At 46.7% G+C, this 144,179-nt stretch overlaps 1 pseudogene; it reads right to left on the reverse strand.

Moving 5' to 3' along the window:
• Positions 1–60,731: 60,731 nt before the first annotated feature.
• LOC141073056 (uncharacterized) lies at positions 60,732–114,079 on the reverse strand (annotated as a pseudogene).
• Positions 114,080–144,179: the final 30,100 nt, after the last annotated feature.

Genomic DNA, 144,179 nt, shown 5'->3' on the forward strand with positions numbered 1-144,179 from the left:
CAGCAGTTCTCTCTCTACTCTCAACCGACGGCCAAGGTCAGGATTAATGGCACCCTGTCAAACAGTTTTGAGATTCACAATGGGACTAGGCAGGGATGCCCTCTGTCTCCATCCTTGTTCATTTTAGTCATAGAAACTTTGATACAAAGCATCAGACAAGAACAACGCATAGAGGGGTTGTCGGTGGGTCCGGGGATACTCAAAATGTTAGCTTTCGCAGACGATCTGCTTTTCCTCATATCCAACCCGTCTCAGGCATTCCCGATCATCCTCCAAATTTTTCAACAGTTTGGCTTCCTTTCTAATTTTAAAATTAATCTAACTAAATCTGAAGCGTTAAATATTACTCTCCCTCATTCTCAACTTTCCACTATTCGTACACAGACTCCCTTCTCTTGGGCTAATAGCTCTATTAAATATTTAGGAATATTTATAACTAGAGACCCCACTAACTTATTTCAAAGTAATTTCATTCCTTTAATTAAAAAAGTTACAAACCTGATGCATAAATATAACCTACCCACTTTATCCTGGATGGGTCGCATCAACGTGTTTAAGGCATATATCATGCCTATCATATTGTATGCCATGAATATGGTTCCGATTCAGATACCCTGACCTTTTTCAGGTCGTTAAAGTCACTAATAGGAAATTTTATCTGGAAATCTAAACCGGCTAGGTTGCCTTATAGGCTTCTTTCTTATCCAGGCTCCTCTGGTGGATTGGGAGTCCCAGACCCCCTTTTATATTATAAAGCAATCCATCTTAGCAGATGGTTAAAGGTGGTGTCTTGCGCTGAAGGTGGGGAGGGAATTAGTGTTGACCTGGCTCTATTGGGCCCGAGGGGTTTACCTTATCTCTGGACTAAAGCTAAACCACCAGTCGCTCTTAGGCTAGACGAGATAACTTCTACTACATTACGTATCAAAAGATTGATGTTGGGGGAACTACGGGAGGACACTCTTCCCTCGACGCTAACGCCGATTGGCTCAATACCCTATCTAATAGATCTTGATTTTCAAGATCCATATAATTTATGGTCTACCCTCCCTAGAGAAACATTGAGTAGCTTTTATGGTAATAAAATATTACAGAGAGGAGTTTGGCCACCAAGTGCAATGACTCAACCAACTAATTTTCTTCAGAGCCAGCACGTTCGAAGTACGCTTCTACAATTTAGGAAGAAATTCCCGACCAAATCCAATTGGTCCTGGTTAGATATTATAATCAAACTTCCGCCTCCACGGCTAAAAATTATATCTCGTATTTACTCACACCTTATCTCTCCGAGAGCACATTTTAAACCCTCATTTATTTACTCCTGGGAAATGGAACTCAACACTACATTCACAGAGAAACAAATATCTAGAATGCTATCTAGTGCACGGGGATTTTCTAGGTGTGTACTTTTGCAGGAAAATTCTGATAAAATATTGACCAGGTGGCATTTGACTCCCACGAAGCTCTTTCAGATGGGTCTTGCTGATAATAATGCTTGTTGGAGATGCCTCAACTCTGGAGGACATCACTCACATATTCTGGGACTGTCCCAAACTGAGACATTTTTGGGATGGCGTTGAGCTAGTTCTCAAAAAATTACAACTAATAAAGACTAATCTTAGGGCTACGGAAGTTCTTCTTTCGTGCCCGTCAAAAGATTTCTTACCAAAAAAACATGGTTTACTCCCACTGATGCTAAGTGCTGCAAAACAGCTGATAGCTGTACACTGGAAAGATGTTGCCCCCCCACATTGGAGTGGCATGTTAAGATAAATCAGGTTTCTCGTCTGGAGGAGCTGTGTAGCTGGGAGATTTTTAATCATAAATCTTATGAGTCGACCTGGGCCCCGTGGACTAGATATCTAGAGGATAATCCTCTTGGTGAGAAATCTAATATCACATGAAGTCTTACTTGACCTGATGGCCTTTATACTGGGGTAGCTGATCCCACGGTTGTTTACAGAACAGTCCACCTACTCTATATTCTTAAATACACCCACCAAATGCTAGTGTTCATGCCGACGGCTACTTTTTGTTGTTGTTATTGATATTGTTCGTTACTATGTATCCCTCTTTACCCTTTCCTTCCTTCTCTCTTTCTCCCACCCACATTTCCCTCCCCTCTTTTCTTTCCTTTCACCTTGGACCGACTCCTAAGCAATACTCCGCCAACTGTATTTGTGAAATGGTGTTGTGTCTTATGGTGTGGTTTAAATTTGAAAATAAAGAATTTAAATATGAAAAAAACATATACAGAATGGAAGGAATAGGGCTAAGCAACAGCACATGTGAAAAAGACTTGGGTATACTAATAGATCACCGACTGAATATGAGTCAACAGTGTGATGCAGCAGCAAAAAAGGCAAATGCAATTCTAGGATGTATTAACAGAAGCATACAGTCTAGATCACGTGAAGTCATTATTGCTCTCTACTCCTCTTTGGTCAGACCTCATCTGGCATACTGTGTCCAGTTTTTGGCACCACATTTTCAAAAAAAAGACATCAACAAACTGGAGCAAGTTCAGAAAAGAGCAACCAGAATGATGACCGGTCTGAAAGCCCTGTCTTATGAGGAAAGGTTGAAGGATTTGGGAATGTTTAGCTTGCAGAAGAGAAGACTGAGAGGAGACTTAATAGCGGTCTATAAATATCTCAAGGGCTGTCACATTCTAGAAGGATCATTTTTATTCTCATTTGCACAATGAAAGACTAGACGCAATGGGATGAAACTGAATGGGAGGAGACACAGATTAGATATTAGAAAAAACTTTTTGACAGAGTGATCAATGAGTGGAACAGGCTGCCACGAGAGGTGGTGAGCTCTCCTTCAATAGAAGTCTTCAAACAGAGGCTAGACAGACATCTGTCTGGGATGATTTAGCGAATCCTGCTTTGAGCAGGGGGTTGGACCAGATGGCCCAGGAGGTCCCTTCCAACTCTACGATTCTATGATTCTATGGATGTGGCTCTCAAAGTCAAAAAGGTTGGGGACCGCTGCTCTAGGGGATGGTCTCCTTAACATTCTCTGTGAAAAGGGCCCATAGGGTTCTTACAAGGCATCTTCCTCCAGGTACCTCACCGAGACCTTTCCTGGCACGCCTCTTAAATTGTAGAGACAGAGATACTATACTCCGCATGGCAAGGCAAAAAGAAAGCCCCATCAAATTCAATAATGCAACTATTTCAATATTTCTGGATTTATCTATGGAGCTTCAGAAGCAGCATGCTAAATTCATGGAGATAAAGAAACTCAGAGAAAGGAATATTCTATACTCAATTGTCTATCCTGCCTGACTTCGAATTGTTTATGAGGGCTCTTCATTTTTTTTACGGCCCCCCGTGGAAGCCGAGGATTGGATGCAGTCCCACATGGGAGCGACTGGGAAAAAATCGTGATCTGTTTGCTGAGGTATATAAATATGGACAGTGCCGTAACTGCAAAGTTATGGGCCCCAGTGTGAACTTTCAAATGGGGCCCCCCATGCCAAAATACATGCACATCTCCGCTCCATACACCTGCGGCTCCTCTCTGCACACCTTGTACACGCGTAGCTCTGCTCCGTCCACCTCATACACATGCGGCTCTGTTATGAATGAGTCACCGGAGGAGGAAAAAACAAAAATACAAGGGGGCCCAACTAACTAGATAGGAAAAGGACAGAAAAGATGCTGGCTGCAATCCGCAAAAACCCTACCAAAAATGTCCCAACACGTCTGATAGTAAAAACGGCCCTGAAGTCACTAGACTTCAAAATCCCTATATCAGCACTGATATATTCTGAAGACAGAGCAAAAGAGAATCAACCGATCAGGGACAAAAATGGAAACTCAGCAAAGCCCCAGCCGGGGCTGGCTGAACACAAAACCAAGCAAATCAGACAAAATCTCATGGAACAATAACAGAGCAAAAACTTAGCTTTAGAAGACAGGAACTAAACTGGAGGCCAGAGCTCAGAGCAGAGAAATCACCAGCAACCCTACAGGGCGTCGGCTGCCTTATATCCACTCAGAGATTCCAGATGTCCAATCGCAATCCGCCTGTTCAGGTGACAGGTTTCTCCCATCCAAATCAGTTTCACTACCTCCTTTCACCAGCAGAGGGAGTTCATCGGACATCAAAGGTGAACGAGAAAATGAGCTCATAACAGTACCTCCCCCTTGAGGAGGGGTCACCGAACCCTCATCCACGCCACCAGGTCAATCAGGATGGGCTTGATGAAAAGCACGCACCAATCTTTTGGCATGAATATCGGATGCAGAGACCCAAGAATTATCCTCCTGGCCATAACCCTTCCACTTAACCAAATACTGGAGTCTCCGTCTAGCCAGACGAGAATCCAGTATCTTCTCAAACTCATATTCCACATTATCTTCAACCAATACAGGGTCAGGAGGTGCCACCACAGGAACTACTGGCTCAACAAACCTCTTCAACAGAGACTTATGAAACACGTTATGGATCTTAAATGTAACAGGAAGAGCCAATCGAAAAGAGACTGGATTAAGAATCTCCAAAATCTTGTAAGGTCCAATAAATCTAGGTTTAAACTTTGGAGAAGCCACCTTCATAGCGATATTCTTTGATGACAACCAAACCATATCACCCACCTTAAACTGGGGACCAATGGTCCTATGCCGGTTGGAAAACCGCTGGGCCTTTTCCTGGGAGAGAGACAACTTATCCACCACTTGGTCCCAGATCTGGTGCATTCTCTCCACCACAGTGTCAACACCTGGGCAGGCAGAAGGCTCCACCTGCCCTGAAGAGAATCGAGGATGAAACCCAAAGTTACAAAAAAAAGGTGACATCAAAGTGGCAGAACTAGCTCTATTATTTAAAGCAAATTCGGCCAAGGGCAAAAATAAGACCCAATCATCCTGATCAGCAGAGATGAAACATCTCAAATAAGACTCCAAAGTCTGGTTTGTTCTCTCCGTCTGCCCATTGGTCTGAGGGTGAAACGCAGAGGAGAAGGACAACTGAATTCCCAGCTTGGAACAAAAAGTCCTCCAAAATCTAGAAACAAACTGAACTCCTCTGTCAGATACAATGTTCTCAGGAATCCCGTGCAAGCGAACCACCTGTTGCAAAAACAAGGGCACCAACTCTGAGGAAGATGGCAACTTAGGGAGTGCTACAAGATGGACCATCTTCGAGAATCTATCACAAATCACCCAGATAACAGTCATTCTCTGAGAAACCGGCATATCAGAAATAAAATCCATTGAAATATGGGTCCATGGCCTCCTGGGCACCGGCAAAGGCATCAACAACCCACTAGAGCGAGAACAAGGTTTAGACCGGGAGCAAGTCCCACAGGACTGCACAAAATTCCTGACATCACGAGATAAGGCGGGCCACCAAAAAGACCGACTCACCAAATCTCTAGTACCTAAAATACCTGGATGACCAGCCAATGTGGTGCAATGAACTTCAGACATTACTCTCTTCCTCCACTGGTCAGGAACATACAATTTTCCAATGGGACAACGCTCAGGTCTGTCCTCCTGAAACTCCTCCAGAGCACGTCTCAAATCGGGCGAGATGGCAGAAAGAACTACCCCCTCACCTTAGATGGTAGCAGACTGTCAAAGAAATGGTTAATCCTAGTTCTCTAAACACTAGAAAAATAACTGAAAAACAACTTGTAACCCATGACACCATTTTAATTGTTATCATCTGTCTACGTGATAGGATAATTCTGCCAGTGGTCAGTTCCAAATCTCTCTCATAATAAATGTCTAAATATGTTGAGGCCAAATCCAGTTTCTGGCCAAAAAGTACTAACGGATACGGTTCCACGAATTATTAAATTGACATAAGGGAAATGCCATAAATCCCATGTACTCCCCACACCCTCAATTAAATATATCTTATAACACATAATATACTCTGACATTTCTGTTATATAACTATCTTTCTTGCCAAGATCTCCTCCATTTTGTTAATTATTACACAATATTACGGAATTGTCCATATTTGTTCATTTCTTCTTTCTGGTTTACTATAAAAGATCTACCCTGACCCTCCCAATAAAGGAGATTAACTTGAAAGACAAGCAACCTATGTCTCTCTTTTTATTTCTCCACTCCTAGGATCCTAGGTAAGAGAAGCTCTAAGTGAGCTTTACCCGAAGTTGGTGACTAGAAAAGAAATCCCGACACTGACAACGTGGAGGCCCACAGCAGGATTGCATTCCCCTTTAACTATCGATTTGGACTGAAAAAGATTGCCTTGCTTTTGTCGGAGTGAGAGCAGAAAGAGAACCCGGGTAAGTGAGCATTTTTGCTCGCATCCTTTCTTGTCTCCCTCAGACAAGGTAGGTAGGTCAGTCTGTCTGGATCTTTGAATGGGAATCCCCTCAGGTAACAAAATTTAAAAGAGTTAGGTTTATTTTATTTTTGTCTCTTTGCTTTAATCTATTTTGTTTTTGTGTCTTTGTCTGTTGTTGCATATTTGCACTTGTTCATCTGTCTAAAATTACTAACCATCTTAACATTCTAATATTGTGTGCTTAATTGTTGTTGCAAAGCAAAGACCGGGCAATAGACCAAAAGGGCTGTTAACAATTGTTTTGTTTCAGGATGAAGTGCGATGATTTTCCATTTGTTTTGTCTGTATCTGTAATAAAGGTTCCTGTCTTTCTGTTTGTAATGATGTCAGTGTTTGTTAATATTGAAAATATTGCAATCAAATTGTCTTGATCCTGCTTTGCTATACTTGGTTTATGTTTGTTCTAACTTTTATTCTTCTTTTGTTTGTTGATGCCTTGTCAAATGTTAATTGATAAGTAGTATGATAATGCTGTGCTGAACTGTTCTGATTATAATGCAGTCCTGATATGTTGCTATATCTGTGTTGTGGAGCACTAAGCTGCGCTGTTGAGATTGAGAGATGGAAGCGATTTAGCAGAGAACATGATAAATGGATTAAGAAACATGGTTATGAGGAGCAAGTGGCTGCATGAATGATAACAGCTGAGCAGCATGATCCATATTTTAATACTGATGACGAGAGGGAGTTCGCCCAGAATAGGAGAGGGAAAAATCAAATAGCGCAGGGACGAGCAGCAGCCCCTCCTTTACAGCGACAGTCTGTGTCCGCAGCTCCCTCCGCCCCTTTGAGTGAGAGTAGGGAAATCTCTCTTAGTGACTCAAATGTTACCAGTAGTTGCAGTCCTACAAGGGACAGAATCCAGTTGGTAAGTAGTAAAAGGATAAGAATTAGTTGATTGGTGTGAATCTGAAAACCCCACGTTATTGGAAGTCTGAGGAAAAGATTACTGGAGGAGTTGGCTGGTGGGCAGGCATAACGTGGCTCGGACCTGTGAGAGTGTATATATTGACTATAAATATTCATTTTAGAGTGCCTCGAGATACTCCGGTCAATTATGAGATAGCGGAGATATTGCAAAGATTTGGAAGTGCAGGAGCCAGTTATTGCCTGGTGGCTTTGAGACACTTTGAGATGAATACTAGTCTGTGAAGTGTAGGTGTTACATGTCGTGTGAAAATTGTTTGTGTTTGGTTACTATAGTTGGAAAAGAGTGAGAAGATTAAGGTCTGATTGGTTTCTGGAAAGAATACATTTGACGCCAGTTGTTCCCCATCAGTACAGGAGAGGAAATAAGTTGTATAGAGTATGTATCAGCATTAGGACAGAACAGAGAGCTGCGGTTTATGTTATTGCTTTGATAGTGGGATTGCTGGCTATTGTAGGTAGACCAGTGGGATCCCACTAATACATAACAGGGCTGAAGATAGGGGTCGCTACCCTTGACAGCTGTTATGGTGCCAGGCACACCAGGTCAGGACAGACTACGGATCCGAGATATAGGATAAAGGACCTGCAGGATTATGAAGCAGTTAACGATACCACTGACAATTCTTGAAAAGGCAGAAGTGCCAAGGAATGGACGTTTGGATGCTGAGAGATACGAGTGTTTAAGTAAGGAGTATGCTGTATGGATTGGAAAATGTGATTATGGTGTGCAAGTTTCAGCGTGGATCAGAACTGATATGGTTTGTTTTATTACTAAGAAGTTATGATGAATGATGAAGTTAATACTAAGTGTGATGAAGTTAGAATGAGAGAATGTATGTCAGGCAATCTGCAGCGTCTCCACACACAGGCTGCTCCCCCTTCACAAGATAAGTCTGTGTTTCCACAGCTCCCTCCACCCCTGTAGTAGCGGAGGGGATGAGACCGGCCCCCCTTAAGCAGCCCAAAGAGCGAAGTTATGTGCTGACAGGAGATTTCTGCAGCCTTAACATCTGTATAATTCTATACACCCCATCTCTGGTAGACCCTGGTGATATACCATCAGCCAGGGGTCCCATAGGTGCCAAACATGGGGGGAGGACTGATCCCTATGTCTCCGCAGATGCAAACTAGCTGACTTGTATATGATGCTTCTCCTCTATACTTATCACCCTTGGGTTGCCACAGGGGTTCACAGACAGTTTCTCCACTCCGGTAAGGAACAGCCCCAAGCAATTCCTACGGAGGGAAGAAATGAGGAAACATTTTATATTTCACTTGCAGACAACCCTTACACCTCATAACTATGATTTGAAAAACCCCAGAGAAGCTAGATTTGTAAAAATATGTTACTGATAGGATTGAAGGAAGATCTGAGAACAGAAGTGATGAGAATACGGCCAGAATGTATATACAATCCCTTCCCACGTTTAGGGGATAGAGGACCAGATTAACAATAGGAAAGTAAAGAAGCAGCAGAAGGCGACTCCTGTTATGGTGAATATACCTCCGGATGCATTTAATAATGCTGTGAAAACTGTGGTCCAGGTGGCAGGTATACATCACAGGGGGAGAGAAGAAAAGGAAAGATGGGATATCAGACCCAGAGAAGTGTAAACAAGAATAGCGGTTCCCCCACAGGTTGGTCCAATCACTATGACTTAATTAAATCTTCCTGGGAAAAAATTAAAATGCCTGATTGATAGGGGGTGAGCCGTACTATAATATATAAGAAAAAGGATATGCCACAACAATTCATGACAGGAAAAATGGTACAGGGATTAGGAGCAGGAGGAATAGTTCATCCTTTGTATGAAACAGAACCTATGAATGTGCTTATAGCTCAGACTACTGACTTATGTGCCCAATTGTTAGTTTCAGAGAAAAGTCTGCTGAATTTGATAGGTGCCGATATTTTGAATGCTGTCAATGCAATCATTAAGTTTGGGAAAAAGGGAATTACTGTTTCAGGCCCTTTATCGGAAGAAGCCCTATCCACGGTGATGTTCATGATGCCGTTAGAAGAACAGGAAAAACAACAGGTTGAGCAAGATGCGGACATACTGCAGATGCTCGAGCAGATACCAGCTGCAGTATGGGTAAAGGATAAGACAGGTGTTGGTTTAGGATAGTACCAGTATTCATTAGATTGAAGTCAGAAACTAAACCGGTGAGTATTAGATGATATCACCTGAGCAGAGAGAAAACAGGTGTGTCTAATGGAAACAGCTTCCTTGTTAATATTTTTGTACCATGAAGTATGTAAGGTCTAAAGAGGTAACTGCTAATAGCAAAGGAAAAGGTTGTTTTCTTAGGTCATTGCATTTCACTTCAGCTGAAACACATAACACCAGAAGAAAAAGCCATAAGCCAAGCAATGGAGCTCACTTCCATCTGCCACTGAGTATATTCCTGGGGCTGACCAGCTACTGTAGAGAAGTCATACCAACTGACCCCGGAAGCAAAAGAGGGGTTCAAGGACATGAAGGAAACCATTCTCTCAGCCTCGGCTCTAGGAATCCCAAATTATGACCTCCACTTCCATTTGCACTGTCATGAATGGGGGACATGCTAAGGGTATACTGTATTTTTAACATGGCTACTTGCCAATGTGCAAGAGACACCATTCCCTAATGTAGATCAAGAGTTTTATGTAGATATGTCACAGGTTTATCAAAATGAAGTACCTTATACAGGTTATTTATTCAATAGTTGATCAACAGAAGGTGGTACAAAGTAAAGCTTTGCCTTCTAGAATGTCTACTTGAGAAGCTGAATTGAAAGCACTCGCTGAGGTGTGTGTAATCGCTGAACATTTGACAGAAAATACTTTTACAGATAGCCGCTATGCATTTGGCATCTGCCTTGATTATGGTCCCATATGGAAGATCAGAAACTTTGTTGGTTCCACTGGTAAGCCCATTAAAAAAGCAGAATTGGTAGCCCAGCTTCCCAGAGCATTGGAGCTGCCTAAAGAAAGTTGCTATAGTGAAAGTGCAAGCTCACACTAAAGAGTGCACTAAGGAAGCCGAAGGTAATAGCCGAGCTGATATTGCAGCCAAGGCTGCTGCTTTGTTCCCTCCTCCCGCAGAAACATACACTGTATAGGTGTCGGGGAGGTGGATCTTCAATTACTCCAGAGCCTGCAAGACCAGGCCTCTGCACCAGAAAAGGAAGAATGGCAAAGGCACACAGGTGCGAAGGAAGAAGATGGATTGTGGAGAGCGGACGGTAGGTATTGCTTGCCTAGGGCGCTGTTCCCTATGGTATGCTCCCTCTCCCATGGATTAACACGCCAATCCAAGGATGGAATGGTAAGCCAGGTAAAAGCAAGTTGGGTCACACCAGGGTTCCATTATGCTGCTGCAAAATTCGTACAGAGATGTGTAATCTGCGCATGCCATAATGTGGGAAAAAACGATGAAGGTGCCACCAAAGTGCACCCCCAGGCCATTGTACCCTTTTCAGCGACTGCAGATTGATTTCATTCAGCTTCCAAGGGTAGGCAACTATGAATACATGCTGGTATGTGTAGATCTTTTCTCCAATTGACCAGAAGCATGGCCCTGTGCTCATGCAAATGCACGAACTGTGGTTAAAAAGCTAATGTCAGAAGTTGTTTGCAGGTTTGGCGTGCCAGAGGTAACTGAAAGTGACCGAGGTAGTCATTTCACGTCACAAGTGTGCCAAGGAATCACCCGAGCCTTAGGAATGGAGCAATCATTTCACACTCCCTATCATCCACAGAGCAGTTGCAGGGTGGAAAGGTTAAATGGTACACTGAAATTGAAAATTCAGAAAGCAATGGCAGAAACAGGTAAACCATGGACTGAGTGTCTTCCCATTGCATTGTACACTGTTAGGGTAACTCCCAACCAAAAGACAAGTTTAAGTCCATATGAGGTATTGTTTGGGAGCCCTCCCAAGACAGGATTGTACTTTACCCAGCACATGCAGGCCTCTCATTCAAATATGACGGCCTATGTGGGCACATCACAACAGGTGTTGCAGCAAATTCATAAGCGTGTTTTCAGTTCCCTTCCAGATCCGTCCTCCTTATCAGGCTCGCATTACCTTAAGCCTGGAGATTGGGTGGTAACGCGAAAGCACCTGAGGAAAAGTCTAGATCCTCACTTTGAAGGACCCTACCAAGTCCAGCTGATCACGCCCACATCTGTTAAGCTGGAAGGAAAGTCTGCCTGGATTCACACGTCTCACTGCAAGAAATTCTACAAGAATTAAAAGAATGGAATTTGGGAAGTGCTATCCATTCTTGCTTCGCACTGTGACCATCTATTCAATAAAAAATAATAATAATGATGTCTTCGAACCATGGGATAGTGATGTGTCAAAACGGTGGGCTAATAAATTTATCCAGTACCATAACTATATTGCCCAGATCAGAAATCTAACCAATTGCTGGATTTTGTTCACATGCCCCAATTGCTGCAAAAACTATGCAATATTTTGTAACTTCATTGACAGAGAGAGACATTATGAATGAGTCACCGTAGGAGGCAAAAACAGAAATACTAGCTAAGTCCAGAAAACCAGAGAAGTTGGCAGCTATCGGATTGCAGACCCCTGAACCTATCAACAACAACTAGCAGTAGCTGTGGGGGTTTCCTACGATGCCCTAGACCCCTCAATCACAGCCGGAGAACTAAATAGCCTAAAGACAGAAAGGGAAATCTAAACTGCCCCAGAGCAGACCCCAAAGCAATAGGCAGCCCCCAACATATAATGACGGTGAAGCAAGAAGAAAAAACACTCACACAGATAGAAAGATAGGCTGAGCAAATGATGGGGCCCAAGCTAACTAAATAGGTCAGGATAGAAAAGCTGCTGTCTGCAATCCACCAAAACCCTATCAAAACAAGCGCCAACAGACTGATAGGGAAAAAAGCCCTGAAGACGCTAGGCTTCAAAAAGGCTATATCAGTACTCTGGTATTTTCTGAAGACAGAGCAAAAAGGAATTCAGCTCACCCCAGCAGGGAATGGCAGAAATCCAGAAAAACAAGGCAAAACAAAACCAAAACACAAATGCAAAAAGCAGAGCAAAAAACTTAGCTTTTGAGGAGCAGGAATCAGACTGGTCTCCTAGAATCCCTCTGAGAAATCACCAGCAAGGCAGAAGGGCGTCGGCTGCCTTATATCCAGTCAGCAATTCCAGTCACCCAGTCCATCCTGCTCAGGTGCTTGGTAATCAGCCTCACTACCTTCCCTCACCAGAAGAGGGAGTTCATCAGACCTCAATGGTGAAGGGGAAAATGAACTCACAACAGAGAGAGGCAGTTCATGTAAATGAAGAAACCAGAGAAGGTCAGTATGGAGATGGAGCTGCTAAGATGTCCATAAGTATAAATACTGACCCAGAATGCCAGCCATTATGATAATATAGGGCAGTCACTACAGATTTAGACGACTCTTGGTGTCTTTACACTGACACTACCCGGTTGGTTTCAATAGCAATAGCTTTCCTTAATGAATTTCAGTTTGTAAACATAGTATGTGGGAGCAATGCATATATGTGGATTCCTAAAGGAGCTGAAGGTGCATGTACACTGGCTAGGTTAGAGCCAGCCACCTGGGTATGGAATGAGAATGATTTGGGCAGCACGGTTGCTCAGTGGTTAGCACTGCAGCCTTGCAGCGCTGGAGTCCTGGGTTCGAATCCCACCAAGGACAACATCTGCAAGGAGTTTGTATGTTCTCCCCATGTTTGCATGGGTTTCCTCCCACATACCAAAGACATACTGATAGGGAATTTAGATTGTGAGCCTCATTGGGGACAGTGATGATAATGTATGCAAAATGTAAAGCGCTGCGGAATATGTTAGCGCTATATAAAAATAATGATTATTATTATTATTATTTCCCTTATAAAAATGTCCCTGGTCACATGATAGCAAAGCGTAGTGCACCCTCTGCCCAGCCACCCAAGCATTTAATGCATACCCCGTGGTATCTTAAGACTGGGATGGTTCTCACTGGTCCTTTGGGAATTATGTTCGGAACTCTAAGAAATGCTCAGATGATAGAAGAATTGAATGATATCTTTGATAATGTAACTGAGTATTTATTTGACGCCATCAATGTAGGATCTGCTTATATGAGACAGTTCATTGTTATAACTAACCAACACTCTATGGTGCTTGACTATCTCACAGCATCTCAAGGGGGATTCTGTCAGGTAGTGGGACCCGCATGCTGTCACTATATCAATCCATCCGGACTCACTCACTCATGACATTGAACAAGCTAAGCTGATAAAGGAGGGAATACGGAAGGTTAATTCCCTGGAGGACCTGCCCCTCCTTGAATGGCTCGCATGGTTAAATCCTTTGAATTTGTTTAAAGGGATAGGCGGATGGCTATCAGGAATAATTCATTTTCTAATTCAAGCAGTTTTTGTGATATTGGTTATTGCAGTGATGATAAGAATATTTGTTTTACTCATAAAGAAAATTCTTGGCTCTAATTGTAAATATTTTCCAGGTAAACATAAAGCTAAAATCAATACTGACTCTGATATAAAGCAAACCCAAGTGATGGCGACCTTCATAACCACTGGTCAGCGTGAATGTATATTCTGCAACAAGCAAACTTCAGTAGACCTGGCTGATTGTATGCATTGTGGAAAACCCCGCTGGTTTGAGCAAAGACAAAGGCTCTACAAAGAACTACAACGATGAAGATTTACAAGCATTATGGACTTTAAATGATTAACACTTACTAATGAATAAAGATATAAAAATATATATATACTAATATATCAAAATATATGTTATTATTATTATTATTATTATTATTATTATTTATTGTTATAGCGCCATTTATTCCATGGCGCTTTACATGTAAGGAGGGGTATACATAAAAACAAGTACAATAATCTTAAACAATACAAGTCATAACTGGTACAGGAGGAGAGAGGACCCTGCCCGCGAGGGCTCACAATCTATGTTATAATGTATTACAGTAATTATGAATTTACTATATCTTATTAACATGTTACACACAAAACAGACAAACTCCCCTCAAAAAAATCTGTATTTCTCTGAGATAGGGCAATAAGTAAAAGAGAAATAGGGAAAGGAGGTCTGATTCACAGGTATAATCTGAATGGATACACAGGACTGGTATCCCATGATATACATAGGACAAGCCGTGTATTTTGTGAAGTAGGGTTATCTTGCAGGCCTCAGATAAAGGCAGGGTAAGATAGAGGTAGACAGATAATAAAAAGAGGGGAGTTGTCAAAGAAATGGTTAATCCTAGTTCTCTAAACTCTAGAAAAATAACTGAAAAACAACTTGTAACCCATGACACCATTTTAATTGTTATCATCTGTCTACGTGATAGGATAATTCTGCCAGTGGTCAGTTCCAAATCCCTCTCATAATAAATGTCTAAATATTTTGAGGCCAAATCCAGTTTCTGGCCAAAAAGTACTAATGGATACGGTTCCACGAATTGTTAAATTGACATAAGGGAAACGCCATAAATACCACATACTCCCCATACCCTCAATTAAATATATCTTATAACACATGATATACTCTGACATTTCTGTTATATAACTATCTTTCTTGCCAAGATCTCCTCCATTTTGTTAATTATTACACAATATTACGGAATTGTCCATATTTGTTAATTCCCTCTTTCTGATTTACTATAAAAGATCTACCCTGACCCTCCCAAAAAAGGAGATTAACTTGAAAGACAAGCAACCTGTGTCTCTCTTTTTATTTCTCCACTCCTAGGATCCTAGGTAAGAGAAGCTCTAAGTGAGCTTTACCCGAGGTTGGTGACTAGAAAAGAAATCCCAACGCTGACAGGCTTGGTCACAATAGGAGAATCAGCAAAGAAACTCTTAGAGAGGGCATCTGCCTTGACATTCTTAGTGCCCGGAAGAAAAGAGACCACAAAATCAAAACGTGTGAAAAACAAGGCCCACCTAGCCTGTCTAGGATTCAAGCGTTTGGCCGACTCAAGGTAAATCAAATTCTTGTGGTCAGTAAGGACCACGACTTGATGTTTAGCTCCCTCCAACCAATGTCTCCACTCCTCAAATGCCCATTTCATGGCTAACAGTTCCCGATTCCCCACATCATAATTGCGTTCGGATGGGGAGAACTTTCGGGAAAAGAAAGCACAGGGATTCATTTTAGATGTCACCGGATCTCTTTGGGACAAAACAGCTCCTGCACCAATCTCAGAAGCGTCCACCTCTACCTGAAACGGGAGTGAGACATCAGGTTGCCGCAAAACTGGAGCAGAAGTGAACCTCCGCTTCAGCTCCTGAAAGGAAGAAACAGCCTCTGGAGACCAATTCAGCACATCAGCACCCTTCTTAGTCAAATCAGTCAATGGTTTGGCAATACCAGAAAAATTAGCTATAAATTAACGATAAAAATTAGCAAAACCAAAAAACTTCTGGAGGGCCTTCAAAGAAGTGGGCTGAACCCAATCATAAATGGCCTGTACCTTGGCGGGGTCCATTTCAATAGTTGACGGAGACAAAATAAATCCCAAAAATGAAATCCTCTGTACACCAAAAAGGCATTTCGATCCCTTAACATACAGGGAATTCTCCCTCAAAATCCGGAACACAGTCCGAACATGTTCCACATGAGAGTCCCAATCCCTGGAAAAGATCAAAATATCATCCAGATAGATGATCAAAAATTTATCCACAAAGTCCCGGAAAATATCATTCATGAAGCACTGGAAGACAGAAGGAGCATTAGTGAACCCAAAAGGCATCACCAGGTACTCAAAATGTCCCTCCGGAGTATTAAACGCCGTCTTCCATTCATCCCCATGCTTAATGCGAATAAGATTATACGCCCCCTGAGGTCAAGCTTGGTAAACCAGCAAGCACCTTTAACTCTGGAGAATAGATCAGAAATCAGGGGTAACGGATACTGATATTTAACAGTAATTTTGTTGAGGGAATGATAGTCAATACAAGGCCTTAATGAACCATCTTTCTTGGCCACGAAAAAAACCCCAGCACCCAAGGGTGAAGAGGATGGTCTAATGACCCTTCTCCAATGACTCCGTAATATAAGATCGCATAGCCTCGTGCTCGGGTACAGATAAATTGAAAAGTCGACCCTTGTGAAATTTACACCCAGGGCTCAACTCAATTGCACAGTCATAACTCCTATGAGGAGGCAAAGACGCAGACTTATTCTCACTTAATACATCATAAAAATCAGCCAAATAGTCAGGAACATCATGCGACTGGGGAGAGGTGAAGAAAACAGGAGCATCACTAAGAGCACACCGACAACCCCAACTCACCACAGACACAGATTTCCAATCCAAAACTGGATTATGGATTTGCAACCAGGGAAATCCCAGAGCAATGGTATCATGCAAATTATGCAACACCAAAAATCTGCAATTTTCTTGATGGTCTGGGGCGACCCACATTACCACCTGGGTCCAAAACTGAGGTTTATTCTTCGCCAAAGGAGTAGCATCAATACCCCTCAAAGGGATAGGCGTCCGCAGAGGCGTCATAGGAAACCCACAACGTTTAGCAAAATCCAAGTCCATCAGGTTCAGAGCCGCTCCTGAATCCACAAAAGCCTTAGTGGAAAATGTGGACAGGGAGCAGATCAGAGTAATTGCCAGAAGAAACTTAGGTTGAACACCACCCACAGCAAATGTGTGTGCAAAACGTTTCTCTCATTTAGGGCAGACAGAAATAATATGAGAGGCATCTCCACAGAAAAAACACAGCTTATTACGCCTTCTGAACTCCTGACGTTGCGCTCTAGACAAAACTCTATCACATTGCATAGGTTCAGACATTTGTTCAACAGGTGGCAACATTTCTCGTGTAATTTTACGTTCACGTAAACGCCGATCAACCTGAATGGCTAATGACATAGAATCGTCAAGACCAGAGGGAACAGGAAATCCCACCATAGTATCTTTTACGGTTTCTGACAAACCCTTCCAAAAGAGAGCTGCCAAGGCACCATCATTCCAGGTAGTAAGAACCGCCCACTTTTGGAATTTTTGACAGTATGACTCTGCAGGATCCTGACCCTGGCCCAATGCCAACAGGGCCTTCTCAGCTTGAACAATAGCATTAGGTTCATCATACAACAACCCCAAGGCTTGAAAAAATGCATCCACATTAGATAGAATAGGATCACCAGGTGTCAAAGAAAACGCCCAATCCTGGGGATCGCCGCGCAGCAAAGAGATGACAATTTTAACCTGCTGCGCAGAGCTCCCCGATGAGTTAGGCTTCAAGGCAAGAAATAATTTACAATTATTCTTAAAATTCTAAAGTTTAGACCGAGCCCCAAAAAACACATCAGGAGTAGGAATCTTTGGTTCAGCAGCATGTGAATGAGCAAGATAGGCGGAAATTCCCCGCACTTCAGCAGCGAGCTGCTCCACATGATCAGACAATTGCTTAATCTCCATTAAGAAAAAAAAATTCCTCCTACGGTCCCAGAGAAAAAGAGGAAAAAATATACATAAAAAAAATTCTGACGCTTTTTTTTCTTTACAATTCTTTCCTGCTATTGAGTACCCTAGAATCTGCGGTATGGCTGGTGATTCTGTTATGAATGAGTCACCGGAGGAAAAAACAAAAATACAAGCTAAGTCCAGAAAACCGGAGAGGTTGGTAGCTAGCGGATTGCAGAACCCTGATCCTATTCACAACAACGAACAGTAGCCGTGGAGTGTTCCTACGGTGGTCCTAGACACCTTGTCACAGCCGGAGAACTAAATAAGCCTAAAGAAAGAAAGGGGAAATCTAAACTGCCCCAGAGCAGACCCCAAAGCAATAGACAGCCCCCAACATGTATTGACGGTGAAAACAGATGAAAACACAAACACAGACAGAAAGACAGGCAGAGCAAACGATGGGGCCCAACTAACTGGATAGGAAAGGACAGAAAAGATGCTGGCTGCAATCCGCAAAAACCCTACCAAAAATGTCCCAACATGTCTGATAGGAAAAACAGCCCTGAAGTCACAAGACTTCAAAATCCCTATATCAGCACTCCGATATATTCTGAAGACAGAGCAAAAGAGAATCAACCGATCAGGGACAAAAATGGAAACTCAGCAAAGCCCCAGCCGGGGCTGGCTGAGCACAAAACCAAGCAAATCAGACAAAATCTCATGGAACAATAACAGAGCAAAAACTTAGCTTTAGAAGACAGGAACTGAACTGGAGGCCAGAGCTGAGAGCAGAGAAATCACCAGCAACCCTACAGGGCGTTGGCTGCCTTATATCCACTCAGAGATTCCAGATGTCCAATCGCAATCCACCTGTTCAGGTGACAGGTTTCTCCCATCCAAATCAGTTTCACCACCTCCTTTTACCAGCAGAGGGAGTTCATCGGACATCAAAGGTGAACGAGAAAATGAGCTCATAACACGGCTCCTCTCCGTCCACCTCATACATATGCGGCTCCGAACCATACACCTCATACACACGCGGCTCCGCTCATCTTGTACACCTACGGCTGTGCTCCATACACTTCGTACACACATGGCTCTGCTCTGTACACCTTGTACACACAGCTCTGCTACAACCACCCTGTAAACCCCTCCTGACCCCACACAGAAACTTACCCTCATCCAGCACCATGACAAGCAGCACAGCAAAATCCTGAATACACGGAGGCTCCTGATCATGTGACCCCTGACTTTTTCCCTCCTGTGACCATCACAGGTCCTGTGCGCACAGAGCAGCCATCGTGTCAGGCCGATTGCAGCCTGGCAGCCAATCAAAGCACGGAGCGGCACAGCCAATGAGCGGCTGCAGCTCTGTGATCAGGCCCCTAAGCACTCCGGGTCCCGTCGCAGCTGCGACCGCGGTAGTCACGCCCCTGGATATGGGTGTACAGGAAATGGAACTCTTTCACTGTTTTTTATGATAGGAGCTCTTTCCGCCAATTTCCAAGATAACATTGATACCGGAATCTGTGTTCAGTGATGGCACCCTCTTTTTTGAACTGCGACAGGAGCATGAAGCTATGCTCCCTTTTGAAGCATATTTTGTTTTTCTTGTTTTAGTTTTGTTAGTTGTTGTTTATATAGAAACTACTGCCATGATATTATTCATTATACATGGAAAATGTGATCTGTGTGACAATGTATATCATATTTGGATGAGGGGGCATGGAATCTGATATTATATGTATGACCTGGAATGTGAGAGGTATTAGATCGCCCCGAAAGAGAGTTAAGGTCTTTTCCCAAATACAACGCTATCATCCTCATATTGCAGCCCTGGTTGAAACGCACCTGACCAGTGATTTGGCCCATTGTGTGCAGAAGCCATGGGTGCAATGGTCCGTACATGCATTCCACACTAGCTACTCTAGAGGGGTGTCTCTGTTAATACACAAAGATGTTAGGTGGGAGTTTAGAGAGGATCGGAAAGATCCTGAGGGGCGCTTTGCCTTTGTACATGCATCGGTGAACTACGTTATAATGTGTATATACAATCCCCCCAGCTAATATGACAATTATAAAAAAGGCCGTAAGTAGATGTGCATGTTATGTGCATGGAGGATTTCAATCTAGGTATGGATAATTGCATTGATATGCTCAGATTGGATGGCGGGGTTTTGGGGGTTACCCCCTCTCCGTCTCGACTATCAATATTCATGGAAGGTAGTGGTTGGTTAGATCTGTGGAGGATGCACCATCCCGACACGAGAGAATACACCTGTCATTCATCCGTCAGACATACTCTGTCCCGATTGGACTATATATTTGGATCCAGTAACCTAGCAGTGCGGGTGGGGGAGGTGAAACATGGGATCAGGGGTATTTCAGATCATAGCCCAGTAATATTTAAACTTAGGTTCAGCCAAGCAAAATATAACTTAGTTTGGAAACTCAACCCATTGTGGCTGAAGCTGATAGGCCCCAAGGACAGGTCCAGAGACCAATTGAAGTGCTTCGTCTCGTCCCATCCTGAGCCACAAAATTTTAATATGTTTTGGAATGCCCTCAAAGCATACTTGAGAGGGTGTCTATCCTCCACAATATCTTACATTAAACGAGTGACCTCACAAGAGGATGATGACATGGAAAAGCGTTTGAGGGACTCAGAAGCAGCTTACATAGCTAATCTAACAAATGAGAACAGAGCTGAGGGGTTGAACTCTTATAGATTATATAATCAATATGCAGACACTAAATCTAAGCGTGAACTGTTCTTTACTCGACAGGCGTATTTTGAACTGGGAAACCAATCCAGAAAGCTTTTAGCATTTATGGTACGCCAACATAATACATCTAATACTATACTTTAAAATTCGGAAACGAGATGGTTCAATAGTGACCTCGACAGACGAAATACTCCAATGTTTTCATGATTACTACAAAACGTTATATAGATCCAAAGGGGCTTTTAGCACTTTGGATTGCCTTGATTAATTATCAGACATAGAGTTTCCCGCACTGAGTCCCATTCAACAAGCCTTTCTGGACGCAGATTTTACTCTTGAGATAAATAAAGCTATAGCGGATATGGCTTCTTGAAAAGCGCCCAGTCCAGATGGATTCCCCATAAAAATGTATAGGAAATATTGAGATATTTTGGCACCACTCCTTCTGAAGGCGTTTCAGGGGATTTTGGAGGGGGGCTCTCTACCAGACTCCTATTATGAAGCAAACATTATAATTCTAAAGAAAGAGAGGAAAGATCCCCTAGAATGTGGATCATATCGCCCTATATCACTGGTAAACGTGGATTATAACATTTTAACTAAAATTCTGGCCACCGCGAGAACGGAAGTGAGGATGTTGGGCGGCGCGCTCCAGCTCCGGAGGTTTTCCGGGACGCCGCGGACCAGGAAGTACGAGGAGGCACGGGGAGAGCAGTGTGACAGTACCCCCCTCTATACACCCCTTCTTTCCAAGGCTGGAAAGAAATCTTGCCAAAATTTGAGGAGCCTGAATGTTCCCTTGAGGTTCCCAACACCTCTCTTCGGTACCAAAGCCTTTCCAATCAATTAGGAAAATATTTCTCCTTCTTACTTTCTTCATAGCAAGAATGTCTCTAACCTCAAAGACATCCCCTGCGCAAACAGGCTGAGGCGTATGGCCGGGAGAAGCATGGAATTGGTTAAGCACAACAGGTTTAAGGAGGGACAGGTGGAAGGAATTGAGAATGCGAAGAGAGGCGGGTAGCCTCAACTTGTAGTCGACATCAATAATACGAGCCAAAACCTCGAAAGGACCTATGTACCGGGGGCTCAATTTGTACGAAGGAATCTTAAGGCGAATGTACTTGGAAGATAGCCACACCTTGTCACCAGGACGATACACTGGACGAGGATCCAAGTGCCTCTTATCTGCATGACTTTTCATCCTGTCACGCACTTTTACAAGGGCGGCTTTGGTCTCCTGCCAGACCCTGGAGAACCCCTCGGAAGGAAAGTAATCCGCCGGCACACCCGAGACAGAAGGTGCCAGCAGAGACACACCAGGACAGTGTGCATAGACAATAAAAAAGGGACACTTGGAGGAAGGTTCGCTGGTGTGGTTGTTGTGTGCAAATTCTGCCCAAGGAAGCTGGACCAAGCGTTCTGGTGGGCGTTAGAGAAGTGATGGAGGTAAGTCACTAGGATCTGATTGGTTCGTTCCACTTGACCTTTGGTCTGAGCATGGTAGGCAGAGAAGTCCAGGGTCACATTCATAAGCTTACATAGTGCCTTCCAGAATCGAAAGGTGAACTAAACTCCTCTGTCAGACACAATGTGTAGCGGAAAGCCATGAATGCGAAAAATATGACTGATGAAAACTTTAGCCAATTCGGGTGCAGAGGGCAAGCCTGGCAGTGGGATGAAATGCACCATCTTGGAGAATTGGTCCACAACCATGAGGATAACAGTGCAGCCAGAAGATCGGAGATAAAATCCATCACTGTATGCTGCCATGGAGCCGAAGGGACTGAAAGGGGATGCAGGAGCCCAGAGGGTAGCTGCCTAGGAACCTTGTTCTTTGCACAAGGACAGGAGACTACAAAGCTTTGGACATCATGGAGAAGAGATGGCCACCAGTAGTAGCGAGCTATGAGAATGAGAGTCTTTTTTATTCCGACGTGGTCTAGAAATTTGGATGAATGTCCCCAGAGGAAGACACTTTCTATTGTTCTCTTGAAGGAACGTTTTACCCGGTGGTAAAGAGGTCAGGGTCACAGGGGCTACTGTGATGACTCTAGAAAGGTCAATGATATGCGAGGGTTCCTCCTCTGCACCAACCGACAGGAAGGATCTGGACAAGGTGTTGGCCTTGAAGTTCTTATTGCCAGGGTGGAAATGGAGTTCAAAGTCGAATCGAGCAAAGAAGAGAGACCACCTGGCCTGCCGGTGATTAATTCTTTTTTTTTTTCCCAAAATCATATTTATTGAAATTTTACATAGTTAAAAAGGAAAACACACCAATTCCGCCAACAGTGCAGAGTAGATTAATAATACAGTACATCAAGAAAACAGACATACAAACGTAGGAGGCAAGGAATAAGGGGGAGGGAGGGGGTAGGTACACCTAAGAATACGACTGTAAATTACTTAGATCAAAGGTCTTAACAGAAACTGACCTGCTAAAATGCAGGTTTCTGAATATCAAAGTGGCATATAAGCTAGACGCATGGCAGGGTTCATCGCAGGCAGGGAATATCAGACCCTGAATCGAAGTAGCACAAGCACCATCACGGTGGATTGAAGGAGAGCCGGCTACCAAGCCACGGTTCCCAAATCTGGGACTTTTTCTTTTTAGATGACGCAGATAATACCAGAGCCCTTTCGTATTGGCAATGAAGGTTCATCCTGTCAATCAAAAATTGTATGGTCGGAGCGCTGGCCACTCTCCATTTGGATGCCACTGCCAGTCTAGCGGCTATAAACAAATGTGAGAACACTCCTCTCAACACATGCGGCATCTCATCCAAACCGATATGCAATAAAATCATACTGGGTTGTAAGGCCATACGGATCCCAGTTACCTCAGCTATCATGTCCTCTAGGCTAGCCCAAAAATTTAGTAATTTCGGGCATGACCACCACATGTGGCTAAGTGTCCCCAACATACCGCAGCCTCTCCAACACAATGGGGAGCACTGAGGGCCAAAGTGAGCAACTTTAACTGGGTAATAGTACCAGTGTAAGTGGACTTTTTTCAATTGTTCCAGATGGTTTAAACATGAGGAAACTCCCGGAACCTCTAACACCACCTCCCGCCACCCATCAGGCACTAGGGTGACCTGCAAGTCATCCTCCCATTGGCTCATGAATTGCAGTTTAACCTCTGGGTCAGGATCATTCAGGGCTCTATACAAGATAGATACATTGTGAGTACTAGGTCCGGGCACCAGGAAGAGGCCATTTACTGTACGGTCTAGGTTAGAATTAAAGAAGTACGATGGTTGTGTAGTGTGTATAAGATGTCTTAGTTGCAAACACTGATAAAATCTATGTTGAATATCCGGGTGATTTGCAACTAGGCGGTCAAACGGCTTAATCGCTGTGCCGTCACACAGCTGATGAAGTGATTTTACACCAGCCAGTACCCATGGCTGTAAATCTATGTACGGGATATGTAATTCTAGCGCCTTCAGTGACACTTTAGTTAACGGGATTTTAATAAGAGTCGGGACCGTCTGTCTCCAAAAATGCAGTGCAGTAGACATGGTCAGTAGTGGGAGGTTACAAGGCCACTGCCCAAAGGCTTCAACCTCTAACATAAATCGGGTGGAGCCTCTAGTCGCATAGAAATTTTCGATTTGCAACCATCTACGATCCTTATCTAGCTGCCACCAATCCCGCAGCCCCGCTACCACTGAGGCCTTATATTACGCCATCAAATTTGGCAATCCCATTCCCCCCAGATCATAAGGGTAATGCAAAAGGGACTTGGCCACTCAAGGAGTTTTGTGGGCCCATATGTATTTGTTTGTTAAGCGCTGAAGCTTTGTTATAATTTTGCTTGGGACCCTCAAAGGGAGACATCTGAAATAATATAATATCTTGGGGAGAATTTTCATCTTGAAAATATTAATTCTAGCCACCCAGGAGGTCAAACTGATGTAAGGTGTCCAGCTCAGTCTTTATCTGTCTGAATAGAGCAGTACAGTTCGCCTCTATAATATGGTGAGAGTGCGTGAGCTTTATACCAAGGTAAGGGATACCCTGATCAGTCCAACAAAAGGGAAACTTATTCTCCAATTCAACTTTGGTGACCAAAGGGAACGCGACAGGGAATACCAGTGATTTGGATGCATTCAATTTGTAATAGGATACTGACGCAAACTCCTCTAGTTCAACCATGACGGCCGAAAATGACAGCTCCAGGTCCACACAGGCTATGATAACGTCGTCCGAGTAACGACCGATCTTATGAGCAGCCGGGCCCACCATCAGACCGGAGATATCAGAGTTAAGACGGATTTTCTCCGCCAGTGGCTCAATGCATAATGCAAATATAATGGGGGATAGTGGGCATCTCTGCCACGTCTCGTTAGTGATCAAAAAGGGGGTAGATACAAACCCAGAGGCTAGGACTCTGGCAGATGGGGTGGAATATATGGCTAAAATCACCAAAAGGATGGGGCCCTCCAAACCAAACTTCCCAAGAATACTTCCCAAATATCCCCAGTGCACCCTGTCAAAGGCCTTCTCAGCGTCCAAGGACAGGAATGCACTGGGAAGGCCCGACAGTTCCGCCACCCTAATGAGATTCAACATTCGGCGGGTACCATCCTTGGTTTCCCGGCCAGCCACAAAACCGACCTGGTCAGGAGAGACAAGAGAGGGGATTATCAAATGAAGGCCGGAGGCTAGCAATTTGGTATATATCTTTAAATCACAATTCAATAAAGCAATGGGTCTAAAATTCCCAGGACTAATTCTTACCTGGCTTAGGGAGAGTGGTAATAGTAGCTTCCAAATTAGCGGCAGCAACTTTGCCTGAATCCCGCCAACTTGAAAACAAAATCAATAGATATGGGGCCCGAAGTTCCTGAAAAGTGTGATAATATTCATTTGATAGTCCATCTGGACCAGGTGCGATGTGTAGCTTACTGCTTTTAATAGTTTTTTGATCTCCTCTTCTGTAAATGGGGCGTTTAACAATAATAATTGTTCTTGGGATACACGCGGTAAATTAACTGATTGCAGATACGAATCGATTTCTACCCGAGTGGGTTGACGGGTCTGCGGGTCAGAATTTAAGTTATATAAATGGGAGTAGTACTTTACAAATGTCTCCGCGATGTCAATCGGATTCCTAACCAGACACCCATTCTGATCTTGTAAACCATCTATTCTGGATTTAGCCTCTCGTTTACGTACCCTACGTGCCAGTATTGCTCCTGCCCTATCTCCAGTGGCGTAAAAGTGAGTTTTAAGCTTACATAAATTACGGGCATAGGCAGAAATCAAAATCTCCCGCAACTGAAAGCGAACCCCGTATATCTCATCCGACACCGCCTGCGAGAGTGAGGTTTTATTCAGTGATTCCAACTGGTCAAGTCTAGCTAAGAGGTCATCCCGTATCCCTCTATTATGCTTCAGTATGGAGGCTTGTTGTATGAGATATCCCCGTATAACCACTTTATGCGCAGCCCATAGCGTTTCAGCTGAAACTTCCCCATTATCGTTAACATGGAAGTAGTGAGTCAACTCAGTAGAGATGCCACACGTCACCTTCTCATTTAGTAAAAGAGACGGGTTCAGACGCCACCAAAAAGCAGAGTTCGCATGATGTTTTAACGCTAGCTGTAACACAATGTGAGCATGGTTAGACCAGGTAATTAATCCTATGCTGGAGGAGACACATCTAGGAAGAACCGAAGTATCCACCAGAATATGGTCTATCCGAGTATATGTACGGTGTCGGAAGGAATAAAAGGTATAATCTTTTTCACTCGCGTGGGAGTACCTCCAGAAATCGTGTAGATGATATTCTTTGGCTATGCCTTTCAACTCCCCCCTAGGCCGAATGCCACCTCGTGAGCAGTCTAGGTCCCTGTCCATGGGAAGATTAAAGTCTCCACAGTATATCTTTTCACCCTGCGCCAGACCGTCCACTCTATGTAGTACTTTGTGGATAAATGTCTGTTGCGAATGATTTGGGGCGTAGATGACTGTGATAGTGTGCAACTCGTCATTCAATGTGCATATGAGGTACAGAAATCTGCCCACAGTATCCGCTACCTTCCAAATACATTTGATGGCTATTGTATTTTTAAAGATGATGCACACCCCAGCCTTTTAGTGTTATAATTAACAAAGTAAATATTAGAGAACTAGCTGAAGAGCCCGGCACTGCCCGGGCATAGTAACTAACTGTGGTTAGTTATAGCAAATTATAGTTATCCTCCATCCCATATACTCATCATACATATCCACGATCCCATAGTCCTGTGCCCATATACCCATCATACATATCCTTCATCACATAGTTGAGTGCCCATATACTCATCACACATCCCCCATCCCATAGTCCCATGCCCATATACCCATCACACATTCTCCATCCCATAGTCCCGTGCCCATATACCCATCACACATCCTTCATCTCATAGTCCCATGCCAATATACCCATCATACATATCCTCCATCCCATAGTCCAGTGCCCATATACCCGTCATACATATCCTCCATCCCTTAGTCGTGCCGATATACCCATCATACATATCCTCCATCCCATAGTCCAGTGCCCATATACCCGTCATACATATCCTCCATCCCTTAGTCCAGTGCCGATATACCCATCATACATATCCTCCAAACCTTAGTCCCGTGCCCATATACCCGTCATACATATCCTCCATCCCATAGTCCAGTGCCCATACACCCATCATACATATCTGCCATCCCATAGTCCCGTGCCCACATACCCGTCATCCATATCCTCCATCCCATAGTCCAGTGCCCATATACCCATCACACATCCTCCATCCCATAGTCAACCATTATGACATCATAATGAGCGGTGGGGCTTGCAACCTATGATGACATCAGAGTCGCAATGGCAACCATTATGACATCATAAAGAGGGGAGGGGCTTGATACACACACACTTTTTCCCCAGTTTGTAGATAGGGGCAAAATTGGTGAATTGGAACGCGCGGGGTTAAAATTTCGCCTCACAACATAGCTTAGGACGCTCTCGGGGTCCAGACGTGTGACTGTTCCAAATTTTGTGGCTGTAGCTGCGACGGTGCGGATGCTTATCCCGGACATGCATACATACACACATACATACATACTGTACATACATACATACACACACTTGAGCTTTATATATTAGATTGTGGGTGGCGCAGCCTAAAATTATCAGCTTCTATCAGATGTGTCTCCTTCAGGCAGATAATCTCCGCATCTGATTTTTTCACCTCTTTCCATAGGATGGACCTCTTACAGGGGGAGTTCAACCCCTAACATTTACAGACATAAAGGTAACACTCATAATTATACATTATAAAACTTGCTATCACACATACATCTTCATGAACCCATATCACCTGCATCTGGGCTCGTGTGTTGGCAACATAGAGAACCACAATAACCACATTAAAAAGACCCATCTTGGAGGTGTACCTAAAAAAAACAGGAGACAAGGGAAACAAAACACAGAGAAAAGTAAAAAAAATTCTAAACACAAAGTCATGCAGCCACTAGGCCAAAGGCCAGGCTAGTCAGGCAGTGAAACACCTGAGTGGTCAGTCATAGACAGCAGGTAAATGCCAGCTCAGGGCAGTTCCAAGGTTCATCCCAAAAAGATGGAAAATAACCGGGAGTTATCTTGGACGGGGTGCTGGAGCAAAAAGAAAAAAAAAAAGGTGACAAAATCCGTAGCTCCCTCACAGCAGAGTCCTGCATCCGGACAGCATCTCATCCTCCTCTTCAAGTTTGAATCCAGTCCTGAACAATTTTCTTTCCCATCGGGTTCTGGTGGGGAGCAAAGGAAATCTTCCAATCGGTTAGCTTGTTCTCAGCCTGTTTGGGAGATTGGCAGACCACACCATGACCTTCATAAGATATCAGCCTGACAGGCTTGAATCCCCATTTGCATCGGATATGAACATCACATAGTGCTTTACAAACATGAGCGAATTCTTGCCTCCATGACAGCGTGGACGCTGATAAATCTGGGAACACCTATGTTACGTGTTACAGAACCACTCAGCACCCAGAATATGTTGTGCAGTTATATGTATGTATAATAGGTTCCATGTGAGATGCATGTCCCTAATGCATCAGCCCACAGGCTGCGCCTTGGTAGCAGAGGGGACACGATATTCCCCTTTTGTCCGCCCCCCACACCTTTGTAATTTCCACAGTAAATATCGGCAGGCTCCGGCCACCTGCGGCTATTGTAATGTATGTCTGGCCTACTGCTTTTCTATTGGCCTGCCCTCTGTATCTGTGTTATATATTCTGTGTCCTGTGAGTAAAGTGTTGTCAGACTGAAAATACGTGGAGAAGCAGTGATCTTTTATATGCGCCCATGTAACCAAGGAATTCCAGCCAGCGTCATTCATTCAAACTCCAGCCAACGCAGAGTGGACCTCCTGAAACACGGGGTGGTACTGAAAGAGGTACCCCAGATTGGTAGACCCCGTTACAACCTGTAAGCCTTGGTATTCAGCAGGGAGCTCAGGGGGTTTACTCATCCTCTGCATGAATGTGTCTTTGGTAGTATAGAAGTGGACGCGCGCCAAAGTGTCTCTGGGCAAGGCTGGGTCCACATGCCGGGGTTTGGGGAGTCTATGTATCCTGTCAATCAGGAAATCCCTGGGGAGCAAGGTTGGGAGTAGAGTTTGCATGAATTTAAGCAAAAAGTCAGCCAGATCCTTATCTGGAATGTCCTCTGGTATGCCCCTGACACGCACATTATTCCTCAGTGATCTATCTTCTAGATCATACATCTTATCCTCTCTCAAAGCTTCGTTCTCATCCATTAGTGCATTTATAGTCTTGGCATATTCAGCCATGTTGCTCTCAACATGAGCAGTTCTCTCCCCCAGGGACGAGACTTCCCCTCTAATCTCCTGCAGCATGGACTGCATGTCTTCCTTTAGGGAAGCACGAATAGATGTCAGAAAGTCTCTCATGTCTCCTTTAGTAATAGCAGACAGGTTGCTGTGAGTCTCAGATGCCCCCCAGAGCCACCCGACGAGTGGGAGGAAGCTGAGGGGGAAGCCGCCGCCATTTTACCTGCAGCATGTGCAGTTTGTCCTCGGGGGAAGAAGTCCGGGAGCTTCGGTGGGGAACTGCATTTCTGTGCTCTCCCTTGGGTCATCATGTGCCCAGGACCTTCCAGGAGCCATTACTGTGCACAGGGAGGAGGAAAGGTAATATAGAGTGCTATTATTAGCCAGTTTAAGTCCGGAGAAGCAGGAGCCTGTGAGTTATGTGGCCTCTCTGGTCTGCATGCAGGCTACGCCCCCCCGGTGATTAATTCTGTGTGCCGACTGGATGTATGCCAGATTCTTATGGTCAGTGTAGATTTTGAAAGGATGAATGGCACCCTCCGGTAAGTATCGCCACTCCTCCAGTGCCAACTTGATGGCCAACAGCTCCCTGTCGCCAATGGAATAGTTTCATTCTGCTGTGGAGAATGTCTTGGAAAAGAAACCGCAGGTGACCAGTCATCCGGAGGAGGCTCTAGGAGAGTACTGCACCGGCTCCTGTGAAAAAAGCATCCACCTCCAGGATGAAGGGTTTGTTTGCCTCGGGATGATGGAGCACGGGAGCCGTAGCAAAAGTTTGCTTTAAGGACAAAAAGGGGTTCTCAGCTTCAGGAGACCAGATGTTAGGGTTGGCTCCTTTGAGGATAAGAGACGAGATAGGCCAGGCCAATGAGGAGAAATGAGGGACAAACTGCCGATAGTAATTCGCAAAGCCAAGGAATCATTGGGTTGCCTTCACCCCAAAGGGCTGTGGCCAGTTGAGGACGGCAGAGAATTTCCCCAGATCCATGCAAAGACCAGAGTCGGAGATAATGTACCCCAAGTGCGGTAAGGATGCTTGTTCAAATACAGATTTCTCGAACTTGGCGTAGAGGCATTTCTCCCTCAAACGTAGGAGTACTTGGTGCACATTGCTCCTATGGGAAGACAAATCTGGAGAAAACACGAGGATATCATCCAGGTACACCACCACACAGGTGTACAGCATATCCCGGAAAATGTCTTTCACAAAATCCTGGAATACTGTTGGAGCGTTGCAGAGTCCGAAGGGCATGACTAAGTACTCGTAGTGACCGTTCCAGGTGTTAAAGGCGGTCTTCCACTCATCTCTGGAACAAATACGGATCAAGTTGTAGGCCCCACGAAGATCCAATTTGGTTAAAATTCATGCTCCTCTTAGCTGGTCAAAGAGCCCCGGGATCAGTCGCAGCGGGTACTTGTTTTTGATCGTGATGTCGTTCAACCTTCTATAGACAATGCCGGGACGGAGAGAGCTGTCCTTTTTGACAAAGAAAAAGCCCGCTCCTGCGGGCGAGGAAGACTTTCGAATGAAGCCTTTGGCTAGATTCTCCTGAATATACTCCGACATGGCTTGGGTCTCGGCAGGGGATGGTGGATATATTCCACCCCTAGGTGGATTAGAGCCAGGAACGAGGTCAGTCGAACAGTCATATGGTCGATGTGGGGGCAGAGTGTCAGACTCCTTGTCGAAGACATCAGCAAAGGACCAGTAAGCTGACGGTAGACCTGCAGGCACCAAGGACTGACGAGCCGAACCCATTGGATGGATGATAAGCACGCACCTCTTCTGACAAGATGGGCCCCAACGGAGTACATCGCCTGATTGCCAGTCGAGGGTGGGCTCATGAGCCCTAAGCCCAAGAAGAAGGGTATGAGACAAAGTAGATAAGATATAGAGGGAAATCTTCTCTCGATACAAGGCTCTGATCTGTAGCTCCACTTCTTCGGTGACCAGGGTGACAGTCTCCTGCAAGGGCTTACTGTTGACCGAAGCTATCTGCCGAGGAGTCTCCAGAGACGTGACAGGAATCTGATATTTTTTAACCGCCTTAAGTCTGATAAAGTTCCCTGCTGCGCCTGAATCCACATAAGCCTCCTCAGAATAACGTTTGGAACCAAGATTAAGCAAAAGAGACACAGGGGAGGAGAGGAATCACAAACACCTAGGGAGGCCTCTCCTACCAGTCCTAGGTGGAGGAGTTTCCCAGCCTCTCAGGACAGTAGAAACAGTGTCCTTGTGCAAGCTTCTCCTCATAAAGCCGTTCAGCTATCTTAAGTCAGTCCACCTCCATAGGCTAAGATGCAGAGGCCGCAGAAGATGACATGGCTCGCAAGTGGGGAGGGCTATGAGTTGTCAAGGATAGACGAGTTTTCTCTCTCTGGCTGCCTCACGGGTGCGCTCCTGGAAACGTAGGTCAATGCGAGTCGCAAGGGAGATTAAATCCTCCAAAGAGGTAGGAGTATCCTAACCTGCCAGTTCGTCTTTAATCCCACCGGACAGACCTCACAAAAAGGCCCCTACGAGAGCCTCATTGCTCCAACCCAGCTCGGAGGACAAAATGTGAAAACGGATGGCGTATTGGCCAACAGATAGAGTACCCTGGTGAAGGTTGAAGAGGGACTCGGTAGTGGAAGCCAAATGACCGGGCTCATCGAACACCCTGCGAAAGGTGTCCAAAAAGGCAGAGAGTTGAGAGACGAATGGATCATCACGCTCCCAGAGAGTATTCACCCACGCTAAAGCCTCCCCACTCTAAGTGGGAAACTATAAAGGCCACCTTAGCATGATCAGCGGGATATTGCTGCGGTAGGAGATCAAAATAAAGTTGGCATTGATTCAAAAACCCACGACACAACTTGGGGTCACCACTATACCGGGGTGGTTTGCCTAAACGGGGCAGCGGGTGCGAGACCGAGGCTTGTGCATAAACTGAGGCGACAGATTGTAAGGAAAGCAGTCAGTTTTGTACCAACGCCATATAGTTGAGGATGTGGGCCTGGGTGTCGCTTTGCTGAGCGAGCTCTTGTTGGCGACTGACCAACTGGGAGGCATTCATAGGGTAAGAGGACTGTAAGTTCGACAAGCGGGACTCCATAGATTTCAAAAAGGACATAATCCTAGTCTGATTGTCCCATAGAAACACCAGTTCCTTTTGGGCAGTGGCCGAGGTACCAGCAGGGTCCATGGCCTGATTATACTATAACGATTCCTGGAGTAGACTCTCTGGGCTGTGATACCAACCCACCCTGGGGGAGCTGACCTAGTGAGGACCACCCCCAATACAGGGAGCATCAGGGGCAGACCCAGGGGGATAAAGTACCATGACTGCTGGATCCAGGTGGCCGGCTCGAAGGAGAGACCGTGTCTAGCAGGGTGAAGACGGGGACACGCTGGGTACAGGAGGGCATAGAGCGTGTACACGGGGGCACGCAGGGTACAGGATAGTGCAGAGCGCATACTCGGAAGCATGCCTGGGAACAAGACAGTGCAGAGCGTGTGCTGGGAAGCATGCCTGGGTTAAAGACAGTGGAGTGCGCGTACTAGGAAGCACGCCAGAGTACAAGGTAGTGGACCTGAGTACAGAGAGCAACCATGCAGGCACCAAGCTGGCCTAGCAAGGAAGCAAAACAATAATCAGGCACAGCCTACATGAAGAGGCTGCCTGATATAGGGAATGCACGCCGGAGGACTTCTGGGTTAGGGTCCTACCTGACCATAGAGACGTCAGAGTTAGCGCGGCCGCAGTCAGAGCTGCGGGATGTGTGCAAGCACCCCCGACAAGACCCAGAGCTGGGCGTGCAGCTGCAGAGTCAAGAGCATGAGGCACAAGCGCACCCGATGGGACCCCAGCCGCGAGACAGGAAGTGAGGATGTCGGGCGGCGTGCTCCAGCTCTGGAGGTGTGTCGGGATGCCGCGGACCGGGAAGTATGAGGAGGCATGGGGAGAGCGGTGTGACAGTTATGTAGTCATCTACCTGGATGCCATCTTCATATACTCAGATGACAGTCAGTCAATCTCACTTACACCATCTGCGTATGGTTCTTAAGAGACTCTGAGAGAACCATTTATATGCTAAACTGGAGAAAAGTTCATTCTTTGTGCAAGAACGGTCTTTTCTGGGCTTAACTGTATCTGTGGAGGGATTCTGCATGGATCCTAAGAAGGTCCAGGCCATTACGGATTGGGTGCAGCCCCATGACCTGAAGGGGTTGCAGCGATTCCTTCTATAGGAAATTAATTAAAGGGTTTTCGCAGGTGGTAAAATCCTCGACGGACCTTACGGGGCGGATGTGAAAAATTAGTCAGTGGCTGCAAAAAATTCCTTCCTGACTCGAACAAAATGTTTTACTTCAGTCCCTGTGTTGGTACAACCCGATTCGTCAAGACCAGAGGCGTAGCTAGGGTTTTGGTTTGGGGGGGGGGGGGAGCAAAACTTCTGAGTGGGCCCCTAACTAGGTAACTGTGATTACAACTCGGTGACACACCCTAATAGTGGATGTAGGAGATGACTGCGCTGTTATTGAAAATAATCCCTATATAAAGACAAAGACAAACATGAATATTACCGCAATATGGTCAGTGGTAAATACCAGTCCTACAAAACATATGTGATTACTGCACAGGTATAGTTGGTGTCTTACCGCTGACGTTCTTTCTGATTTCTCACTTTTCACGTCTTTTCCATCTGGCCCAGACCGACATGACAACTCCTCCAGCCACGACTCTGCTACAGAGAATACGACACGTTTCACGTCTCATATTCCAGCCCCATCAACATGTATCCCCAACCTGCACAAACCCCTCATCCTGCTGATACCCCAATACTGAACTGCTGCTGCTGTATGTGTCCCTATTACTGCACCTGATACCCCAATGCTGAGCCGCCGCTGCCGTATGTGTCCCTATTACTGCACCTGATACCCCAATACTGAGCTGCCGCTGCTGTATGTGTCCCTATTACTGCACCTGATACCCCAATGCTGAGCCGCCGCTGCCGTATGTGTCCCTATTACTGCACCTGATACCCCAATACTGAGCCGCCGCTGCCGTATGTGTCCCTATTACTGCACCCGATACCCCAATACTGAGCCGCCGCTGCCGTATGGGTCCCTATTACTGAACCCGATACCCCAATACTGAGCCGCTGCTGCCGTATGGGTCCCTATTACTGCACCTGATATCCCAATACTGAGCCTCTGCTGCCGTGTGTCCCTATTACTGCACCTGATATCCCAATACTGAGCCTCTGCTGCCGTATGTCCTTATTACTGCACCTGACACCCCAATACTGAGCCTCTGCTGCCGTATGTGTCCCTATTACTGCACCTGACACCCCAATACTGAGCCACTGCTGCCGTATATGTCCCTATTACTGCACCTGACACCCCAATACTGAGTCGCTGCTGCCGTATGTGTCCCTATTACTGCACTTGATACCCCGATACTGAGCCTCTGCTGCCGTATGTATCCCTATTACTGCACCTGATACTCCGATACTATGCCGCTGCTGCCGTATGTGACCCTATTACTGCACCTGATACCCCAATACTGAGCCTCTGCTCCACACCCCCTATACACACATGGCTCTGCTCCGTACACCTTGTACACACGCAACTCTGTTCCGTACACCTTGTACACACGCAGCTCTGTTCCGTACACCTTGTACACACGCAGCTCTGTTCCGTACACCTTGTACACATGCAGCTCTGTTCCGTATACCTTGTACACACCCGGCTCTGTTCCGTACACCTTGTACACACCTGGCTCCGCTCCGTGCACTTGCACACATGCGGCTCCGCTCCGTACACGCTGTACACACGCGACTCTGCTCCGCACACACGTGACTCTGCTCCGCACACACGCGACTCTGCTCCGCACACACGCGACTCTGCTCCGCACACACGCGACTCCGCACCATACACCTCGTACACATACGTCTCCAATCCGTTCACATTGCACACACGGCTCCACTCCGTACACCACGCACACACGGCTCTGCTCCGTACACCCCGTACACACATGGCTCTACTCTGTACACCCCGACCCGTACACACTTGGCTCCACTCTGAACACAAATGGCTCCACTCACCTCATACACACGCGGCTCCGCTCCTCCGTACACCTCATACATGCATATCTCTGCTCCGTACACCTTCTACACACACGGCTCCGCTCTCTACACCTCATACACACACAGCTCTGCTACATCCACCTTGTAAACCCCTCCTGAGCCCACACAGAAACTTACTTCACCTCATCCAGCACCATGACAACCAGCACACCAGAGCCCTGCAGCAGTTGAAGTCCTGATCATGTGACCCCCTGACTCCGCCCCTCCCGTGACCTCATCACAGGTCCTATGTGCACAGAATAGCCCAGGATGACATTGCTCGCTGTGAGGTGGGGGGCGCACTGCTGGCACCGGGGCCCCCCACGCCTCCTCAGGGCCCATAGCGGCTGGGCGGCAGAGTAGGGAGATCGATTCTCCCTGCTCTGCCACAGAATGTAACTGTATGGGCGCGCTGCGCATGCCGATAGTTACAGTAGTGTAGCTCCGGTGGGCCCCTTCAGAGCTCGGGGCTCCGCCCCCTCTGCTACTGGTCAAGTAATTTTATCATGGAGGTCGACGCTTCTGAGGTGGGAGTGGGGGCGGTGTTGCCCCAGGGCCCTTCCACCCTTACTAACCTCGAGCCCTGCGCCTTTTTCTGTAAAAAAAAATTATGATGTCGGCAACAGGAAATTGTTGGCGGTTTAAATTGGCCTTCGAAGAATGGAGGCATTTTCTGGAGGGGGCCGTCCATCCCATAACGGTCATCACTGATCATAAAAATTTGGCCTATATCGAGTCTAAGAGATTGACCCCCAGACAGGCTCTGTGGGCGCTTTTTTTCTCGATTTCATTTTACCATTACGTTCCTTCCAGGTTCTAAAAATGTAAAGGCGGAGGCCTTATCCCGAAGCTTTGATTCTGTGTCTCCGCCAGAACCCCCCTCCTCCATTCTTCAACCGGGAGTGGTTGTGGCAGAAGTCTCATCTGAGTAAGAGAGAGATTCTGGAAGCACAAGCACAGGCTCCCAGGAACAAACCCCCAGGTAAATTGTTTGTACCTGAACATTTCCGTCTCACACTCCTGCAGGAATTTCATGATTCTGCTTTAAGTGCTCACCCTGGGATTGCAGCTACCCGGGGGGGCAGTGGCTAGGGGTTTTTGGTGGCCCTCTATGGTTATTGATATTAAAAGGTTTGTAAATACATGTGGGGGGTGCGCCCGCTCTAAATGCTCTCAGGTCTGGCTGGCCAGGGAATTGGTGCCTTGCCAATTCTGGATTGATCATGGACACATCTGATCTTCCCCCTTCCAGGGGCAACTCTGTGGTATGGGTGGTGGTGGATAGGTTTTCCAAACAAGCCCACTTTGTACCGTTGCCTGAGTTACCGTCTGATGAAACCTTGGCCCGCTTATTTATACAGCACATAGTTCGGTTGCATGGAGTGCCTGTGAATGTGGTGTCAGACAGGGGTATGCAATTTATGGCCATGTTTTGGAGAGCGTTATGTAAGAAGTTGAGAATCACGTTATCATTTTCCTCTGCTTATCATCCGGAGTCTAATGGACAGACTGAATGCACGAACCAATCATTAGAACAAATTGTGAGATGCCTGGCCTCTTCCAGACAGGCGGACTGGTGTGAGATATTGCCCATGGCAAAATTTGCTTTCAACTGTCGTATGAATCAGTCTACTGGAAAGTCTCCCTTTCAGGTCAACTATGGGTTTAACCAGCAGTTTGGGGAGTTTTCCCACATGGATTCAGGTTGTCCTGGTGCCGAGGACATGGTACAACATTTGAGAACCCTTTGGTGGGAGGTTCAGGGGAACATCTCTAAAGCCCAGAAAAGATATGAATGATTTGCGGACAGGAGGGGGCCAGCTCTGGCATTGGCAGTAGGGGAGATGGTGTGGTTGTCCACCCATAATATCAAGGTTAAGATACCCACTATGAAGCTGGGCCCCAGGTTTATTGGTCCGTACAAAATTGTGGAGGTGATCATCCCAGTGGCCTACAGATTACAGTTGCCCACCGCCTTCAAAATATCTAAATGTCTTCCACAGGTCTCTATTAAAGCCTGTGGGGACAGTTAGGGAAGATTCCTCATCCGATGTTCCACCAGTGTTGGTAGAGGGTCAGCTGGAGTACGAGGTAGGGCGCATCATTGACTCACAGTGGGTGCGCCAGAGGCTTCAGTACCCAATACATTGGAAGTGATATTCCCTTGAGGATCGGTCATGGGTTCCGGCCAGTTCTGTGCACACTAATCGACTGGTGCAGACTTTTCATGCCAGACACCCTGAGAGGTCTGGGGGTCCAGTGTCCCCGTTGAGAGGGGGGTACTGTTATGGTATTGGACAGAGTCCATGTCCTGCCCTCTCAGGGTTAATTGTGGTGGCCTCCTTTTGGATCTGGGAGGGGTATTTATACACTCTCTGGACTAGGATTCCCTGTCAGCAATACTTTCATTTAGTCTGTGTGCCTGACCCCCTGGTGTGCGTGCTGTTTACATTTGTTTGTTTTGCTCTCCGTGCTTGAATCGATCCGTTTACTCACTCGGCACAGAGATCACCGGGGAGAGCACAAAGATCACAAGGGGGCACAAAGCTGGGGGCACAGAGATCACAGGAGGGCACATAGCTGGGGGCACAGAGATCAAAGGGGAGCTCAAATATTACAGAGGGGTACATAGCAGGTAGGCACAGAGATCACAGAGGGGCAGAAAGCTGAGAGCCACAGATCAAAGGGGTGCATATAGCTGGGGGACATATAGTTCGGGGGCACAGATTATATTTGGGCACATAGCGGAGGGGCATAGATCACCAGCAGCAATTCAGAAATTACCAGCAGACAGGCACCGAGTTGCTGGCACAGAGCTCACTCTGGATTCTCTGGCACTGCAGCAGCTCCTCTTCTGGGACAGGATGGGGGAGCATTGGGCGCCCACCTCGGTGCTAACCCCGCCTACCCTGACTCTAACCCTGACAACGTCATCATTCATGTGCAGGCAGCGTTCTGTAATGAACGCTGCGTGCACTTGAGGGTTATACGGCCGGCAGCTGGCAGGGCTACCACCGAAGCATTGCAGACTCCTGGGACCTGCCTGCGGGCCGCATGTTGCCTGAGGTCAGCAGGTTTCCTACCCGTTTTAAAGGGGTGTACACCCACAGCGTACACAGTGATGCTGCCATCCAGGATGACTGGTATCAGATGTGGATGTCTTATGCCCGGAGGTTAACCGGAGGTAGACAGTTCTGTGCCCGAAGAAAGACTGGCGTAACAGCTGCAAACAGATGGAGAGACATTGACACGGCATGCAGTCGCCCGTGGAAACTGGACAAGGTGAAGTTCGTCATGTTTAAGGACTGTGATACAAAGCCGTGCACTATGTAGTGCTATGAACGAGTGTGAATTCAACACTGATAATATGCACTGAAGTCATATGCAATTGTGTGGATTGGAACCTTCCTGTGTGAAGATAACACATTAAAGAGACTTTTGTGTTTGAACTTTGTGGGTCACTGCCTCATCACTGCGTATGATTGCTGCCGCTGCACTTCACGATATATATAATCATTATAATTTGTTATACCTAACCCCAGTTAGTTACTATGCCCGGGCAGCGCCGGGCTCTTCAACTTATATATCAGTGACATCTATCTATTCTATGTGTATATACCTATTTTATTCAAACCTGTCATGCTGTGATTTTACTGTACGCGGGAGATGATTTGCTGGCTTTTCATCTATATCTATCTATCACACATACACACAGTGAGCCATTTATATGGATACACCTAAATAAAATGGGAATGGGTGGTGATATCAACTTCCTGTTTGTGGCACATTAGTATATGGGAGGGGAGAAACTTTTAAAGATGGGTGGTGACCATAGTGGCCATTTTGAAGTCAGCCATTATGGATCCAACTTTATTTTTTCCGATCTAGGTCGTCCTCGTTGAGATGCTGCAGCAGCTGGATTTTGTAAGGGTGCCAATTGTGAGTAGCTAATATCCGATGAACGGATGTTCGATTGATGCCAGATCGGCGCGCTGAATTTGTAGAATGGGCGAAACAGAAATTGGAACAGGACCCTCAGTTTACACAGAACATTATGTTCAGTGATGAGGCAAACTTTTTTGGGTGGGCCATTGATATGGATACACCTAAATAAAATGAGAATGGTGACAGTTTTCTTGCACAGGGTGTCTTGCATTGAAATCTGTTGCAATGAGCCGGGTACTGCGTTCACCAGACAACAACACAATTTCTATCTGCTCCTCACGTGTTAACCTCTGCGACATGTCAATGGCTGTAAACAAAGAGAAACTTGTAAATAACTCATGAAAGATTAAAGTTACGTTAAAACCAAGCACAACATTGTTTTTCTTGTGAAATTCTCAATAAGTTTGATGTGTCTTCCCATTGGAAAAATAAAGTTGGATCCAAACTGGCCGACTTCACAATGGCCGCCATGGTCATCACCCATCTTGAAAAGTTTCCCCCTCCCATATACTAATATGCCACAAACAGGAAGTTGATATCACCAACCATTCCCATTTTATTTAGGTGTATCCATATACATGGCCCACCCTGTATATATGTGTGTGTGTGTTTTGAAGAATATTTCCTTTGAAAATGATGTGTAAATGACAGAGAATTTCTCTAAAAGCTCATGTTAAAATCGCATTGCGATAAGATAGCAATCACACTGCATTCGGATGTAAATCAGATGCTAGGTGTGAAAAATCAGATTGTACTTGCATAAAAACATGGATTTTTGTGAGTACTCACCGTAAAATCCTTTTCTCCGAGACGCTCATTGGGGGACACAGAGACTGTGGGGGACACAGAGACTGTAGGTGTATGCTTCTGCCGCTAGGAGGCTGACACTAAGTGAAAAAAAAGAGGTTAGCTCCTCCTCCGCAGTATACACCCTCGCCCCTATTGCGGGCGGAAATCAGTTTGGTGCCAAAGCAGTAGGAGGACAACATCATCAGCCTTAATACAGGTACAACATGTCCAAAACACCACCCTTGTATCAAATTAGTAAATGCATATAAATTTAAACAAAACAAGAGCCAACTGGCTAATAGGGAGGGTATTGTGTCCCCCAATGAGTGTCTCGGAGAAAAGGATTTTACGGTGAGTACTCACAAAAATACATGTTTCCCCTTCGCCTCATTGGGGGACACAGACTGTGGGACGTCCTAAAGCAGTCCCTCGGTGGGAGATTGACTCACCGGTCCAAGCTACATGCACCTCTTGGTTAAAGGTGTGCCACCGGTGCTTGGAGAATCCTTCTACCCAGGCTCACATCCGCCGAGGCCTGAGTATGACTATTACAATGTCTGGCAAATGTGTGCAGACTGGACCAGGTTGCTGCCTTGCAAACCTGTTCTGTCGAAGCCTAATGCCGAAGCGCCCAAGAGGCGCCCACTGCCGAGTAAAGTGCGCTCTGATCCCTGCTGGAATCGGCATGCCTCTAATGCGGTAGGACTCCTGAATAGTCAAACGAATCCATCTGGCTCTGGTCGATTTTGAAGCAGTGAGTCCCTTCCTGTGCCCTTCGGGGAGCACGAACAGCGTGTCCATCTGACGAAAGGATACCGTCCTCAACACGTATCTCCGTAGGGTCCTTACCAGGTCTAACATGTGAAGAGCCTTTTCCAGACGGTGCACCGGTGCTGGACAAAAAGAAGGCAAGACAATATCCACATTAAAATGAAATGAGGACACGACCTTTGGGAGAAAAGGAGGGGATGGTCTGAGGACCACCTTATCCTTATGGAAAGTGAGGAACGGAGCTCAGCAGGACAGGGTCGCCAGCTCCGACCCGCCTGATAGAAGTGATGGCCACTAGGCACACCACCTTCCCGGAAAGGTACCTCAAACTTCCTGAAGTGGTTCAAATGGAGCTTCCTGCAGAACCCTTAGTACCAGGTTAAGGTCCCAGGCGACCAGGGGCACCTTATAGGGAGGTACCAAGTGGGAGACTCCCTGGATGAAAGTCTTCACCTGCCAATTGGTAGCAATTCTGCGCCAGAACAGAATGGATAAAACCGATATTTGTCTCCTGAGGGAACTTGGGCCAAGCCCGAGTCAAGGTCCAACTGGGGAAAAGCCAAGATGTTGAGGATCGAGAATCTCAGTGGAGAACAACCACGGCCTCGACACCAAGCGAAGAACACCTCCCAGGTGTGGTGGTAAATTCGTGCTGAAGCAGGCTTTCGGCCGCTATTCATTGTGACACACCGCTCCCCAGCCAAGGAGACTGGCGTCGGCTGTCACCACCCACCAATGGTCTGGGGGAAAGGGTTTCCCCTGGGTCAGAGAGGAACTGGTTATCCACCATCCAGGAGAATGCCTGACCTGAAAGGACAGACGACACTGCCGATCGAGCGTGAAAGAGTTCTTGCTCCAAGCCGACAGGAGGGCGTGTTGCAAGGGGCGAAGATGGAACTGGGCGAAAGGCATCACCTCCATTGCTGCCACCATTTTCCCTTAGACTCCTCATCCCAGCTCGGATGGTATGAGGGACTGGTTGGCGAAGTGCCCGGACTCCCTGCCTGAGAGCCCGTACCTTTACCTGAGGGAGAATCACCAGCCCTCGGCAAGTGTCGAAGATCATTCCCAAGAAGGAAATCTTCTGAGCTGACACAAGGAATGACTTCTTCACATTGACCAACCAACCTAAGCGGGCAAGGGTCTCCAGCGTGATGCTGACATTTTCCTCGCATGCCCGTATTGACGGGCCTTTGACCAAGAGGTCGTCCAGATAAGGCAAGATGACTATGCCTTGAGAATGCAGTATGGACATGATAACTGCAATAACCCTTGCAAACACTCTGGCAGCCGTGGCTAGTCCGAAGGGTAGCGCTATGAACTGAAAATGTTGATCGTTGATGGCGAAGCGTAAAAACCTCTGATGAGGAGAAAAAAATGGAAATATGCAGATATGCATCCTGGATATCTACTGAGGCCAAGTGTTCTCCCTGCTCCATGGCCGATATGGCAGAACGGAGAGACTCCATCCGAAAATGTCTGATCTTGACGAATCTGTTCAGAAGCTTCAGGTCCAACCCAGGCCTGACCGACCCGTCCCTTTTGGGAACCAAAAAGAGGTTGGAATAGAATCCCTGAGTTCCTTCGTGTTCCAGCACTGGAATAATGACTCCGTTGTGCTGGAGCGATTTGATGGCTCCCAATAGAGCCCTTGCCTGGGAATCTACCCTGGGAAACCGGGAAAGAAAAAACAGTCTTGGAGGGCCACTAACAAATTCTATTTTGTAACCTGAGTACACCAATTCCTTCACCCATGCTTCGCGAGCGACATTGACCAAAACATGGTGAAACCAGAGTAGGCGGCCACCCCCCTTGCTGGTGTCGTCTGGTAAAGGTCCCGAGCCATTTGGCCGATGATCTCTGGGATCTGGATTCTCTCGACGTGGCCTGTTGAGCATGCATTCTCCCCAATGGGTTGGCTCTATATGAGACCTGCCGCTCCGCTTGAGGTGGTGGAATTGGGCCCCGTAGTCCACCCGGGGTTGCGAAAGGCCCGAAAACGTGCCTGAATTGGGTGATGAAAAAGCAGTTTAACCTTTTGTTGAGGGAGACACCCGCTCTTTCCTCCTGTGGAGTCTGAGATGAGTTGATCCAACTTTTCCCCCAAATAGGCGGCCGCACTGATAAGGCAGGGAAGTCAAGGACTTCTTGGAAGTAGAAACAGCTCGCCATGACCTCAACCACAGGGCTCTTCTGATAAAGATTGCATTAACGGCAGCAAGTGCCGAACAAATGGCCGCAACCAAAGATGCATTAATTACATAGCCTGCGACCTCCGAAATCTCTGCAGGTAGACCCTGCTCCTGCGCGACCTTGCTTATTGACCATGATATCATAGCCTTAGCTACCCAAGTTGCTGCGAACGAGTGAGCGAGTGCAGACCCTGATGCCTCCTATACTGAATGAGCTAGGCTCTCAATAAGGTGGTCCGTGGGATACTTAATCCAGGAAACAGTAGGGACAGATAACAGGGTCTTAGTGGCCAGGCATGAAACCGGAGGATCCACTATCGGGGATTCCATCCATTCTTTACAGAGGTCAGGAGCAAACGGGTACCTCGTTTTGAGTGCCTTTTGACCCGAGAAAATGCCGGTCTGGACGTTCTCAGTGCCGCTGCACTATGTCATCAAACTCAGGGTGAGAGGAAAAGATTTTGTGTGGCCGCTTCACTCGCTTAAATGCCACTTTATGCCCCGTAGCCGCTGCGGGATCATCCTCAATGTCCAGGGTCTGATTGACGGCTTCTATGAGGCTGTCCACTGTCTCACATGACCCTGGAGTGTCCAGGTCAAGGGGCTCATCTGAGTCGCATCTGAGGACTGCTCGCTATCAACCACTGGTGACGGGGAGCGAGAAGCAGAGCTTACGGATGCCAAGGCACCGGATGGACTAGACGACACCGTGTGGATTAGTTTCCTCCGGGTCTGCCTGAAGTGAGAGCGGCCCCTGTACGCCGGAGGCTCCTGTGAGGTGGAGGAGCCTTCCCAGATAAGCGAGCCACTATTCCTGCCCCAATCTGAGGCGCGAAGAGACTCGATCGCCTTTGTAAGCGATAAGTGGGAGACTCTCTTGACAGGCCCATTCCGGAGGATTTGATCACTAGGCTCAGTTGCGGGGGAGGGCTCCTGGGCACGTTTGGAGTCACAGGCTTCGCACAACCTGCTGCTCTGCGTCCGCGGAGACGAAGCCCTACAGGAGCTGCATGCAGCATAAAGAAACGTGTGCATATTCCCTCTCCTAGCCATATTCTATCCGCCAGGACGCTGCCCTGCCAGTGAGTGAGGGAGGCACCGCTCGAGCTGTAGCGTGCCTCGTGGATGGGGCTGCACTTACCCTCTCCTGTGCCCCCGCACCCGCTGCCTCTCTGCGCCGGTTGCTGCGGGGTGGGCCGGCCGACCGTCCTTTCCCCGGTCGCGGCCAACCCCGACGTGAAGCCGGGGACTCAATTTTTCTGGTGCCCGCCCAAGTGTCTCCTCCTCCGTAGGGTGGGCCGGCGTAAATGACATCACGCCAGGACTTCCGGCCGCGGTCTCCACCAGCCGACGCTGTGGGCTAATCTGCCTGCGGGGCCGAGGACGGCGCCGGACATTACCCGCTCTATACATGCTCTCGGACGAGCGGGGGCTGTACTGAAAACGGCATCCGTCCCGCCGCCCGGGGGGCAAGACGAGGGACTGTGGGAAGCGCCGCATGAAGTGCTCCACCTGGCCGCCTGCCAAGAACTCCTTTGATGCTGCAGAGCCCTCCCCGCTGACTGTACCTTCATCCGTGCCCTGGATACTGACGCCTTGATCCGCCCAGGTAGAGAGTAGGGGGTAACATCCAGGACGGTGCAGGCACCCTAACTCTGTCACCTTCCAGGGCTGAGAGGGGCCGTCTGCCACCTTGCAGCACCGCCGTCTAGCATTGGTGGAGCAATGGGGGCCGCACAGACTAGTCTTGTGCCTCTGTACAAGCCCATAGTTTCAATTCCTAGGGGTGGCCAGAGCTAAGTCCGGCATCATGTCCCACGTCGCGGAAGAGGATACGTGGAGGGACACTCGCACGTGCTCGCCCGTTGATGGTTTGGGGAAATCGGACCCTTTCAATAGGATCCGTTGTCCCTTTCTAATCTTCATAGAAAAAATAAAATAATAAAGAAAAATAAAAGAAGATGTCTGGGGAAAACCGCCCAGATATGTCCCACGGTGCGGGAAAGGATACGTGGAGATGATACTCAACGCGTGCTCGCCCGTTGTTGGTTTGGGGAGATCGGCCCCTTTCAATAGGGTCCGTTGCCCCTGTCTTATCTTCATAGAAAAAGAAGTCTGGAGAGACCCAGACACGTGTGCCTCCAAGGACACTAAGCAAAAAACTGATTTCCGCCCACAATAGGGGCGAGGGTGTATACTGCGGAGGAGCTAACCTCTTTTTTTCACTTAGTGTCAGCCTCCTAGCGACAGAAGCATACACCCAGTCTCTGTGTCCCCCAATGAGGCGAAGGAGAAAACGCATGACACTTGCATTACACTCGTCTGACTTTACAGGAACAAAATCGGACCGATTTTAAAATCGTTATTGTGACTCCAACCTATATCTCTGAGTGACATGATTTAGATAAACCCCGAGGGATCCATTCACTATAATGATGCAGCAGTTACTCTGGACTCTGTCCTCGGTTCCCCGGTGTCCTTCTTTTCACAAGTGCACAAAACTGTGGCTGATGGCACTTTTATAAAATCCTACAAAGACGGACACCGCCAGATCACAAGTCAGAGGGCGTCCACAGAGCCTCCATCTGACTCTTTATAGGGAATCTTCTGCCGGGGGTTCTGTCTGAATCGTGTATTTCAGAGATTTACATGGAAACCCCGGAAAAAGAGCAGAGTGTGGGGTAAATGTGCGAGGAGCCTTACTGCGATCTTTGGGAGGCAGAATGAAAAAAATCAACAGCGGGTGAAGAATTGGTTTGATTTTTTTATGCCATTCTTGGTGCGGTATAAGTGATTAGGCGACTTTATTGTACGGGTCGGTGCGATTACAATGATATCAGATTAGTATTATGATTGGCAGCTGTCACACACTAAAAGACGATTTTTATTGCAAAAAAAAAGTATTTTTCATCACGTTTTATTCCATCTTTTGTTTGGCGGTATGATGATAGAGCATTGTTGTTTTTTGTGGTGTTAAAGGGGTTAACTAGCGGGACAGTTTTGTAGATCAGGTCGTTCCAGATGCAGAGATTCCAAATATGTGTATTTTTATTGTTTATATATTTTTTCATACAAATATTTATGGATACATTATATTTTGATTTTTTTTTGTAAATATTTCTTCAATTATTTGAAAAATATATGTACTTTTTTTTTTTTTTTTACTTTGTCCCACTATGCAGCATCCCCATGCTATGTAAACTGTCAGCTCTGCACTGACAGAGAAAGTTGCTGATCATGCACTGCACATGATCAAGCAACTTTCCTAGCTCTGCTGACCCATCACGCAGCGCAGTCTCTGATCCAAGGGCAGAGGGGCCATTGTCCCTCTACTAGATCCCGAAATGATCGAGTTCGATCGCAGTATTTAGGGGGTTAAAGTGCTGGGAGTAGTGCGGGACCTCTCCTGGCACTTAGTGCCAGCTGTCAGAATCAGCCGGCGCACGATCGCCTGGACGTAATAATCCGTCCCACGTCAATAAGTACCAGCATGCGTGAACGTATTATTACTGACTGTCGGTAAGGGGTTAAAAAAAGTTCTATGAAACTCCTTGTTGCCAAAATTTTGTTCTTGTGTTCAGTGAGTTATTAATTAAAAACTTACTTATCAAAAGGGGTGTACTCATTTATTCTGAGCAATGTTTATTAACATTTATAACAGTGAACATAATTACAGTTTATTTCCTGTATGCCTTAAGTCTTGTCTGACAAGATTTGATCTATTTACTAAAGATTTCCCACACTGTGAACATGAATACGGCTTCTCTCCTGTGTGATAAGAGTTGATTTATCTGTAAGGCATTTCTCACAGAATGATCATGAGTACTGTGACGCGAGTCACAATAGTGAAGATATAAACTACTTACTGTAAGTAAAGGGAGGTCAAACAATCCGAGGTCAGGTCCAGGAAATGGCGCAGTATGACAAAGGGATGTCAGAGACGAAGTCCAATACACGAGCCGAGGTCAGGAAAGCCAGAGAGACAAAGCCGGTAACAGGGAGCAGGCACAAGCAAAGACAGGTCACAAGCAAATGGTCTGAGTCCGGGAAGAGAATCAAGTCAAGCTGGGTCAGGCACAGAGCGCAGAGGGATCAGTGTTACACAGGCAACAGAAAGTGTACAATTGACACTGGGGGGAGGAACTAGCATGCTTAAGAAGCCTGATTAAGGAAAATGAACGCAGGTGATTGCAGCACAGACACAAAGTAACAAATATGCAGAATGGAAATCATGACAGTACCCCCTCTTCAATGGGGGCCATCTGGACCAACCGATAAGCCCTTACAGAATGAGCTGGATCCCAGGATCGTTCCTCAGGTCCACACCCCTTCCAATGTACCAAGGGAATTCCGAACCATTCAGGAATCAATGACCCTTTGTACCTCATATTCTAAGCCTCCCTCAAAAGACACCGGAGGAGGCAGCGGCAAGAACAGGGGGAATAAATTCCTTCAACGACTTGTGGAACATATTAGGAATACAGAAAGAACGAGAGCTTTTACCGGAAGCCAACTGGATTGACCACCTCCAGAATTTCATATGGACCAATGAATCTAGGACTCAACTTTAGCGAGGGCACCTTCAACTTAATATTCTTAGAGGAAAGCCATATCTTATCTCCCACTTTGAAGGCGACCCCTGATGAGCCCCTCCTATCGGCATTCCGCTTCTGCCAAGGCTGAGCCACCCCAATGTTCTTTTTAACCTTCCTCCAAACATCCCCCAGCTCTTGGATGGTGACATCCACCTCAGGACACCCAGAACTTATCCTGGAAAACTCACCAAAATGAGGATGAAACCCATAATTACAGAAAAATGGCGAGATCCCCGTGGACTAATTAACCTGACTGTTAAAGGCAAACTCTGCCAGCGGATCAAATGACCAATTCTCCTACTGATCGGTGACAAATCATCTTAAAATTTCCTCCAAAGACTGATTTGTACTCTCTGACCGTTAGTCTCAGGGTGATAAGCAGAGGAAAAGGACAAATCAATCCCCAGTTTTCTGCAGAAAGCCCTCCAAAATCTAGATATGACTTGTACATCCCTATCAGATACAATATTCAGAGGAATCCCATGCAATCGTACCACATGAACAATAAACAGTTTGGAGATTCAGCATTGGGTAACCCAGATAATAGGACGAAGTGAGCTTGTTTGCTGAAGCGATCGACCCAAATAGCAGTCATCACCCCAGACCGTGGTAAATCTGAAATGAACCCATGGACAAATGAGTTCATGGTCTTTCTGGAATTGGCAGAGGAGCCAATTCCCCGGCCGGCCGGTAATGCTGTACTTTGGCGAGACACAAAATCTCTAACATCCTTATGCATAGCAGACAACCAAAAGAGTCTAGCAACTGCTTTCTGGGTGGCAGTGACCCAAAGATGACCACAACACAGAATCATAGAATTCCTGCAAGAGGTGTAATCTGAGAGACACAGGGACAAACAGCTTGCATTCAGGAGTATTGGAAGGAGCCAAGGACTGAGCAGTATGGATTTCAGCTCGAGGAAATCATGGCAACAACACCGAGGAAGAATAGAGGAAGGAGGTTCTGGAGGAGACACAGAATCAAGACAGGGCATCTGCCTCCACGTTCTTAGACCCTGATCTGAACCAGATAGAAAAATTGAATCGTAAAAAAAATAAAGACCACTGAATCTGTTTAGGTGTCAACCGCTTGGCAGATTCAATATAAGCAAGATTTTTGTGATGTTACCATCGTGACTGGATGAACAGCTCCCTCAAAAAAAATGCCTCCACTCTTCAAAGGCCAACTTGACAACAAGCAACTCCTGATTACCCACATCATAGTTTCAGCAGGAGAAAATTTTTTTAGAGAAGAATGCACATGGTCGCAGGTTAGTTAAAGTCTCAGGACCTTGAGACAATAAAGCTCCCACCCCGACCTCAGAAATATCTACCTCTACAATAAACGGCCATGGACGGAGGGACACAACGCACTGCCGATACACGGCTATCACATGCACAGGGGGACTTATCTTAGTTATCCCACCACTGCCGCAATGTGATAAAAAACACGGCAGGCTAATCTTGCCCTAACAATTTATCGCAGGGGAGTTATTTTGGGTGTCCCACCACTGCCAACAATCCTTCACGAACTTCGGGGATTTAAGTATATCCCACCTTTCAGTTCCACTTTGGAACTCGCAGCTCTCTGGCGCCCCCCTTTACCCACAGATCAGTCAGGGAACTACACCTGGGATAATTGGTGGCTGGCTGGCTGCTTCAATGAGGACTGGCAGTTGGGGAATAATAAAATGCTCTGGTCGCAGCCACTCAATTAGCTTATAAAATCCCCTTCTGTCACAGTCCGCAGTACCTGGGACCCAGACCACACTTCGCCGCCACCAGCTCCAGATTTTCTCTTATTAATATTTAAATTTAATAGAGGGGTTCGGAGCCAACCCAAAGCAGTAGCGTAATTATCTTAAAGGCATGTAAATTCGTTTCTAGAGCATGAAGACAGACTAATAAATTTATAATTTATTCCCAAAAGACGGGCAGTGTTACAGAGGTAAAAAGATTGTTACAAAGTTGAGATATAGATATGTACAATGCAAATATAAAATAAGCGGGTTTAAAAAAAGAAATTAACACTCACATGTGCTTAGATGGTCTTAGGCTAACCAGCTAACCATGTGGGAAGAAGGCGGAGCCACACGTCTCCATTCATCTTAGTTCCTTCTGGCATGGAATCTCTGCTCGAATAGGCCTCCCAACTGAGTGAGTGTGAGCTATAGTTCTGGGTCATGACATCATAAAAGGGGCTGTCTGGTGAGGGTCCTCCCCTTACTCTTGGAGTTAGAATTTGACTACCAAACTTATAATAACTGTATCTTGCAGAGGGTACCTTGTATAAACATGCACATAGGCTCATCTTTTCCAGCCTGTCGAAGGCAATACCTTGAGACCAAACATGCAGTAATTATGTCACACCGTTTAGGAGAAATCCATTTCTCGGATTCTGTCGGCACTGGAACCGTGAAAAACATGGGCTAGGACGCTGGGTCGACACATATTGCAGAAATGCAATGTTCGTGGTTCTACCATAACCGCGCCGCGATTTATGACCAAATGATTATATCCACATTATTGTCAATGAGAAGCTGCACATGATTCAGAGACAAAGGGACCACCCTCCGTGAGGCAGGAAGGAGCTCACACTGGGAATTCAGGTTAGACTGGTTTTGTGTGTGAGCTGAGGGGGAAGGAGTGGCCGTAGCCGCTGTCAGGCAAGGTGTCATCTGTGGTGTAATAATCAGGCAACCTTACGTCATATCGACATTATCACTATAGATGTGAATCCAGGTCAGGTGAGAAAACTAGAATGTCATCCAAATAAACCACAATAAATATCCCAATATAAGCAGAAAAAATACCATTCATAAAATTTTGAAAAACTGCAGGTGCGTTTGTTAGACCAAAAGGTATAACGAGATTTTCAGAGACCTTCAGACTTTAAAAAATGCTGTCTTCCACTCATCAACAATTCTTAATAAATATAATTCTGGATTAATTATTCAACGGCTCATACAAAAAAAAAAAATCAATCCTTAAAAGATACTTTATTGACCAATCATTAAAAAGTTTTCAAAACTTCAAAAAACAGGCAAACAAAAATAGGCTTATTGCTGATTTTCAAAATCCAGCCACAAACACTAGAGAGTCGTTCCAATATCAGGTAGAGGGTCACAAACCTATTTGTCCCTATAGGGCCCTATATCTCTCTCCTACCTGACAGCGGAGGTTGGCACCCTCTTGATACGCAAATGGAGCCCCCGCTCCTCGGCGGCTCTCCCTAATCACCCTGTTGACTCCTATCTAAATAACATCAGCTTGGAGTACAGCAGATGGCCGGGAACAAAAATATAATAGATAATAACCCCATGCAACAAACCACCAAGACAAAAATGTAAGGAATAGTAACTGGAAAAAACTCTAATTTTTGGCAGATTTGTAAACATTTGCTTTGGGAGGAAAAGGGGTCTAAATAACCCTATTTAGGTGTCTTCCTGCCTGACAGCGGAGCTTTTACACCCTACGTTACTCTGGTGCCCCCGCTCCACGTGGGCTGACCCTTACTGACCCCTACACTTCTCACCCAGAAAGATGAAAGAGGGTCTCAGATCATATGGCCAAGGGAGACAGGGGTAATAACTTAGAATTATCCCTGAAAAAATCCCCCCCAAAGACAAAAAATGTTTTATTAATAATAAATGTATCTGCAAACCGATGTATACAGTGTACGGGATAATAGTGCATTAGCAAAGGCAGTTGCAAGTAAAGGGGGCAAGATATCAATCAGAACAGATACACAATCATTTAAATGTTCTTAAGCAGCATTAATGTACATTTCTCACATCACAGAACGCTGCTATTACCTCTAATCCCCAACAACACATTTTTCATAGTGCATCATGCCCAAAACAATGAGCCATTGATCGCTCAGGCTCAAAATTGCACTGTCCCAAAAAAAAAAAAATAAAAAAAAAAAATCAGCAAATGAACAAATATGTAAGGACTTAGCTCATGGCCACTGAAAAATCACCTCAATATATATAATAGGCGGGGTGATAGTACTTTGACAAAGGCAGTTTCAAATAAAGGGGGTAAGGTATCAATCAAAACAGATATACAACCATCTGAGTATTCTTAAACAGCAATAATAAACATTTCTCAAATCACCAACCGCTGCTATTACCTCTAATCCCCCATAACAGCACATTTTCATATTGCTTCATGCCCAAAAACAATAAGCCATTGATCACCCGGCTCAAATTGCACTATCCCCAAGTATTAAATCAACAAAATTGACAAATATGTAAGAACTTAGCTCATGGCCAATGAAAAATCGCCTCGACGCGTTTCCCTCCCATAAAAGGAGTTCATCAGGAGGCCCATGATGTATTATGAATGCTCCCTCCGAGCATCAGATGTCGAAGGGAGCATTCATATGCTGTTATGGGGGATTAGAGGTAAGAACATTTAAATGATTGTGTATCTGTTCTGATTGATATCTTGCCCCCTTTACTTGCAACTGCCTTTGCTAATGCACTATTATCCTGTACACTGTATACATCGGTTTGCAGATTCATTTATTATTAATAAAACATTTTTTGTCTTTGGGGGGGATTTTTTCAGGGATAATTCTAAGTTATTACCCCTGTCTCCCTTGGCCATATGTTCTGACACCCTCTTTCATCTTTCTGGGTGAGGGTCAGCCCACGTGGAGCGGGGGCACCAGAGTAACGTAGGGTGTAAAAGCTCCGCTGTCAGGCAGGGAGACACCTAAATAGGGTTATTTAGACCCCTTTTCCTCCCAAAGCAAATGTTTACAAATCTGCCAAAAATTAGAGTTTTTTCCAGTTACTATTCCTTACATTTTTGTCTTGGTGGTTTGTTGCATGGGGTTATTATCTATTATATTTTTGTTCCCGGCCATCTGCTGTACTCCAAGCTGATGTTATTTAGATAGGAGTCAACAGGGTGATTAGGGAGAGCCGCCGAGGAGCGGGGGCTCCATTTGCGTATCAAGAGGGTGCCAACCTCCGCTGTCAGGTAGGAGAGAGATATAGGGCCCTATAGGGACAAATAGGTTTGTGACCCTCTACCTGACATGGGAACGACTCTCTAGTGTTTGTGGCTGGATTTTGAAAATCAGCAATAAGCCTATTTTTGTTTGCCTGTTTTTTGAAGTTTTGAAAACTTTTTAATGATTGGTCAATAAAGTATCTTCCACTCATCACCCTCACAAATCCGTATAAGATTATATGCCCCTCTAAAATCCAGTTTGGAAAACCATTTGGCCCCGGAAAGTTGATTATGTGGATCGGGCATAAGTGGAAGTGAATAAGCATTTTTAACCGTTATTTTGTTTAATTCTCAGAAATCGAGGCAGGGACGAAGACATCCATTTTTATTTTTAACGAAAAATAATCCGGCAGGTACCGGTGATAAGGAAGGGCGAATATAACCTTTTTGCAAATTCTCGCTGATATACACTTTCATGGCTGAACACTTAGGGCCAGACTAGTTATACAAGCAAGCCTTGAGTAATTTGGCATTAGGAAGATTAATAGCTGTTACGGTTGCAGTAGCGAAGAGGAACGAGGAGGCAACCCGGAAGTGGACCCTCTGGGTCACGGCTCCAGAGCACCCGGGGGCGAGCGCCTAGGTGAGGACCACCCCCTATACAGGGAGTGTTAGGGGCAGACCCCCAGGGGATGGAACCGCGACAGCCGGAACCAAAGGGACGATTGGGGCTTAAGACCGGAGTGGAGGCACAGGCGGGTCCGTAGAGAGAGCACAGAGGACCACAGAGACCGTGGATAATGGGCAGGATGCAGGACCGGAGCGCAGGGGGAGGCAAGAGCTCGAGACTGCAAAACAGGAAGCACAGAGATAACACTGAGCGAAAGGCAAGGCAGACAAGCAGGGAAAATCAGAGGAAAGGACAGATGGACGGACGGGGCAGAACATGGAGGACACCAGGACTCAGGGAGGCAAGGAAAGGCTGGAGAACAGGGGAAGAGTGATCAGAGGCAGCACTAGCAGCGGCAAATGCAGAGGACCGGAGACACAGAGGACAGCGCAGACAGAAGCGTTAGGCTGGGGGGCCTGAGACACAGAACGCTGCCAAGAGACAGCGTCACCGAAATCGTAGACAGGCGTCTTACCAGTCCAGACGCCGGCCATAAGTAGCGATGGGCGCCGCCATGTTGGAGGCGGAGCCATGTGCGTCACACTACCCAGGAGGTTGCGCGCCAGGGGGACGACAGTGCGCAGGTGCCCGACGCCGAGGGAGCCGGAGGCCGGGCGCGGGGACGCGCCGGAGAGCAGGAGCGCGCCGGGAGGTGCGCGCAGATGAACAAGCAAGGGCCAGGGCTGTGACAGTACCCCCCCTTTATGCCCCCTCCTCCTAACACTAGTGAGAAATCGTCTCATAATGCGAGGCGCATCAATATTCTCCTGGGGTTCCCACGATCTCTCCTTGGGACCGAAGCCTTTCCAATCAACCAAAAACAGAGTTTTTCCCTTAACAGTCTTCATCGTCAAAATATCCCGTACCTCAAAGATGTTATCCGAGGTACAAGGCTGGGAGATTTGAGGAGGTGCTGAGTGGAAGTGGTTAAATATTGCAGGTTTGAGGAGATACATGGAAGGCATTGGAAATCTTTAGTGAGGCGGGCAATCTCAATTTGTAGGCCACGTCGTTGATGCGACTCAAGACCTCAAAGGGACCAATGTAACGTGGACCTAACTTATAAGAGGGAATTTTCAACCTGATATACCGAGAAGATAGCCAAACTCTATCCCCAGGGCGATACAGAGGAGCGTCAAGCCGTTTTTTGTCGGCATACCTCTTCATCCTGAGGCTGGCACTCTCAAGGGCTATTTTGGTCTCCCTCCAAATCTGAGAGAAGTCTACAGACAAGGAGTCCGCTGCCGGTACACCCGAGGTAGGGGACACAGGAAGGGGAATGCCGGGGTGTTGACCAAAAACCACAAAAAAAGGAGATTTAGAGGAAGCTTCACTTGGATGGTTGTTATAGGCGAATTCTGCCCAAGGATGAAGAGAGACCCAGTCATCTTGGTGAGCATTGGAAAAATGCCGAAGGTAGGATGTCAGTGCCTGATTGACCCGCTCGACCTGACCATTAGACTGGGGGTGGTAGGCTGAGGAAAAATCCAAAGTTATCTTCAGCAATCCGCAGAGAGCTCGCCAAAAACAGGAGGTAAACTGGACTCCTCAATCCGAGATGATATGCTGAGGGAAATCATGGAGGCGAAAAACATGGAGCAGGAAGATCTTTGCCAACTCGGGAGCGGTAGGCAGACCAGGTAGTGCGATGAAATGGGCAATTTTGGAAAATCGATCCAGGACCACCAATATAACCGTACATCTTGAAGAGGGAGGCAAATCAGTGACGAAATCCATAGCGATATGAGTCCATGGATTGGCAGGCACAGGTAACAGATGTAGGAGTCCTGAAGGAAGGTGTCGAGGGACTTTGTTCCGGGCACAAGAAGGGCAGGAGGCGATGAAATCCTGGGTGACTCCACGAAGCGAAGGCCAATAATGGCGGGAGATGAGCGCGAGAGTCTTTTTAACCCCCGAATGTCCAGAAAATTTTGACGAGTGACTCCAATGTAGAACCTTCAAACTATCTCCACTCCGAACAAAGGTTTTACCTGATGGTGGGGAGACCAGGCTTAGAGGTGCCACAGTAAGGATTTTGGCGGGATCAGAGATTTGCTGGACCCTCCTCCTTATCCACTGACAGGAATGACCGTGATAGGGCATCCGCCTTGATGTTCGAACTCCACTTCCGACCCGGGGATAAGAAGTCAAAGCGTTAGAAAAACAATGACCATCTGGCCTGCCGTGGGTTGAGCTTTTGGGCGGACTGTAGGTAGGCCAAATTTTTGTGATCCGTAAAAATGATAAACAGATGAAGGGCCCCCTCGAGATGGTGCCACTCTTCGAGAGCCGTTTTTATGGCCAAGAGTTTATCTCCTACAGCATAGTTACGTTCAGGAGCGGAGAAGGCCTTAGAAAAGAACCCGCAGGTGAGAGCACGGCCAGAGGATGATTTCTGCAGAACTGCTCCTGCTCCCACCGAGGATGCGTCCACCTCGAGAATGAACGGCCTGCAGGTATCTGGGCGATGGAGTACTGGAGATTTCGCGAACTCTTGTTTCAGAGCTTCAAAGGCGGCGTTAGCATCGGAGGACCAATGATTGGGATCAGCTCCCTTGCGGACGAGAGCCGAGATAGGTTTGGTCAACGAAGAGAAGTTGCGGATAAATTGCCTATAATAATTGGCAAAACCCAAAAACCGCTGAATTGCCTTTACTCCGAGGGGACATGGCCATTTGAGAACTGCCGAAACTTTCTCAGGGTCCATCTCTAACCCCGAGTTCGAGACGATGTATCCAAGAAAGGGCAATGAAGTTTGCTCAAAGAGGCACTTCTCCAACTTGGCAAAAAGATGGTTCTCTCTGAGACGTTGGAGGACTTGGCGAACGTCTCGGCGATGTGTGGCCAGATTCGGGGAGAAGACTAAGATATCGTCCAGGTAGACTACGACACAGGAGTAGAGATCTCGAAAGACATCATTAACTAGTTCCTGGAATACTGCAGGTGCGTTGCAAAGACCAAATGGCATAACTAAATACTCGTAGTGCCCATCACGCGTGTTGAACGCAGTCTTCCACTCGTCCCCAGAGCGTATGCGAACCAAATTATAGGCCCCTCGTAGATCAAGCTTCGTAAACACACGCGCTCCCCTCAAGCGATCAAAGAGCTCAGAGATGAGGGGCAGTGGATATTTGTTCTTCACCGTGATACGATTCAGGCCTCGATAATCGATGCACGGACGCAGCGACCCATCCTTTTCCTTTACGAAAAAGAAGCCTGCTCCTGCAGGGGACGAAGACTTCCAAATTAAGCCTCAGGCCAGGTTGTCTTGGATGTATTCAGACATGGCTTGGGTCTCTGCCGAGGAGAGAGGATAAATCCTTCCATGAGGAGTAGTACCTGGAATGAGCTCAATAGGGCAATCGTAGGGGCGATGCGGAAGAGTCTCAGCCTCTCTCTTATCAAAAACATCCAAAAAGGCACTGTAAGCCGCCGGCAATCCGGAGGGAACAAGGGGAGAACGGGGAATACCCACGGGACGCACCGACAGCAGACACCGAGCCCGACAAGACTCCCCCCAGCATAAGACGTTGCCGCTATGCCAATCTAAGGTGGGCTCGTGGAGCCGCAGCCAGGGGAGACCGAGTAGGATTGGATGGGAAATACCCGGTAAGACATAAAACAAAATTCTTTCCTTGTGCAGAGCCCCTACTTGCAACTCTACCTCATGAGTGACAAGAGTAACTGTCTCTAGCAGGGGTCGACCATCTACGGATGCGAGAACCTGAGGATTCTCCAAGGTCCTTACGGGAACAGAAAATTTGTTGACCTCAAGTCTAAAAAAGTTCCCAGCGACCCCCGAGTCCACGTAGGCCTCTAGAGAAGCCCGCCTCCCACCAACATGCAAAAGGACAGAGTGAGGGGTAGAGAGGTATCACAAACGCCCAGGAAAGCCTCTCTTACCTGGCCTAGGCGGAGTTTTCCAGACGATCAGGACAAGTTCGGAGCAAATTGGACCCGCTACCGCAGTAGAAAAAAAGACCCTGGAGGCTTCTCTCCCTGTGACTCTGGTCAGCAAGTTTCAGGCGGTCCACCTGCATAGGTTCAGGTACAGAGGCAGAGGAGAGGATCCTGGGTCGAGGACTGAGTGGCCTGCGAACAGAAGACACTGGACGGGAAACCCTTCTCTCCCTGGCCCGTTCCTGAAACCGGAGATCTATCTGGGTAGCTAGGGAAATCAAATCTTCTAGCGCTGTAGGGGTATTCCGACCAGCGAGCTCATCTTTTATACGACTCGAGAGGCCTCGCCAGAAGGCGCCCACCAACGCCTCGTTATTCCAACCTAAGTCGGAGAACAGGGTTCTAAACTGTATGGCGTACTGGCCCACGGTTAGAGAACCTTGGCAGAGGTTAAACAAAGCCTCAGTGGTGGAGGCTAAACGACCCGGTTCGTCAAAAACCCGACGGAAAGTGTCTAGAAAAACGGATAACTGGGTAACCACAGGGTCATCACGCTCCCAGAGAGGATTGACCCAAGCCAGAGCGTCCCCCTCTAGGTGAGATGATGAAGGCCATTTTGGCTCGGTCAGTGGGGTCCTGCTGAGGCAGTAATTCAAAATGAAGGCATTGATTTATAAATCCCCGCCACAATTTGGCATCACCGCAATACCGGGGTGGTTTGGCCAATCGCGGAGGATGTGAACCCGCAGCAGGAGGAGCAGAGCCAGCCAAGTGCAAGGAAAGTAACCGACCGTCTACCGAAGCCATGTAGCTGAGGATATGCGACTGGGTGTCACGCTGCTGCGCCAATTCTTGTTGCAAGCCAGCCAACTGGGCGGCGTTACCAGGGTCAGAGGATTGGAGAGCGGAGAGACGCGAGTCCATAGTTTTCACAAAGGACATCATGCACATCTGGTTCTCCCGAAGGAAAACCAACTCCTTTTGGGCAGCCGTGGCTCCAGCAGGGTCCATGGCCTGTCCAGCTGTTACGGTTGCAGTAGCGGAGAGGAACGAGGAGGCAACCTGGAAGTGGACCCTCTGGGTCACGGCTCCAGAGCACCTGGGGGCGAGCATCCAGGTGAGGACCACCCCCTATACAGGGAGTGTTAGGGGCAGACCCCCAGGGGATGGAACCGCGATAGCCGGAACCAAAGGGACGACTGGGGCTTAAGACCGGAGTGGAGGCACAGGCGGGTCCGTAGACAGAGCACAGAGGACCACAGAGACCGTGGATAATGGGCAGGCCGCAGGACTGGAGCGCAGCGGGAGGCAAGAGCTGGAGACTGCAAAAGAGGAAGCACAGAGATAACACTGAGCGAAAGGCAAGGCAGACAAGCAGGGAAAATCAGAGGAAAGGACGGATGGATGGACGGGGCTGAACAGGGAAGACACCAGGACCCAGGGAAGCAAGGAAAGGCTGGAGAAACAGGGGACGAGTGATCAGAGGCAGCACTAGCAGCGGCAATGATTCTATGATTCAAAGGCAGAGGACCGGAGACACAGATGACAGTGCAGACAGAAGCGTTAGGCTGGGGGGCCTGAGACCAGGGCTGTGGAGTCGGTAAGCCAAACCTGCGACTCCGACTCCTCAATTTCCCTTACACCGACTCCGACTCCAACTCCTACTCCACGACTCCGACTCCCACACATATTGCTTGAAAAATTTATTGTAGTACAATGTGAACCTCAGACATTTAATCATTTTTATGATCCAATAATCAAGATATTTAGATAGAACAGAATATATATTGGTGTACTACCCGGTTTTCATTCTTTTTGGTACAGATACGATATGGATAGACAGATATGGATAAATGGATAGATAGAGCAGATTTCTAATCTGCTTTTGCTATTGAAAACATTATCTATGAGCTCAAAAACCTTTCAGGTGATGCAGTTTTTTAAAAAGATGATCAGCTTTTGCAGCTGAAAAACGTATCCTCAAAAAACACGCTGTGTGTGAATGTAGCCTTAGATCAGGAATATAACAGCCATTTATAGGACATTTCATAACTTTCCCAAACTCCTATGAAAAAATATTCAGCACATCCTGCATTGAATTACTGTACCCAATTTATTATATATTTTAGGAGTCGGAGTCGGTCCATTTTATACCGACTCCAACTCAGACTCCACCAAAATGAGCACCGACTCCGACTCCACAACTCCGACTCCACAGCCCTGCCTGAGACACAGAGACCCCTGCCAAGAGACAGCAAAATCGTAGACAGGCGTCTTACCACTCCAGACGCCGGCCATAAGTAGCGACGGGCGCCGCCATGTTGGAGGTGGAGCCATGCGCGTCACACTACCCAGGAGGCTGCGTGCCAGGGAGACGACAGTGCGCAGGTGCCCAACGCCGAGGGAGCCGGAGGCCGGGCGCAGGGACGCGCCGGAGAGCAGGAGCGCGCCAGGAGGTGCGCGCAGATGAACAAGTAAGGGCCGAGACCTCCGAGGAATTGACATCTGAGAGTTGCGTCATTCCACAGGACCTCAGACCTCTGACAAAGCTCAGTATAATTGTTTTCTGCTGTGCGGTTCCCGTGTCAGGTTCATGATCCTTGTCTCTGCCACATTGACCCCGTCAGGTTCGTCATAAATGTCCTAAAGCTTCAAAAAAGTCGTCCACTGAAAGACGTTTAGGATTAAGAGAGGTTAGGGAAAATACCCAGGTTTTAGGACCCCCCCTTACAAAAGTGGCATTATTCCCACCCTCTGTGACTCATTCCCTGATGACCGGGAGCACAAGGTAAACAATAATTTGCAACTCTCTTTAAAAATTCTGAACTGGTCCTTTTCCAGGAAATTTGTCAGGGTGTGCTATAACACGTTCAGGGGAACTTAACGATACGTCAGATGGTACAGGAGTCATAACAGCGGTCTGAGGAAAGGGTTTCTGAGGGGCAGTGAGAGCACCAGAAATCTGGCCCTGTAACTGAGCATGAGAGGAAGCCAGTTTGTGTTGTTCCAAGGCTAAAGCTTGAACTGAGTCAGATTCGCCACCTGATCACACAAAGTATGTAACGGATCTATAGGTGGGAAACTGAAAAAATTTTAACGGTCAATCATAATGTGATGCGAGTCACAATAGTAACTATATAAACTACTTACTGTAAGTAAAGGGAGGTCAAACAATCTGCGGTCAGGTCCAGGAAATGGCGCGGAATGACAAAGGAAAGTCAGAGACGAAGTCCAATACACGAGCCGAGCTCAGGAAAGCCAGAAAGACAAAACAGGGAGCAGGCACAAGCAAAGACAGGTCACAAGCAAATGGCATGAGTCTGGGAAGAGAATCAAGTCAAACTGGGTCAGGCACAGAGGGATCAATGTTACAAAGGCAACAGCAAGTGTACGATTGACACTGGGGGGAGGAACTAGAATGCTGAAGAAGCCTGATTAAGGAAAATGAACACAGGTGATTGCAGCACAGACCCAGCACAGACTGACAGCCCCGACACAAAGTAACAAAAAGACAGAAGCAGAGTGGAAATTGTGACAAATACAGGTTTTCTCCTGTGTGAATTCTCTGATGTTTATTAAGTGGTGATTTACCTGTAAAGCATTTTCCTCATTATAAACATGAAAATGGTTTCTCCCCTTTGTGAGTTCTTTGATGTTTAACAAGACTTGAATTAGCGCTAAAAATTTCCCTCATTGTGAACATCAATTTGGCTTCTCTCCTGCATGAATTCTCTGATGTTTAATAAGGTCGCTTTTTTTGTGTAGGCCTTCACACATTCCAAACATGAATATGGCTTCTCTCCTGTATGAATTCTCTGATGTATAATAAGATTGCTTTTATTTGTGAAGGCCTTTACACATTCCAAACATGAATATGGCTTCTCACCTGTATGAATTCTCTGATGTGTAGTAAGATTGCCTTTATGTGTAAAGCATTTCCCACATTCTGAACATGAATACGGCTTCTCTCCTGTATGAATTCTCTGATGTTTAATAAGATCGCTTTTATTTGTGAAGGCCTTCACACATTCCAAACATGAAAATGGCTTCTCTCCTGTATGAATTCTCTGATGTTTAATAAGATCGCCTTTTTTTGTGAAGGCCATCACACATTCCAAACATGAAAATGGCTTCTCTCCTGTATGAATTCTCTGATGTATAATAAGATTGCTTTTATTTATGAAGGCCTTCATACATTCCAAACATGAATACGGCTTCTCTCCTGTATGAATTCTCTGATGTGCAATAAGATTATTTTTCTCTGTGTAGGATTTCCCACATTCTGAACATGAAAATGGCTTCTCTCCTGTATGAATTCTCTGATGTTTAATAAGATCGCCTTTTTTTGTGAAGGCCTTTACACATTCCAAACATGAATACGGCTTCTCTCTTGTATGAATTCTCTGATGTATAATAAGATTGCTTTTATTTGTGAAGGCCTTCATACATTCCAAACATGAATGCAGCTTCTCTCCTGTATGAATTTTCTGATGTGCAATAAGATTCTTTTTCTCTGTGTAGGATTTCCCACATTCTGAACATGAATATGGCTTCTCTCCTGTATGAATTCTCTGATGTTTAATAAGATTGCTTTTTTCTGAGAAGGCCTTTCCACATTCCGAACATGAATATGGCTTCTCTCCTGTGTGAGTTCTCTGATGTATTAGAAATTTTGCTTTATATGTAAAGCATTTCCCACATTCTGAACAGCAGTATGTCTTTTTTCCTTTGTGTTTTCTTTGTGCTAAAAAATCTGTGCTTGTAGTAAGTTGCTTGTCACACTGAAATTTTGTATCCACTTTGTCACCTGGAATTGTGGTAACAATGTGAGATTGCTCAGGAGAGGGCTCCTCATGATTAGGAGGAGTATAAGAAAGTGAAGTGCTGTGAACTCCAGGAGGTCCATGAAGGGTAATGAGGTTTTCTCCATTAGACTGCTTCCTGATATCTTCTTTCTTACAATTTAGTGATAAACCGTTATTCTCACAAGGATTTCCTATAAGGATGAAGGATAGATTGGATGTGAATTTTTTCTACAATACAGAAGGGATTTCTAAATTTACTTAATAAAAACAAATAAAAAGCGCTCCTTGTGTGAATCAGCAGATAATATTGGGTTATGGTGAGTGGCTACTACTCCCCTGGATTAGCTGTGCAGCTCCAGGCACAACCCTGGTGTTAACATGATTGATCCTCCATGGCTGCAGCGGTGCTGCCTAATCCTCCACCAAGAGGTCCAGATGGAAAGAACCAGGATAAAAGTATACAGTGGGGAAAAAAGTATTTAGTCAGTCAGCAATAGTGCAAGTTCCACCACTTAAAAAGATGAGAGGCGTCTGTAATTTACATCATACGTAGACCTCAACTATGGGAGACAAACTGAGAAAAAAAAATCCAGAAAATCACATTGTCTGTTTTTTTTTCATTTTATTTGCATATTATGGTGGAAAATAAGTATTTGGTCAGAAACAAAATTTCATCTCAATACTTTGTGATATATCCTTTGTTGGCAATGACAGAGGTCAAACGTTTTCTGTAAGTCTTCACAAGGTTGCCACACACTGTTGTTGGTATGTTGGCCCATTCCTCCATGCAGATCTCCTCTAGAGCAGTGATGTTTTTGGCTTTTTGCTTGGCAACATGGACTTTCAACTCCCTCCAAAGGTTTTCTATAGGGTTGAGATCTGGAGACTGGCTAGGCCACTCCAGGACCTTGAAATGCTTCTTACGAAGCCACTCCTTCGTTGCCCTGGCGGTGTGCTTTGGATCATTGTCATGTTGAAAGACCCAGCCACGTTTCATCTTCAATGCCCTTGCTGATGGAAGGAGGTTTGCACTCAAAATCTCACGATACATGGCCCCATTCATTCTTTCATGTACCCGGATCAGTCGTCCTGGCCCCTTTGCAGAGAAACAGCCCCAAAGCATGATGTTTCCACCACCATGCTTTACAGTAGGTATGGTGTTTGATGGATGCAACTCAGTATTCTTTTTCCTCCAAACACGACAAGTTGTGTTTCTACCAAACAGTTCCAGTTTGGTTTCATCAGACCATAGGACATTCTCCTAAAACTCCTCTGGATCATCCAAATGCTCTCTAGCAAACTTCAGACGGGCCCGGACATGTACAGGCTTAAGCAGTGGGACAAGTCTGGCACTGCAGGATCTGAGTCCATGGTGGCGTAGTGTGTTACTTATGGTAGGCCTTGTTACATTGGTCCCAGCTCTCTGCAGTTCATTCACTAGGTCCCCCCGCGTGGTTCTGGGATTTTTGCTCACCGTTCTTGTGATCATTCTGACCCCACGGGGTGGGATTTTGCGTGGAACACCAGATCGAGGGAGATTATCAGTGGTCTTGTATGTCTTCCATTTTCTAATTATTGCTCCCACAGTTGATTTCTTCACTCCAAGCTGGTTGGCTATTGCAGATTCAGTCTTCCCAGCCTGGTGCAGGGCTACAATTTTGTTTCTGGTGTCCTTTGACAGCTCTTTGGTCTTCACCATAGTGGAGTTTGGAGTCAGACTGTTTGAGGGTGTGCACAGGTGTCTTTTTATACTGATAACAAGTTTAAACAGGTGCCATTACTACAGGTAATGAGTGGAGGAAAGAGGAGACTCTTAAAGAAGAAGTTACAGGTCTGTGAGAGCCAGAAATCTTGATTGCTTGTTTCTGACCAAATACTTATTTTCCACCATAATATGCAAATAAAATGAAAAAAAAAAACAGACGATGTGATTTTCTGGATTTTTTTTTCTCAGTTTGTCTCCCATAGTTGAGGTCTACCTATGATGTAAATTACAGACGCCTCTCATCTTTTTAAGTGGTGGAACTTGCACTATTGCTGACTGACTAAATACTTTTTTTTCCCCACTGTAAGTAAAAAATGGGCTTCCGAAAGTGCCGCCAATGATGTATGGAGAGTCTTCTTATCTTATTAAAATTATTCTATTAAGCTACGTGTTACGAAGCCGGTCCAGCTCCTTCATCGGACTAATACAAGCTGAGTAATACATGCCGTCATTTATACAATCCATAATGACATCACAACCTTAGAGGTTGTCCACTTCAATGTGTACTGGGCAAATCAATTTAAACATTGGAAATAAGGCTTTCTTCAAATACCTTGCATTTCCAAATGTGCCTGTGAGCGGCGCTATCACTGTACGCTCATCTCTATTACGTGACCCCCGGCTGCCGCTGACTCTGATGTCCGGTGATGTCACGACAACTTTCGGAATTGGAAGCTGAAGCGGCATCACCGAGGCAGGACCCAGTCTCCTGAGTGACTGTGCTGTGGACGGACTTTCACCGCACATCACAACATTGCGATGCTCAGGGAGACTGGGTCCTGCCTCGGTGATTATTACAAAACACCAGTGATTGTCTGTCCACTGTCTCTAACATCATGTCCTCCCTGTATCTGAAACTGTCAAAAACTCCTTGTTTCCTCCCTCCACTAACTTACCTATGCCCGACATTGCCATCTCCGTGTGTGGTTCCACCATTACTCCCCAGCAACATGCCCGCTGTCTTAGGGTCATACTTGATTCCGATCTTTCATTCGCCCCCCACATTCGATCACTGGCTCACTCTTGTTATCTGCACCTCAAAAACATTTCTAGAATTTGACCTTTTCTTACTTTTGACTCTGCAAAAACTCTTACTGTTTCTCTTACTTAGTCTCGTCTGGACTATTGCAACTCTCTACTAATCGGTCTCCCTCTTACCAAACCCTCCCCTCAGGACTATCCGTCCTGAATGCAGTAGTCAGGATCATATTCCTCACTAACCGTTACACCGATGCCTCTACTCTGTGCCACGCATTGCACTGGTTACCCATCTGCTACAGAGTTCAACATAAACTTATTACTTTCATCCACAAAGCGTTCCATGCTTCAGCAGCACCCTACATCTCCTCCCTCGTCTCATCTACCACCCTACCCGTGCCCTCCATTCTGGTAATGACCAGATTACCATCCATAATGTAAGCTTGTGAGCAGGGCCCTCACTCCTCTTGGTATCTGTTGAATTATGAGATTATTGTTATGCTGTAATGTCTTTTATTGTCTGTACAAGTCCCCTCTAAAATGTAAAGTGCTGCGGAATATGTTGGCGCCATAGAAATAAAATGATCATTGTCTTGTTGTCTGCAGTGATGACGACTCATTAAGAGCACTATAGCCAATAACGGAGATCAGCGGCTCTGCCAGAATAAATGGCATCAGCTGCTCAAAACCACTGAGCTCCCTTACAGGCGGCAGCGCTGTCAATGTGATATCAGCACTGCAGCCAATAGCAGACATTGATAGCAGCAACGGAGACTCAGCACTGAACCAGGGGAGAGTGAATACAGCACAGGATTGGTGTTTGTTACTGAGAGACAGTGGTTTTTCACAATCAGAAAACCCCTTTTAAGAGATTAATATGAAGTATTGTGTTTATAAGACATTTCCCACATAGTGAACATGATTACTGCTTCGATCTTGTGACTTTTTCATGTCAAACAAGACTTAATTAATCTCTAAAGAATTTCCCACATAGTGAACATGAGTACGGCTTCTCTCTGGTGTGGCTTCTTTCATGTACAACTATAGTTGATTTTTGTGACAAACATTTCCCACATTATATGCCTCACAGATCCATTTTTTATTCATTTTTTTTTCATCCTCACATTTCAGGAGTCATAATGCTATTATACACTAAGGGGCAATGGGGTTGGATGTTATATACTAGGGGCACAACAGGGCTGGCTGTTATGCACCGAGGGAAGGGCAACGGGGCTGGATGCTATACACCGAGGAGGTGTGTGTAACGGAGGGGGGGTGATGGGTCTGGTTGTTTTACACCAGGGTGTGGCGACGGGGCCGGATGTTCTGTTCCTTCTACATCCAAGATGGCGTCCATAGTGGCAGAGGAACGACAGACGTATGTCTGACCCACACCTCCATATCATGGCACTTACTGACTTACCACAGGGCTCTTCATGCCACCGGGCGGCCGGCCTGGATGCAGAAAGACCAACATGCTGACCTCAGTGTAGGAGACAGTGGGAGGCATCATTATAATCACACGCCAGTCATCATCACGCGCTGGACATTATTACATACCTGTGGAAAAATCTACGGGAATCTCCTCCTTCCCGTCACTCACACACGGCTGATCCCCCCTCGTCATCGATTCTTCTTCTGTCTCATCCTTCACTTTAATATTAATCAGATCTTCCCCCTGATATATCAGATGTAACAATCAGCACAATACAAGAAACCACCAAAATCTATTACATCTATGACATTGATCAGAAATGTCCCCCCATATACAGATCCAGATAAGGGCCCAGCATCATCTACCTGATGTTCCTCAAGGACATTGTGATTCTCCTCTGGACAGTCCTGGGGATACAGAGGACAGGGACATCTCTCCGGTGGATTTCTCCTCCTGGATCCATCTGTGGAGACACACAGTGATTAAATAAATTGTGTCATGAGAAGATAGAGTAGTAGGTGACCACAGAACAGACATGAGTCTCCCCTCCTCACCCTGCTGATCGGCCCATATTGCGATCGCCTCTTCTGCTCCATGTATAACCTCAACCTTAATATTAATCAGATCTTCACCCTAAAAAGTAAAATGTAAGATGAGCTCAGGTCCCATCACTTCATGGTCAGATGTTGTGGGGGCTTCAGTGTCATCTACCTGATGATCCTCCGGGATGTTGTGATTTTCCTCTGGACAGTCCTGGGGATACAGAGGACGGGGACATCTCTCTGGTGGATTTCTCCTCCTGGATCCATCTGTGGAGACACAAAGACTGAATACATGACCTGCCGTGTATCTGTCTATATACAGTGGTTACGTAAAGTGTTCAGACCCTATTAAATTTCTCACTCTTTGTTTCTTTGCAGACATTTGGTAAATTCAAAAAAGTTCATTTTTTTCTCTTTAGTGTACACTCTGCACCCCATCTTGACTAAAACAACAGAAATGTAGAAATTTTGCAAATTTGTTAAAAAAAAACCTGAATTATCCCATGGTGATAAGTATTCAGACCCTTTGCTCAGCGTTGAGTAGACGCACCCTTTTGAGCTAGTACAGCCATGAGTCTTCTTGGGAATGATGCAACAAGATTTTCACACCTGGATTTGGGGATCCTCGGCCATTCTTCCTTGCAGATCCTCTCCAGTTCCGTCATATTGGATGGTGAACGTTGGTGGACAGCCATTTTCAGGTCTCTCCAGAGATGATCAATTGGGTTTAGGTCAGGACTCTGGCTGGGCCAGTCAATAATGGTCAGAGAGTTGTTCTGAAGCCAATCCTGAGTTATTTTAGCTGTGTGCTTAGAGTCATTGTCTTGCTGGAAGGTGAACCTTCGGCCAAGTCTGAGGTCCAGAGCACTCTGGAAGAGGTTTTCATCCAGGATATCCCTATACTTGGCCGCCTTCATGTTTCCTTCAATTGCAACCAGTCATCCTGTCTCTGCAGCTGATGATGCTGCCACCACGTTTCACTGTTGGCATTGTATTGGGCAGGTGATGAGCAGTGCCTGGTTTTCTCCACACATAAATTTTTAGAAATATCACCAAAAATGTCTATCTTCGTCTCATCAGACCAGAGAATCTTATTTCTCATGGGAGTCCTTCATGTGTTTTTTAGCAAACTCTATGCGGGCTTTTATGTGTCTTGCACTGAGGAAAGGCTTTCGTCGGGCCACTCTGCCATAAAGCCCTGGTGGTCCCAAACTTCTTCCATTTAAGTAATATGGAGGCCACTGTGCTCTTAGGAACCTTGAGTACTGCAGAAATTCTTTTGTAACCGTGGCCAGATCTGTGCCTTGCCACAATTTTGTCTCTGAACTCCTTGGCCAGTTCCATTGACCTCATGATTCTCATTTGGAGTGACATGCACTGTGAGGTCTTATATAGACAGGTGTGCGCCTTTACAAATCAAGTCCTATCAGTTTAATTAAAAACAGCTGGACTCCAATGAAGGAGTGGAACCATCTCAAGGAGGATCATGAGGAAATGGACAGCATGTGACAAATATGAGTGTCTGAGCAGAGGGTCTGAATACTAATGACCATGGGATATTTCAGTTTTTCTTTTTTAATAAAATTACAAATATTCCTACATTTCTGTTTTTTTTTCAGTCAAGATGGGGTGCAAAGTGCACATTAATGAGAAAAAATGATTTTTTTGAATTTACCAAATAGCTGCAATGAAACAGAAGGGAAAATTTAAAGGGGTCTGAATACTTTCCGTACCCACTGTATGAGACACGTCTCACAGAAGTGGTAATTCTAGGTTTATGTATCAGGGACTAAATTACATTGTTGTGGTCCTCACCACCGGTACCGAGGTCCCAGCACATTGTGGCCCCAAGTATGAAGAGACAATCAGTGAGGCCAAAGCCTAATGCTCTCTGCTCTGCACTCGGAGGATGAGGACCCTGAGGAGAAGGACAGAGAAGACCCTCCTCAGTCAGATGGAGGAGCCGCACTAAGAAACACAACTTCTTCAAGTTTCGTCTCCACCAGGAATAGAACCACAGAGGAGCTGGAGAAAGATCCACATTTTAAGACCCTAAATGCAGCGATAAATTAATATCGATCGCAACATTTAGGAGCCCGGGAGAGGGCCAATGGTTGTCATGGCAACCCGAGATCGTCATGACAACCTCGGGATCTGCCAGTGACAGGCTGTTTAGACCATGCCAGGAGCACAGTCTAAGAGGCTTCTGTCAATGCAGTACATGTGCAGTGTAATGCATGATATCTGCAGTCAGATTAATAAGTTAAGGTCACATAGAAGAACTAAGTAAAAAAAAGTAAAATAAATCACAAAATAAATGAAAAAACATGACAATATTTATATAAAAACAAATAAAGTACACATATTTGGCATTACAGTGTCCAGAACGACCCAACCTATAAAAATGTCACACTAATTAACCCCTTGTGAGGTAGCGCTGTCATTCAGATAGGGGATTCTCGCTTAGCCGCCACAAAACCAGATCCAGCACGGGTTTTCCATAAACCAGTATAGTCCATGCGGTTTATTGTGCAGCGTAAACTAAAGCAAGTAACATACAGTTCACATCAGCATAGCGTCCTTTGACAGATCTTCTCTCTGTCCTCCCTGTGGCCACCACTTGGTGTTCCTAACCTCTTTATTGATTCGCCGACGGTCCAGCCTCAACCGCTCAATCTCTTGCAGGTACCCCACTCGATACTCCAAGAGCATCCTAAAGTTTCTCGGGCTTTCCAAGGAGCTAACCACCAGGACGGGAATCCTATCCTCTTCACTGGATACCTGGTCTTCATCATCAGGAGGGATCCTCACCCTCACCACACCGGAGCAATTTACAAGGTCTTGCATTACCTTCCCGAATGTTCCAGTGATTCTCCCAATCAGACCTTTGGGAACCGGAACTACCTCTTTCCGCAAACCCAACCGATCCATAGCTTCTCTTGCTAACTCTAGGCGTCGAGTAGCTTTCATATTACTCCGCCTAACCAACTATTTGATATGGAGACACTGTAGATGCATGTTTTTCAAGACAGCCACCCGCTTTGCTGTGTCTTCCCTGGCTGACATTATCACCAACTGCCGAGTCTCAGGCGCCCACCAGTGCACCTTACACAATTTGACCACCTCTTTGAAAGCCTCAGGCACACCTTTCTCAGCACAGGCTTCTTTGCATGTCTTCTGGTACATCAATCACAAACTCGAAGGTCGTGGCCTTGCTCTCTTCCTGACCAGGAGGCTCTGGCTTTACCACGGACACTTCCCTCACTACAGTTGCCCCGACCGGGTAACTTCTTCAGTTCTCAGCTCCTCAACCTCACGAGATCTCATCTCTTCCCGACCGTCTGACAAGATGGCCACCGGCAGCTCCGTTCCACCACCAGTCGGACCCAGCCGCTGTTCATCACCGTCCAAGTTCTTCTCCCGCAGAAGACCACTTACAGTTTCTTTGAGCTCTAAGACCTCTTTCTCGAGCTCCTCAACCCTGTGCTTGGCCTTTTGTCTCAGGACTTTTTCCCGTTCGAGATGTCCTTCCACTGACTCCTTTATCAGCTGTATCTCACGATCCTGTTCTCTTTTGGCCAGCACGTGTCTCACCACTACCTCTTTAATTATATTGTCAAAGGGTATCACTGGGTCAGTCCCACCAGTCGAGTAAACCGTCCCATTACCGTTTAACCGTGTTTTTACCCCAGTCGTCTCATCTTATCTTAACTCATCTCATCAACAGGGAGGAAATGATTGAGGAGGTAAAAGTGGCTGGGACCCTAGAGGTAGCGACCATGCTATTTTAGAATTTTGGATAACTAGAGGAGGAAGACCTGAGAAGACTCAGACGTCAAGGTTAGATTTCAGAAAGGCAGATTTTAAGGGATTCAGAAAGAGAATTGGAGGGATCCAATGGCTGGATATCCTTAAAGACAAAAATGTCCAGGAAGGATGGGAAATCTTGAAAAATGAAATTCTCATAGCACAATTGTTACCAATTCTGAAAAGAGGGAAGAATAGGAAGCATTTAAGGAAACCTGGATGGATGAACACAGAACTTAAGCACATGCTAAAAAGGAAGAAAAAAAGTTTATAAAATGGAAAGAGGGAGGCATATCTAAAGAAGAATATAATGCTGTCTGCAGAACCTGCACGGCACAAATCAGATTATCTAAAGCTGACAATGAATTGAGGCTTGCAAGAAATGTCAAAAGCAATAATAAAGGATTTTGGGGATATGTCAAAAGTAAAAGAAAAGTCAAAAGATGCTATAGGATTTTTACAGGATGAAAATGATGAAATGGTAAGACAGGATGTTGAGAAGGCCAAACTTTTAAATTCCTATTTTGCATCTGTTTTCTCTCAGAAAGGAAATGTAACATCAACTGTTCTTCACTGTCCTATTAAGGGAATAGAAGAATCCAGGATATCTATAAACAGAAAGATAGTGAGGAAACACTTAGCTAACCTAAATGAATTCAAGTCTCCTGGTCCAGATGAATAACACCCCAGAGTACTGAAGGAGATAGCAGAAGAAATTTTTGAACCCCTCTCCATAATCTTTGAAAATTCTTGGAGAACAGGAGAAGTCCCAGAAGACTGGAGAAGAGCAAATGTTGTTCCTATCTTCAAAAAGGGGAAGAAGGTGGACCCAGCCAACTATAGGCTAGTGAGTCTGACTTCTATACCAGGAAAGATCTTTGAACAAATTATTAAACAACATGTATGTCAGTACCTGGATAAGAATGAAGTGATTAAACAGAGTCAGCATGGGTTTGTAACTAATAAGTCATGTCAGACTAACTTAATTTCCTTCTATGACGGAATCACTGATTGGGTGAATCAAGGAAATGCTGAAGATATAGTATATCTTGACTTCAGCAAAGCATTTGACAAAGTATCTCATACAATCCTTATTGAAAAAATGACTAAGTATGGAATGGACAAGGCAACTGTTAGGTGGATTCATAACTGGCTTAGTGATCGGACCCAAAGAGTGGTCGTAAATGGCTGCACATCCAGTTGGAAGAATGTCTCAAGTGGGGTACCACAGGGCTCTGTCCTGGGCCCTGTATTGTTCAACATCTTTATCAATGATTTAGATGAAGGAATTGAGGGTAAACTGATTAAATTTGCTGATGACACAAAGCTAGGAGGGATAGCCAATACTAGAGAAGAGAGAGAGAGGATTCAAAAAGAAATAAACTGGAGAAGTGGGCAGCAACTAACAGAATGGTTTTTAACAGGGAAAAATGCAAAGTACTACATCTGGGCAATAAAAATGAAAAAAGCATATACAGAATGGGAGGAACAGGGCAAAGCAACAGCACATGTGAAAAAGACTTGGGTATACTAATAGATCACAGACTGAATATGAGTCAACAGTGTGATGCAGCAGCAAAAAGGCAAACGCAATTCTAGGATGTATTAACAGAAGCATACAGTCTAGATCACGTGAAGTCATTATTTCCCTCTACTCCTCTTTAGTCAGACCTCATCTGGAATATTGTGTCCAGTTTTGGGCACCACATTTTAAAAAAGACATCAACAAACTGGAGCAAGTTCAGAAAAGAGCGACCAGAATGGTGACCGGTCTGCAAACCCTGTTTTATGAGGAAAGGTTGCAGGATTTGGGAATGTTTAGTTTGCAAAAGAGAAGACTGAGAGGAGACTTAATAGCTGTCTACAAATATCTCAAGGGCTGTCACATTGTAGAAGGATCAACTTTATTCTCATTTGCACAAGGAAAGACTAGAAGCAATGGGATGAAACTGAATGGGAGGAGACACAGATTAGATATTAGAAAAAACTTTTTGACAGAGTGATCAATGAGTGGAACAGGCTGCCACGAGAAGTGGTGAGTTCTCCTTCAATGGAAGTCTTCAAACAGAGGCTGGACAGACATTTCTACGATTCTATGCTGCACTCTTCAAAATTCATACACACACTGCGGTTCCCCAGACATACCCAATGAGGCAACCAGTGCTGCCATTTCCTGAACCACCCCAATTTGGGTCGCCGCCCCCTCCTGGGACTCCACCCCTTTTTGGGTTATTACCACAATTTGGGTCACCGCCCTCCTCTGGGACTCCAACCCCTTTTGGGTCACCACCCCTTTTGGGACTCCACCCCCTTTTGGGATACCACCCCAATTTGGGTCACCGCCCCCTTCTGGGACTCCACCCCTTTCTGGGCTACCACCCCGATTTGGGCCACCGCCCCCTTTCGGGATTTCCCCATGTCTGTTCTGCAGAACTTCTTATGCCACAGTTGACACAGTACAGTTTATGTTTTTTTGGGCTGGTATTGGCCCTTTAAGCACGACACCACACCAGTTCCTTCTGGCACTGCCACAGCTCCTGCTGTCACAAATCACCGGCACCTCCGGCTGTCGCTCACAAGCAGCTGCAGGTGTCACTGCAGCTCCTGCTGCGCCGTCTTCGTGGACCCGCCGATCCACCGGAAGCCGCTTGTCCCCTTCGTAACCCCGCCGAGTTACAGCAAGCCGCTTGTCACCTTCTTGACTTGAACTGAGCCACCGCAGGCTGAGTCGAGAAAAGAAGAAAAAAAAAAACACACCACAAAAAACTCACATGTCCTGTCTGTGTGCTATTCAGGACGTACCGTCTCCGCCTGAGACCGTTCAACACACAGGGTGTACCGGGTGCTATTCAGGGAGCTGACCCTCCTCCCAGGGTTTCCCAACACACCGGCCCCACCAGGTCCAGGGGCTCAGCGGGTGCTCTTCAGGACATCCGTCTCCGCCTGAGACTGCCCAACACTCACGCCTCACCAGGTCCAAGGTCATACCACGTGCTCCAGGGATCCTCCCAAAACTAACCCTCCAGGACCTTGCTCACTGAACCCTCCAGGAACAGTCTTTATCACTGACCCAGGTCAGCACACCACAGACTCCTGTCTGTCACCTGCTGGTGACGGCCACACAGGTTCCCGGACGCCTCTTCTCCTCAGAGGTATCCCACAAATATCAACACAGTCACTTTCTCTGACTTCGGTCAGTATTACTCACGATTTTCCAGACCGTCTGCTCTCCTGGCTCAGAGCCGCCAGTATGGCAACATGTGCTTCTTGGAACCACTGCCCGCAGTCTGTCACCAATTGTGAGGGAGCGCTGTCATTCAGATAGGGGATTCTCGCTTAGCCGCCACAAAACCAGATCCAGCACGGGTTTTCCATAAACCAGTATAGTCCATGCGGTTTATTGTGCAGCATAAACTAAAGCAAGTAACATACAGTTCACATCAGCATAGCGTCCTGTGACAGAGCTTCTCTCTGTCCTTCCTGTGGTCACACAGGTTGGCATACACAGGCTCTTCAGCCTCATCATTATCTCACCCACATCAGGGTTTCCTCATGGCTGTCTCTCCACGCTGCAGACATCCACTCTCTCCTCTGGGACTCTCAGACGCTGCAGCCGTGACACACAGCCACTCCACAGGCTGGTAGCCAGGAGATACTTCTCCCAGCGGGACCTTCCACACTTGGATCAACCAGGTCCCAGCAGTCACCTCATGCGACCTACCCTGGCCACATTATATGGTCCATAGCCACGCCCACCGGGTCACAAGACTATGACCTCATCACAGGTCCTTCAACCACTCACACTCTTTACAACAGCGTTAATAAACACCCCCCCGGGTGGGTTTGTAGGTAACTAGTTCCTGACACATTGAACCAGCACCTCAGCAGTACCACTGCTGATTAACACACACATAAATCTCCATCTCAAGGCCACCCACCTTGAGATACATAACGGTCATTCAGTATCTTGCCATTCATCCACTCTCCTGGGACATCCATACAGCGCCCCTTAGTGGACACAGTGGTCACTACACCACACCCTTTATGCTTTATCATATCACTGAACGGAAAGTGGAATAAAACAAGATCTAAAAGACAAATGTATATAAGAATGTTATCGCTAAAAAGTCATCTTGTCCCGCAAAAAAACAAGCTGCCATACAGCTCCATCAGTGGAGAAATAACATACGTATAGCTCTCAGAATAAAAGCAATGCAAAAACTATTACGTTTACTATAAAATAGTTTCATTGTGTAAAAAAAAAATGTTATAAACGTCGTATCGCTGTAATGGCACTGACCCAAAGCTGTTTTACCACTCGGTGAAAAGCATAAAAAAGAGAAAAAATTAAACTTAAACAGTTCCTAAATTGCTGTTTTTTTGTTAATTCTAACTCCCAAAAAATCAGGAAAATTATAGCGCTCCAAATATGGTGATACAAAAACTTAGTTTAGTAAATAAAAAGTGTCTTTTAGATTTCGACAGAAGCCAGATATAAAAACCCGATATAAATCTGGTATCGATGTAATTGCACCGACCCGAAGAATAAAGTCGTCTAATCACTTATACCGGACGTTACAGCAAGCCGCCTGTCACCTTCTTGACTCGAAGAGCGTAAAAAATAAATAAAACCAATTCTTCACGATGCTGTTAATTTGTTAATTCTGCTTCCCAAAGATTGAAGTAAGGCTCAGCTAACATCTATCCTGCACTCTACGCTGAGCGCTTACATCGGGGTGTCCGTGTAAGTCTCTGAAATATGTGATTCAGCTGAAACCCCCAGTGGAAGATTCCCTATAATGAGGCAGATGGAGGCACTGTGTACACTGTCTTACATGTGATCCAGTGGTGTCCATCTTTTTAAGTGTGCTGTAGTGCAGCGGGTTGGTGCAGTGCAATAAATAGGCAGGGACCACAGAAAAGTTCACAGCAAATGTCTTTAATGTCTAAAAACTCACACACAGGAGTGATGTCCTCCGGATCGCAGCTCGGTCACCGTAAACACAGTCCAGAATTTCAAACCCGTTGCCGTGGATGATGGCACCACTGGTGTTTTTTGGGTGCATCAGCTGCCTTGAGTTCCCTGGTTCTATGTTAGCTTCACACAGTCCTGGGTTGCACAGACACCTTCCCTGCAACTTGCAAACTCCAAACTGACACACCCAAGGCAAAAACTGACTGAGTTAAATGGAATCGTAACAATAGAGCCACTTCCAAAAGCCGGGCTGGAGAGAGGGATTCGCCCCACTACCAAACCTGCAAATCCCTCTAAAAATAAAACTCCTTAACAGGTTTTCCTAAAAACCTGACTGAGTCACTACTTGGGCCCAATACACTGTTTTACTTTGCCTTGTGACTCACAGGTGTCCTGCTGTGAACACAAGGCACTCCTGCGTTTTTAATAAGACTCCGTCCGCATCCTAGGGGACACCTATTGACCCTCGAATATGATCCCCCTCATTGCCTCACATAATCCCCTCTGCTCAAACTTGTGGGGGGGTTGAACCCTTGTCACCATACAGGGTGCATGGGACAGGGCGCCTGGGACAGGGCATCCGCATTCCCTTGAGCCTTCCCTGCACGATGTTCCATGGTGAAATTGAAATTTTGCAGAGACAGGAACCATTTGGCGACCCGAACATTCCTCTCCTTGTCATTTCTCATCCAGGCCAAGGGTGAATGATCTGTCACTAAGCGAAGTGTTCGACCGAGGAAATAATAGCATAGGGACTCCAAGGCCCACTTAATAGCCAGGCACTCCTTCACCACTACGGTATAATTTTTCTCAGCCGCGGTGAATTTCCTACATACGTAGGTGACCGGATGTTCCTCACTGTTCATCTCCTGCGACAGGATTGCTCCTAGGCTAACGTTAGAGGCGTCCGTCTACACGACAAAGTCACTCTTGAAGTTGTGGCTGATGAAAACGGGCTGTCCACACAGCGTCACCTTCATAGACTGGTAGGCTTCCTCTGCTTGAGGATTCCACTGCACCATTACTGATTTCTTTCCCTTTAGGAGATTGGTTAGGGGTGTTGTTCTCCCAGAGAAATTAGGTATAAACCTCCGGTAACACCCAACAATGCCGAAATAATGCTCTCACCTGTTTGGCGGTAACAGGTCGGGGCCAGTTCTGTATGGCCTCGATTTTGAGTTTGATAACCCCACGGCCGATCATGTATCCTAAGTACTGGACTTCCTCGAGCCCTACTGCACATTTCTTGGGACTCGCCATCAAGCATGCGAATCTGAGCGAATTCACTACAGCTTGTACCTGGGACAAGTGGGTACGCCAGCCAGTACAGTACTAAAGATGATGATGGAATCCAAGTACGCTGGCGTATACTTCTGATGGGGTTCTAGCACTATGTCCATCAGCATCTGGAATGTGGCTGGTGCTCCATGTAGTCCAAAGAGCAAGACAACATAATGGTAAAGACCTTCAGTGTTATGTAGGGGTGATACAGGGGGAGGGGACGACAGTCAGTCAGTGGTAATACAGGGGGAGGCGACAGTCAGTCAGGGGTAATACAGGGGGAGGCGACAGTCAGTCAGGGGTAATACAGGGGGAGAGGGGCTCAGTCAGGGTGATACAGAGGGAAGTGGCACTGCCAGGGGTGATATAGGGGAAGCAGACAAAAAGGCAGCAACACTTACCTGCCTAGATCTAGGAACAAACGCACTGCAGGGTGCAGCCAGCCCATAAAGCAAGATGTTAGCAACACAGGTGCAAAATACCAGATTAACAGCCACTCTCCACATACCCATTCCTGGAGGGGGTGACTGCCCAGTATACAATTGCACAATAAAGGCCCGCATAGGGCGCTGTTCACACAGGGGAACTGTATAGTGTCTGGTTCACAGCCTATTAGTCACGCCCCTACTATTCGATTAGGCGGGCTGGCCAGCACACCGTCAATGCATACCAGTGTGAACACCCCTCACAGAAAAAAAAATAAAGAAAAAAAATGAATTTTTGGAGACCTTGAGTCTTCTTTAGTGGCTTTGCTATTTATATTTAGTTAAGTGTAGGGACCCGTAAGCGTGGGGAACTTTGGCACAGTTTACGGGCTCACGTATTTTGGCCAAAATATCAGCTAATACCTCACTAATTTTGTACTTTTTGCACTATATTTTTCAGGGTGCAGCCGAGCCCAGACAAGTCTGGTCTCTTATGAATCGAATAGTAGGGGCGTGACTAATAGGCTGTGAACCAGACACTATACAGTTCCCTTGTGTGAACAGCACCCTATGCGGGCCTTTATTGTGCAATTGTATACAGAGCAGTCACCCCCTCCAGGAATGGGTAGGTGGAGAGTGGCTGTTAATCTGGTATTTTGCACCTGTGTTGCTAACATCTTGCTTTATGGGCTGGGTGCATCCTGCAGTGCATTTGTTCCTAGATCTAGGCAGGTAAGTGTTGCTGCCTTTTTCTCTGCTGTTTAAAAATTAATTTTTGGAGACCTTGAGTCTTCTTTAGTGGCTTTGCTAGTGATATAGGGTAAAGGAACACAGGCAGCCAGGGGTGATACAGGGGGGAGGTGGCGCAGTCACGGGTGATACAGGAGGAGGTGGCGCAGTCACGGGTAATACAGGGGTAGAGGGGCTCAGTCAGGGTGATTCCAGGGCAAGGGGATTCAGCAGGGGTGATACGGGAGAAGGTGCAGTCAGGGGTGATACGGGAGAAGGTGCAGTCAGTGAAAGGAGAGATGAGGTAATTGGGCCCTCATTTATCCCCAAGTAATTTGGCCCCTCCCCCTCTATCCCCCCCCCATTTACACTTACTTTTAGGCTGGCAGGGGGGCTCTTGTTGAACATTTGTAGCTGTAGCAGGGAGTCCTCTATCTCTCTCTGCTGCTTACACTGTGGGGGAGGGGAGCGCGCTTTATAGATGACAGCAACTCATTACCTGAGCTATGCTATACGGCCAGGGAGAAGAGGTCACAAACAAAGCTAACACTGATTGGCCCCAGCGCAGCCTATCAGTGTTAGCCTTGTCAAGAGCTGCTTAACCCTCCCGCAGAGAAGAGTGGTGAGTGACAGAAAAAGTCATGAGAACGCAAGAGCGCTGTTACTTACAGTGTGCCGCAGTCTGCAGCAGCCGAACATGATTGTCAGCCGTGTTCTCAGTGACGCCCGCACTGCTCTCCGAGTAGCTCTGAGCACCGGAGCTGGTGACGTCACGCTGGGAGGATGTCCTGTTCGCAGCTCCTCCCAGTCAGTCAGAGAGCAGTGCGGGCGTCACTGATAACAGCTGACATGTTCGGCTGCTGCAGACTGCGGCACACTGTAAGTAAGGCTAGTTTCACACTAGCGTAAGGAGGAGCTGCGGAGGGATGCGGACTTCCTCCGTGAAGCTCCGCCCGTGGCCACACCTCCTCCGGTCAGCTCCGCCTCCGGCGGCATGCGGTCTGCGTACCCTATCTTTAGCATTAGGTATGCAGGCCGTGCTGATGTTTGCGGATGCCTCTGCATCCATAGTTTTGACGGTGCGGCGACCGAACCAAAATGCAACACGTTGCATTCGGCGCAGGTCGCCGCACCGTCAAAATGAGGCATGCTGAGGCATCCACATACATTGGCACAGCCTGCGTACCTAATGCTAAAGATAAGGTACGCAGGCTGCATACCGACGGAGAGGGAGCTGACCGGAGGAAGTGCAGCAGGGGGCAGAGCTTCACGGAGGAAGTCTGCATCCCTCCGCAGCTCCTCCATACGCTAGTGTGAAACTAGCCTAACAGAGCGCTCTTGCATTCTCATGACTTTTTCTGTCACTGCTAGGGGAGAGCGGTGCTGGCACACGTGACTTATGTTCACTTGCAGACTGAGTCTAACACTGCCCGCTGCTAAATTGAAATTAATATTCACCCCTCTCCACACCCATGGGGCTTGGGGAGCAATGAATATTCATTTCTCTATCAGCGGGTACAGGTTTTAGCCACAGCAGCTGGCTTCTGCTTCCTGTCACCAGATGCTACTCCGCTGGCATTGGAGGTTCCCATAGTAGCTGTCCACTGGCTGGGAGCCCCTGGAGCAGTGGGGGCCCTAGGCAGTTGCTGGCCAGTATGCCAGCAGCTGCCTATGCCTGGGCCCACCGGAGAGTCCTCTGGTGGGCCAATCCGACCCTGATCCTAAAGGTGGATGCCTCTTCCGTTGGTCCCGGAGCTGTCCTATACCAAAAGGATGCTCAAGGTCGAAAGCTTCCTTGCTTCTTCTTTTCCAAAACCTCACGAGCGGAGAGGAATTATGCCAGAGGGGTCAGGGAGTTGTTGGCAATGAAATGGGCCTTTACTGCGTGGAGATATCTCCTGGAGAGAGCTTGGTATCCTTTTAAGGTTTTTACGGACCATAAAAACCTTACATATATACAGACTGTTCAACGTCTGAATTTGCGCCAGAGGCCAGGTGGTCCTTATTCCTCTCCAGTTTCAATTTTACATACATTTTTTGCCCGAGGAGAAGTTACGTGCCGACGCTTTGTCTCGTTCAGTAGTCTCTTCCGAGGATGGGGATGAACCACGTCTAATTGTCCCCTCGAAGAGCCTTCGAACGGTTGCACCGGTGTCCCTTGAGCAGATTTCTCCGGGCAAAACTTATGCACCACCTATCTTGCAGTCTGAGGTTCTCTTGTGGGCACCTACCTCCAAAGTAGGTGGTCATTTCGGCACTAAGAGGACCACTGAACTCTTAGAGAGATATTATTGGTGGCCTCGGATGGCGCAAGATGTCAAGCTCTATGTGCAGCCCTCCGTTTCCTGCGCTAGGAACCGGCCTTTGAGGCAGAGACCTGCGGGTTTGCTCTATCCTCTGCCTGTGGCAGATAGGCCTTGGAAGATGGTCGGGATGGACTTTATTGTAGATTTGCCCAAGTCCCATAATAAGTCATTTGGGTGGTCACCGATCATTTCTCTAAAATGGTACATCTAGTGCCTCGTGTAACCCTCCGCGCGAGCACTGGCATTGTTATTTATCAAGCATATTTTCGCCTCCTTGGATACCTGATAAGATAGTCAGTGACCGGGATCCTCAGTTCGCGTCTCGATTCTGGAGGGAACTTTGCATCCTGCTCAGTACAGAGCTTCATTTGTCATCTGCATACCATCCTGAGACGAATGGGCTGGTAGAGAGGACCAATCAATCTTTGGTCATTATCTATGGCATTTTGTGTCCGTCAGTAACGACATTTGGTCAGAGTAAATGGCCCGGTTGTCTGGGAGTCCTGCTGGTGATTCGGATGCGTCTTCGGACGATTTTGAGGTCAATGCCATTGTCGGGTCTAAGGTGGTACGTGGTAAAAAAACAAATTCTGGTTGACTGGAAGGGTCATGGACCTGGGAACCTATCAAGCACATTCGTGCCCCCCAGTTTATTGCGGCTTAAGAGTGTGGCGAACGTTGCCGGGAGGGATGCTAGTGGGGGGGTAATGCTAGGCGCCGGGATTCTCCTGCGCACGGGGAAGATCCCAAGCCTTGTCTGCCTCTGCGGTCTCCCATTTGGGCTCGGCCGCTGCGGGTGCTGCTCAGCATAGACGTCGGTCCCAGCGTCTAGCTCAGGCTCGTGGTATTTTATTGCACACATTGAATGACCTGAACTTCCGTAGAAAGTACAGTCTGCTCTTTCCCTTCTTGTAAACCTTCTCCTTATGACACCTCCAAACGAGTTTGCTATCAAGGTGGACCCCAAATATTTGTAGCTCTCAACCATCTCCACCTCCTGGCCAGCAATAGTGATCGATACACCACCATCTCCTTGGTTTTCTTCACATTTAGTTCTAGACAGTTAGTTTGGCACCAATCCACAAAGTCAGAAACCACCCTTCTATATTCCTCCTCCCCCCAGTCCCCCACAATGCCCCCTACAATCACTGAGTCATCTGAGAATTTTTGGAGGTGACAGAGATCTGATTTATACTGAAAGTCAGCTGTACACAATGTGAAGAGGAAGGGCGACAGCACTGTACCCAACATTGCTCCATACACTGCCAGATACCACCTCCCCCATTCTTTCAAACTGCGGCCTGTCCGTCAAGTAGTCGCTTATCCAGTTCAACATCCCCTAATCTACCACCATATCAGTCAACTTGTTTTGTAGTAGGGGCGGCTGTAAGGTATTGAAAGCACTTGAGAAGTAAAAGAACATGGCTCGCACTGCAGTTCCCTTATTGTCCAAGAATGAATGTACTGTATGGAGCAGAGACACTATCGCGTCATCCACCCCCAATCTCTGCTGGTACGTAAACTGTAGGGGGTCTGTGTAGGCCCTCACCCTTGGGCACAAGTAGGCAAGTACTATTCTCTCCAACGACTTCATAGCATGCGATGTTAAGGCCACTGGACGATAGTAGTTTAGGGAAGTCGGAAAAGTGATCTTGGGGTCCGGCACCAGGCAGGTGGTCTTCCACAGCATTGGCACTTTCTGTAATTGTAGGCTACTGTTAAACAGGAGTTGGAAGACAGTACACAGTTACTTTGCACACACTCCGAGGGCACGTGGACAGAGGCCATCAGGCCCAGCTGCTTTGCCAATGACTAGTTTACTAAATTGTTTCCTCACATCGCTTGGGGAGACAGAGAAAGCAGACTGTTTATCCCCCAATGTCAATGCTGCCGGTTTTTCCCCTGCTCCATCCATCATTCATGATTATGCTGCGCATGTGTCGGTGAATGTGTTGAAAAACTTGTTCATTTCATTAGCCATGGGCAGATCCACTTCCCCACGCTGCGGCCTTGCCGTAAACCCAGTTAACTGCTTCATGCCCGACCACACCTCCATGGAATTGTTGTGTGACAATGTATTTTCTAATTTAATTTGGAACGCCTCACGGGCATTCTTAATTTTCCCTTTTAAGTCCCTTTGTATCAATTTCAGTTTCTTTGTATCCATTTTAAATGCCATTTTTTTCTTGTTTAGTAAGCATTTCAATTCTTTTGCAATCCAAGGCTTGTTATTTGCATAACATCGAATCTTTTTAACTGGTACTACAGTATCAGTACAAAAATTTATATAATCAGTTACTCTCCCGACAATATCATTTACATCATCATGCTCTCCCCTGTCGCATATCACCTCCCAGTCTGTGAGGTCACAGCAGTCTTGCAGAACTTCCTCATCTGCTGGAGACCACCTCCTGATTAGTTTTATAGTCTCTGGTTGTTTGCTGACACCTGGTTGATAAGATGGAGACAATAGTACGAGGTTGTGGTCTGATTTCCCCATGGAAGGTAGTGCAGACGATGAATAGACGTCTTTAACATTTGCATAGAGGAGATCCAATATACTGTTGTCCCTAGTTGCACATTTAACATATTGATAGAACTTTTGAAGAGCCTTTGAGTTCATGACTCTGTTAAAATCCCCCGAGATTACGATTAACGAGTTTGGGTGCTTTGTCTGAAGGAGAGCTAACACCCCTGACAACACTTCCTCACTGCCTCTTGCCTGGTGGATGGAGGTTATACATGACTACTGCTATGCAAATGGAGAATTCTCTAGGTAGACAGTGAGGCCTAAGGTCAACTGCTAAGAGTTCAATATTTTGACTGCAGTCACTTTCCTTAACAGTAATATGCTGCTGGTTACACCATCTGTTATTAATGTATAATATCAGCCCACCACCCTTCTTCTCACCACACTTAGCTTTGTCTCTATCAGCCCGGACACAGTGTAAATCACTATATAAGGCCAGAGAAACATGACTTGGATAGAAGCAGAAAGTTGGGTACCTGTACTTATACGTGTACAGTGTTGTGATACCTGCATAAGTAGGGACGCCCAGGCAGTGTTGTGAATTTGCTAGGAGTTGTCTGTCTTGGTGGTTGCTTCTCTGATATTCCAGACGGACGATGTTTAAAAAGCTCCTTGGTGAAGATGTGAGTTTATGTACTTAATCTTTATAAGTATTTATTTATATGTATTTAATCTTTGTATGTTAAAATATACAAAAGTGTACACAATCATACTATTCCTTTAATTTTACACTTTGAAATAAAACTGCGTTATATCGCAAGTAGTAGCCTTCCTTAAAGGGGTTGTCCGGGCTTTTCACATAATCTCAGCACATATCTGGGCTGCAGAATTATGACAATAAGTTATTTACTTTCTGTCACTAGTTTGCACGGTTTTCTAGATATTCTGAACAGAACGTCTAAGTGGGGGGTGTTATGGCATTGAAATAAGAACTAGTTGTAACCTCCCACTGAACTCCAAACATGCCCTCTATAGCAACAACCCCACCCTCCATATAGCTACAGGCCCTCCCCGTATCTAGAAAACCGTGCAAACTATTGACAGAAAGTAAATTACTTATTGTCATAATTCTGCAGCCCAGATATGTGCTGAGATTATGTGAAAAGCCCGGACAACCCCTTTAAAGCCATAACCAAACTTCAGTGTTACAATCTTGGCAATACACAGATGCTACTACGAGACAGATCCCAGTACCATGGCAGCTGACCCACGGTCCGGGATGCTGGTTCGGAGAGGGTGCCAAACAGAGCAGGATGGCCACTGGGATGGGTTCAGACTATGCAGCTTCAGGATAGACAGGATGGCCACTAAGATGGAGTTAGGCTGTACAGGTCAGGGTATGGGTTAGGACTAGATGAATCAGGACTAGACCAGATGGAATCAGGAGCAGGTTCAATAGGACGGGCAGGATTGGGAACATGGATAGGATCAGGTACTGATAGGGCGGACAGGTTCAGGAAGCTGGAGTACAGGGACCATAAACCAAATAGACATGAATACATTGATCAACTAAGTTGCTAAGGCACCGCCCAACAGAAGGAGGTGCCTTAAGTACTAAGTGCCTCCCAGCTAGTGCTTCTCAGCTTTTGGCTGGGGACACATTAGGAGTGTGTGCACTGGAGCTCTCCCACAGGTGCACTAAGCACGCCCCCAGGAAACCTGCCTGGTGTGCACAAGGCCTAGAACACAGGACCTAGAACCCAAAACGCAGCAGGGTAATCTGTGCAGTGAGCAAGTTGTTGTCCCTGTCTGAGGGTAGTAGCGGAGGCATGCAGATACGCCGGCATTACAAAAATTAGTTTTCAACCACATATGGGGTATTGGTGCACTCAGAAGAAATTGTGTTAACAAATTACACTGTTAGTTTTCTCCCATCATCCCTTTTGAAAATTGTAAAGTAGGGGCAACAATTTAGTGGGGAAAAAAATGGTAATTTTTCATTGACTCAGCCCAATCTTGAATCATTTTGTGAATCAAAACAATATCATCAGAACAGAAATCATATTATAATCATAAATGTATCAAAATCAACCCCATACCTTCACTAGGGGGGGCTTATGTAAATTAGCACAATGGACACTACCAATATGAAATTATTACTGAAAACATGGAGTCAGTAGTCCACCAATAAGTATCAAGTTATTTTATTAACTCATAATAACAGAAAGGCATACACAACAATCCATCAACAATTAAAGCAAAAAAAAAAAAAAAACACATGCCAGCAGCCCCAACGCGCGTTTCACGTGTGCTTCTTCTGGGAGACTATCATTGTGGTATTTCACCAAGGGTAATATGGGTAAATAAGTAATACTCTTTTTTGCTGGATATATTTGCTTTGAATGTACATGTGGTCTCTAGTATAGAGTAGCACTATATTTCAGACCTCACTCAGTATGCACTGATTATTGTTGTGTGGAAACTGGTACTGATTTCTATCAATTGATCAGCATTCAGCATTTTTTGTTAAAACCATTAACATTAAAGCACTAGCACTTTATAGTAATTGAGTCATGTATATGCCTCCCACCTCTATATTAATGTGGGAGTACATGCCACTAATACCCGATTGCCCTGCTGTAATCGCTACTGACCTTTTCCTTAATTATTGATGGAGTGAAGTGTACGCTTTATTGTTATGATTTAATAAAATACCTTATGATACTTACAGTGGGGCAAAAAAGTATTTAGTCAGTCAGCAATAGTGCAAGTTCCACCACTTAAAAAGATGAGAGGCGTCTGTAATTTACATCATAGGTAGACCTCAACTATGGGAGACAAACGGAGAAAAAAAAAATCCAGAAAATCACATTGTCTGTTTTTTTTTCATTTTATTTGCATATTATGGTGGAAAATAAGTATTTGGTCAGAAACAAGCAATCAAGATTTCTGGCTCTCACAGACCTGTAACTTCTTCTTTAAGAGTCTCCTCTTTCCTCCACTCATTACCTGTAGTAATGGCACCTGTTTAAACTTGTTATCAGTATAAAAAGACACCTGTGCACACCCTCAAACAGTCTGACTCCAAACTCCACTATGGTGAAGACCAAAGAGCTGTCAAAGGACACCAGAAACAAAATTGTAGCCCTGCACCAGGCTGGGAAGACTGAATCTGCAATAGCCAACCAGCTTGGAGTGAAGAAATCAACTGTGGGAGCAATAATTAGAAAATGGAAGACATACAAGACCACTGATAATCTCCCTCGATCTGGTGCTCCACGCAAAATCCCACCCCGTGGGGTCAGAATGATCACAAGAACGGTGAGCAAAAATCCCAGAACCACGCGGGGGGACCTAGTGAATGAACTGCAGAGAGCTGGGACCAATGTAACAAGGCCTACCATAAGTAACACACTACGCCACCATGGACTCAGATCCTGCAGTGCCAGACGTGTCCCACTGCTTAAGCCTGTACATGTCCGGGCCCGTCTGAAGTTTGCTAGAGAGCATTTGGATGATCCAGAGGAGTTTTAGGAGAATGTCCTATGGTCTGATGAAACCAAACTGGAACTGTTTGGTAGAAACACAACTTGTCGTGTTTGGAGGAAAAAGAATACTGAGTTGCATCCATCAAACACCATACCTACTGTAAAGCATGGTGGTGGAAACATCATGCTTTGGGGCTGTTTCTCTGCAAAGGGGCCAGGACGACTGATCCGGGTACATGAAAGAATGAATGGGGCCATGTATCGTGAGATTTTGAGTGCAAACCTCCTTCCATCAGAAAGGGCATTGAATATGAAACGTGGCTGGGTCTTTCAACATGACAATGATCCAAAGCACACCGCCAGGGCAACGAAGGAGTGGCTTCGTAAGAAGCATTTCAAGGTCCTGGAGTGGCCTAGCCAGTCTCCAGATCTCAACCCTATAGAAAACCTTTGGAGGGAGTTGAAAGTCCGTGTTGCCAAGCGAAAAGCCAAAAACATCACTGCTCTAGAGGAGATCTGCATGGAGGAATGGGCCAACATACCAACAACAGTGTGTGGCAACCTTGTGAAGACTTACAGAAAACGTTTGACCTCTGTCATTGCCAACAAAGGATATATCACAAAGTATTGAGATGAAATTTTGTTTCTGACCAAATACTTATTTTCCACCATAATATGCAAATAAAATGAAAAAAAAACAGACAATGTGATTTTCTGGATTTTTTTTTCTCAGTTTGTCTCCCATAGTTGAGGTCTACCTATGATGTAAATTACAGACGCCTCTCATCTTTTTAAGTGGTGGAACTTGCACTATTGCTGACTGACTAAATACTTTTTTGCCCCACTGTATTGGTGGACTATTGACTCCATGTGTTCAGTAATAACACCTTTCCGTGAATTGCCTGAGGGTTAAAAAAAAAAAAATGATCAGTACTCCCCTAGATGAACTCCTCAAGAGGCATAATTTCCAAAATTGGGTAACTTGTGGGGGTTCCTCCTGTTTTGGCATGTCAGGGACTCTTCAAATGTGACATGGAATCCGCAATCCATTGCAGACAAAATTGTGCTGCAGAATTCAATTGGTGCTCCTTCCCTTCCGAGCCCTGCCGTGTGCTCAGTAGTTTTCCACCAAATATTGGGTATTGGCGCACTCGGGAAAATCGCACAACAAATTTTGGAGTACACTTTCTCCTGTTACCCTTACGAAAATAAAAATTTCGGTGCGAAAACATTTTTCTAGGACAAAAATGTGATTTTATATTTTCTCATCTCTACGTTATAAAATTCTGTGAAGCAACTGCAGTTTCAAGGTGCTCACCATAACTCTAGATACATTCATTGAGGGGTGTAGTATCCAAAATGGGGTCACATGTGGAGGGTTTCCACTGTTTAGGCACATCAAGGACGTACAAGTACGACATGAGGTCCACTATTAATTCCAGACAATTTTGAGCTCCAAAAGACGAATGGCGCTCCTTCCCTTCCAAGCTCTGCCGTGCGCCCAAACAGTGGTTTTCCATCACATATGGAGTATCAGCGCACTCAAGAGAAATTGCACAACAAATTGGACGGTCCACTTTCTATCCTTTCCAAAATTAAAAATTTGGAGCTAAATCAATACTTTTGTGAGGAACAAATAGGCAATAGACCTACCGGTAATTATGTTTCCAGGAGTCCATCCTGACAGCACCAGGGAGGACATCCCTCGCCTCCTTGCAGGGACAGAAAGAGCACACAAGAGGTTAAAAACAGTCTCCACCCCCATTCCCTCAGTGTTTTTCCAAGTACCACACCGTGGATGATGCATCTGAACACTTTATTTACAGAATCATAGTACGACATATGACATCATTAATTCGGGAAGGGAACTATCCGTGCTGTCAGGATGGACTCCTGGAAACATAATTTCCGGTAGGTTTATTGCCTATTTTTTCCAGGACGTCCCTCCTGACAGCACCAGGGAGAATACCAAAGTATCCCCTTACGGTGGGATGACTGCCTGGAGAACCATTCTCCAGAAAGCAGTCTGTTGGTTAGATAACACATCTAATTTGTAATGCTTACAGAATGTGTCCAACCTGGACCAGATTGCGGCCCTACAGATTTGGTTTACTGAAGCCCCTGCTCTTTCCGCCCAGGAAACTGATAAAGCTCGTGTTGAGTGAGCTTTTAACCCTTCTGGGGGAGGAACACCCTGAGAGACATAGGCTAAACTGATTAGCGATGTTATCCATCTCGCGATGGAGGCTTTTGAGGCTTTTCTCCCTTTGTTTTTCCCCCCAAAGAGTAAAAATAGGTTATGGTCCTGTCTCCAACCCTGTGTGGCCCTGATGTAATCAATCACTGCCTGACGTACGTCTAATTCGTGCAGGGCCCTTTCTTTGCCATTTGAGGGGTTCTCACAAAAGGAAGGTAAAATTATTTCCTGGTTTAAGTTTTGGACTGACGCAACTTTGGGCAAAAAGGTGGGGTCTAATCTCATGATTATTCGATCCTCCCAGATTCGGAGATATGGGTCTCGGATAGATAGCGCCTGTATCTCACTTATCCGTTTTGCCGTGGTGATCGCCACTAAGAATGCTACCTTCATGGTTCGATGTGAGATGGGCATCTCCTGACTCTGGATAAAGGGATCTGAGCAAAGGGACCACAGGACAAGACTAAGATCCCATGGGGGGACTGACCTCCTGACTGTGGGACGTATCCTCTGAGTTGCCCTGATAAATCTTATTACCCAGGGATGGGAGGCCAAGGGGTAGTCCAGAAAGGCGCTTAATGCCGAGATCTGGACCTTCAGCGTGCTAGGCCTAAGACCTTTATTAAAGCCTGCCTGAAGAAAATCCAGTATCTTTGGGATGTCTGGCTTTCCTTCCGCTGAGTCGGGCCTGCCACAATCCAGACAGAATCTTTTCCAAATTTTGTAGTATATCGCAGAAGTTACGGGTTTTCTGCTGGCCTGAATAGTCGATATGACCTGGTCTGACAGGCCTCGAGCCCTCAGGATCTGTCGTTCAGGATCCAGGCTGACAGGTGACGTCTCCCCGGATCTTGGTGAAGCACCGGCCCTTGGTGAATGATGTCTTTTTTCTGTGGAAGCAGGAGTGGTCGATCTTCTGCCATAATCCCCAGGAGTGGAAACCACCTCCTTTTTGGCCAATAAGGTGCTATCATTAGCACTCTTACCTGATCCTCCTGAATCTTCCTGAGGATGGCTGGAATGAGAGCTATCGGGGGAAATGCATATGAGAGAGTCTGCCCCCACTTTTGGCTTAGGGCGTCTACCCCTTCTGGATTGTCCAACGGATTCAGAGAGAAACCTGTACGTCTTCGTATTCTTTCTGGTTGTGAAGAGGTCTATCTGCGGTCTTCCCCAGCGCTGGCATAAGTTCTGAAAGATCTCTGTGTTCAGCTCCCACTCCGTGGGACAGATCTTCTGCCTGCTTAAATAATCTGCCACTGTGTTTTGTGACCCTTCGAGGTGGACGGCTGTTACTGAGAGAACCGTATTTTCTGCCCAGGAAAAGATCTTTTTTGCCAGGTCCTGGAGTGCCCAATGCCTTGTTTCTCCTTGATGCCGGAGGAAGGAAACCGCCGTTACGTTGTCCGATAGAATCTTGACGTGTTGATTTCTTAGCTTGTCCTGATTTCTTCTTAGGGCCTCCCATGTGGCGTAAAGTTCCTTGTAGTTGGAGGAGGTGGATCGCATGTTTGCCGGCCATTCTCCCTGAAGAATTCTGCCTTCTAGGTGAGCCTCCCAGCCCCATTTGCTGGCGTCTGTAGTGATTATGACGCATGGGGAGGTGATCCAGGGGACACCTTTTCTTAGGTTTTGTCGCTGCATCCACCACACCAGGGATCTTTTTGCTGCTGGAGACAAGGCCATTTTCTTGTCTAGGGAGGTCTGGTGACGATCCCAGGAGGCCAATACTTCTTTTTGAAGGGTTCTCGCATGGAACTGTGCCCATCGAACACAAGGGATGCAGTATGTCATGAGGCCCAGAGCGCGCATGGCTATTCTGATGAAAACGCGGCCTTTTTGAAGTTCCTTCATGCTGTCCCGTATCCTTGTCTGTTTTTCTGGTGGTACTGTAAGAAGGAAGTTCTGCTTGTGGAATCCAGTAGTACCCCCCAAAAAAATCTTCCTTCTTTCTGGTACTAGGTTCGATTTTTCGTTGTTTATGATCCAGCCCAGAAACTCTAGAACCTCTATTGTCTTCTCCTTGTGTCGCCGTAGTTCTTCTGCCGATCTCGCCACCAGGAGGAAGTCGTCTATATATGGAATGATGATTATTCCGTGATTTCTCAGGAACGCTACCACTTCTGCGATTAGCTTCGTGAATACTCGAGGCGCAGAGGCCAGACCAAAAAGAAGACACTGAAATTGAAAGTGGCAGGTCCGATTCTGAAGTCTTACTGCAAACCTCAGGAATCTCTGTGATCTTGGTTGAATTGGCACCTGATAGTAGGCACTTTTCAGGTCCAGGGTACACATCAGGGAATTCTTGTCTATCAAATGGACTGTGGATCTGATTGACTCCATTCAGAATCTTTTGTACGTGACCCAGGCATTTAAGGGTTTCAGATTTATAATGGTACGGGATTCTCCGGACGGCTTTGCGATGGCAAATAGGGACGAATAGTGGCCCGCCCCAATTTCTGCCCGGGGAACCGGAATTACCACCCCTAAGTTTGCCAGTTCTGTCACGTCGACCCACATCTGGAAGTCGTCTTCTATTCTGCGGGGAGAAATGGACCTTTCGGGGGGAGGGGGATGAAAATTCTATTTGGTAACCCTCTGCTATTGTTCTCAGTACCCACTGATTTTTTAAGATCTGAGACCACTGGGAACTGAATTCTCTGAGTCGACCCCCTATGTTGGTATAGTCATGTTCTCCTGGATCTAGTACGTGATCCCGTAGGAGGGGCTCTAGATCTTCCAGCTCTAGAGTGGGTGCTATCGTAGGAACCCCTCTGAGAGCTCCCCTGGTACCTATAGTACTGCTGCCTTCTATATCCCCCGGGTCTATGAAAGCGCTGGTCTCTAGGCTTCTTTTCCTCAGGGAACCCTTTCTTTACATCGGATGCTTTTTCTAATAGATCATCCAATGCAGGGCCAAAAACTTTTAACCCAGAGAAGGGAAGGGCACAGAGCTTATTTTTAGAGGCTCCGTCACCCGTCCAGGTCTTTAACCAGATGGCTCTGCGTGCCGAATTCGACAAAGAGCCATTCCGGGCGGCAATTCTAACAGATTCCGCGGATGCATCGGCTAGGAAGGCTGTGGCTGACTTCATGATCGGAAGAGAATCTATAATTTCTTCCCTTGGGGTTTTATTAAATGTTCCTCTAACTGGCCCAACCATAAACACATAGACCTTGCTACCGAAGTAGCTACTACGTTTGTCTTAATTAAGGCTGCTGATGTTTCCCAGGCCCGCCTTAGTAGGTTATCCGCCTTCCTATCCATGGGGTCCCTCAGACTAGACGCGTCCTCAAAAGGGATCGTTGTTTTCTTGGCTACTTTTGCCACAGGGACATCAATCTTGGAAACTACCTCCCATTCTTTTATGTCCTCGGGGTCGAAGGGGAGCCGTCTCTTAAAGTCCCGGGATATCACGAGACGTTTTTCCGCCTCCTCCCATTCCTCCAGGACCATAGCTCGCACATGGTCGTTCACAGGAAATACCACTTTTTTCTGCGCCCTAAGGCCCCCGAACATCATGTCCTGCCTGGACTGAGGTTTCTGGACCTCCTCAATCTGCATTGTGTCTCTGACCGCCTGAACCAGATTGTCTGTATCATCCGAGGAAAAGAGGTATCTTTTCCCATACTCCGGTTCGCTAGTGCACTACTCGCCTTCTTCCTGATCCGACTCCAAGGAGTAGGACCCTTCCTCCGAACTAAGCTACATCTCCTGTCTGGTTCGCTTAGCACTGGGGCCTGGACTGGCTGGCTGTGGCTGGGCCAAGGTGGCCACGGAAGCCTGGACCTCCTCTCGAATCAGCGATCTCATCTCCGATAGGAGGGATGGCTGTTCGCCTTTCATTACTTTGGCCGTACAAGTGTCACACAGCAATTTCTTGTGCTTGCTGGGGAGCTTACCTCTGCATACGGGACACTTATTGGGCTTCCCTGGGTCTTTCTCCGCCTGTTTGGTCGTGTGAATGGGCGCTGTCGGCTGTGCCTTTTCCTGCATAGTGCAAGAGAGGGATAGTCAGGCTCTGACCTGGGCAGTCCGGGTCTCAGTCGGTCGGCCTGCGCTATGCGCACTTACCCCATACGGGTCGATTCTGCCCTGGTTCTCCATTGTTGTTTGAGAGCCTCTGCGAGGTCAGGACAGGAGGGTGCTGCCTGTCTCGCTGGATCCGCGCTCTGCTCCTTCAGAGCGCCCGCCGGCGGCCTGTATTTCCGGCGCTCTGACGTCACCGGAAGTGCATCGCAGCCTCTCTGCACGTGACTTCCAGTCCCCGCGCTGCAGCCGGCGTCGGAGCTGAGAGCCTCCGCTCTCCGGAGGAAGCAGCTCTACCCAGGGGGCTCATCCTCCCCTGGTCTCTGTGGCTGAGGGACCCCCACCCAGGAGGGTTTCAGCGCCGGGGCCGCTTCGCAGGAGGAAGGATTGGCAGGGCCGCCCGATCCCCCTGGATACCTCCGGTAAGCCGACTCCTCTTGTGCATCCCACAGGAAGAAACAGTGAGGGAATGGGGGTGGAGACTGTTTTTAACCTTTTGTGTGCTCTTCCTGTCCCTGCAAGGAGGCGAGGGATGTCCTGGAAAACAAAAATTTCATTTTTTCTTTCTACAGTGCTTCAATTACTGTGAAGCACCTAAAGAGTTAATAAACTTCTTGAATGTGGTGTTGAGCACCTTGAGGGGAGTGGTTTTTAAAATGGTGTCACTTTGGGGTATTTTCTGTCACATGGGCCCCTCAATGTCAATTCAAATGGGATGTGGCCCCTAAAAAAAATTGGTTTTGTAAATTTTGTTAGAAAAACTGCTGATAAAGATTCAACTCTTCTAACTTCCTAACAAGAAAAATATTTCAAAAATGGTGCTGATATTAAGTAGACATGTGGGAAATGTTTAACCCCATAATGACCAGAGCATTTTTCGGTTTTGCGGTTTCGTTTTTCGCTCCCCTTCTTCCCAGAGCCATAACTTTTTATTTTTCCGTCAATATCGCCGTGTGAGGGCTTATTATTTGCGGGATGAGTTGTACTTTTGATTGACATCATTGGTTTTACCATGTCGTGTAACAGAAAACGGGAAAAAATTCCAAGTATGGAGAAATTGCAAAAAAAGTGCAATCCCACACTTGTTCTTTGTTTGGCTTTTGTGCGAGGTTCACTAAATGCTAAAACTGCCCTGCCATTATGATTCTCCAGGTCATTACGAGTTCACAGACACCAAACATGTCTAGGTTCTTTTTTATTTAACCCCTTAACGACCAAGCCATTTTGTAGGTTAAAGACCAGGCCTTAATTTTGAAATCGGACCACTGTCAATTTCCGTCGTTATAACTCTGGAACGCTTCAACGTATCCCGCTGTTTCTGAGACTGTTTTTTCATGACATATTGTACTTCATGTTAGTGGTAAAATTTCTTCGATATGACTTCCGTTTATTTATGAAAAAAATGGCTATATGGCGAAAATTTTTAAAATTTTGCAATTTTCAAACTTTTAATTTTTATGCCCTTAAATCAGAGAGATATGTCACAAAAAATAGTTAATAAATAACATTTCCCACATGTCTACTTTACATCAGCACAAATTTGGAACCAAAATTTTTTTTTCTTAGGAAGTTATAAGGGTTAGAAGTTCACCAGCGATTTCTCATTTTTCCAACAAAATTTACAAAAGCATTTTTTTAGGGACCACCTCACATTTGAAGTGAGTTTGGGGGGGTCAATGTAACAGAAAATACCCAAAAGTGACACCATTCTAAAAACTGCACCCCTCAAGGTGTTCAAAACCACATTCAAGATGTTTATTAACCGTTTAGGTACTTCAAAAGAATTGAAGCAATGTGGAAGGAAAAAAATGAACATTTAACTTTTTTTCCCAAAATTTTTTATTTGGACACAATTTTTTTTATTTTGTCAAGGGTATCAGGAGAAAATGAACCACAATATTTGTTGTGCAATTTCTCCTGAGTACACCGATACCCCATGTGTGGAGGAAGAGCACTCTCTAGGCGCACGGCAGTGCTCAGAAGGGAAGGAGCATCATTTGAGATTTTGAATGTCAAATTGGCTGGAATCGAGAGCGGATGCCATGTCGCATTTGGAGAGCCCCTAATGTACCTAAACAGTGGAAACCCCACATAAGTGACCCCATTTTGGAAACTAGACCCCCTAAGGAACTTATCTAAATGTGTGTTGAGCACTTTGGACCCCCAAGGGCTTCACAGAAGGTTATAACATAGAGCCGTAAAATTAAAAAATCATATTTTTTCCACAAAAATGATCTTCAATGAGCTATAATTTTTCCATATTTCGGCCGACAGAGTCACATGCGGGCTTGATTTTTGCGGGAAGAGCTGACGTTTTTATTGGTACCATTTTTGGGCACATGACTTTTTTGATCGCTTTCTATTCTGATTTTCATTTCATGTTCATTTTTTGAATGAACAAAACCCAGCAATTTAGAAATGCTTCCCTGCCCCCCCCTTCCCCCCCAGCAGGGGTGCTGTCATCAGACGTACTGTACCGTCCGATGGCAGAAAGGGGTTAAGGGCAAAAAAATTCAAAGTTTGAAAATTTACAAATTTTTGTTATTTTCAAAAATAAATGCAAAAAAATATCGACCAAAACGTCAAAAAAAAAATCAAAACGCCAGAATTATGTTTTTTTGGTCACGCTACATTGCAATAAAATGCAATAACGGGCAATCAACAGATCGTATCTGCACCAAAGTGGTATCAATAGAGACATCAGCTCGGCATGCAAAAAATAAACCATCACCCAACCCGAGATCATGAAAAATGGAGACGCTACAGATCTCAGAAAATGGCGCCATTTTTGTTTTTAACCAAAGTTTGGATTTTTTTTTACCACTTAACTAAAAAGAACCTAGACATGTTTGGTGTCTATGAACTCGTAATCACCTGGAGAATCATAATGGCAGGGCAGTTTTAGCATTTAGTGAACATGGTGTTAAAAAAAACCCCCACAACTGTAGAATTGCATTTTTTATCAATTTCACTGCACTTGGAATTTTTTCCACCTTTCCAGCACACGATATGTTAAAATCAATGGTGTCATTCAAAAACACAACTCGTCCCGCAAAAAACAAGCCCTCACATGGCCATTTTGAAGAAAAATAAAAAAAAGGTATGGCTCTGAGAAGGGGGGCAAAAACCAAAAACACAAAAAGGAAAATAACTCCAGTCGTTAAGTGGTTAAATATGCCCGCTCCCAGCAGTTTCCCAGCTGTGAGGTTGTAGGACGGGCTGCGTAAAGACGTCTGCTCGAGAGGTCGGGTGAGGGCAGCGTCCTGTCCGGTATCGTGAATGCGCTTTCCTGCCACCAAACCGGACAGAGCGCGCGGAGGAGACAGAGCGCGCGGAGGAGACAGAGCGCGCGGAGGAGACAGAGCGCGCGGAGGAGACAGAGCGCGCGGAGGAGACAGAGCGCGCGGAGGAGACAGAGCGCGCGGAGGAGACAGAGCGCGCGGAGGAGACAGAGCGCGCGGAGGAGACAGAGCGCGCGGAGGAGACAGAGCGCGCGGAGGAGACAGAGCGCGCGGAGGAGACAGAGCGCGCGGAGGAGACAGAGCGCGCGGAGGAGACAGAGCGGAGTAAAGCAGGAGACGACCTTTGTAGGTGACGGAGGAGATTCAACATCTATCTCATCAGCCTGAAAGGTGTATTGGAGGCCGGAGGACGCCGCGGAGCTGCTGGAATAAACTGCACAAACTGTCCTCAGCCTGAGCACAAATGTGAGTTACGCTGTATATTGTGTAATGTGTATGTGGTTATATATACACATATACAGTAACACAATATACAGTGTGACACACATTTCTGCTCCGCACAGGCTGAGGACAGTTTCTATACAATCACACGCAGCCTCGTTCTCACACTGACCTCAGGGCTGACATTACCGGTGTCACCGCTCAGCAATGCAACCAGATGTAGCAGAGTTCTGGCTCGTCGTGGGACATCATCATGATGGATTCTCGGCGGACAGCTGACAATGTCTTTGATTTGTTTCTGTGTGTGTCTTTCTGGGTTACTAGTGGGGTAGACACTTCTCCATTACTGACACCCGGGCTTAATGTCTGCCGATATTACACAGCTGACACCAACCCCAAAACTATCACCGGTAGCCAGAACTATTGGCGCATTTAATGGATGTGCCTTTTCTGGTCAGGGCTAAATATCCATGACCACCTAACAGCCTTAGAATACCAGCCCCCAGCTGTCTGCTTTACCTGCGCATGTTATCAAAATTGGGAGACCCCAAGTCTCTTTTTTTTTTATTTTACATAGTGCACCGGCCAATGACAGCCATGCCAATACCTGACATGTCTGTGATGGGGCCGGAAGTGCCTCCACAGGAAAAGCTTATTGATTGGCTGCGTTGCAGCTTTACAACAAGCTATGTTCAGGCTCCCAAACCGGAACAGTAACACGGTCTTCTGGGAGAAGTCAGTGTTCAGGATCGTCCACCTCTAATGAAGACATGACAACAGCGGAGAAACCGCGACTCACAGATCAGAAGGAAATAATCAGGGAAATGAAAACTGTTGTCAGACGGAGAAAATGTAGAGAAAACCAGAGCAAGTCTGGAGAAAACTCATCTATTATAGGACAACGCTGGAGAGACGTCATCACATCCACCGGAGCCAACAAGGAGCCTCGCTGCTCACCTCGTGGTGCAAGAGGCCGGTGCTCCTCCATCATCACGTCCTGGTACCGATCCTGGTGTCCTTCTAGATACTCCCACTCCTCCATGGAGAGATAGACAGCGACATCCTGACACCTTATAGGAACCTGACAAAAACCATACAGTTATCACCCAGAATCCTCCAGTGCCGTCCTGTATAAAGTCCCAGCAGTCACCTCTCCGCTCATCACCAAGAATCCTCCAGTGCTCTCCTTTAGAATATCCCAGCATTCATCTCTCCGATCATCACCCAGAATCCTCCAGTGCCCTCCTTTATAATATCCCAGCATTCATCTCTCCGATCATCACCCAGAATCCTCCAGTGCCCTCCTTTATAATATCCCAGCATTCATCTCTCCATCATCACCCAGAATCCTCCAGTGCTGTCCTGTAAATTGTCCCAGCAGTCACCTCTCCGCTCACCACCCAAAATCATACCTCCCAACCGTCCCCAATCCAGCGGGACAGTCCTGCTTTTGAAACTCTGTCCCGCTATCCCGGTCAGGATCTTACGTTTCCCGCACTGCACTGGTGATTTAAAATTAAATGCTATATACAGAAAACCCAATTTTGCCTGTGCGCTGTGTGGTGCATTATGGGAATTGCAGTTTTTATTCCAGTTACCCTTATAATATTGCGATGTCAAACAAACTACAACTCCCAGGAGACGTCGAATAGGAAAAGGATTTATCACGTGATACTGATTGTCCTATCAGGAAAGAGTACGGGCGGAAGTAGACTTATGTGCGTTCCACGCTGTAGGTATTAGTGGATTTTGTGTCTGCTACAGTCGTGATGACCCGGGGACATGTTGTACAAGGCTCTGCGGGTGTAAGTATAGAGTGAGAACCGGAAAGGGGAAAGTGGGGGGAGTGCAGGAGGATGGAAGTTGCCTATACCAGATTGCATATGGGTAATGTCTAGATTTGGGGGGAATATTGATCATGTCACAACATTTACCTCTTATTAAAAATCTGCTTGGTTCTCAGTAACGGAAGGATTTTTTAATTTTATAATTTGCTGCTGGTTGTCAAGGTCACCATCCACCTCTGCTGTGCATCAGCGGTGGTCGAGGACAGGTGCACCTTATAGGGGTATGATATTGATAACCTATCCTCCTCAATATCAGACACTGAACGGTGGCTCTTCTGAAGCACCCAGGATGCCGGAGCTAACAGCTGATTGTTGGGGGTGCCAGGTTTCGGACCCTCACAGATTTGGATAGGAAGTCAATATCACATGCCCAGAGAACCCCTGTAAAGATCAATGACAATAAATTAGTTTCTGTTGCCAAATATCAGACTTGTAAGTTCCTAGTGATACATGTGAGGTGCCTCCCCATATCGTTGGTAAATGTGGACTATAAGATCTTCACTACAATCCTGGCCTCTAGATTAAATTCGGTGATACCAGGAATAATACATCCAGACCAGACCGGTTTCATGTCCGGGACAAATACATCTATTAATGTTAGGAGAGTTCAGTCAGTGTCCAGTGCAGTTCCCTGGTGCCAGATAATGAATGGGTCTTGGCCTCGCTGGATGCGGCTAAGGCCTTCGATTCTCCTGAGCGGTCATTGTTATCTGCATCTTTACAAAAATATGAATTCGGTTCGACACGGGGCCGCGCGCTCCGCTCCTGAGTGCCGGGTGTTAAGATGTGAGACTCGTCCGAGTTTCTCCCCTGTGTGACCCCGGCCTCATAGAGCGGAGCTGTGATGGATTGTGCGGCTTATTACCATGTTTGCATTAATAATTTAATTCATTACTTGTAAATAAGTTTATTTTTTCTCTTTATAATTATTGTTTATGAACAGTGATCAGCAGCGCTAAATGGGTGTGGTCAGGCTCGGACTGGCCCGTAGGGTAACAGGGGAATCCCCCGGTGGGCCCCGCTGCAGATCTGGTGTCCCATCCCCACTCTATGGACAGGACTTGGCAGAACGCCGCATCTCCTCATCATTCACCAAACTCTACAGCTCATTAAATGGAGACAGAGGGAAATTTGTGAGCGAGGGGAGTGTAACATCTGTATGCAGGTGAAAAGTGAAAGCCCCCAAAGTCATCGCTACTGGTGGGCCCATGGCACCGAACTGCGACACTGGTCAGGGGCGTGGCCTAAAGTCTGCCGCTGCGCACCCCGCAACCCCTGTCCCTCTTTCCCTTCTTGAAAAGTTGGGAGGTATGCAAAATCCTACACCTCCAGCGGGGGACGGTCACCGTGGTAACTACACCTCCAGCGGGGGACGGTCACCGTGGTAACTACACCTCCAGCGGGGGACGGTCACCGTGGTAACTACACCTCCAGCGGGGGATGGTCACCATGGTAACTACACCTCCAGCGGGGGACGGTCACCGTGGTAACTACACCTCCAGCGGGGGACGGTCACCGTGGTAACTATACCTCCAGCGGAGGACGGTCACCGTGGTAACTCCACCTCCAGCGGGGGCCGTGAGGTGAGGAGGAGACGCTGCACATCCCCCATACAATGCTGCCCGTCCCCAACACTGAGGAGCCGCAGTCACATGGAGCAGGAGCCTCCACAGGAACAGCTCTGATCTCCCCCCACACTCTCCTCTCACAGATTCACCACAAACCCTCCTGTCATCTCACCGGAATGGCGGGAACCGGAAATCTGCTGCTGGCTGACTCCAGAGAACACGAGCTGCGCACACCCGGGACGGAGCGGCTGCACTGAGCGCGGGAGGACCTGTGGTGACGTCACCGTCATGTGACCAGGGGGCGGGGCTCAGGAGGGAAGTGGTGAAGGACATGTGGTGACGTCATCGTCATGTGACCAGGGGGCGGGGCTCAGGAGAGACGGGGTGAAGGACCCTTGTGACCCGGTCACGTGCGGTGAAGGGGCGGGGCCTGTGTCTCCTCTGCTGCAGTCCGCGCTGGGCTCCGCTTCTCCCTCAGTGGCGGCCGCTCCGCAGTTCCTCCTGTAGCTGCACATAGACGCTGCAGGGGGCGCTGCTTGTGGGTCTATGTGGGGGCGCTGTGTTTTGCGTGGGGCTGCTGTTACATGGCGCTGCCCCGGGAGTGTGCGGGGTTCCCTGTGGGCGCTGTATAGTGAGGGCTTCCGCTCTGTCCCTCCTCAGCGCTGACTGCTGTGTGTACAGAGAGGGCTGCAGGATCCCCCCTGGCCACCAGGAGGCGCCACATTCCCGGCTCTCTCTCACACTGCGCGGCTCCTCCTTGTCTCCATAAGGCCGGGGTCACATTGCGTCCCCCATACAGGTCTGTGCACAGCGAGCGCCTCCGCTCACTAGACCCGGCGCCCCCTCAGACGCGGCAGACCGCCTGTCATGGAGGAAGGCGTGTGAGGGGTCGGGCTCCGGCACAGGAGGAATCCCCGGCCTCGCCTTCTGTGCTCTCCCCTTCAGTGCCGGCCGCAGAGGAGGCTGCTCAGCAGAGGCCTCGCTCCCGGCGTCTTGCTCAGGCGAGTGCGGGCAGGTTGGCTGCTGCTGCCACCTCTGCTCCAGCTTTAGCAATCCGCACTAGCAGCAGCTCCAGAGGATAAGTCCGTTTTGCAGCCTACTGAGCATGCCCGAGGGACGTCCTCTCATTGGAGGTCGGAGGTCACATGCTCAGGTCCTCAAGCAGCTCGGATTGGACCATCAGGAAGGTCCCGGAAGGACGCTGCTATAAAAGGTTCACATGGCGGCTCGGCCCTGCGCTAATATAGACGCTGATGGCTAGTTGTGTGTGTGATGACAGATGTATGAGACTGAAGACTGACTCATGATGACTCCCCTAGCCTCGGCTGTGTATGAGTTAGGGAGAGAGCGCCAGTAGTGGTATAATCTATGTGTTAGACATCAGATTGCTGCAGCTGCACAGCAGGAATCCAGAGCCATACATCCAGCAGTCTCTCATTCCTTTCCGACCACTCAGGGACCTGCACAGCAATCTCGGTGATCCAGGCGCCCTGCTCAGACCAGCTCTCTGGGTCTGGATGTTGCTGCCACCTCTGGACCGGCAATGGTAGCGCAACCTGCTTTGCAGGAAACCACTCCAGAGGCTAAGTCCTCTTGTCGCACTACTGGGCATGCCCACAAGACTATCTCCCAGTGGAGATCAGAGGTCACGTGCCCAGGTCCTTGTCTTGATCTGATTGGCCCATCTCAGAGGTCTGGAAGGTCCCGGAGGGCGTGGCTATAAAAGGCCTGCATGGCCGCTCGGCCATGCGCTAGTATAGACTATACTTGCTATGTGTGAATGGTGACGGATGTATGATTCTGGTGACTGACTCATTATAAAACCCCTTCCCTCTGATATTACGCATGTGGATAGGGAATTACAGTTATAGTCAGCGCCAGTCAGCGGCAAGCGATACGCCACTGTGCATACCGCACCGCTACACTAGTGTCCGATAGTGTGATGCCTCACGGCACTGTCGTACAGCGGCAGTAGTTACCGCCGCGCTGCAGTTAGCAGCATTTACTGGCGTCCGCAGTAGTGACGCTGCACGGTAGGTCAAGACGGTCACCGACCTCTGCCTTGGGCCGTGTCCTGTGACCATATACCGTGTGTGCACGCCAGCTGAGACCTGTGAAGCTAACAGGCGCGGCGTTTATGCTTTACTGATACTAAAGCGCCTCTGTAAGTTTAACAGAGTCCGCTCTGCGCACCTCGGGTGACGTTTAACCCAAGCGCAGTAAACCGCCATATAGCGAGTCTGCCATTACTCAGCAGCGGTTGTTCCACCTACTGCACGGTGGACCCCGGGCGGCGAACGCACTTCCTATTATTTATATTTAGTGCGTTCCGCTGTCCCTAACATTATACTAGTGCCAGGGTCTGGCTAGTAATGGCGGACCTGCAGCAGCTACAGCGGTACATTCGGCAGCTGGAGAGCAGGTTGGCGGCTATCGAGAGCTCCACCTCAGCTGCGAATGCTACGGTAGCCGCTGCTCAGGCAGTCGCAGAGGCTGTCTCACGCGTGCTAACACTCACGCCTATGCCGACAATATCTCACCTCCCGCTCCCCGACAAGTTTTCGGGTGACAGCGCCACCTGTAGGGGATTCGTGAGTCAGTGCTCTATCCAGCTTGAGTTACTGGCTGCACGGTTCCCTACAGAGCGGGCTAAGGTGGGGTTTATTGTTTCTCTTTTATCTGGCAGGGCGTTAGAGTGGGCTACGCCATTGTGGGAGCGTGATGATCCCGTGGTTCGAGGCGCTGCTCAGTTCCTCGCGGCTCTGAAGCAGGTATTTTTGGGACCACGGATCACGCACGACACCTCTCCAATTATTAGCCCTAACACAGTGGTCTTGGTCAGCCATGCCGTCTGATTCTGGACATTGGCTTCTGAACTAGAGTGGCCTGATAAAGCACTCATCCCTGTGTTTTGGAGAGGGTTAGCAGAGCATGTCAAAGATGCTCTAGCAACAAGACAGGTCCCCACAAGTCTGGAGGAAGTGATTGCCATCTCCACTCACATTGAACTCCTTTTTATGGAGCGCGGGCTGGAACGTGCACAATCGAGACGAAGGGTTAACTTGGCTCCCACCTTCACCGAGTCGTTAAGATCTCCTGCTCAGGAGCTTACATCCTCCGAACCTATGGAGGTGTCTCGCGCCGGCCCCAAGCCACGTCTGGTGCGAAGCTCTGCACGTTGTTACCAGTGCCGGCAGTTGGTCACTAGGCTAGCACGTGTCCTCTGCGGTCGGAAAAACGATCACGTCCAGTGGCCGTAGGTGGTGGTCAGACAAATATGAAACCCTTTTCTCCAAAACCGGTATTCCAAGGGACCTTAGCGGGTCCCTCCACCTGGGAGGTAGAGGTTACCTTGGATTCCGGGGCTGAGGGGAACTTTATGTCCTCGACCTTCGCCTAGAAACACGCTATTCCACTGGTGTTACTGCCCCAACCTCTGGACATCAGGGTGGTTAATGGTGCACCTTTACCATCTCAGGTGTCCCACTCGGGCTCTCAATCTCACCCTCGCATCGTGAGATTCTGTCCCTGTTCATTTTGCCAGATGGCATCGACCAGGTGCTTCTCGGAGTTCCCTGGCTCCGTTGTCACTCCCCTCAAATTGATTGGGCTTCGGGGAATATACTGGATTGGAGCAAGGACTGTGAGGGAAGGTGCCTGAGGGGTAGTGTTCAGGTAGCTTCCACTGAAGTGCCCGCGGATCTCTCTGCGCTTCCTAAATCTTACCACCTATACGCGGACGTCTTCTCTAAAAAATCAGCGGAGACGCTCCCGCCGCACTGTCCTTATGATTGCCCGATAGATCTTCGGCCAGGCACGGCACCTCCTAGAGGCTGTGTGTATCCGCTATCACTCCCTGAGACAGAGGCTATGTCTCAATATATCCAGGAGAACCTGGCTAGAGGTTTTATCTGAAAGTCGGTGTCGCTGGCTGGTGCAGGGTTCTTCGTGGACAAGAAGACCAGACAGTTACGTCCCTGCATTGACTACAGAAGTCTCAATGCCATAACAGTTAAAAACAAATATCCTCTCCCGTTGATCTCTGAGCTATTCAACAGGTTGCGAGGGGCCCGGATCTTTACGAAATTAGATCTACGGGGGCGTACAACCTGATCCGCATTCACGAAGGAGACGAGTGGAAGACAGCCTTTAATACCAGGGATGGCCACTACGAATATCTGGTTATGCCCTTCGGCCTTTGTAATGCGCCTGCTGTCTTCCAGGATTTCGTCAACGACGTCTTTCGTGATATGCTCTCCACCTCAGTGGTGGTCTATCTGGATGACATCCTCATCCTGTCGCCAGATTTTACCTCCCTCCGGAGCGACGTCTGCAGGGTTTTCGACCGTCTGCGGGAGAACTCTCTTTTCGCCAAGCTGGAGAAGTGCCAGTTTGAGCAGGAGTCCTTGCCGTTCCTGGGCTACATCATCTCTGCCCAGGGGTTGGCTATGGATCCGGCCAAACTGCAAGCGGTAATGGACTGGCAGGAACCACACTCAATGCGGTGCATCGCTTCCTAGGGTTCGTCAACTATTACCACCAGTTCATACCTCACTTCTCCACACTGGTAGCTCCTTTGGTTGCTCTCACAAAGCTTGGTCTGAACAGGTCTCCAAGGCCTTCTCGTCTCTAAAATCCCATTTTGCTGGCGCTCCCATCTTACACCGTCCCGATGTGGATAAACCGTTTATCCTGGAGGTAGGTGCCTCTTCCGTCGGGGCAGGAGCAGTCCTTTTCCAGAAGGATGCTCAAGGTCAGAAGCATCCTTGCTTCTTCTCTAAGTCCTCACCGGCGGAGAATTACTCCATCGGGGACAGGGAGCTGCTAGCAATTTAAGTTGGCCTTTTCTGAGTGGAGACATCTGGAGGGGGGCTCGGTTTCCCTTCCAGGTGTAAACGGACCATAAAAATCTGGTCTATTTACAAACGGCCCAGCGCTTGAACTCTCGTCAAGCTAGGTGGTCGCTCTTCTCCCGCTTCACCTTGCACTATCTCTCTGGAGAAAAAAACGTCTGTGCGGATGCTCTCTCATGCTCAGTGGTCTCAGCGGAGGAAGGGGAGGCTGAGCCACGGCTAATTCTCCCATTGGAGAGCTTTACGACCGTGGCTCCAGTTGCTCTCGAGTCAGTGCCACCGGGCAAGACCTTTGTGCTCGGTGGTCTACCGCCTGGCTCTTCCTCCACATTTAGCCATTTCTGACGTTTTCCACATGTCCCTTCTCAAACCTGTTTACGTGGCCTGGTTCTCTGAGTCATCTGCTGGGTCATCAGACTTGTCTTCGGACGAGTTTGAGGTTAACGCCATTGTGGGACGCAGGATTGTGCGTGGCAAAAAGTTTTATTTCGTGGACTGGAAGGGTCATGGTCCAGAGGCCCGGACCTGGGAGCCAGTGGAAAACATCCACGCTCCGCATCGCAGCGAGACTCAGAGGGGGGGCCCTAGGAGAGGGGGGTAATGTTAGGTGTCGGATTCCTGCAGCTGTACAGCAGGAATCTAGAGCCATACATCCAGCGGTCTCCCATTCCTTTCTGACCGCTCAGGGACCTGCACAGCAATCTCGGTGATCCAGGCGCCCTGCTCAGACCAGCTCTCTGGGTCTGGATGTTGCTACCACCTCTGGACCAGTAATGGTAGCGCAACCTGCTTTGCAGGAAACCACTCCAGAGGCTAAGTCCTCTCGCCGTGCTACTGGGCATGCCCACGAGATGATCTCCCAGTGGAGATCGGGGGTCACGTGCTCAGGTCCTTGTCCTGATCTGATTGGCCCATCTTAGAGGTCTGGAAGGTCCCGGGGGGCATGGCTATAAAAGGCCTGCATGGCCGCTCGGCCATGCGCTAGTATAGACTATACTTGCTATGTGTGAATGGTGACGGATGTATGATTCTGGTGACTGACTCATTATAAAACCCCTTCCCTCTGATATTACGCATGTGGATAGGGAATTAGAGATATAGTCAGCGCCAGTCAGTGGCAAGCCATACGCCACAGTGCATACCGCACCGCTACACTAGTGTCCGATAGTGTGATGCCTCACGGCACTCGTACAGCAGCAGTAGTTACCGCCACGCTGCAGTTAGCAGCACTTACTGGCGTCAGTGGTAGCGACGCCGCACGCATGGTAGGTCAAGACGGACACCGACCTCTGCCTTGGGCCGTGTCGTGTGACCAAATACCGTGTGCACGCCAGCTGAGACCTGTGAAGCTAACAGGCTCGGCGTTTATGCTTTATTTGTACTAAAGCGCCTCTGTGAGTTTAACAGAGTCCGCTCTGCGCACCTCGGGTGACGTTTAACCCGAGCACAGTATACCACCATATAGCGAGTCTGCTATTACTCAGCAGCGGTTGTTACACCTGCACGGTGGACCCCGGGTGGCGAACGCACTTCCTATTTATATTTAGTGTGTTCCGCCGTCCCTAACACTGTGCCACAGAGCATCCCGCTTTCCACACGAGCGTTAGCGCCGGTCAGCACAAAGCACCTCTGGATCGCACGTGCAGCAAGGTTCCTCGCAGCGGCGCCGTGCGTAAGTCAAGCGCTTCCCTCCCTGCTCTGGGTGGTTAATGGCATCCGCTGAACTGGTGCAGTGCGCACGTGGTGCGACTATATTATTTAGTTCAGGAACTGCAGTGGCGATGTCGAACGCAAGTGGGACCAGAGGGGCTCTAACCCTGCGTCCTTGGGGCAGAGTCCTGTGTCTCTTAACTAGTGTTCACCTTGCCGAGTCCTGTGAGGTTACCAGGCTCCGGCACTTGTGTTCTGCGGCACTGTGCAGTAACAGAGTTCGCTCCTGTACACACCGGGTCAGCGGTTACCCCGCCGGTGTTCAGTCAGTGTCCGCCATTACCGAGCAACAGTTACCATCTCTGCATGGTGGACTCCGGGTTGTGAACGCACCTTATTATTATATTTTATTTGGTGCGTTCTGCCAACCCTAACAGTATATTAGCGCCAGAGTCTGGCTCTAATAGTGGACGAACAGCGACTCCATGAGTACATCCGGCAGGTTGGCGGCTCTTGAGTGTTCAGCCTCAGCTGTTGATGTTACCGCAGTCGCGCTCCATGCAGCCACAGAGGCTGTCTCCCATGTAACCACTGCCATCCCTGCTCCGACTTTGTCCCACCTCCCGCTGCCCGAGAAGTTCTCGGGCGATAGTGCCTCATGTAGGGGTTTCGTGAGTCAGTGCGCTATACAGCTAGAGCTGCTGGCTGCATGATTCCCCTCCAAGCGGGCTAAAGTGTGATTTGTCATCTTTTGTCAGGCAGGGCTTTGGAGTAGGCCACACTGCCTTGGGAGCGTGGTGATCATGTGGTGCAGAGTGCCTCACAGTTCTTGGCCACTCTGAAGCAGGTCTTCTTTGGACAGCGAGTCACCCATGACACCGCGCTCCGGCTGCTGGCTATGTCACAGGGTTTGTCCATGGTCATCCACTTCGCTATCCAGTTCCATAAGCTGGCCTCTGAGTTGGAGTGGCCAGATAAGGTCCTCATTCCGGCTTCCTGGAGAGTCTTGGCTGACCATATGAAGGACGCCCTGGCCACCAGGGAGGTTCCTGCCAAACTGAAGTAGCTTATCACCATCTCCACCCGTATAGACCTAAGCTTCTCCGAGCGAAGGTTGGAGTGGTCCCAGTGTAGGCAGAGGTTTAGGTTAGCACCCGGTTTCGCTAAATCTCTGGAATCTCCCGATCAGGCGTCCAAGCCGCGAGGGGCTCTTCGTTTGGGATCCAGGCCCCGATCCGCTCGAGCACCTGTGGTATGTCATGTTTGCTGGCAGTCTGGTCACCTTGTCAACTGGTGCCCACAACGGTCTGGAAAATGCTCGCCTCTAGTGGTCATAGGAGGGGACTCATTAGAATCAGCGGCGTTTTCTTCCAAGCTGACCTTTAAGGGAACGCTTGAGGTTGGTTCATCCACTCTGGCGGTGGAAGTTTGCGTGGACTCCGGAAAGGATGGCAATTTCATGTCTTCTGCCTTCGCTCAACGGCACGCAATACCTCTGGTTATGATGGCCAAGCCAGTCACCGTCAGGGTGGTGAACAGCGCAACTCTAGCCTCACAAATTACCCACCAGACTGTCCCGTTGATACTCTGTGTCCCCGTCTCATCAGGAGACAATATCCCTCCTCGTCATGCCCGAGGGTATCGATCAGGTCCTTTTATGGGTTTCTTGGTTACGGTTCCACTCTCCCCATATAGAGTGGGCCTCGGGGAGGATTCTCGGTTGGGGTAAAGCCTATGAGGGTAGATGTCTGAGGGAGTGCGTTCAGGTTGATTCCACCGAAGACCCCACAGATCTTTCCTCTCTCCCCTCCTCAACAGTGCAGATGTGTTCTTCAAGAGGGCGTTGGAGACTCTTCCGCCCCATCGCCCCAACGACTGTCCTAGTGACCTCTTGCCTGGTGCTGAGCCTCCTCGGGGTCGAGTCTATCCCCTATCTCCCGGAGACAGAGGCCATGTCTCAGTATATCAGGGAGAATCTGGCAAGGGGATTCATTAGGAAGTCAGTGTCAGCAGCAGGGGCGGGATTCTTCTTCGTCCAGAAGAAGAACGGAGAACTACATCCCTGCATCGATTACAGGGTCTTAACGCTATCACTGTTAAGAATAAGTACCCTCTGCCCCTGATATTGGAGCTGATTGATAGGCTACGGGGAGCGAGAGTGTTTACCAAACTCGATCTGCGGGGGGCTTACAAACTGATTCGCATCCGTGAGAGGGACGAATGGAAGACTGCATTTAACACCAGGGATGGGCACTATGAATGCCTGGTGATGCCCTTCGGGCTCTGTAATGCCCCGGCCGTCTTCCAAGACTTTGTGAACGATATCTTCCGGGATATGCTTACCACTAGGGTAGTAGTCTATCTGGATGATATACTCATCTATTCTTCAGATATTGACTCCCACCGGAGAGATGTTTGCACAGTTTTTTATCTCCTACAGGCAAACTCCCTCCATGCAAAGTTAGAGAAGTGTGTTTGAGCAGGAGTCCTTGCCTTTCTTGGGCTATATCATCTCCGCCCAGGGATTGGCCTTGGATCCTGCCAAACTACAGGCGGTGATGGATTGGCAGGAGCCCCATTCTCTTAAAGCGGTGCAGCGCTTTATGGGGTTCATAAATTACTATCGACAATTTATCCCCCACTTCTCGACTTTGGTAGCTCCCTTGGTGGCCCTCACCAAGAAGGGAGCGAATCCCAAGTTATGGTCAGAACCTGTCTTTAAGGCCTTCTCCTCCATTAAGTCCCATTTCGCTAGTGCTCCCATTGTATATTGCCCCCGATGTAGATAAACCCTTAATTCTGGAGGTGGATGCCTCTTCCATCGGTGCTGGAGCGGTCCTGTTCCAGAAGGACACGGAAGGTCAGAAGCACCCATGCTTTTTATTCAGTCGCCACGACAACACCATGAGAGAGGGGATCCGCCCTTCAGGGACAGGAAACCTACAGACACAAAAAGGGCGGCCCTGTCCCTTGCCTCAGTTTGGTTTCCTGTCCCTGACAGGGAAGCCTCTTCAGACATACCTGCAGAAGATCGAAGATGTTCCCAGACCTGGCTGGTTGACTCAGGCAGCGGGAGGGCCCCTACCTCGGCCTGTCCGGTGTCCTGGAGGTACCCACGGTAGGGGGACTGCTGGTGAGGCGGCAGCAGGATAAAGCACCCTCCAGGGGGGGATGACTTTAAGGGGCCCATCGCCGCGCGTACAGGTGAGTATACGCGCGGGGGCCTTTTCTTCCTCGGGTCTGTGCACTCAGGGCAATGCATAACCCTTCGGTCACTCTAAGGGGGGCAATGTCGCTTCTGGGCTCACTCACTTCATGTATACCCGCGGTTCTCTGGGCCCAATGCCACACCAGAACCCTCCAGTGGGACGTGTTGCACAACACTTGTCGGCTAGAAGGTCACATAGAGAGAAAATTTACATTAACCTACGAGTCAGTACAATGACTACGATGGTGGACACACATACCAAACCTGTGTAGAGGAGTTCCCTGGGTAAATCATATCTCCCGAGTCATAACCATGGATGCTAGTCCCAGGGGCTGGGGGGCGCATATTGGGGATATTTGAGTCCAGGAAGTATGGACACCATCTGAGCAAGATTATTTGTCTAATCTAAAAGAGCTACTAGCTGTGGAGCGGGCTCTAAGTGGTTTCCTTATGTCCCTACAGGGCTGACGCGTCAGGCTTCTCTCAGACAATCAGATAGCCGAGGTTCATCTACTATCCCTTACATCCCTCCATGTATAAGAGAAACACTATCACGGCCGATTTCCTAAGCCACAACAAGCTGAAACAAGGAGAGTGGGTACTGAACGGGGCCATCTTCGAACAGATCGTGCACATGTGGGAGTCCCCAGAAATAGACTTGTTTGCCAACAGAACAGACAACTACATCAGTTTTGTTCTTTGGATCCCAGAGAAAACCCGTACTCAGTGGACGCTCTCCTGATCTCGTGGAACTTTGGCCTGGCTTACGCCTTCCCCCCACTGAATCTAATACCGATAGTGCTGAGGAAGTTTCGAGAAGACAGGGCTCGCATAATCCTGAGAGCCCCATTCTGGCTCAAGAGAGCGTGGTTTCCTTGGCAGAGGAAGATGTCTGTGACTCAGCCATGGATTCTGCCGGAGCTCCCAGATCTCTCCCAAGGTCCAGTATTCCATCCCCGAGTGTCCAACCTACATCTAGCGGCTTGGAATTTGAAGGGGCACTACTGAGTGGGAAGGGCTTCTCTCTGGGGCTAATCAACACCCTATTGAAAAGCAGAAAACCTTCCACAACAAATATCTATGTCAGAATTTGTAAAAAATTCTTGTGAGCCTCGGGGGCGGAGGTTGGTCAGAAAATTCGCATTAACCAGATATTGGAATTCTTGCAGAAGGGGTTAGAGATGGGTCTAGCCACAAACACGCTTAGAGTCCAGGTTTCGGCCCTAGGGGCACTATACAACTATAACCTAGTGGGCAATTACTGGGTATCCAGATCATAAAAGCAGCGGCTAGGTCCAGGCCCATCATTAAAAAGAAGCTAGTTCCATGGGATCTGAACTTGGTGCTATCAGCTTTAACAGAAGCCCCGTTTGAGCCTACTGATTCTGCCCCCATTAGAATCCTATTCTTTAAATCTGTGCTGCTGGTTGCGCTAACATCTGTTAGGAGGGTTAGTGATCTGCAGGCTCTCTCTAGACTTCCCCCATATACTCAGTTTAGGGAAGACAGTCGTACTAAAACCAGACCCCTTGTATCTGCCCAAGGTTGCTTCAAAGTTTCACAGATTACAAGAGATAGTCCTTCCCTCCTTCTGCCCAAACCCTGCTAGCCAGTCAGAGGAAAAACTTCATTCCCTAGACATAAGAAATGTCTCCTTGCTTATATCTCGGCCACAGACTCTTGGAAAAGGGACAGTTCCTTATTTGTATCCTTCCAGGGTGTTAGGAAAGGGTTTAGGGTGTCCAAGAACACTCTAGCCAGGTGGATTAGGGAGGCAATTTCTTTGGCTTATGCAAAAGGTGGCGCGGAAATCCCGGAAGGCATAAGAGCACACTCCACTCGAGCCGTGGCGACATCATGGGCAGAAAGGTCGAAAGTATCCATTGAGGACATGTGTAAGGCAGCTGCGTGGTCCTCTCAATCTACATTCTTTAAACACCATAGATTGAATTTGGGTGACTCCTCCCATCTCATGTTTGGGAGAAAGATGCTTGAGGCAGCTGTCCCTCCCTAGGTTCTTTACATCTCTGTAATTCTCTCGTGGTGCTGTCGTGACCAGGGCCGCCATCAGGGCACTACTATCTATACTTGTGTATGGGGCCCGATCAGCAGAGGCAAGGAGGAGGGGCCCGGACTGACTGAGACAGGCTGGCAGCATGTCTCACACACTTCGGACTCCACCTATTTTCTTCCTGCTCATCAGGCTCCAGGTACAGGGGTGGCACTTTGCTGCTGGGCCAGTGGCATTATGGGCTAACTGCATGGCTCCTCTCTGATGTCGCCGCACTCAGTGCAGCAGACGCGATGCACAAGGTCCTCACTGCACTAGTTCTGTGCAGAGCTTGGTGCAGCTGTAGAGGTGGTGGGTCGGGCTGGGGGGTGGTCCCTCTGTATACCGCGCAGAGACGTCACAGACAAAATATGGAGGCAGGTTTTGGGTACAACAGGTCCAAGTTTATTCCTCACCGTCCGACTGACGGCCTCAGCAGTACACCGTAATACGTTCACGGCCCTCCGTTTACAGGCCTCGCTACACACACCGTACTTTTTCACCAGGGACGTAAATAAACGTACCGTCCCTTTTTCACTTAGTGATGATCCTGTCAGCGCAGTCACTGTGGCCACCTTAGGCCCGTACACCATCAGCACTTTTACTGGTCAGGTATCGTCTTCCATATGGTGTTTTTCCCCGGGGCCTCGTCTGTACTGCGGCACTTCATGTCAGGACCACCCTCCTGACTGCCTCTCTCCTCAGTCCCCTAGTTTGGCTCTCCTCACAGCACACAAGCTGTCACAGACTTCTTGTCTCTTGAGCACCTCCCGGGGACTGGAACTTTCTGGAACCCTCCTGTCAAATTTATAACTTTCCCGCTTCCCTGTAACTCCGCCCCCCATGACCAACGGTTTCTAAAGCCCTAAGCTACTGTTAAATCCTGAACTCACACTCCTCCCTGCCATCTTGTGGTCAACCCCCGGTACTGCACGTCACCTACACTTTCCTAGCTGTTTCCCCACTGTAATAACTGCTATCTGCCTAAAATGTGCAAACCCTCTTTTCTACTTGCTGACAAATCCGTCCGTCAGGTCACCTTTCCTACACTCTCCCTTCCTTTGTCTATTATCATCCCCGACAATCACAACCCCTACCTTCGTCATTCTGAAACTTCTCCTACCATCTGTTGTCGGACTAGTTGTTGGGCCAAACCCGCTATCTGCGGGGGCCAAATCAAATCGGGAGCACCATGCTCCGAGCAGCCTACTGCCACTCACCAGCATGCACGCCACATGACAACGGCTTTCAAATTGGGCTAGGTACACCCGGATTCTCTACAGCGTGTACCTTCTCCTACTCTCCCCTTCTGTCACCTTTCACTCTCCGGTACGCCATGATCGAGGCCTTACACCTACCAGATCATTATCAGTGTCCGCTTTCTCCTTCGGTAATGTCCGTGGTGTTAGGGACCTGACTTGGGACTTCTGTCCATCTCACATCTTCCATCTCTTTACCTTCCTCTTGGTAACAAGTCATGGTCGGCGTCTCAGTCACACAGACACTCTTATCTCGTAGACCCCTTTGGTCTCACACTTCCTTTGGTCACACAGACTTTCCTGTACCCGGACCTGTTACATTTTACTTTTGCATATTATACAACAAAACAACTCTATAATAGCACAAGTACCCTTTTTTTCTATTTTTTTTTCATTTACTGTTTTTTTTTTTAACCAGCATGCAACAAAAACATAACAAGTTTCCTCCCCCCTTCCTTAGACATTGACACTCCCTTTTTTCTTTATAGCATCCCCGTGATGTTAGGCAAAACAAAAAAAAAACAACAACATTCTCCGTTACTCAGGGCGCAAACTGTCCCCATGTTCTGCATAACGTTGCAACGAATTCCCGACAGTCCACGCCATCTCCTGGTAGCCGGTAGCAAGGGACCCCACAGCCGCGGAGCTCCCGGGATGCAGGGAGTTTCCTTAAACTCCTTCTTACGGGGGCTCATGATCTTCAGGTTCAGCAAGCACGGCTACTGCATAGTAGCCGCGGGGGCAGCATTCCTTATAATAGGACACCAAGTCCCCCTCTTGCAAGGCTCTGCCGTGGCGAATAGAGGTCACATTTATATAAACTTTCTGGCCAGTAGCAAGATTTTGAATTAAACCTGTATCCCTTTGATATATTCGTGTATACGAGCCGTCCCAGAGATCGTGTAGCCGCCATGCCAGCCTCTCCCTTTGCATGGAGCTGGTTCCACACTTCCTGCTCCCTGGCCTTTTTCTTTTTTATAACCTCCGCGACCCAAACAGAGGGTCCGGCATAGGCCTCGGAGTCCGGTGGGCGGGACTCCGCCAAGGGTGATAGTGGGGCAGAGGCGGCCGATGATGTCAGCGGCCCAGCAGCCGCTCAGGCTGGGTGGCGGGCAGGGACAGCCGTATTTACCGAAGATTGGGCCACAGGACCTGACAAGTAGGCCGCAGCCGGCTCCAGTGCCGGCATAACCACGGCCACGGGGTAGGCCGCACCCGGAGTTCCAGACGGAGCCGGAGTAGCTGCCGGTTTCTGGGATGAGGTTGCTTCTGGAAGGGGAAACGCAGCAGCGCCTTTCGGAGGCAGGCTCCGCACCGGTGACACCAGGCGTGGCGCCACTGGGCGGGGTGACACAGGGCCGGGAGCGGAGGCCCTGCTCAGCTCAACGTAGACAGTAAGGGCCTCCTTGGCAAGGCTTTCGGGGACACGGGGCCACATGCTGCGGTTGAGTGGTGGGGGCTACTTGCGGAGCCGCTGGCGGGGCTGGAGGAACTCTCACCTTCCCCGGCACCGCGTCCTCCGTCATATCTTCCCGCGGCTCCTCCCACAGCCTCCATCCGGCGGGGTTAGCCTCCAGGCTCAGGGGTTCCGCGGGGAGACTCTCTGATGGTATCTTTGGCGGCTGCTCCCGCGGGCTCCGCAAGGGCTCCGCTCCTCCACCCGAGATCCGACTGCCTGCCCGTGACTCTGAAAAATAAGTCTTCTGGCGAAGCTCGACCTCCTGACGCCATTGCCACTCCAGGCGCCCGATGCCTCGACAACCACAGCGTCGCATCCCGTCCGGTGGGCAGCAATCGAATGGCGCCAAGCAGCCAATCTTTTCCTCTGTGCCACTCCCTCTGCTGGGTGGGGCGATGGCAGGCTTTTCCACCCAGCAGCCTGGGTCCAGTATGTGGGAGCGTCGGCCTCCTGGTACATATCGCTTCCCCCAGGGGTACGTTGGAGGGGGTCCCAGTCCATCCGGAACGACGGCAAACACCAGGACCTCTCTCCTGCGTTGGAGCAACACCGCCATCTTGCACAGAACCTGGTACCGCCCCGGATTCTCTGCCAGCACCGCAGATCTGCCACAGTGTTCCCAATTTGTAATCCACAGGTTAGCAGTTTGTAATCCACAGTTGTTTATAATCCAAACAGAATAGTCCAAATCCTTTTCCATTCCTCAGAGGCAGGCCTGCCGCAGAAGATATTGTATTAGCGGCGGCGATCCTGCCGACTACGACAAGTATAGAGGTGGTGGGCTGGGCTGGGGGGTGGTTCCTCTGTATACAGCGCAGAGACATCACAGACAAAAGATGGAGGCAGGTTTCGGGTACAACAGGTCCAAGTTTATTCCTCACCGTCCGACTGACGGCCTCAGCAGTACACCCTAATACCTTCACGGCCCTCCATTTACAGGCCTCGCTACATACACCGTACTTTTTCACCAGGGACATAAATACACGTACCGTCCCTTTTTCACTTAGTGATGATCCTGTCAGCGCAGTCACTATGGCCGCCTTAGGCCCGTACACCATCAGCACTTTTACTGATCAGGTATCGTCTTCCATACGGTATGCTTTTCCGCGGGGCCTCATCTGTACTGCGGTACTTCATGTCATGACTTCCTCTCTCCTCAGTCCTCTAGTTTGGCTCTCCCCACAGCACACAAACTGTCACAGACTTCTTGTCTCTTGAGCACCTCCCGGGGACTGGAACTTTCTCGAACCTCCTATCAAATTTATAACTTTTCCAGTTCCCTGTAACTTCGCCCTCATGACCAACGGTTTCTAAAGCCCTAAGCTGCTGTTAAATCCTGAACTCACACTCCTCCCTGCCATCTTGTGGTCACCTACACTTTCCTAGCAGTTTCCCCACTGTTATAACTGCTATCTGCCTAAAATGTGCAAACCCTCTTTTCTACTTGCTGACAAGTCCATCCGTCAGGTCACCTTTCCTACACTGCCTCCAGCACTGGCTCCGCCTCCATCTTCTCTCATCCTCCTACTCCTGAACATGACAGCAGCAGTGACAGGACATCAGCAGGAAGAGACTGGAGCCAGAAAAGGTCAGCATTTCTGTGATACTGCCTCCTAGTGGCTCCAGAACTAGGGCTTCTCACTGGGCTGCAGGAGGGATGCCTGGGCCCCTCTATTCCTGTGGGATCAAGCTGCCAGCACTGCACTTACACTACACTGTCTCCTCATTAACAAAAATACTGGTGAGGAAACTGCAGTGCACAAGTCTCCCTGTACTCACATCACCAGCTGCAATTGGGACCAGGGGAGGGGGAGGTGGATCACAAGTGTCCACTGGAAGAGGAAGCAGCCCCTCTAAGTCTTCTGCCGTGCTGTGGACTCTTCCTACTGATGTCTGCCCTGGCTGTCTGCTGTCCTGGGATGATGCGGCAGGTGGTGAAGACCTTGCTGTAGCATAGACATAATAGTGTGAGTATGGTAGTATGTGTATATAGTGTATGTAATATATAGTGTGCAGTATATGTGTTTTCTTGTTTGTAAATGAGTGTTTATGGGTATACTGCAGATGACCCTTGTATATGTATTAGTGTATCTGTAGTGTATGATGTATGTAATGTACAGTGCACAGTATATGTATTTTCCTGTTGATAAATCAGGGTGAGCCTATACTGCCTGTGTTTCTAATCAAAGGGTGGTGGAAAAACCACTAATGAATGACTACAGATCCAATATTAAAATAGTACATCTTTATTAGACAATTATGCAGGAACAGACAATAACAGTGCCGAAAAGTGCATGAAACGGACAAACCTGTGCCCCTGCAAGTCACCCTGCGTCCTGCCTTCACTCTCTCTCTTCCCCAACTGCCACTTCAGTGCGTCCCCTGCTCCTTTTACCCTAGCCCCGCCCCCTGTTGCCCTGACAACCTCAGTCGCATGTCTCCCTTTGTAATTCTCCTGATGTGATTCCTTCAATAACTCTGATGGCGGTCCCCTTGGTTCCGGCCCAATCACTATATGGGGGTCCTCCTTCCCACATATGTATTGAGGTATAATATCAAGGTAGACACATAATGATTGAGCCCCAATACAGCAAAATCTTATCCAACATATCACCACAATGGGTTAAAACAGTTGCTGCCTTATACTCATCACGCTAAACCATAAAACTACCGTCCCTATCTAAATATGCTGACACTATGTCAATGGCCAGATACCAGTCATATACAATGTATGGCGGCAAACTGCCCAGTAATTATCTGTACATTATCTATAATAGGCGGCGCGGTAGGGGGTCCCGGGGGTCTGCCCGTCTGCCCCGATGCGCGTTTCGGATGCTCGTCCTTCGTCAGGGGCGTGTATTCAGTTAATACCAGGAGCTGGGAGGCATGGACCAGAAATGACGCATCCGCAGTCGTGACGACCGGGAATGCAGAGCGGCACCAGCGTCTAACAGCGGGGGCCAGGGCGTCACTGACGCCATAGCAACTCGCCGAGGGCAGACACCAGAAGCCGCGCTGCAGCCCGGACCATGACGCGCATGCGTACTGGTCAAAACAACATCGCCAATGCCATCTAATATAACATGGGGCAATTAGAGGCCAAACCATAATGCTATAGAACAATAATGATGTGAATCTTATAATTTGGCATAGGCACCTGGAAATAATAATCACCAGTACAGATGTAGAACCCCATTGTGTAACAAATATCAAACTGATCCATAGATAGATTCAACATTAAGGTACCTATATACCGATAGTGTCAAGGCAAATGTCACATTAAGCAGAGACCTATTGAACTCCATCAAGATCCCTAATAGCAAATAAATGTGAAACATTGCTTAATGATACAGGCCATATACTCAAGGTATTATACAAAAATACAACAGCAAATATGCAAATCGCGTCATATGTGTATATTTACAACAAACCTCAAGCGAGGGTTACACTAAAGACATTCCTAGTACCGTATCATTTATCCATAAATACAGATACCGCCTATCGATGCACACACAAAACATACAGTATATTGTATCACAACATAAATAAATATATATATAAATAGCCGTGGCGATCCTTCTTCCAGATGAAGATACTCTCCGGGTCCGACGTCATAAGTAGTGCATAAAGAACACAAAATAATAATAAATGACCTAAAATGTAAAAAAGACAGAAAAAATGTTAAAACCGGTTGAAAACAACCAAAATTGGCATGAGTGACCGAATGCACCACACGGTAAAGCCGGACAGAGATCATAGAAACAACGCAAAGTTTAGACATTCATTTAACCCATGTGGAGAGACCGTATTTAAGGTTCAGATCCATCTCGCCTCTAGTTGAACCAGACGTTGTGACACTTTGCCCCCACGGATACCCAGCTCCAAGCTCTCTATCCCTTTAACCCTAAACACTTTGCTATCACATTGGTGATATAACTTAGGCTAAGTGCACACGTAGCAGAAAATTTCTGCTTGAAAACCTGAATCCCTTCCCAGAAAACGCGCATTTTTTTCTGCTCGTTTTCACCGCAATTTGTGCGTTTTTTATGCGTTTTTAAACACATAGAAATAACCAGAAACACGGAAAAATCCGCGAAATTAATGAGTATGCTGCGTTTTTTACCGCGATGCGGTTTTTTCGTGGTAAAAAATGCATCAATGTGCACAAAAAGTGGAAAATGTATAGAAATTAATGGGAAGCTTATTTTTCGCGGTTTTATAGCAGATTTATTGGAACACAGCCTCAAAGTGCTTGGGTATAGTTTTGAGAACCGAGAGATCATCTTCATTTACCGCGGCTTGTATGCCCATGCTCCCTGATCTGGACCTTCAGTTCGCACGTAGTTAGTCCAATATAGATCAGGGAGCACGGGCACATGGCATAATAAATCACACATTTAGATAGGCATGTGATGTTTTTTTTTATCTTATATGTTTTAGTACCCGACGAGTCCATATATGTATCACAGCAATCAACGTTAATACATGCAACGCAGCGTCCACAAGTGAAACAACCCCGTCTAGGAGTCCCACTGTTCAAAAAAGTGGTTGTGGATTAACTTCATAGTGGCTCCTAATTAGATGCCCACGCAAATTTTTGGCCCTCCGGTATGTTATCATTGGTCTATCCGGTAGCAGTTTTGCCATTATCGGATCAGTTAACAATATAGGCCATGACTTCTCCAATACTGATCTTTTCAGATTGAGAGTGAAAGGTCGTAACAAATCTAAGTTCTGATTTACATGGGCGCCCCTTAGTTTTGTACAACAGGGAATTTCGCGTGCTATATTTTGCCAGATTATAGGCTTTTTTGATCCCCCTATGATTGTAACCCCTCTCACGGAACTGTTGCTTAAGATCCTCAACCTGTTGTTCATAATCCATATCTGTCGAGCAGATTCGGCGTAGGCGTAAAAATTGGCCCGTCGGTACCGATCTAGTCATATGATTAGGGTGAGAGGAGGTGGTGTGCAACAGCATGTTCGTTGAGGTTGGTTTCCTAAAGATATTAGTTTGGATCATATGATTGACGTCTCTTTTCAATGTCACGTCCAGGAATTCAATTTTATGCTCATTGTATACAAAAGTCAACTTTATATTATGATCATTGTTGTTTAACTGATGGAAGAAGTTGCCCAGCTAATCACTGTTACCCTGCCAGATCAAAAACACGTCATCTATGTACCGCGTCCAGTGAAGGACGCGGTCCATAGATTCGTGTGGATCTGACAGGAAGAGGTCCCTCTCCCACAGACCCAGGAACAGATAGCATAGGAAGGCACATAGGCCACTCCCATGGCTGTTCCCTGGGTCTGTAGGAAGAAGGACCCCTTAAACACAAAGAAGTTGTGCGTTAATGTGAATTCTAGTAGCTCTAGTATGAACCGTTTCATACCAGTGGACATGCTGGAAATGTTCAAAAAGAATTCAACAGCACACAATCCGCCACAATGCCTTATACTAGTATACAGTGACTCGATGTCAGGTGTAACTAGTATAGAGTCCGTGTCCAGAGACAACCCATCTACTCTACGAAGTAGCTGATTTGTATCTTTGAGGAAGGAGGGTAACTCCTCCACCAAAGGTTGCATCACTGAGTCAATCCATTGGCTCACACACTCCAGGTAATTCCCCCGATCCGAAACTATGGGTCTGCCTGGTGGATATTGTGCATCTTTATGAATTTTCGGAAGCAGATAGAATGTGGGTATTATAGGCTCATTAACCACTAACGCAGCTCCCAATTCCTTGGTAATAGCTTCTGCTACAATAGCCCTAGACACAATCTCCCTGAGTTGAGCACCATAGGCAGACAAGGGGTTAAAAGTAAGCTTTTTATAACAAGTGGTGTTAGATAATTGGCGAAACGCCTCTTTCTCGTACATAGTTTTAGGCCACATGATGATGTTACCCCCCTTGTCTGCGGTTATTTCACTACTAGATGGTGGCCCGATTCTAACGCATCGGGTATTCTAGAATATGTATGTAGTTTATTTGCACCTGTCGCTGATTGGTCGCGGCCGGGCGTGACCAATCAGGCTAGCGACGGTCATCTGCCGGCTGCGTCACCGCTGACCTCCGTGCGGCAGGAGATGACCCACGGCTACCGTTGGGACATCAGTTGCTAGCGCCGCAGATCTTCCGACGGTAGGGGTGGCGTGCGTCATTCAAATTCCATACCAATTCGCGGCCGGACAGCGCCTGTCTGATACTGTCGGCAGTGATCAGCCAAGGTTAGACTGGATAGGGAAACACAGATTGATAGGATATATCATCTATGTTACATGCATAAAGGTCCCACCAGGGTCTTTCAGAAATTTTTGGAGTTCCTATAGAAATGAATGGAGCCACACATGCGCTGTTACCGTTCCTTTTCTTGAAGCCACCGCTGGGTCTGAATTTTTTCCATTCAACAGTGGACATGCACTATATGGCAGATCCTTTCAGTTCATCATTATTATCCATTCACTATATGGTGGTAATATTTTGTCTGGTCATTGTGTGGCGGTATTCCTTGTATGTGGTATTATACGGTCAAGATGTGGTAAAATGTGGTCTGGTCATGGTGTGGTGGTATTTGTTCCTTGTTTGGGGTATTATTGGTTACCATGTGGTGGTAATATGTGGTCCGGCCATGGTGTGGCAGTATTTGTTCCTTGTATGTGATATTATACCGTCACTATGTGGTGGTAATATGTGGTCTGCTCATGGTGTGACTTTATGTATCCCTTGTATGTGGCATTATAGGTCATTATGTCATGGCAATATGTGGTCTGGCCATGGCATGATGGTATTTGTTCCTTGTATGTGGTATTATTGGTCACTTACAAAAATGTATGTGACACATTCTCTTGAAAAAAAATAAATAAAAATGTACCTAAAAAGAGTATTGGATATATAAAGAAATTTTGAATAGGTTAGAACAGAGTATTACCGTCCCAAAAGAGTCTACCTTGTTGTGGTGGCGACTGGAAAAAATATTTTCGCCAAAACAAAAGCTGCTGGCTATATGTGTGATCTGGTGTTCGATGGGAACTGATAATGTGTGATTGTTGAGGATGTGGTGCAGAAGTGGGGACTGTGGAAGGTTCAAGGGGTGGAGGCGGAGATAGGGTGGGAAAAGGTCGGAGTCTCAAGGGGGCCCTGAAAAATTTGCCAGTATGAGGCCCTGAAATTCCTGGTGGCAGCCCTGGTCGTGGCAACTGAATAAATGCTTAGCTACTCACCGGTAGCGATGTTTTTCAGGCGCACACAGCAGCACCTTTCCATTCCCTCCCTTTCTTCATTTTCTCATGTATGGATCAACACCTTTCTTTCGGGAGTTAGGCCTTAGTCACGGGTGTGAAGAATGTTTAGTTAGATGTATACAGTCATATGTAAAAGTTTGGGCACCCCTATTAATGTTAACCTTTTTGGTTTTTGCAACAGCTATTTCAGTTTCATATGTCTAATAACTGATGGACTCAGTTATATTTCTGGATTCAAAAGAGGTTTATTGTACTAACAGAAAATGTGCAATCTGCATTTAAACAAAATTTGACCGGTGCAAAAGTATGGGCACCCTTATCATTTTCTTGATTTGAACACTCCCAGCTATTTTTTACTGACTTCCTGAAGCACTTAATTGGTTTTGTAACCTCATTGAGCTTTGAACTTCATAGCCAGGTGTATCAAATCATGAGAAAAGGTATTTCAAGTGGCCACTTGCAAGTAGTTCTCCTATTTGATTCTCCTATGAAGAGTGGCATCATGGGATCCTCAAAACAACTCTCAAATGATCTGAAAACAAAGATTATTCAACATAGCTTTTCAGGGGAAAGATACAAAAAGTTGTCTCAGAGATTTAACCTGTCATTTTCCACTATGAGGAACATAGTAAGGAAATGGAAGAACACAGGTACAGTTCTTGTTAAGCCCAGAAGTGGCAGGCCAAGAAAAATATCAGAAAGGCAGAGAAGAAGAATGGTGAGAACAGTCAAGGACAATCCACAGACCACCTCCAAAGACCTGCAGCATCATCTTGCTGCAGATGGTGTCACTGTGCATCGGTCAACAATACAGCGCATGCATAACGCCTTTTTGTATGACCAAACAACTCAATCTTTGTTTCATCAGTCCACAGGACCTTCTTCCAAAATGTAACTGGCTTGTCCAAATGTGCTTTTGCAGACCTCAGGCGACTCTGTTTGTGGCGTGCTTGCAGAAACGGCTTCTTTCGCATCACTCTCCCATACAGCTTCTCCTTGTACAAAGTGCGCTGTATTGTTGACCGATGCACAGTGACACCATCTGCAGCAAGATGATGCTGCAGGTCTTTGGAGCTGGTCTGTGGATTGTCCTTGACTGTTCTCACCATTCTTCTTCTCTGTCTTTCTGATATTTTTCTTGGCCTGCCACTTCTGGGCTTAACAAGAACTGTACCTGTGTTCTTCCATTTCCTTACTATGTTCCTCACAGTGGAAACTGACAGGTTAAATCTCTGAGACAACTTTTTGTATCCTTCCCCTGAAAAGCTATGTTGTTTTCAGATCATTTGAGAGTTGTTTTGAGGAGCCCATGATGCCACTCTTCATAGGAGAATCAAATAGGAGAACTACTTGCAAGTGGCCACTTGAAATACCTTTTCTCATGATTTGATACACCTGGCTATGAAGTTCAAAGCTCAATGAGGTTACAAAACCAATTAAGTGCTTCAGGAAGTCAGTAAAAAATAGCTGGGAGTGTTCAAATCAAGAAAATGATAAGGGTGCCCATACTTTTGCACCGGTCAAATTTTGTTTAAATGCAGATTGCACATTTTCTGTTAGTACAATAAACCTCTTTTGAATCCAGAAATATAACTGAGTCCATCAGTTATTAGATATGTGAAACTGAAATAGCTGTTGCAAAAACCAAAATTGTTATAAAGAAAAAAGGTTAACATTAATAGGGGTGCCCAAACGTTTACATATGACTGTATATATATATATATATATATATATATATATACACACACAGTTGTGGCCAAAAGTATTGACACCCCTGCAATTTTGTCAGATAATACTCAGTTTCTTCCTGAAAATTATTGCAAACACTTGCAATTCTTTGGTATTATTATCTTCATTTAATTTGTCTTAAATGAAAAAGCACAAAAATAATTGTCCTAAAGCCAAATTGGATATAATTCCACACCAAACATAACAAAGAGGGTGGACAAAAGTATTGGCACTGTTCGAAAAATCATGTGATGCTTCTCTAATTTGTGTAATTAGCAGCACCTGTAACTTACCTGTGGCACCTAACAGGTGTTGGCAATAACTATATCACACTTGCAGCCAGTGGACATGGATTAAAGTTGACTCAACCTCTGTCCTGTGTCCTTGTGTGTACCACACTGAGCATGGAGAAAAGAAAGACCAAAGAACTGTCTGAGGACTTGAGAAACCAAATTGTGAGGAAGCATGAGCAATCTCAAGGCTACAAGTCCATCTCCAAAGACCTGAATGTTCCTGTGTCTACCGTGCGCAGTGTCATCAAGAAGTTTAAAGCCCATGGCACTGTGGCTAACCTCCCTAGATGTGGACGGAAAAGAAAAATTGACGAGAGATTTCAACACAAGATTGTGTGGATGTTGGATAAAGAACCTCGACTAACATCCAAACAAGTTCAAGCTGCCCTGCAGTCCGAGGGTACAACAGTGTCAACCCATACTATCCGTCGGCATCTGAATGAAAAGGGGACTGCATGGTAGAAGACCCAGGAAGACCCCACTTCTTACCCCGAGACATAAAAAAGCCATGCTGGAGTTTGCCAAAACTTACCTGAAAAAGCCTAAAACGTTTTGGAAGAATGTTCTCTGGTCAGATGAGACAAAAGTAGAGCTTTTTGGGCAAAGGCATCAACATAGAGTTTACAGGAGAAAAAAAGAGGCATTCAAAGAAAAGAACACGGTCCCTACAGTCAAACATGGCGGAGGTTCCCTGATGTTTTGGGGTTGCTTTGCTGCCTCTGGCACTGGACTGCTTGACTGTGTGCATGGCATTATGAAGTCTGAAGACTACCAACAAATTTTGCAGCATAATGTAGGGCCCAGTGTGAGAAAGCTGGGTCTCCCTCAGAGGTCATGGGTCTTCCAGCAGGACAATGACCCAAAACACACTTCAAAAAGCACTAGAAAATGGTTTGAGAGAAAGCACTGGAGACTTCTAAGGTGGCCAGCAATGAGTCCAGACCTGAATCCTATAGAACACCTGTGGAGAGATCTAAAAATGGCAGTTTGGAGAAGGCACCCTTCTAATATCAGGGACCTGGAGCAGTTTGCCAAAGAAGAATGGTCTAAAATTCCAGCAGAGCATTGTAAGAAACTCATTGATGGTTACCGGAAGCGGTTGGTCGCAGTTATTTTGGCTAAAGGTTGTGCAACCAAGTATTAGGCTGAGGGTGCCAATACTTTTGTCTGGCTCATTTTTGGAGTTTTGTGTGAAATGATCAATGTTTTGCTTTTTGCTTCATTTTCTTTTGTGTTTTTTCATTTAAGACAAATTAAATGACGATAATAATACCAAAGAATTTGTGTTTGCAATCATTTTCAGGAAGAAACTGAGTATTATCTGACAAAATTGCAGGGGTGTCAATACTTTTGGCCACAACTGTAAATTGCCATTGACCAGGGAGGTCCTCTCATGCTCTGTGATCCAACTGAGGTGAGAGAGAGGGCCCCCTTTTTGTGTCTGTAGGTTTCCTGTCCCTGAAGGGCGGATCCCCTCTCTCGTGGTGCTGTCGTGTGCTCCTGAAAAACACTGCTACCGGTGAGTAGCTAAGCATTTCTCCAAGACCTTCATACCGGCGGAAAGGAATTATTCCATCGGGGACAGGGAGTTGCTAGCAATGAAGTTGGCCTTTTCGGAGTGGAGACACCTCCTGGAGGGGTCTCGCCACACTTTCCAGGTGTTCACTGACCATAAGAACTTGGTATATTTGCAGACGGCCCAGGGGCTGAACTCTCGTCAGGCCAGATGATCCCTGTTCTCCCGTTTCCACTTTACCCTACATTTTCTCTCCAGGGAGAGCAACGTCCAAGCCGATGCTCTCTCCCGCTCCGTGGTGTCATCGGAGGAGGAGCCTCAGCTGATTGTCCCTTCCGAGAGCCTGAGGACCGTAGCTTCGGTTGCTCTTGAGTCTGTACCACCGGGCAAAACATCTGTCCCTGCCATCTGCGACCGGAGGTCCTCTCTTGGGCTCACTCGTCCAGGGTGGGTGGATATTTTGGGACAAAACGGACCTCTGAGCTCCTGGCGATGACGTACTGGGGGCCGCATATGGCCCGTGATGTCAGGGACTATTTTCGGACGTGTGTCTCCTGCATCCAGAATACGTCCCCTCGGCAATGGCCCGCTGGACTACTTTACCCCCTGCCGGTATTGGACAGGCCCTGGGAGATGGTATGGATTTTGGGAGACTTAATAGCTGTCTACAAATATCTAAAGGGCTGTCACATTGTAGAAGGATCAACTTTATTCTCATTTGCACAAGGAAAGACTAGAAGCAATGGGATGAAGCTGAATGGAAGGAGACACAGATTAGATATTAGAAAAAACTTTTTGACAGAGTGATCAATGAGTGGAACAAGCTGCCACGAGAAGTGGTGAGTTCTCCTTCAATGGAAGTCTTCAAACAGAGGCTGGACAGACATCTGACTGGGATGATTTAGCGAATCCTGCTTTGAGCAGGGGGTTGGACAAGATGGCCCAGGAGGTCCCGTCCAACTCTACGATTCTATGATTCTATTTGGGTTGTCACCGACCATTTGTGTAAGATGGTGCACCTGGTGCCTCTTTCCCGGTTATCTAGCTGGTGGTCTGATCTATTGGTTAACACGCTGAGGTCTGCTGTAAGACTTTTATTATAATTATCTATTGCTCAGAAGGAGCGACTGCAGTCGTCATAACAAATTACAAGTAGAGAGGTGTGCATATCAGATTAGGCCTCTTTCACACATCAGTTTTTTGGCATGAGTCACAATCCGTCGTTTTTGGAAAAAATCGGATCCAGCGAATGATCCCGCTGGATCCGATTTTTTCTCATAGACTTGTATTAGCAACAGATGGCCTCACGTTTCGTTCTTCGTTCACTGGATCTATTGGAAATTGTTTGTCCGTCGTTTGGAGACGAAGGACAAAGTAATGTTTTTTGTCTGCATCGAAAAGTCGGACAGCGATGGATCCAGCGCCGTCCGTCGTTGGCTATAATGGAAGCCTACGGGTGCAGGATCCGTCACTGTCCATCAAATGACGGAATCCAGCGACTGATTCTGTTTTTTTAATCTGAGCATGCTCCAAATCTTATTTTGTAGCCAAATGGCCAGACAGCCCCAAATCTATATAAACCTGCCATGTAGGACTCCACTTCTCAATGTGCCAGCCAGCATCCAGCCAGCGTGCAGCCACACAGAGGCCAGCGTGAGTCCTGCCAACGTGTGTGAGGGCGACGTGTGTGTGTCCAACCAAGCTATTTTTTTATTTTTCATACTGTACTTGTATTTCCAGCAAAGTGCTGCTGTGTGTGAAAGTGCGGCCAAGCTTTTTTTTCTCTAGTCACCATCCACGACGGTATACGGAGGTTGCCTCTTTGCCCTGATGAGGGACAGGAAACAGAGAGAGGTTAAAAGGTCCTCCCACTTGCCAGTGTCTTTCCTGTTCACCATGGGGCAGGGAGAGGTCCGTATACTGTGGTGGCCGATGACAGCGTGGACACAGGCTTGTTACCTGTATAAGAAATGCTGGGCAGCTGGTGGTCGCGTCCCGCCTCCTTTATGCTGCTCCCGTTGTCCCCTCTAGGTGACCTCGGGACCCCTCTGGCCTTCCCGCACCCCCGAGAGGGCAAAGCAGGCCAGGGATCCCAGACCGGGGACCTCCTGGAGCTCCCTGGTCTTCTCCCCCTCCACGTGCGGCATCGTGGAAGTGACATCAGTGGAACGCACGCGTCAATTCTGGTATCGGCGTTTCAGGATGGAGAGCACTGATTTCTGGCTAATGGCTGGCCCCAACAGCACGCGGTGCCCGCTACTGATGCCGGCACATGGACCCAGGAGGAGGGGGAAACCCGGACTCTGGCTTTTATGCTGGCTCCAACGAGCATAAAAAGCCTGCTGAAGTTGCACATGAGGTTAAGACTGGAATCCCTCAACATGGATAGCACTTCATGCCCTGCGTCTGCAGAGCCCAGCACTGCCCCTGCTACAGTGAGTGTATGCAGGGATGGGGTCCGGGGGGTGGTTATTATTAGGGGGCCCTTTTTACCTGATGTATCTCTCCTTGTTTTAGGGAGACAAGTTTACCCCCAAAGCCGGAAATAGGAAAAAGTGCCCAATTTGTAACATAAAATTGCCCTCATTATGGGATAAAAAACTCTGCCAGTCTTACACTGACAAAGTAGTCAGAGCGGAGCTGCCATCCCTTTTAGAGGAAATTCGCTTGCTGGTCAGACGAGGTGCAGTCTTCCCTAGCGGCTTTTACTCCTCCGCCACCACCACCACCCCATTCTTGTCATGTGTACCTGTCCTGTGTGACACGACCCGCAGGCCGGTAACTGAAACAACAAGACAAGGGGAAGGGAAAACAGTTACAACAGTGGGCCCTGCAATAGGGAACGGGGACATGGAGACCTCCTGCACTCCCCTGAGGCAGTGTCTCTGCACTCCTAGCGATCCCTATACAGGCTCTTCACCTGTCGCCGAGCAGGAACCTGAGTCCCTAGCTCACCCTACACTTATCCCTTTCCAGGGAACTGGGTGATGCAGACACTGGTCCCACCGCTGTACCAATACACACCAGGAAAGAAGGGGAAAACACCAAACACTTATCTTTCTCTGCTGCAGTCACCAGGCAGCAGAGTTCAGTCACCAGATTTCTTTGAGCATTGGCTCGAACTTCAGAGCCAGTTGCCACTTTCACCATGTAACTCCGCTGCAGACACCGGCAGGCAGAGTTCAGCACCATGCTTTCAGCAGTGGCTCGACACCTAAGAGCCAACTGCTCACTTCACCAGGTTTCAGCAGTGGCTCAACACCTCAGAGCCAGCTGCTCACTACACCGTGGTTGCAATCCACAAAGGAGCTGCTGCTATCACCAACACCTGCTCATAGACCAGCTGATCTTACATAGCAAAGGGAAAAAGCTGCAATAACACCTATGGCCACCGGGGGCAAAAACCCATATTAAGCTCTCAGGCCTGAAAATAAAGCTTTACATGAGGGAATCCCGAATCTGACACAGATTCAAGAATTGGACTGTGACAATTCTCCAGGGAAGAAAAGAAAGATACAGGTCGAGGACTCTGATTCCGAGTCTGACCTGTCTCATACATCGTCCTTGGGTAGATGGGAGGAAACTGTATCGCCCAGGGCCTCTGAAATCTGAAAGTACCTCTTCTCCTCTGACTATATTGAGGAGCTGGTATCTGCAGTACGCAGAACCATGGGGTTAGAAGAGGAATCAGAGCCTCAATCCATTCAGAATGTTTGGCGGGCTAAAAACAGAAAAGCGTATAGGGTTCCCGGTGCATGCCAACATACTGGACATGATTTCGCAGGAGTGGGAACTACAAGAAAAATGTCTCAGCACCCCCTCGGAGATGAAACAGATTTCCCCTGAAAGATGATTCTGTGAAATGGGACATTCCCAAAGTCGACGTTCAGGTGGCAAGAGTCGCTCCCATTTGAGGATTCTTCACAATTGAAGGACCCCATGGAAAGAAAAATAGAGAGTCCCCTAAAGAAATCTTGGAGACATTTACGTCCACTTTGAAGGCTAACATTGCCTCCACCTGTGTAGCTCAAGCTCTGTTCCATTGGCTTGAGGAATTAGAAACCCATATATCTCAGGGTACCTCCAGGGGTGAGTTATTAGACTCCCTACCCATCCTTCATAAAGCTACTGGGTATTTAGTGGATGCCTCCATGGAATCTATTAGTTTCCGCTAGGTCTCTGGTGCAATCCAACTCTGCTAGGAGAGCACTCTGGCTCAAAATGTAGAGTGGTGTCTTCACCTCCAAGGCCAGATTATGTGCCATACCCTTTAAGGGGGAGTATGTCTTCGGACCGGCCCTAGATGAGATCCTAGAAAAGGCCATCAACAAGAATAAAGCCCTCCCAGAACAAAAGCCTTTCAAAAAACAGCTTTTTCATGCCCCACAGTCTCAAACCTCCCAAGCGAGAGGTAAAGGCAAGACAGGGAGATGGAGCTACGCAAAAGGTAGAGGAAAGAATATTCTCGTCCCTTAGCAGCAGCATGCCCAGCCAGAGAAGCAATGACTCCGACCCGGTGGGGGGGAGACTCTCAAGATATGCACATCAGTGGGAAAACATCACCAGTTCTCACTGGGTCCTCAATGTCATCAAGGAGGGCCTATTAATAGAGTTCATCTCCTCCTCTCCACAGGGTCTAAAAGTCACTTGCCTTCCGACTCCAAAAGATCAGATAACGCTGCAGTTAGGTCTCAGAGACCTGGTGGGATCAAATGCGATCTCCCCGGTTCCGGAACTGGAGTGGGGTCGGGGCCATTACTCTCGGTTATTTCTGGCAACCAAACCATCAGGCGAGGCCCGTATTATTATAAATTTAAAGAGATTGAACCGGCACATAAAATATCGCAAGTTGAAGATGGAATCCGTAAGATCAGCCATCCCGCTGGTAGAGCCACACTTCCTTATGTCGACCATCGACTTAAAGGACGCCTATTTTCATATCCCAATCCACCCAAGACACAGAAGATACCTCAGGTTTGCGATACAAGGGAGTCATCAGGTGGAGCACTATCAGTTCAACGTCCTTCCGTTTGGCATCTCCTCAGCGTCAAGAGTTTTCTCCAAGGTAATGGCAGAAGCCGTGTCATTCATCCGGAGTCAGGGCATCTGCATAGTGCCTTACCTGGACGACCTAATGATAGTAGATTCCACCGAGACAATCCTGGAAGCCCAGGTATTAACTCCTTCATGACCAAGCTTATTTTGACCCTAATAACTAGGCCATTTTTGGCAATTCTGACCAATGTCCCTTTATGAGGTAATAACTCTGGAACGCTTCAATGAATCCTAGCGATTCCGAGACTTTTTTCGTGACATATTGGGCTTCATAATAGTGGTAAATTTAGGTAGATAATTTTTGCGTTTATTTGTGAAAAAAATGGAAATTTGGCAAAAATTTTGCAAATTTTGCAATTTTCAAATTTTGAATTTTTATTCTGTTAAACCAGAGAGTTATGTGACACAAAAGTTAATAAATAACATTTCCCACATGTTTACCTTACATCAGCACAATTTTGGAAACAAAATTTTTTTTTGTTAGGAAGTTATAAGGGTTAAAAGTTGACCAGCGATTTCTCATTTTTACAACAAAATTTACAAAACTATTTTTTTTAGGGACCACCTCACATTTGAAGTCACTTTGAGGGGTCTATATGGCAGAAAATACCCAAAAGTGACACCATTCTAAAAACTGCACCCCTCAAGGTGCTCAAAACCACATACAAGAAGATTATTAACCCTTCAGGTGCTTCACAGGGACTAAAGCAATTTGGAAGGAAAAAATGGACATTTTAATTTTTCCAACAAAAATTTTTTTAGCATCAATTTTTTCATTTTCACATGGGCAACAGGATAAAATGGATCATAAAATTTGTTGGGCAATTTCTCCTGAGTACAATGATACCTCATATGTGGTCATAAACCACTGTTTGGGCGCACAGCAGGTCGTGGAAGGGAAGGACCACCATTTGACTTTTTGAATGGAAAATTAGCTTCAATCATTAGCGGTTGCCATGTTGCATTTGGAGAGCCCCTGTGAGCCTAAACATTGGAGCTTCCCCACAAGTGACCCCATTTTGGAAACTAGACCCCCCAAGGAACTTATCTAAATGCATAGTTAACACTTTGAACTCTCAGGTGCTTCACAAATTAATCCGTAATAAAAAAAAGTACTTTTTAAAAAAAAAAAACACTGTTTGGGTGCACGGCAGGGCCCAGAAGGGAAGGAGCGCCATTTGACTTTTGAATGGAAAATTAGCTACAATCGTTAGCAGACACCATGTCGTGTTTGGAGAGCCCCTGTGTGCCTAAACAATGGAGCTCCCCCACAAATGACCCCATTTTAGAAACTAGACCACCCAAGGAACTTATCTAGATGTGTGGTGAGCACTTTGAACCCAAAAGTGCTTCACAGAAGTTTATAACACTGAGCCGTGAAAATAAAAAATCTTTTTTTTCCTCAAAAAATGATTTTTTTAGCCCGCAATTTTTTTATTTTCACAAGGGTAACAGGAAAAATTGGACCCTAAAATTTGTTGTCCAGTTTGTCCTGAGTACGCTGGTACCCCATATGTGGGGGAGAACCACTGGGCACACGTCGGGGCTCGGAAGGGAAGTAGTGACGTTTTGAAATGCCGACTTGATGGAATGGTCTGCGGGTGTCAAGTTACATTTGCAGAGCCTCTGATGTGCCTAAACAGTGGAAACCCCCCACAAGTGACACAATATTGAAAACTAGACCCCCTGAGGAACTTATCTACATAGGTGGTGAGCGCTTTCAACCCCAAAGTGCTTCACAGAAGTTTATGACGCAGAGCCGTGAAAATAAAAAATCATTTTTTTCCTCAAAATATTCCTCAAAATTTTTTTCCTCCGAAATATTTTATTTTCACCAATGTAACAGGAGAAATTGGATCCCAAAAGTTGTTGTCCGTTTGTCCTGAGTACACTGGTACCCCATATGGGGGCGGGAAACCACTGTTTGGGCACATGTCGGGGCTCGGAAGGGAAGTAGGGACGTTTTGAAATGCCGACTTGATGGAATGGTCTGCGGGCATCATGTTACATTTGCAGAGCCTCTGATGTGCCTAAACAGAGGAAACCCCCCACAAATGACACCAATTTGAAAGTTAGACCCCCTAAGGAACTTATCTAGATGTGTGGTGAGCTCTTTGAACTCCAAAAGTGCTTCACAGTTTATAACGCAGAGCCGTGAAAGTAAAAAATCATTTTTTTCCTCAAAAAATGATTTTTTAGCCCGCAATAAAAAGAAATTGGACCCCAAAAGTTGTTGTCCAGTTTGTCCAGAGTATGCTGGTACCCCATATGTGGGAGTAAACCTCTGTTTGGGTACACGGTAGAGCTCGGAAGGGAAAGAGCGCAGTTTGACTTTTTCAACGCAGAATTGGTTGGAGTTAAGATCAGACACCATGTTGCGTATGCAGAGCCCCTGACGTGCCTAAACAGTGGAAACCCCCCAAGTAACACCATTTTGGAAACTAGACCCCCTAAGGAACTTACCAAGATGTGTGGTGAGCTCTTTGAACCACCAAGTGCTTCACAGAAGTTTATAATGCAGAGCGATGAAAATAAAAAATAATTTTTTTTTCCACAAATATCATTTTTTAGCCCCCAATTTTTTTATTTTCCCAAGGGTATCAGGAGAAATTAGACCCCGAAAGTTGTTGTGCAATTTTTCCTGAGTACGCTGATACCCCATATGTTGGGGTAAACCACTGTTTGGATACATGTCGGGGCTCGGAAGGGAGGGAGCACTGTTTGACTTTTTGGATGCAAAATTGGCTGGAATCAATGGTGGCACCATGTCGCGTTTGCAGACCCCCCTGGTGTGGAAATAGTGGAAACCCTCTCAATTCTAACTCAACCCTAACCCCAACACACCTCTAACCCTAATCCCAACCTTAACCCTAACCACAAGCCTAACCCTAATCCCAACTCCAACACACCCCTAACCCGAATCTTAATCCTAGTTCCAACCCTAACCCTAATTCCAACCCTAACCCTAATCCTAACCCTAATTGCAACCCTAACCCTAATTGCAACCCTAACCCTGATTGCAACCCTAACCCTGATTGCAAACCTAACCCTAATTCTAACCCTAACCCTAATTCTAACCATAAAGGAAAAATAAAAATAAACATATTTTCTTTATTTTATTATGTGTCCCTAGCTAAGGGGGTGATAAAGTGGGGCTTTATTTACTTTTTTATGTATTTTGATAAACTATCACAGTGATCAAAGTGTACCTGTAAAAAGAATGAATGAATCTGCCGACCGGCAGATTCACAGGCACACTGCGCATGTGCCCGCTATTTTGTAAGATGGCGGCGCCCATGGAGAGAAGACAGCGGGACACCGGGAGGTACTGGGGGGGCTATAGGGGGCGATCGGAAGGCAGGAGGAAGCGGAGGGGGAGCAGATTATTGCAGCGGCTACCGATCGCCGCCTCAGTGGGTGGCGGCGGCACATCGCGCTGCCATCCGGGTGGGGGGGTCGGATCACGATCTCCTGCCATGTCCGATGCTATTGCATATTTCTATCTCCTAGGGGAAGAAGTGCTCTGGTAAGAGGAAAAACAGGGAATGCGGCCTTTGCGGTGCTCCCTTGCCAGAAGCCTACCCTAAAAAATTATGTCAGCTATGCGTGCGGCAGATGGTGAGCAAAAACAGGAAAGGGAAAAAAAAAAAATCGGATGGGGTAAAATATATATGCCCTTATGCTTTTCCAGCCCCTACTGGTGGCGGAGGAAAACCCTCACTTCACCACGAGCTTCAGGGAGATCATTAGGACCGAGATGAAGGATTCCCTAAAATCCCTATCCCAGGGCGAATCCTTGAAAAAGAGTAGAGCTGCAAAAGTCTCAGAATCAGACTCCTCAGCTGCCCCGGGGAGAGGCGAATATTCCTCAGAGCCCGCGACTTCCTCTTCGGCTTCATCTTCAGAAGAAGACTCTAACAGCTTTTGCTTTGCCCTTGATCAGATGGACCGGTTAGTCAAATCTGTAAGGTCCACCATGGGGATGGCCGACGCTAAACCAGACCTGTCAGCACAGGATCTTATGTTCGGGGGCCTAGACCTGAAAAAGCATAGGTCCTTCCCATTGAATGACAAGGTTAAAAACCTGGTAGATAGAGAATGGAAGAAGCCGGAAAAAAGGGGCTCCATACCACCGGCCTTTAAAAGGAGATACCCTTTCGATGACCCCTTGGTGGACAAATGGGAAAAAGCACCGAAGCTCGACGCAGCCGTAGCTAAGGCTTCCAAAAAATCTTCCATCCCCTTTGATGACATGGCCTCTCTAAAGGATCCGCTGGATAAAAAGGCAGACTCCTTTTTGAAAGGGACATGGGAAATGTCGGCTGGTGCCTTGAGACCAGTTGTTGCGGCTACCTGCACGGCCAGATCCATGAGGGTCTGGCTGGATCAGCTGGAGTCCCAACTTGAGGATGGTGCCTCTAGAGAGTCCATTTCAAGGTCCTTGGGAATAATTCAGAACGCGGCAGCCTTTCTAGCAGATGCTTCGGCAGACTCGGCAAGGATGGCGGCCAGAGCTGCGGGCCTATCCAATGCCACGAGAAGGGCTCTATAATTAAAATGTTGACCGGGAGATATCCTGGCAAGGTCTCATTTCTGCTCCATCCCGTGTGAGGGGGATTACTTGTTTGGGCCAGTTTTAGACGAGCTGTTAGAAAAATGGGAGATGATAAGAAGAAATTCCCTTCTCTACCAACCCCTTCTTACAGGCGTCCCTTCACCAGGAGACGTTATCCTCATAGAAGGTTGTCCAGAGACCGTGGCAGATGGGATGACAGGAGAGGTACAGGCTTTACGTTTGGAACAGGGGGCGCCAGGAGGTGTCCCGGGAGGCCAAGAAACCGGCCCAATGGCTAACGGCTCCGGTAGGGGGTAGACTATCTGCTTTCTACCCGGCCTGGTCACTAATTTCCAGTAGCAACTGGATCTTGGATTTACTAGCCACTGGGCTTCGATTAGAATTTTCCTGGGTTCCCCGAAACAGGTTCATGATCACTCCTCTCAGGTCTTCTCCATCAGAGCAGGCTGCTCTGGAAAAAGAAATTAGGGACTTATGTAACAAAAAGGTTCTGACACCAGTACCAGAGGCAGAAAGGGGTAAAGGTTTCTACTCCCCTCTGTTTCTGGTCCGTAAACCATACGGGTCCTTTAGGACTATTATTAACCTGAAAGCGCTTAATAATTTTCTTATCACTCACCCGTTTAAAATGGAAACCATCAACTCCACAATAAAATTGTTGTTTAAAAACTACTTTATGGTGGTGTTAGATTTGAAAGACGCCTACTACCATAGTCCCATTCACGCAGCTCATCAATGTTTCCTGAGGGTGGCAGTTCACTTAGATGGGTCAGTCCAGCACTTCCAATATGGTGCCCTTCCCTTTGTTATTGCAGTCGCCCCCTGTTAAATATTAATAATTCGTTAAATATTTCTTATTACACCCAGTTCTGTAGATTGCTTTAGCTTATATGACATAGGCTATTTTTAAGCTTGGCTCATGGTAGAAATGTCAGCTCACTACATATTTAAGTTTAGCCTTGAGGTAAATGTCAAACTCCATATATACCGAGATCACGTGCTTCAAGAGACGTATATAATTCATGGCTAACTGTAGAGGTCGCTGTCTTCTTCCCTCACCATCATGAGAGACAGACACGAAGATGTCGCCTGTGTTGGGCCATGACATGACATAACAGCTGGTATATTACTTGACGGCGATGTGAGAAGCCGAACTGAGAGACAGCAGCCATTTGCTATTCAGGATCTCGGAGAGAAGAATACATGTTGCTTTGCTATGAACAATGGACAATCTCTCTTTCACCTATTTTTATTCACCTGTTTTTCTGTAATAACCTTTCTTTGATGGAAGAATCCAAATAAACCACTATATTTTTATCTGGTAACTAGTCCTGAGTATTTTACAGGATAAGCATTATTTTACATTGGAGAGCCAGCCAGATCTGAATTTTTGTACTTTTTTGCGGATTTCCCTCAACTTGCCCACAAGGGGGATTGAACTTTGCTCATATGTGCAAGTTGTCAGGAACTCCACTATTCACAAGAATCAGACGGAACCTAGACGTGAGGACTAAGAAGTGCCAGATAGATTGAGAAGTACTACAAGGGCCAAAAGTACCAGACGTAAGCCAGACGTGTGAAGACAGGAGCCCAGCGTTGTCCATCAAAGGAACAAGCTGAGACATTTCAAGGTAAGATAAAATGGATGTCATTAATTGTCTTGCTAAGCAGAGTAAATTGAAATTTAAGTCTGTAGACAATTCTAATTCAGAAGTTTTATGGTTAAGTTTATATGCCGAGTGTGAACTCGAGAATCAAAGGTTAGATTCTAAGTTTTTCAATAGAGAAAGAGAGAGATTAAAAAATATTCTACAGATGGTAGATATATTTCATAGATCTGTGTCAGAGAAATCCAAAAATGATTGTTGTGATGTTCTCGAGATTGGCTGTAAAGTTAGGGAGATTGACTGTAATCAAGTGTCTGTAGCGGCCATTGAAGGTGACCTTGCAGACGTGGAACAAGATGGAGAAGTAGGAGGAGACTTCAGAACTGACGTAGAGGACGTACAAGGGAAAGACGGACCACTAAAAATAGACGACTCACAGGCCGAAATACGAAGGAAAGTAAGAAAAACTTTGCTAGAGATATGCAAAATAATACCTGCATATGACAATACAATCCATGTTTGTAGAAACTCTGAGGTTTTTGAAAGTTGTGTTGATAAATTTGATTTATCTAACGAGGAGAAGAATCAGTTGTTCAAAATGTGGATCCCTGTAAATTTTGCTAGCAGATTGTCTTTAAAGTTATCTGGTGAAATACATGAGAATTTAACTGATAAAGACAGATTAAAAATTCTCATTTTTTGTTCATCAAATGAAAATCATCCAGATATTGATATTCTTCAAAAATTAAGGATTGGTCGGAAGGAATGTATTTTTACGTTCATGTCCATATATGAACGTTTGTATAGAATGCTGAGTGAGAATGTCAAAACACCGTCCCTCATAAGGAGTTTTGTAAGCAAATTTTGGTTTCTAAGTCCTGCATCTCGTGTTATTGCGTCACAAAAAGATTCTTTGTTTGAATGTGCGCAATCCCTTGATTTTGCCAGAAAACACGAGAATCGTGAAAGGAAAGTAAATTGTGCTAATTTTGTGAAGACAGGCAGAGTAAAATCTTATCAGAAGCCGGTATTAGCAAAACCTTCTAAAATGAGTTTTCCCCAAAATCAAATATATGAAGAACAAAGAAAATCACATGTTTGTTATAAGCCATATGGAATGATGCAAAGGAACACCGAAAAGACACAAATTGAATTAAGAAAAATGATGAGTTTTGATCTTCTTTCTGTAACCAAGATGGCCGAATTTGACAGACAGAAGCAGGTGGTGAGTGACATCATGGCCTGTAAACTGAATACTCTGCTCCAAGAATCTATCAGCTTTAAAATGGCAAGAACCTTTCAGGATATTTTTTGCAGAGAAATAAGTATGGGTGTAGGAATTGGCTAGAAAAAGTAATTACATATATTGTGTAAAAGTGTTATACGATGTATTAGTTATATGTAATTATTATATAGAGTATAATCCTGTAGTTCAATGGTTTGTGGATATATACATAGTCATACAGTATATATAGAGTGTTTGTAGAAGTAGAAATAGTAGAACTGTATTTTTTAATGAAAATTAAAATCTACATCAGTAATAATATTTAGAATTATGAATATGATATTAACCTTATTTTTTATGTTTCCTTAGAATTTTCATTTCAAAGCAGGACTTAATCAGGAAAAATTCTCTTCCAAGGATTTATGCCTTTATTTACACAGGAAGTTGCAATAATTGCATGATTTCATATATTTAACACTTAAAAGAAAATAACTAACTGCATTTTAAAATATGTTCTGTGTGTGTGCCTTCACTGCATGGTTCGAATGACTACCACAGCATGTGAAATTTGTACCTTGTTCTAATAATAAGTATACCAGACCAGTATACTATGTCCCTGTTCCTTAGGGAAAGAATTTTTAAAGGGGTCTCAGCTTTTGCAAAGCAATGGAATTTTTTTTCCCAGGCCTAAATGTCAAGTATAGCTATACATATATTTATGTCATGTGTATTTGGGGAATATTCTAAGAAATATTAAGACTAAATTTAAATAGTTTACAATGCATTGATAATTAGGATAATTTGGGTTAAAATACGTGTATTCATCACACCTTCGTATATGTGACACAGTCTGAGTGACAGTGACTGAGTGTAGGAGCAGCTGCTGAGCGAGTGATGTGATACGTTTGATGGATGAGGCCTCAGGATTCTGAATGAGAGAAAAAAAAAAAAAACCCCAAAGCTTTTATCTTTAGGAGAAATATGCAGATCAGTTAAATTATTAGAATATTAAGATACATAATGAAATATTATCTATACAACATATATTTCTGTATTTCTATAGTAATTATTTCTTGATTTAGTTAATTGTGGATAAGTGCAAAGTGCAATCGCACATCAAAATGGTTTATGCAAATTAATTTTTCCAAAGGATAATTTTATGATATTCAAATTAATTTTGATGGTTACACATCTTCAGACAAATAAATGGTATAAGCAAGTATAAATTCACATAATTTATACATTAATTATTTTTAATTTTGGTTTTGATAAATGAATTATTTCATAGAACAATATTTTTTGGTATTAAGGGGGAAAATATGTTTTTGATCCTGACTACATCATCACATTTGATTAATACCTCTTCTTCACACATTTTAATAGGAAAAAATATTAATAAGGTACAATGGTATAAGTATTGGGTATAATAAGTATTATAAAGAGTCATTTCTTTACACTAAGAGGAATTACATGCAAAGTTGCATAATTTGAATATTTTGGTAACACAAGTTTATGACAATTATGAAATAATCCAGATCATGGAAATATTAATATTAAGGGTATATGTTACTGAGGACATAACTACTCTGCATCAACATAAAGGCCTTATTCTTATTTTTATTCTTATTTTTCATTATTTTTAATTCTTTCACCAATATTTGGTGGGGTAATGTCTACTGAGAATATTGCTTCATTAAATATAGCAATGATATGGTTCTTTTACTAAGGAAAATGTTTCACTTCTGAGTTATATGCAACAATTCTTTTATTCATTCATTCGCTCACTCATATATTCTTATTTTGGTTCATGGCTATACATTCCTACATATTATTAGTATAATAAATATATTCCTTATTAATAAAGATGAAAACACTGGTTACATAAAACACAGTGACACCTATGGGTTGAAAAAGGTAATTACACCTAAGACATAAAAAAAATGTTCTATCACATGAAAAAAATATGGACAATAATGTATTATCACTTATTATTGGTTTATTATTTCAAACATTGAAATCCATATACAGTACAAATTCTGATAATAATTATATGGATATTACTGATTGCTATGGTACGCTGTGATATTATAGGATAGGAAAATTACCAGATTTGGTATAGGATAGGGAATGAAGACTTCAAGCAAGATACTGAAATTACGTTAATAAAGACTTTTCATATTAAAATTGATTCTTATCAGTTGCAAGAAGAAGAATGTCGCTTACCAGAAGTCCCAGAAGGTAACAAAGCTATGACTTCTGAGAAATGAACTGTGTTAATCACAAGTGCAGTATCCACCACTGATAGTCACAAGTGCAGTATCCACCACTGATAGTCACAAGTGCAGTATCCACCACTGACAGTCACAAGTGCAGTATCCACCACTGATAGTCACAAGTGCAGTATCCACCACTGACAGCCATAAGTGCAGTATCCACCACTGACAGTCACAAGTGCAGTATCCACCACTGACAGTCACAAGTGCAGTATCCACCACTGATAGTCACAAGTGCAGTATCCACCACTGACAGTCACAAGTGCAGTATCCACCACTGACAGCCACAAGTGCAGTATCCACCACTGACAGTCACAAGTGCAGTATCCACCACTGATAGTCACAAGTGCAGTATCCACCACTGATAGTCACAAGTGCAGTATCCACCACTGACAGCCACAAGTGCAGTATCCACCACTGACAGCCACAAGTGCAGTATCCACCACTGACAGCCACAAGTGCAGTATCCACCACTGTCAATCACAAGTGCAGTATCCACCACTGTCAGTCACAAGTGCAGTATCCACCACTGACAGCCACAAGTGCAGTATCCACCACTGACAGTCACAAGTGCAGTATCCACCACTGATAGTCACAAGTGCAGTATCCACCACTGACAGTCACAAGTGCAGTATCCACCACTGATAGTCACAAGTGCAGTATCCACCACTGATAGTCACAAGTGCAGTATCCACCACTGACAGTCACAAGTGCAGTATCCACCACTGACAGCCACAAGTGCAGTATCCACCACTGACAGTCACAAGTGCAGTATCCACCACTGATAGTCACAAGTGCAGTATCCACCACTGACAGTCACAAGTGCAGTATCCACCACTGACAGTCACAAGTGCAGTATCCACCACTGACAGCCACAAGTGCAGTATCCACCACTGACAGTCACAAGTGCAGTATCCACCACTGATAGTCACAAGTGCAGTATCCACCACTGATAGTCACAAGTGCAGTATCCACCACTGACAGCCACAAGTGCAGTATCCACCACTGACAGCCACAAGTGCAGTATCCACCACTGACAGTCACAAGTGCAGTATCCACCACTGTCAATCACAAGTGCAGTATCCACCACTGTCAGTCACAAGTGCAGTATCCACCACTGTCAATCACAAGTGCAGTATCCACCACCGACAGTCACAATTAAAGTGTCTAACCTGACAACCAGAGGAGGATGATCCTAGATGCTGAGATGAACTGTGTTATCACGTTCTTATCAAGTTCCAGAGGTTTTCAATCACCTGTAAAGCTTCAATGTAAAGCTGGTGAACAATGAAGGTAATTAACCCTGACATGTGTCCTGTGCATTAGGACAAGGACTGGTTATGGTGCTATGTTTAGCAAGGAAGAGTCATTTTAACCCTTGCTTTGCTGACCAAAGACGTCACACCTGTTCAAAGACCAGTACCGATGGAGGATTCCAGAATATCCAAGACGAGCCAATGTAAGCCCAGGTTTTTAAAGGTGACACTGCACAGATATTAAAGCTGCATTTCATCTATAGACTTTGATTTTATATACAACACGATTTCTACAACATCTATATGCTAGAGAAAAACTGTATTTTTAAAAGAACCAAGAAGAAGACAGAAGACATCAAAATGAAGACCAGATGACACCAGATGATGACTGAACCTGAGATGCTTCAATTTAGACTTAGGGAAGTATAATTATACATATTTTATATGAATATTGTTCACGGCTTACCATAATATGAATTCACATCAATTATGTCATTGAGTACTTATAACGGTAATCTGAAATTATTATTATTATTATTGATATTAAATTATTTTGTCAGAAAAGAAAAAAGATCTCATTATATTTTGAGGGTTCCAATTAATGTCTGTCTCCCTCAAAAGGGGGAATTGTTAAATATTAATAATTCGTTAAATATTTCTTATTACACCCAGTTCTGTAGATTGCTTTAGCTTATATGACATAGGCTATTTTTAAGCTTGGCTCATGGTAGAAATGTCAGCTCACTACATATTTAAGTTTAGCCTTGAGGTAAATGTCAAACTCCATATATACCGAGATCACGTGCTTCAAGAGACGTATATAATTCATGGCTAACTGTAGAGGTCGCTGTCTTCTTCCCTCACCATCATGAGAGACAGACACGAAGATGTCGCCTGTGTTGGGCCATGACATGACATAACAGCTGGTATATTACTTGACGGCGATGTGAGAAGCCGAACTGAGAGACAGCAGCCATTTGCTATTCAGGATCTCGGAGAGAAGAAGAATACATGTTGCTTTGCTATGAACAATGGACAATCTCTCTTTCACCTATTTTTATTCACCTGTTTTTCTGTAATAACCTTTCTTTGATGGAAGAATCCAAATAAACCACTATATTTTTATCTGGTAACTAGTCCTGAGTATTTTACAGGATAAGCATTATTTTACACCCCCCGGGTTTTTACCAAGGTTATTTCAGAGGTCATGGCTCATCTGCGTGAATCAGACATCCTAGTGGTCCCCTACCTAGATGACTTCCTCATTGTAGGCAAGACAGCGGATCAATGTCTGAAGCAATTATGCAAAGCAATGTCTGCCTTGGAACGGCTAGGGTGGCTGCTAAATGTCAAAAAATCTCGTCTTCAGCCCTGGAGAGTCCAGCAATTCTTGGGCCTAATCCTGGATTTCCAAATCCAGGAATGCCGTCTGCCCCCAGAAAACTTAGTTCACCTACAACAACAGGTCTTGAACGCCTCCATTAACCCCAACATGTCCCTCAGGAAGGCCATGTCCCTGTTGGGCTCCCTCTGTCCTGCATCCCAGCAGTCCAGTTCCATACAAGGAGTTTGCAGCGTGATGTTTCAACATATCAGAAAATCCTCGGGGGTTGCCTAGAGGGTCAGCTAACCTTATCACGAGACACTATAGAATCCCTCAATTGGTGGCTTGATGAAAATAATCTATCTAGGGGGGTTCCATGGGAATATGAGGTAACACGCATAGTCACCACGGACGCAAGTCCCTCCAGTTGGGGGGCACATATAGGGGAGATTTTAGTCCAAGGCCTATGGGAGTATCATCAGTTAAGAATGTCATCTAACCTGAAAGAGTTAACAGCAGTGGAGCAGGCACTTAAAGAGCTCCTTGTGTATCTACAGGGTTATCATGTACGAGTACTCTCCGACAATCAGGTCACCGTGGCTTATATCAACCACCAGTGAGGGACTCACTCCAGACCCTTGAGGAACGTAGCAGATCGTCTATTCCAGCTGGCAGAGCAACATTTTCTGTCTTTAACAGCTCTGCATATAAAAGGGAGAGAAAACATCGCAACAGGCTACCTAAGTCGCAATCCCCTGAGGCAGGGAGAATGGTCCCTAAAACCCACCATCTTCGACCTGATTGTGCAAAAGTGGAGGCAACCAGAGGTGGATCTCTTCGCCACCAGATAAAACAGGAAAGTGGCGCAATTTTGCTCACTAAATCCCCGGGAGGGTCCTCTGGCTGTAGACGCTCTGCTGGTAAAATGGGACTTCAAAGTAGCATGTCCCTGCTACCCCTCGTGCTGAGAAAAGCCAAAAAAGACAAGGCAAGGGCTGTGGAGGGAGCTATTGAAAGAGGGCTAAATTAACCCTTCACGGTTGACCAAGTGATTTCCAAATTAATCCACAGGACGTTGCTAGCAACTGGGAATGACCACACGGAGATGGGGGTCTCTGTACGGGAGGATCAAGGCAGATCACTAGTCCCGTTTATTTTAGTCACTTCTTTTATAATATTTTGCTTAATTATGCAAAGTTCTCAACTACCAATAGCATCATTGTAATACTTCACTTTATAAGCCAATAATATTGCAAGAAAACCGGAAACTACATATATGTCCGTATCTTCATAGCATAGAAAGTAGTATAATGGCATATTCTTCAGAGTAATACACCCCCGGGTCCCTTATCTTGAATCTGATGAGGAACAGTCTGGTTTCATGACAGCCTGAACTTTTACCCCAATTACAAAAATTTATCTTAAAGCAACAAAGATGGAGAAACGAAACGTGACGTGGGGGGCGGGGCCGGTGGCCTGCGCATCCTCGCTGGCGCCCGGACCGGAAGTGGGCAGCGGGCGTGGGGCCGGTGGTGCTGGTGGCCTGCGCGTCTTCGCGCGCAACCGTACCGGAAGAGACGTGGTGGGGGCGGGGCCGGTGGCGCCGGACCGGAAGTCGGTGCTGGCCAGCTTTCTCTCTCCCCGTGCATCGCCGGGTGCGGCGGCGCAGGCGCCGACAGAGTGGGGGGGTGAAGGGGGCATGGCACGCAGAGGGATGGACATTGGAGAAAATGGGGGGGCCAGAATCAGCCCCTGGCCACGTCACCTGCAAACTCGGATTACCAGGGGCAAGAAAAAGGGCACAGAGGCACTGCCGAGCGGCTTCAGCTCAGGTGCAGGATGGACGAGCCGGAAGCTCCTGTGCCCCAGCTGGACAGAGAGCAGGAACATACCTCAGAGAGGTCCGAAACCAGCACCCAGCAAAAGAAAAAATGAACTGGACAATCCGGCCATAGAAGTTCCTCCAGGCCGAAAGATACAGCTGGCCCCCCTCGTGATCCGGTACCTACGCCTTCTGCTCAGGGTAAGAGATCTTTGTGAATGTGCCCTGATGCAGTGTTCCCTTT

Source organism: Dendrobates tinctorius, unplaced genomic scaffold (genome assembly GCF_039654945.1).
Source record: "Dendrobates tinctorius isolate UK_male_01 unplaced genomic scaffold, ASM3965494v1 ptg000296l, whole genome shotgun sequence".
Lineage (NCBI taxonomy): Eukaryota > Metazoa > Chordata > Amphibia > Anura > Dendrobatidae > Dendrobates > Dendrobates tinctorius.